The sequence below is a fragment of the Amblyomma maculatum genome, chromosome 3, assembly GCF_055883805.1.
Source record: "Amblyomma maculatum isolate TAMU_Amacu chromosome 3, ASM5588380v1, whole genome shotgun sequence".
Taxonomy (NCBI): Eukaryota; Metazoa; Arthropoda; class Arachnida; order Ixodida; family Ixodidae; genus Amblyomma; species Amblyomma maculatum.
In genome coordinates this window covers 67,886,827-68,031,005 of record NC_139346.1, presented here as the reverse complement: position 1 = coordinate 68,031,005, position 144,179 = coordinate 67,886,827, and the positions used below count along the sequence as shown (strand labels likewise).

At 45.3% G+C, this 144,179-nt stretch overlaps 2 protein-coding genes and 1 non-coding gene across 3 annotated transcripts; 2 read left to right on the top strand and 1 right to left on the bottom strand.

Annotated features, from left to right (window-relative positions):
• Positions 1-4,672: 4,672 nt before the first annotated feature.
• On the bottom strand, positions 4,673-4,746 carry TRNAS-GGA (transfer RNA serine (anticodon GGA)). Its single transcript has one exon. It is a non-coding gene; the product is annotated as a tRNA-Ser (tRNA).
• Positions 4,747-46,566: 41,820 nt separating this feature from the next.
• On the top strand, positions 46,567-87,084 carry LOC146194907 (monocarboxylate transporter 12-like). The gene is made up of 7 exons (XM_084597580.1): positions 46,567-46,692; positions 51,972-52,240; positions 58,213-58,356; positions 73,770-74,032; positions 75,613-76,188; positions 84,626-84,773; positions 86,600-87,084. The coding sequence occupies exons 2-7, from the start codon at positions 51,979-51,981 to the stop codon at positions 86,764-86,766; spliced, it is 1,560 nt and encodes a 519-aa protein (XP_084453706.1). The 5' UTR covers positions 46,567-46,692; positions 51,972-51,978; the 3' UTR covers positions 86,767-87,084.
• A 12,963-nt stretch (positions 87,085-100,047) lies between these two features.
• LOC146194906 (solute carrier family 2, facilitated glucose transporter member 8-like) lies at positions 100,048-117,168 on the top strand. Its single transcript, XM_084596669.1, has 3 exons — positions 100,048-100,439; positions 111,572-111,830; positions 116,911-117,168. The coding sequence occupies exons 1-3, from the start codon at positions 100,048-100,050 to the stop codon at positions 117,166-117,168; spliced, it is 909 nt and encodes a 302-aa protein (XP_084452795.1).
• The last annotated feature ends 27,011 nt before the right edge of the window (positions 117,169-144,179 follow it).

Below are 144,179 nucleotides of genomic sequence, written 5' to 3'. Positions count from 1 at the left end.
AACCGTAATTTTCTATTTTCCGACAAGACAAATACAATGCGCGGTAGAGTCATAGGCTAATACCTCTGTTCCATTTAGTCATCTGAGCTACACGCTTTTAACGCCGTTGCGCTAGTGCATGTGGTTATGTACATAAATGTTTCGCCCCTCAATTCTCTTTGTATCATTAATAATTACTTGGCGTTCTTTGACATGGAATCCTCACAGCATTTTGGGTCGTCTGGCAATAATATTGGAAAAAGACAAACGTATGTACAAATGCAGCTGTTCAAACAGCTTCTCCAAAAGCAAAGTTCTTGTTCGGATACGAAAAGCCAGAAAAATGAAAAGAAAAGTAATGTGATAAAAACCTGCAGCCTCATGACTACGAGATGTACATTTCATCAGGGCACGGAACTAGAATATTGTGCCAATAATCACGACACAGAGAAATAAACCGTCATCAGGCTTTATATTTTCATCTCCCTTGCTATAGTCCTAGTCAGTGTGAAATATTACGCAAATTGACGAATTACAGCAATAATATTTGCTCTAAATGCCAAGCCAGTAATAAAAAAATTTCAAACCAGGAATCAAATGCATGCAGTGCGCTCTGTAACAGTAGCCATATTTTGTGTGCTCTGTAGTAACCACTCAGTTGAAAAACGACAGCTGATTCCAAATCCCAGAAGCTTTCTGGAAAATGAACTGAATTGATTTGAAAAAGTTCCACTTGGATTTGCTGCGTTAGTTAGACCTGTGGGTGGTAAGTGGCTTTTGGTCCCAAATCCAAATGGTGTCAACTGCTCCGAGGAAAAATCAAACCAGAAATTTTCCAAGGGAATCAACTGCTTCTTTTTCGACAGTACCGAGTTTTATCTGGAACACCACAAAGTTTCTTGCGGTGGTGTTGTGGGTAAGTAGAACGCACCAAAGCTGGAAAAACGGCTCTTCTATTTAAATCGAGTGTTCCAGTTATTACGAGCTCGTTTCAGTTAAAACGAGGGACTGAGACGCGATATAAATGTACCGTTCCACACAGGACAACCTGATAGCGTCTAGTTAAGGATAAATTAGATGGGACAAGATGTTTATTTTGAACTTATGTGGCACCGGCAGCGTTTATGTGGAACCAAAGTTAAGAGTATAGGGGAGGCCTAACGTGATATGCATACCTTGCCGACGGTGTGGGACCATTTGTGTTTTGAGCATGGTCAAAAATATTTTCGTTTTTGTCATTTCAAGAAGTTACATTTTGTTGTTTCGAAAAGAAGTTGGAGTCAGCGCATGTCCTGTGTGTCTATTTTTGAGTTTGTTAGCGCTGTGGAATCTTTCCTTTTCTGTGAGATGCACCAACTAGCCCAGCAATTAGTTTTACGCCACTGGAGGTTCCACAAATATGCGACAGTAGTAGATATTTCATACTCGCGTTCACAGGAGCAGGTCACTGAACACATGGACTCTCTTAGAGGCGCGCTGACCAGACAGAGAATGAAGGATACGTGCAGATGCAATGAGGCGCAGTCAAACGTGAAGCGGTATCCTCTTGTTTCAAGCTATTGAACACCGGTGAAATAAGGACTCTCCTTCGATCGACCACTCAAACTTGCTGGCAGAATACGATGCACCACATCAAAAAATACACGCAACGCAACAATCGACAACGTCCGCGCTCCGTCTCTGGTGACGAACGGATATGCAAGACCAAAAGTTATCGTGTATCGTAGACTGTAAGCTTTTGCAGCCCTGTCAATACACTTTTGATGGCCAAAAGGCGCCCTTTCCTTGCAAAGCATAGAGGAGCAACTTACGCGTAGAAAAAGCAGTTTATGTGCAACCGAATGTGGCTCACTTAAACGGACGCTCAGTGCATCGCAAAACAAAATTAAAAAAAAACACTTTGTTGGTGGCGCACACAAAATACGGCAGATAATGGATATTGAGATAACATCTTGCACCACGTCGTGCGGTTTAAGAGATAACCATACCGTTGCCTGATCATACTGTGAACAACTTTGGCAAAAATATATAAAACGAAAACCACATGCAGTTAATAAGGAATGTCGTCGACTTCGGGGAATTAATAAATTATCAGGGCAAATAAAATTCATGTTTAGCTAAACCGATAGCGGCTCACACTTTTCATATGATGTCAAGACCATTTACATGCCAATTCTTTGCTGTACTACAATATCAACTCGGATATATTATTTGTGGCATTCATTAGTATTATTACGTGACGTCGATGCAGCATACCAGGAAGGAAGTCCGCGAATACAATGCCGCTAGACAGGAAACCAATCCCACCTGTTGAGCCTGCATTCCGCAATGCTAGCGTTCACTTCAGCTAGCTTTAATAATTTGTTCATGCCGCCATAAGCCAGTTTTCGGGTCTTATTTACGCGCTCTGAGGGATCGGCGTACAAAATAATTCAAAGTACAGCTACTCCCTATAGGACTTCACTATTGTATACTTGGCCTAGTTGTGTGGAAAGGGAGGGTAATTTCTCCTCATTGTAGTTTGTATCAGCCAGCATTTTGAAAATTATAGGTTATCATATTGCCGCGAACCATTCAAATATTTATTAGTTGCGAAATTTTTCGAAAGCCGCCGACATCGGCCTTATCACAGTGTTTCTAGCGCACGGATTGATTCCATATTGTTTGTCTGTTCAAGCTTGTTGTCGCGTGACGCGGCTTTATCCTTTTCTTTATCGCGGAAGACCCACAGACACGTTTCTGGAAGATCAAAGGCACTCGGGGTGTTTCTGCAATGTTCCAGGTTAAGCTAGTCACTGTTCACGGCTTTATCTTCATGTTTCATCGCCGCCTTTATACTGAGCGTTAACGGTACGACGGATTGAAAATATTCGACGACCAACGAGCAGGCTTGCTGCTATCACCGACGCCGAGTTGCTTAGCTCTTGTGAGGGCACAGGTCAGCCTAATAAAAGGTGCATTTTGTGCAACGCCTGTCTCCTCGTTTGCTGCTTTCGAGACCGTCACCAACACGTGATATTTTAATTTCATGCCATACAGAACCCTCCGAACAGTTTCTTGTTGCTTTGTTTATTTCGGCACCATGAATCTCAGAAAAAAAAGCACTCGAAGACGAGAAACCAAGTGCACATAGGCCGCCCCCCCCCCCCCCCCCCCCCCAAGAACAAGCGGCCAGATAGGGTAGGTCCGATGCGTCCCTATCGACTGCAGTGAGCGCAACTCGCCATGGAAAAGCTCCCGTTGCATCCGCGGCCAGTGCGCAGACTACGAAAGCGCGCGTTCCCGCCGCTCAAGGCCGGCCTTGACGTAAGTGAAGAGAAAAACAAAACATTTTTTATCGCTTGTAGACTTTTGCCCTCTAGCAGCCATCACTCGTTTTAGAGCGCAGCTCTTTGGCGTCCGTTCCTGGGTTTCGCGTCGGCGTCGTCGTCGGCCTCGTAACCAGCTCCGCCCCCTTTCGTCCCCCCAGCGCTAGCAGCGACCGACTGATACCGCTGGATGCCGCTGACGCCGCTAGAGAGTCAAGATAACGTGACTGCGTAGAACACCGTCGCCGCCATGCAGAAAGAGAAGGGGAGGTCCCCCCCCCCCCCCCCCCCCTGTTCCTCTGTGGCGGATAGGCTGCTCTTCAGTTGCCGACGCGCCGGTTATTTCACCTAGGCCCCGGCACGTCGACGAATACGTGACCACCTTCCCACGGCTAGACCTGGTTCTTGGCGCTGCGGAAGCGAGGGTATCATATTGTTTGCGTCGGCATCGGCGGCGTTGTCCCTGAAACCAACTCCGCAGCTGGGGCTGACTCACTATCGGCGTCAGCAGCATCAGTCAGTCGCTGTTATCTCTTCCCTCCTCCCTTTATCGCGTTGTCCGCTTGCTGCGCGCGCTTCTGCCCCCATCGTTTGCCGCTGGGTGTACATGCTGCCCCCCTCCCTCCTCTTCCTGCGAGTCTCCGGTTGTCAAAGCGCCGGCTCGAACTTAATTCCTTTCTTCGCTCCTCCTCCAATGCAACCCCTGTGCGGTGGCAATCAGAGAGCCAGATCGGTGGCGGCGGATCTGTATATGTGCACAAAAAAAAATTATGTGATAGCGCATACATGTGTTGCTCGATTTCTTTGCCTCAATCTATCGAAAAGGTGAAACAGCTTATTTGCTGCGCTCAAATTTCGCATTAGGAAGTAACGTAATCGTCGGTAATTTTTTTGTTGAGACCGTTCGCTTCCTGAGTGCTGGATGGTTTGGTTTCGTTTTATTTGTAGGGTTTAACGTCCTAAAGCAACTTAGGTTGCGCGAGACGCCGTAGTGGAGGACTCCAGAAATTTAGACCACCTGGGGTCCTTTAACGTGCACTGACATCGCGTGATGTACGCGAAGTCGATATGCGCACCATCATGCCAAGGCTACCACGGAGAAGCTTGGCTCTGTCTGCCAGGGGACAAACCTGTTCGGCGCCCCCTACAGCTGGGAGAGACAATACCGGTGATCATGGCTTACCGGCCACATTCTACCATTCCAGCAAGCGTAAGTAGCCGAGCCGAGTTCGTGTTCTTTCTCTACATATAGAAATGATAGTCTGGACTTCGTGAAGAGTGTAATAAGGGAGGAATTAATCATTGCATCCACCCAAGCGCAGCCATACGGCTACAAAGGAAAGCTATACAGCTTTCTCAGAAACTTCGTAGTTAAAGAAAAATTCATCCTGATCCGGGAATCGAACCCGGCACCACCGCCTTTCCGGGGCAGTCGCTCTACCGACTGAGCTAACCAGGACGGTCAGCATATCAGAAGGTAGGGCGAAAGCGAATTGATCTATAACTCGAAGTGGGAATGGTATTGGTCAAATATTTAGGGGAATCCCCTAAGGTGGAGTACATGAAAGTGAAAACAAAAATTAAGGGTGATTAATTTTATTGATGATGCGGAAATGCGCAAGTGCCCACTTTTTCGCCTTCGCTTATGTAGGAATCAGTAGAGTATTATAAGCATTCTGGCTCTCATATGTTGCTATCCGCACCATCGTATACCTATGGCGTCGTCTACAGGCACTATTTTTATTTGATGTATCGACGAATTTTTAATCCTATCAATTTTACTGAAGGGAGCCAATCGTTGGCAAAACTGAGGAAAACATAAAGTGAGGATTTTTTCATTGTGATGTTGGTGGTAAATTAATAATGCGAATTGTTTTTTGGCTGGAAGAAATTCTTTCGAAAGTAGACTGAACGCAACCACAAGCTGCTGGGGATGCGAACTCTCGACCGCCAAGCTCTGCATGTTGCGCACTGGGCACATACTTCTCATTAGCAAATTAACATACATACTTCTTAACATACTTCTCCTTAGTCACCTCAAATATGCTCAGTCATGCTTGGTCATCTGGTAATCTCTAATTTTGCTTGGTTGCGATCAATCATTTTATTTTGGCAGAGTCGGGCTTGGGTATTGTATTAGATTAAAATCATAAAAATCATAATAGATAAAATCATCGCACAGCCAACGGACACCTAGCTTTTCGATTCCACCGAAAAGAAGCCACCATGGCCGGGATTCGAGAGTGCTGGTTGTTCACTGCGATTACATATATAGTTGTGAAACATTCATCAGTTTGAAACTATGTTGTGAACGTTGATGTGAAACAACCAACACTTTAAATAATTCCTAAAAACATAAACAGATCAAATTTAAGCCAAAAAGAAGTACCGCAAAAGCAAACCCTTGCCTCCTCGGACACATTTAAAATAAATCAGCTAACCATACAGCTAATTACCTGTATCACCTGCAATGACCGTTTTCATTACAGTACTTCTTTCGTTAGTGTGAAAGGGAGTTATGAAGCTGTGGACAAGACTGCGTTAATTAGTGTACCAGTTATTCAGTTTGTGTTAATTAGTTATAAGATTAGGAGAGTTTTGCAGTAAAATGCGTGTGCTGGGGGTTAGTGTTCCTCCTGCCAAATTTTTTTCCTCTGTCCTAAACTTCTTATTTTTGAAATTCTTGAAAGAGTTCGCTAATAGACCCTCTATAAGCATATGAAATGAAATGAAATATATTTCAGCAGGATCAGACCACGTGTGCTTGAGATTTTTTGCTGATACATCTGCTAAGGTTCACGAGGCAAAGGCGTCTATGGCGCATGACGGGGTCTCGGGACCTTCACGCACGCTGCACGGTGAGTAGCGCCAGTATTTGCTGAAGGAGACCTTGCAGATGACAAAGTCATATCACATTCAAGAGCAGTCTGTTGCAACTCAAATCAAAAGAAAGAAATAAACTCAAGTAATAAAAGTAAAACAGAGCATCGACAAGTAAGAGCCAACAACAACAACAAAATAGTTTCACACTATCTTTGCGGACGTCGCAGGTAACATCTGATAGGAAACGTTATCAAGGTATGACTCGGCAACAGAACCGCGAATGATGGCGAGTCCTGGTTCTAAGTTAACGTTCGACAGGAGCCAGCTCGTATTGGTTGCCTTTTTTGTTTCTTTTTCAGGTTTTTTCGTTGAGTTCGCGGTAAAATTAATAACGTTGTCACTACATTAGATCTTATTCTGTAGCCTTCAGCAGTACAGCTTCTTTCACATGTTTTTTAAAAGAGTATAGCATGTTTTAGAATAGATTGCGATGCAATGCAATTCTGGAAACGTGTTTAGTAATAACGGTAGCTGATACGCTATTGACTCATCGTCGTACGTTGTTCTAGCGCGATGTTTAACGGGTTTTTAATCTCTGCACACATAACCACAGTGTGGTCCTGTATTTCGTAACAAAATTTCTTCCGTGTGATTTTATTTTTAAATACAGGTATGCAAATGCGACGCAAGCCTCTAAAGGTGTGAAAAGTAAAGTGGCAACGAAGCGCATAACGATGATGTTGACAATAAGTGGTCTTATCCCATCCACGTGACTTATCCCATCCACGTGACTTGAGTGCAATGCTCAAATGTACCGCGACGCCGTCTTAGTGTTCTAGTATGTCGTGTATCTGGCCAATGGAATCGTTTATTGCTGTGTGGTTGCTCAATGCGCCATGAGGGTGCAATCACTCCATCGACTTCCTGCGACATACACACTCATACACATGCGCGCACGCGCGCCCAAGCAGTGCGCCCTCCCGACTTTTCCTATCAATGACCGCGTGTGCCGTACAGATTATTGGGCTGACGACGTAGTATTTGTTTTGTTTAAGTCCTGCTTTCCTTGTTTCGCGGAATGTTGTGTAGTCTATGTTCACAACGATATGTTCTATTCCAAGAAGGTGCTCTTTTGTCTCCCTCCTTTCTTTCGTTGCGTTGTTTCTTTCTTTAAATGACGCCAAAGCATCCTGTAACTGCGTATGGCGATGGAGTAAATCGTCTTCCTCCTGAAGCGAGCACAATCGTAGCCACCCTACGCGCTCGCCTCATAGTTTCCTCAAACATTAGGACTTCAATAGTGTTATTCTGCGCCGTCGTTGGGACTGAACACGTCGGTAACGGCATCATTCCCCCACCGCTATGCTGGGAAACATTCATAGGGCGCGCATGCAGTTCACCTCTCGAACACGGCCAGGTTGGTCATTGCAGCTTCTTTTTCGTCGATCATTTGCCCCATCAAGGCTGCAAATTGTTAAGACTTGAAAGATTCACGGGGAACTATAAGCTTAAAGTGGAGAAATCGCACTTGTCGGCTATCATCACAATCATTCATCGCCATTGCTATTTCGTCATTTGCTATTCTGGGAGCTGCCGCAGCGGAGACCCTCCACACGCTCACGGCATTCGTGGCGAGGTCAGTCTAAGTCTTGTTTTCTGCGTGTGTTTCGTGTACCACCGCTGCTGCCGATACCGCATTAGTGCCGACGGTACCGACCGCGCAGCTTCAAGTTATAAGTTGACCGCAAAATTATTGACTGATAATAAAATAGATCACGTGCAGCGAATATCATTACACGTATGGAGTGCGGGAATGGCCGGGCAAAAATGTTTTGCATTTTGCTTCTTAGGAAGATATCAATAAGCTATATTCTGGACATCAATCCATCCAACGTACCGTTGTGCATGCTACACAGCACCGGTTCAGTCGTGGTAAAGAATGGGATAGATAAACTAGAGGAAGTGAATCTATATCGAAAGCGCTGGTGCAAGTGAAAAATATCTGTAATACACCCTTACAATGGTGTTTTGTAACCGAACACGGAACCGGCGCAATGACAAAATGCGGCGCCGTAAGTAACGTAATAAATGTTTGAAACAGGTAGGATGTACAGCTAATGTAAGCCGGTAAGATGCTTTCACACAGGCGACATTTATGTGGGTCATTAGTGTGATCAGTGCTGACATGGGTGATGCTGAAGCAATCGGACAATATCTATAGTATATTACAATATATAGGATTGACCATTTTACATGTTCACAGGGCGTCCTAGCTAATTAGATTCAAGAGCTAGATATTAAATTCCAGAGGCAGGGGAAATACACTGGTTCTATATGGCTGGCAGCGACCTTTAGCACCACAACGTTTTGTTTGCAGTTCTATAATAATATTTTGGAAGTTAAGAAACATCAATTTTAGACACTAAATGGGAATTGTTTAGTTAAGTGCGCTTACATAAGTCCCCAATACATTTATGGCGATAAGAAGACATGTCTATAATTGTCTCCGTATTCAAAGAAATCCCGAAAATTAAAAAAAAAAAAAAGAAACCGTGATTAGCGCATTCGTGCGCCACAATCGTCGTGCATTCCAGTATGCCAGGAGTGAGCGAAATCAGATGCAGCCGTGCAGCGGCACACTTATGGGTTAGCGATATTTGTTATAAAATAAAACCATAGAAGCGACAGGACGAAGACAAGAGACTATAAAGTGCGGTACTGACAGCTAATATTTATGTTCACAGATTTCTGTCCGTAGATCGCGTCCGCAGGCCACTTCCGTAAAATCGCGTCCGCAGCAGTTGTGGGTAATTGAGAAGTGGTAGAGATTAATTAGTAGTGTCAATCGATAGAGGGTGAAGTAATGTTCTTGTCGAAAATATAATTAGGCGAATACGTAAATTAGGTACTCAATAATAGGCAAAAAAGGTAAAAGTAGTTCACAGCAGTTGAATAATTGAGAAGTGGTAGAGGTTAAAGAATGGTGTCAAACGATAGAGAGTGACGTAATGTGTACGAAAAGGTAATTAGGCCGAAAAGTAATTAGGTAATTATTAGAGCCAAAACACGCAACATAATGTCCACAGTAGTTGAGTAATTGAGAAGCGGTAAAGATTAATGAGTAGTGTCAATCGATAGAGGGTGATATAATATTGTTACCGAAAAAATAATTAGCACAATAAGTTAATTAGGTCAATTATTAGAGGCAAAAGTGTAACAGTAAAGGTGAAGGTGGTTTTATTACCCAATGGCTTGGCGCCACATTTGAATGTATAAATTACTAAAATAGAAAAATAAGTCAATTAAGGTACGTCGAATATATGACGTCACACAACCTGAAGTTGAGCCAAAAAAGGTCATAGGAAGGGATTGGCGCGCGATTTGAAAGTACCAAAGACTAAAGTAGTTAATAACTATTTATTAATTAGGTAAATAATTAGTTGATTAGGATGACGTCAAGAATATGCCGTCACGCAACTGGTAGTAGAGCTGAAAAAGGGCATAGAGGGATTGGTGCGCAATTTGAAAGTACCGAAGACTAAAATGGGTAAACAAGAAGTAAATTAAGCAACCAGAAGCAACCAACAGCACCATACGGGCTTTCGCATCACTCCAATGCAGATTCTGCAGTGCTCTTTAATTTTTTGAAAAGACACCTGAGTTCTACCGGCTTACAGCCAAGCTCTTTTTAGCGATGCTTTCTTGGCCTGCGTCAGCCAAATCTTTGAATGTGGCTATATATTTCTCAACCCCTGCCATTATGCAAGATGTTAAGGTAATCGGGAGTGTGCGATGCAGTGACCACGGGATGGCGAGGTCCCGAATTAGCCTAAATCTCAAGAAGGAACGCAACAAATTAGTAAGAAAGGAACCCATCAACGAATTAGCTGTGAGGGGGAGGGCAGAAGAGTTCTGGATCTCGCTACAGAATAGATATTCAGCTCTAACCGAGGATGGCGACATTACCCTAGAAGCAATGAACAATAATTTCAGAGATATCATTACTGAGTGCGCTGTAAAAATAGTACGCTGCAGAAAGCGGTAGGATAGTTAGAGAGGATACCGGTAAGCTGTCTAAGGAGACAAAAAGATATGATTAAAGGGCCACTGTCCAGGGAAGGCCATTTTAAGAAAAGGAGCCCAGTGTTTCTATCAGGTACCGGAGATAGTCTGTGCAAAATTCTACAGCGACACGCGCGCCGCAAAGCATCGAAAATACAATTCAAAGCTCCCTCATGCTCTCCTTTGAGAAGCCAGCTTCACCGCTTCCTGCGCTGGCCCGACGGGCCCCGATAATGACGTACGTACCGGGAACGACGTCCATTGGTCCGTCTCGCTGACTGACGGGAGAAGGATGGGTGTCTACCGCTCGCAGCGCGCTTTTCCCTCGCCACGGCCAGACTGAATCCAGCGGCGCGCGCTCCCTCGACCGTTTTTTTTTTCGCGCTCGCGGAGAGCCACGCCCCACCTCCCGCCAAACGCGGAGGAGGAAGGGGAATTTGTATTGCGGAGGCTAGACGACCTCGGGCAGGAGAGTGAAAAACCTTTGCGAGGGAACGGAAGGAGAGAGGCAGGATAGAATCGGGTGATTGCGGTGGCTGTAACTGCGTTATTAGTTACTCTTTTCAAAAACATTTTGCGGCCTTGCGTTCCAGGGGCGAAGTCTCACAGTCACCGGGGAAGAAAATATTTTCGACCGGAGGGTGGACAGTGAGCCTTTAAGAAACGCCAGATTATTAAGGCTTCGAATCAAACAGACCAGAGAGAATTGGCCGATATATCAAAGCTAATCAATAAGCGCAAGGTGGCCGATATAAGGAAGTATAACATGGAGAAAATTCAGCATGCTTTAAAGAACGGGGGAAGCCTTAAAGCGGTAACAGAGAAATTGGGCATAGGCAAAATCCAGATGTATGCGCTAAGGGGCAAGGCGAGCAACGTGATCACGAATTCGGACAAGATAGTCAAAGTAGCCGAGGAGTTCTATACAGATCTCTACAGTAGCCAAAGTAGTCAGGACCGTAGATTGATGGTAGGAAAAAACAGTCCGACGTTCCACCAGTGACGAAGGACGAGGTCAAGAAAGAATTAGAAACCTTGAAAAGGGGGAAATCAGCTGGTGAGGATCAGATAACTACCGATTTTGAAGAACGGGGGGGGGGGGGGGGGGATATCGTGCTAGACAAACTGGCCACCCTGTATACGCAGCGCATGGTGTGTCATCGACGGCACCGGAACCATGGAAGAATGCAAACATCCTCATTCATAAGAAAGGGGACGCTAAGGATTTTAAAATTACAGACCAATCAGCTTACTGTCTGTTACGTACAAGGTATTTAAAAGTAATCGCTAATAGAATCAGGGCAACCTTAGACTGTAATCAAGCAAAGGATCCAGCAGGTTTTCGGAAACGGTACTCTACTGTCAATCATATCCATACCTTCAACCAGGTGATAGAAAAATGCTGGGAGTATAACCAGCCCTTATACATAGCAGTCATTGATTACGAAAAAAGCATTTGACTCAGTAGAAACCTAGGCGGAGATGCAGGCATTGTGAAATCAGGGGGTAAACGAGCCGTACGTGAAAGTGCTGGAAGATATATATATATATATATATATATATATATATATATATATATATATATATTGTGAAGAGGGAGAAGTACACGAGGAACATTCTAGGCAGTGGCATCGTGATCGCTGCGCGTGTTGGACCTGACTGTGTTCGCTGTTGCTGTGCTCGCCGCTGATCTGCCCAGTCCTGCTGATCGAGTCCTGCTGATTGATCAATAAACCCCCATCTTACATTTGGTGGAGGTGCTGGGTAAGATCTATCCTCTCGCCCTGGAACTCCGCAGCCGCACATTACGACCTCCTGCGATGCCTGAGGACGTTAACCACCAAGCCGTACAAGTTGGCTCGGCCATTATCTGCCCCGGCTCCCTCCGCCAGCGGGACCCCGCCATCTTCAGCGGAGCTGACGACCATGAAGTCGAGGACTGGCTTACATCCTATGAGCGAGTGAGCGCTTATAACAAATGGGACGCGGAAACGAAGTTAAGCAATGTGATATTCTATCTTACCGGCGTAGCAAATCTGTGGTTTCGCAACCATGAAGCGGACATTCCATCATGATCCGTGTTCAAAGCTAGCTTCGCTGAAGTTTTCGGCCGTCCGGCCGTGAGGAAACTGCGCTGAACAGCGCTTGCATGCGCGGTCTCAGCAGGTTGGTGAGAATTTCACAAGTTATATCGAGGACGTCGTCGACTTGTGCAGATGTCAGAGGCCGACAAGGTTAAGTACATTCTGCAAGACATTGATGACGACGCCTTCCAGATGCTGAATGCTCGAGATATCCGCACCGTCGCAGAAGTGGTCACACTGTGTCAAAGTTATGATGAACTGCGCAAACAAAGGGCCATAACTCGCTCTGAGTCGCCTGCTGGCCTGTCATATGCAGCTGAACATTCTGCGCTGCTGCCACAAATCAAGAGCTTCATTCGAGAAGTTTCTCGACAGCTTTCCCTTATGTTCTGCCATGAAGAGCCTTCCTCTTCACAATTCTACGTATGCTCCACCGCAACCTGCGTACGTTCAGCCGCCTCCTGGTCCTGCTCGAGGACCTGCGCAGTTTATTCGGCCGGCCCCAAGACCGCGCAATCCCCGACGCCCGACAGATAACCGCCCAATTCGTTATACTTGCGGACTGGCTGGACATATTTCTCGTTATTGTCGAAACCGTCTCCCTGTGTCGGCACCACCTACTCATGGTTCTGGGTACTGGTCTTCGACGACTCAGTATTCCGCGCCTACTGAGCCTCTAGCCAGCCGTCATTTCTCCCCAGACCGCTCAGTCATGACCGACCGCCGTTCACCGTCGCCGCGACGCCGCTCTATCTCTCCGATGTGACGTCGACAGAACGCTTCATGTAAGAGGCCGCAGTTCCTGAGGAGAGAACTGCGACCCCGTCGAACTTTCAAAGTGCTCATCTGTCGCCGGCCAACCTTATTGAAGTTTACGTCGAGGGCCTTGCTGTCATGGCTCTAATTGACACTGGTGCTGCGATTTCGGTTATGGACGCAATACTATGTAGCTCTTTAAAGAAAGTGAAGACGCCAATTGCGGGATTTTCGCTGCGAACGGCCAGCGCTCAGCATATCAAGCCCTTAGCATCGTGCACCGCTCGAGTAGTTATCTAGAATTGCCTTCATACCATTGAGTTCGTCGTGCTGCCAAGTTGCTCACACGCTGTTATTTTAGGCTGGGATTTCCTGTTGCGTCACGCTGCTATTATCGATTGTGCTCAAGCTGAAGTGGGATTCTCGACTTTGCCCGATGCCTTACCCGACGCTGATCCACGAAATTTCTGTTCTAAAGCCCTCGTCGCCGAAGATATTGACCTTCCTCCCTGCTCTTCTGTGCTTGTTCATGTCGCTTGTGTCTATGTTGGCGATGTGACCGTTCTCTTCACACCAGCCCATACTTTCCTGCGCCGCTAGTGTCTTCCATAGCCCTATGCTGTGCTCGCTATTTCCGCTGGCCTTTCCATGTTATGGGTCTCTAACCCATTTAACTAACCTACTGCTTTGCGCCATGGTGAATGCCTCGGCAGTATCCAGCCAATCTCATCTCTTCTGATCTCTGAGGAACCTGACGACGCGTCGCACTCTACCGTGACTGCGCCCGCTCATCCCTCTACAGACTTGTTCTTCCGCTCCATCGACGCCGATCTTTCCTCCAGCGCAGCGCACTCAACTTTTGAACCTGCTACATCAATTTCGCTCCTCCTTCGACTCTCATCAAAGTTGTTTGGGTCAAACTGCTACAGTCACTCATGGCATCGACACCGGCTCCCACGCACCACTGAGACAGCGCCCCTACCGTGTGTCTGCAACCGAACGCCAGGCTATCGAAGAGCAAGTCGACCTAATGATTCAGAATGGCGTGATTCAGCCCTCTAGCAGCCCTTGGGCGTCACTTGTTGTGCTCGTAAAAACGAAAGATGGTTCTATCCCCTTCTGTGTCGATTATCGCCGCCTGAATAAGATTACGCGAAAGAGCGTCTACCCTCTCCCACGCATCGACGACGCTCTCGATTGTTTGCAAGGCGCCGAGCTCTTTTCTTCCCTAGATTTACGTTCCGGCTACTGGCAAGTTCCCCTGGAAGCGGCTGATCTCCCAAAACTGCCTTTGTAACTACCGACGGCTTGTACGAATTTACAGCTATGCCGTTTGGCGTTTGTAATGTTACGGCAACACTTGAGCGGATGATGGACACTATTTTGCGTGGCTTAAAGTGGAAGACGTGCCTCTGCTACCTCGACGACATTGTCATCTTTTCTCCTGATTTTGACACACCTCTACCGTCTGAAGCACTTTTGACCTGCCTATCTGATGCCGGACTGCAGCTGAATTTGAAAAAAAAAAAAATGTCGTTTTGCCGCCCGCCAGCTCGCCATTCTTGGCCACGTTGTCTCCAAAGAAGGTGTATCTCCAGATCCTGCCAGACTTGGAATGGGAGCAGCTAGGGATAAGGGTAGATGGAGCATACCTCCGTAATATGCGATTTGCTGATGACATTGCCTCGCTAAGTAAATCGGGGGATGAACTGCAAATAATGATTGATGACATAGGCAGGAAACGTAGAAAGGTAGGCTTGAAAATCAATATGCAGAAGACTAAGGTAACGTTCAACAGCCTCGGGAAAGATAAGCAGTTTACATTAGGTAGCGAAGTACTGGAAGTAGTAGGCGAATACGTCTGCGTAGGTAGTAACCGCAGGTCTGGACCTTGAAAAGGAAATAAGAAGAATAAGATTAGGATGGAGCGCATATGGCAAGCACTCGCAGATTATAATTAGCAGCTTACCGGTATCGCTCAAGAGGAAAGTATACAACAGTTGCATCTTACCTGTACTCATTTATGGGGCTGAAACGTGGCGGCTAACCAAGAGGGTTCTACTTAAGTTGAGGACAACACAGAGGGCTATGGAACGAAAAATGGTAGGGGTAACATTAGGAGACGGGAAGCGTGCAGAGTGGGTCAGAGAAATAACTCGAGTTACTGACATTCGAGTGGAAATCAAGAACAAGAAATAGGCATGGGCAGTGCATGTAGCGCGAAGTGAGGATAACCGATGGTCCCTTAAAGTAACAAACTGGATTCCAAGGGAAGGAAAGCGTAGCAGGGGGCGGCAGAAAGTTAGGTGGGTGAATGAGGTTAAGTAGTTCACAGGGATCAAGTGGATGCAGCTAGCACAGAATCGGGTTTATTGGAGAAATATGGGAGAGGACTGTGCCCTGCAGTGGGTATAGTCAGACTGAAGAAGATGATGATGATTATGACGACATATTTTTGCTTTTATTATGGCGAAAACCTTTCCTGGCTATGTTTGCGAAAACATGGAAGCAAAATGTAACATTTTGTACGACGTCACATTAAGATAATACTAACAGTTATGAACGTGTACGTAATGGGAAGTGGATATAAATTTCTTCTCACACGTAGTCATGCCATGTGGACATTAAAGTTCATAGTCATGAGTCGTGGTCATTTGTGAAGAGTTAGCCTGATCGGAGATCCAATGTGCATGAGTATATAGTCTACAACTTGTGTAAGTCAATAGACATCATGGTGATGCAAGTGTCTTGTCATGATTCTCAGAAGTACTTAGTGATAAAAGTACGAGGCGTGACACTCAAGGAGCTGCTAAAGAGCGGCGTACGGACATGATTTCGCATTTTTTCGGTGCAGATCTCTGCATTGCTCTGAAAAAAAAAATTTTTTACAAAAGAAAAGTAGAGATTCTCTGGTTTGTACCAGCTTGCCCTTATCTCCCCTGAGCACGGTGCAGGATATATAGGTGGGGACACAGCGGGCCGCGCCGGTTCCAGTTAAAGTCTCTATAGTTATTCTAAGCCGTACGGAATGGCAGCTGGCTCAGAGGCCTGTGACGTAGTGGAAGGCAATGCTTTCCTATGGAGAATACGCGCTTTTTGAGGGCCATTTTGTCGTAGAGTGTAGCCGGTGATGAGAGCAAAATATTTTTGCCGCACAGTTTTTGTCTAGGTCCATTATTAAGCACTGTTTTGTGAATCTGCGCCTTCGTGCATGCCTAAATAAAAGCGCACAAAGTTAAGAATTTTTCGCGCGGAATTTGAATCTGCTACACGAGTAAGCACCGGCACGTTTACGACAAAGCATTAACCATCGGTCGTTTCGTTTGTTCTTTGATTTCGCTTCTTTGGTTCGCGCATCAGTGTGCCCGCTCATCTTTTCGACCTCTCCACACGCACTCGTTCGACCCTTAGTTTGCTCCTTACTTTATTCCTTACTTAAATTAGAGGTCCTTAACGGCGTTCTGCTAGCTCCCACTGAACACCCCCTCCCTCCTCAATTTCTCTGTACCATTACTTCGCTTTCTTTGCTACTTTTTTTTCTCTCTTTCTTTTATCCTAAGGGTACAGGGTACAGCAAAGAGGGGAACAAAATTTCACAACAATGGAGAAAGAACACCAAGCATAACTTATACAATACAAAACAATAGGGGTAAAATTATGGTTACTTTTTCTTGAATCTACAATAGAGATTGACGAACAATAATGTGATGTGCTGCGCCAAAGCAGCATATAAGTCAGTTGATGAACACAGATTACTCAGCGCGGTAAGGAACGTTTTAGCTGGATGGGATTACTGATGCTCGTTAAAAATGCGGGCAAGAAATTCCATTAATTACTAGGTTGTTAGAAAATATAGTAGTACACATGTCACCGTATGGCAATGGCGCACTCAGACTTTTCGTGGTTACGACGATAAGAAATAAAGGGTGGTAAGTGCGTAGGGACCATGCACAGAGACTAGTTTATTGAAACCTATTTTAGAGCATAAATATTTCATTACCTAACTAGTCCCTCGCTTGATCACCGTCGGCGTAGGCCAAGATTCTGTTCACCGACGGCTTGTTATGTTAACTGAAGCACTGGCAGCCCGCCCGGTGAACGTGGCAGCGTACCAACGCGCTTCGTGATTGCCTGCATATTTTAAACCCGGACAAAATGTCTAAAGGGAGCATGGCGGGGGCAAATGCTTACGCGTTTTGAGGGTCGTGCAGTGGTTCGTGCACGCGAGGTTCGTGCAAATATTGATGGCGATGGGGCTTGTTTGAGACAAAAATGTCTTAAATCACGGCAACTATTGTTCCGGTTTGCGTACACGTGAGTCGTCCATACTTTTGTTCGCTTGCGTAACCCATTCGTCCATTCAGTCGTGTGTACGTTAGCGATTTGTTAATTATATAAGCAGTACGAGACGCTGATGGATTTCCTTCGTTAAGTGGTTAAGAATAATCTACAAAATTATTAATATTTTTCTCCTATTGACACAAGGGATTCACTTTCCTTGCCCTATTTATGCTATCCAAAGTGAGAAAACTTTGGATAGCATAAATAGGGCATTCATTCCAAGGCGCTGCTTCCAGAGCGCCTTGGAATGAATGACCATGGCTTAATGGCTGACTGATGTGCTGCTCACTCCCCAGTATTTCAACCTAAATCGCAAATTCAAATTTTTCTTCGTTTCGTTGTTAGTATTTAAATTACGTCAATAGTAATGACAAGCCAATAAATTATTCTGGACTTCGCTTCTGCAGTGATGCAGTGGGCACGGCTTAAGAATCAAGTGCTACAGCGATGCTTCTGGCGACGACGGGGAAACAGTTCGGGCCACGCAAACGGCTCACGCAGGAGAAACACGCCGCGCGATATCAGCGGGCTGCTGTCGCAACGGCGCCGTTGATGTATGTGCTTTTTTCTTCTGGCGAAATTCGCCGCTACATCGGCGCTGACGCTGTGATCAGCGGCCTGATTCAGAGGAGCGCGGCTGGTACTTTATCTAGAAACTTGCGTTCAGTACCTCGCCCGTGCGGTCTCCCCACCTAAATACACTTACACCGGGCCCCTGCGTAGCGCGGCTCGCTCCCGATAACTTACGCCGTCGTGCGTTCATACTGTCTGGCGTGGACGAAGCAAGCATCGTCTGGGTAATGGCCGGCTGCTACAAGGCCGTCTTTGAGTCATGCCTGCAGCTGGTTCCTTTCGTTTGCATAATTATTGTGAGCAATATGATCGAAGTGGTCAATGCACTATAGTCAGCTATAGGTTATCCTATTTCGTGCAGTATTTCTGGAGATGGGAAAAAAAACGCACGGGGGGGGGGGGGGGGGGAGGGGGGGATTTTCTCATGAAATTAATGGAAGTTGGATTTCTGAAGGTGCTATCCTACTTTGTAAGTAACAGGTAATGGTCGAAACTGAAAGGTTAGTACAGTCTACGAGTCCAATGCAAACACTGCGGATTTTTTTTTTAGTTTGGCTGTTGGCATTTGACAAAAATTAGAAACCGTGAAGGTATTTCAAGGTTAAGATCGGCGACCCATGTTTGTCAAGAATGAAGCCATAGAAGGTTACACATTTCTTTTTAAGACAACTGTTCACAGAGATTATAAAAAGGAGGAAGGAAATGGGGAAAGCTCGAATGTCGCACAGGAAAGGAGGGGAGAGAATGGGGAGGCGTGGAGCACCCATCCTAGCTTGCCAGAGAGAGAAAGCGGAAAAAAGGAGGAAATAAAAAGGCAAAGAAACTTGGAAAGGTAGGGAGGGAGAGTTGAGAACTCCAGAACAAATCTAAGAGCGGAGGCGCCTTTTGTGAGCGACCGTGCCGCCACCGGCCGTGTCACCGCTGAGGTCTGTCGAGATGCCAGGAAAAGACTACAAAGGGTAAAAGCAAACTAAAGTAGCTCCAGACACCGCCACGCATGTTGCACAAAGTTAAAATCACGTTGTAAGGCTCGTTATGCAGAGACATATCGGGGCAAAAAGCATGGAACAAAGCATGCCACTGTTACAGTAAGTGAGCTATTACTAACATGGACATGCTACAAAAGTTTGGAAGAACTCAAAATTATTCAAAGCAAGCACAACAGGCTTGTTAAGAGTCATAAAAAGGAAAAATAAATAAAAAGGTGGTAAGATAGGTTTAAAACAAAAATACAAAGCTGTAACAAAGCATGACATAAATTTAATATCTATCGCCTCACATCATGATAGCTGTTAACAAACAGCAGCAACAATAAGATGAAAGAAACTGCTGCAATAGCGACAACTAGGGAGAAAAGGCATTAGCTTAGAAACTGTGACTTCAAAACAGCCGTCATATCGTGGTACATTCAAGAACAATGAAATCATTCTGGCATAAACACAACTCACAAAATAATTCGTAGAAACAAAACCATTACACAACGTCTCTTCTGTTACCTTCCAGATCCTGATATGTTTCAACTAATTTTTCTCTATTATTGTAGGCATGTTAGACTCGCCTTACAAGGCTCAAGTATAAAGGCAAGGCAGCTTCCGTATTGATTGTTTGATACCGCCTGCCCAGGTGTTGAATTTATGAATCAAGTACGAATCAGAACATTCGCGGTCTTAAGTCAAAAAGACATATGTTGATACGAGCCAGGATATTGATACGATTTGAAAGAGGAAGATTATTTTGTGTTCGTGGATTTGACCTGTGGTTGTTAACTCGAATTCTTAAGGGTGAACTTATTTGTCGCGCATACTGAATCCTGCAAGTGCCATAACCCAGGAGGTAGATAACATTTGCGCTGGAGCACAGGTTGCACCGTGGTGCGTAATCTATGATCGTGCGGCTACCGACAAAATATGACGCAATCTTATTACGTATTATCTGTGCGCGCCTATCCACAACGAGCGGCCAAATGGGGCGCACTTCTTTCATTCTCTTGCTTTGTAGAGAAACGTATAATTTTTCTTGACCGCCAAAGTAACGTTGTAAATAGATGCTGAATGAAGAAGAACCTGGTTAACGTGGGTGTCAGCTAGTTCCTGCTTTTGTTTGTATAATAGTTCGCGTCGATTATATTTGGACGCTTTCTGTATTGAATCGTCGATGACTGACAGCAAATGTTTCTGACCTGTTAGGTCCGTGTGGAGTTGAGAAGAACTTTAGTTCCTTCCTTCCTTAGAACCTTCCTTGTTACAAATCCTACGGAAGCATTGAACGGAAAAACAGCGCACAAAACAAGCATGTGCACCAGAGCAAGGAAACACAATAGGAGCGCTGTCTTGTGTTTCCTTGCTCTGGTGCTTCTTTTTCGTTCCAGTATGTTCCACCAACTCGCCCGTTTCGTTTGGCTATAGGGAAGCATTGAGACTGCCTATAGGGAATGGAGCTTTTACAATGCCGGGTATGACTGCTGTGGCAATGCAGGCACTGATGCATGTCGGCCGGGGTTCGTTAAACTTTTGTCTCAAGTTCATGTCTTGTTATAGTGACTGAGACATCATAAAAATTAATTACCGGGGCTGAACATGAAAAGGACAACGAGATGTTAGCATGTACGCGATTGAAGTCTGCAATAAATTTTGTAAGTTTCTCCTGCCTGACTGTCTAGACCAAAAATATGTCATCAATGATCATCTTGCGAAAGACTGAATACTATAGAAAACCGATAAAAAGAATCCGTCTCAAGGAATGCCATTGGCGTAATTTGATCCAAGTTTTGAGACCATCGACGTTCAATTTATGTGCACGTAGTGCTGTCCATTGAATTAAAAATTGTACAGACTGGGGTGTCAGATTTAAAAGCCCTGCAAATGTCCTGCCATCGATTGTTTTCTCAGATTGTGAGCGCTCGTAAGCACTGACCGCTGCTTTGATTCCATCACAATGCAAACTGTTTGTGTGCAGAGATGCAACACCTAGGGTAACCAGAAAGGAATTATCAGGAATGACTAAGCGCATATGACCGTGTGGACTATATTTTATTTAAAAGGAGTTGGCAACCCCGAAATGAATGATTAGGAATTATGATCAATGAGTCTGCGATAACATAATGATGCAGCGTGTTGCAGAAAAGCAACGCTCTCGAGTATATGCCGCATGAATCTCACTGATCGTGTGTAACTCTTTTATGTCGTCATGGAAGCCTGGACAACAAAAGCCTCAGAAAGGATGACATTTGGTTTTATGCTAAATTTTGCAATGAAACGTGCAAAACTTTTAGAAGATTCATTTCGCAATGCGAGTGCATTGTGTGGTCGTTTTGTTCTTTTTTGTGATGGCAGGTTCTAGTTGCGCAATGCATAAGGAAGAAGGGGAGAGTTCTTTAAAGAATTTCGTTCGTCGCCCATTTGTGCTTGGCGTATGAAAAGCTTCCGTGAGGAGGCGAAAATAGACGTCCTGATTTCAATATTTAAGCTGACGTTTGCTGAAGCCCTAGCACTCAGGAATGAAATTTATTTAGTTCAACTTGAAAATCGCGGCTTTCTTGTTATGCCGTCAGCGCAGTTACGTTCTTTGAACACTTGCTTCCGTAGAACAGCTGGAAGGCACTCTCCTGCTGAATACAAGGTCAACAATGTTCTCTGCAAGATTTGTGGAAATACACTTTAAATGAAACGAAAACTCAAAACAAAGATCTAGATTGGTACGCATCGAAAAACGTAAGGTGGTTAAAAGTTATTCCGAGCGTTCCTACTACGACATTTTTCCTACCAAGAGAAGAAAGCGTCTTACTTTCCCTTCATGAACGCTTGTGTTTCAGTGACCGATGCCGAATGAAATAGATCCGAAATAGAAATGAATCCTTTCATATCACAAGACCAAATATGCTTAGGGCTATGGGCAGGAGAAAAGGAGGGGGGAGGGGGGGGGGGTTGGAGCTGCAGCCTTGTTGATAAAATGTGTGCGTAAAGCGATGATGGCTCTTGGAAAAGCGTCAGCAAGTGTAACACTAGTCAAGTCAAAGAACAAAGACAAGTTAGTTTGGAAAAAAAAATCACAGCTATATATCATCATACTATCACGCACCCGAAAGGCAGCTACCAGAGAGCGATGAATTTGTTATCGAGAAAGCGTGTTCAAACTCACATAGCGGCAGTCAAGCATTCTGTTGGTGTTACTGTTCTGATTCAGTACGAGCGCGGAGGATGGTGCATGTCATTGCTTTCTTTATAATAGTAATAATGCTCATAAGCAAATAGCACCAGTGCTTTTTACACACCATCTCGCTTCATAAGCTAAAGCGGCATGGCTTGTTGCGGGGTCAGCTACAAAAACACATAGGGCGTCACGTTTAGCAACTTCTGCCATGAAAGTAGTGGTTATCTTCTGTAAGAGCTTGGCATCAGATGCTCGTAGCTTCGGCCTTCTGCGGCGCACTAACGCGGCGACGTGGTAATAGGTCACTCCATCAAGATAACGTCTCTGCGGCAATCTTGAAATGTAACGCAATCACTTAACAAGAAAAATAAATAAGGAAAAACTAAAATTATGAGGGCTATATGCAGAGGCTCTTTCTGTATGTCATTAAATGAGTCAACAGCATATGCTAATCAGCTGATAATTACAAAGAAACCATTAGTTACATCCGGATTGTCAGCAATGCTGCGCAAACAGGCATCAATAAAGAGCGAACGCCGTCCTTAACCTTATGCTCTCAGCTGCCAAAGTCGTTCCAAATCGGCCGGGCTTCCTTGGCGTACGTGACGGCGGAAATCGGGCGATGTACGCGAAGTCGATATGCTCACCATCGTGCGCATGATAAAACGGAGAAGCCTGGCTCTGTCTGCCAAGGGACACAAACCTGTTCGGCGCACACTACAGCTGGGAGAGACCATACCGCTGATCTTGGCTTACCGTCCACATTCTACCATTCCAGCAAGCGTAAGTAGCCGAGCGGAGTTCGCTTTTTTTTCTCTACATATAAGAATGATACAGTCTGGACTTCGTGAAGAGTAAAAAGAAAAATTAAGGGTGCTTAGTTTTATTGATGACGCGGAAATGCGAAAGTGCACACTTTTTCGCCTCCGCTTATGTAGGAATCAGTAGAGTATTATATGCATTCTGGCTCTCATATGTTGCTATCCGCATCATCGTATACCTGTGGCGTCATCTGCAGGCACCATTTTTATTTGATGATGAATTTTTAATCCTATCAATTTGACTGAAGGGAGCCAATCTTTGGCGGAACTGAGGAAAGCATAAAGTAATGATTTTTTTCATTGTGATGTTGGTGGTAAATTAATAATGCGAACTGTTTTTTGGCTGGAAGAAATTCTTTCGAAAGTAGAATGAACGCAACCACAAGCTGCTGGTGATGCGAACTCTCGACCGCCGAGCTCTGCATGTTGCGCACAGGGCACATACGTCTCCTTAGCAAATTTTTCTGAGTCCGTCTAGTCCCCTCAAATATGCTCAGTCATGCTTGGTCATCTCTAATTTTGCTTGGTTGCGATCAATCATCTTATTTTAGCAGTCGTGCTTGGGTATTGTATTACATAAAAATCATAACATCCAAGCCCTCCCTATTATGGGACTCTTTTATATATTTGCGCTTATGCACAACGACTCCTCTTTCAATAAAGGTAGAGAGAGCTCCTTGTCTTTTTATAGTTTGCCACTCGCCCACCATGGCACATGGCTACAGGATTCATACACCGAACGCACAGTGTTTACTTTCATTGAGCGCATAATACCCTTACATTGAAACGAGCAGAGTTATCGAGAGTGGTAAATCCTTGTATATGCACATCAGGCACCTGTGTTAAAGGTAAAAAATTTTCTAAGAATCACGAATTGGTCCTACTCCAGTGAAACCTACTGGCCTATCATAGCCTGCAGTATTGTTCGTACTACTAAGTAATTATATAATAAAATCGTAGCTGATTCTTTTATCATGGCCCTAGGTAGAAAATGAGCTCTCAAAAATAGTATATTCTCTCAACAAAGCTTCAACCGCAATGTTGGCACCTAGGTAACATTTATGGAGCATTATTTAGAGCATTTAAGCAAGACTACAATGCCGCAGTTGCTGGAGTATATATCTCGCATTTGCAGATGGAAACCCTAATGCGATCGAAAAATGTCAAGACAGCACTGCTGCCGACTGGTAGTTTTTGTATTCTTAAATTTTTCCTGATGCCGGAAATACGTGGTTTTACGTAAATGGCAGCTTGGTTGAGAAGCGTTGAATAAAAATTATTCATTGAGTGACACCCATATGATTTTAACAAAAATCTTTAAGGTTTTGAACGATCGCATCAGGAAAAACATCAGATACAGTATACTACGACGCTAAGGTATGCCAACTAGTGATGCAGAACTATCGATAGTACTATCGATGCTATATAGTTCTGTCACTATTGAACTGTCGATGATAAAAAAACTATCGATACTACTATCTATAGTACTATTGATAGCACTATCGAAAGCGCTATCGATAGTCCGTAGATAGTTTATTCCGATAGTGCTATTAATAGCACTGTCGGTAGTAATTTGTGTAGCGCTATCGGTAGAATAAAATCAACCTTGCGAACTCATTGCAGCAGAACTTGGTTCCCTGAATGCCTGCTATGATGGTGGTGGTAAATATACAAGAAATACAAGAAAGGACGAGCAACCCTTAACAATTCTGGAGGTCTTGGCAATGCTCCACAACGCCGCTCTTGAAGTGGCTAGGAAGTGCTTGTGTGTTCCAGCAATGTCGGTACCGGCAAAATGCGTATTCTTAGCAGCTGGACAAATAACTACAGAAAGGAGGAGCAGGCTGAATGGAAAGAAAGTTGACATGCTTGTGTTACTTCCCCAGAATGCTTGGCTGACAAACAACAGCTGTTGAACGGTTCATTCATAGCGGAGAGGAAGCCGTAACAAGTTGGCGGAACTGCGCTGCTTCAAATTTATGTTTGCATTTTGGAATTTAAGAATAAAAACATCAAGTACCGAATTTGTTGGCTGCATTTAACAGGTTACTTTTGAGAAGGAATTTATTGATGGACATAATCAGGCACTTTCATTGTGGAAATAAATTATTAACTTCATTCGCCTAAACGTGATCATAAATTACACGAAATGAGTACTGCTGATATTAGGTTAAAGCAAATGTTTTGACAATATCGCCGGCAAAAAACTGCATAATTATTGACAGCACTATCGATAGCATGCAATCGATAGTACTATCGGTGCACTATCGATAGTTTTTTTACACTATCGATAGTTTAAAAAAAACTATCGATACTATCTATAGTCAGTTTACCGATAGTTCTGCATTACTAATGCCAACTCTTTTCTCAACTTATATTACAATATTGAGATTACGGCACAGCTTTAGGAAAGGAACTTAATCGAATTTGTGACGTTGGTTTCTTGTGTAACTGGTCTTTGATATAGTGCTCAGGCCATTTCAAAGATTTCTACGCAAGAGTTTGGTAAGCAACAGACAACCGAAACTGCGTGCCTAATTCCCATATACGAATTTGTGCTCTTTGCGTCTTGCTGTTTGAAACACGTTGGGCATCGTCATGAACCCCCCCCCCCCCCCCCCCCCGTTAGGACCATAATCAAAAGACCCAACCTTTTGTTTTCACTGATCGCCTGGGGATCCTTTAAACAATAAGCACAAAGAAGAAAAAATGCATTTTGGCCCACGAATCAATAGTATTAGGGTGGGCTGCCTCTCAGAAGCGTGCTACATGCGATTAAGGCTGGAGCATCACTCATTGCAGTACAATAACAGTAACCCACGTCCAGCCATGCGATGGCGAAACTCACTTGATAATAATTTTTGCTGCTCGACTATACCCTGTAATGCAGCTGTGTGACCCTCACGCCACTGTTTCTTAGTCTTTTTCTACGCTGATTAGTCGTGATACCAGGATAATTCGCGTTTCCCTTTAAAAGCGCAATAGCAAATACATAGAACGCCTGTAGGGGCTGTTGTGCCCGAGCGGTGGTCGGGGATCGAAGCTGCGAGGAGCTAGGCCTTCCGTGCGCTGCACGGGGCCTCGATTAAGAGACTCAATGCTCGACCATCTCCGTTTATTTCTGGAGAGAGACTGCCTTTCAGAATAGGGCTTCAAAAGATTCACGTGATAGATTTTGCAAATATTTCGTTTGCCCAGCATTCGCACCACATAATTTGTCGCCGATAGCTTCTCCAAAACAACAGCAAGACCGCCCACTGAATCTCGAGTTTGTTGGCCTTCGATGGTCGCAGGACCATCATCTTATCATTGGGATTGAATGACCGTTCTTTAGCACCACAGTCGTAATAGACCTTAGACATGTCTCTGTTCTCCTTCATTTGCGCTTCGGCTAATTTTCCTGCCAGGTCTAGCCTTTCAAAAAGCCTCAAGGCGTACTCCACGACTGTCGAGTCTCTTCATCGAGGCTCCGGGCAGCGCACGGAAGGCCTAGCTCCTCGCAGCTTCGATCCCCAACCACCGCTCGGGCACAACAGGACCTACGCGTTTATTTCAAGAATGCATTAACAGCCATTTTTCCCCCTTCCTGCGTCCGTCCGGCCATTCCGCAATAAAAAATCTCAATATTCGCTGCGTTCAGGGCCGTGTGCAGGCAGCAATAAGTTAAAGGAGAAAAATGCGAAAAGAAAAGAGCATGATTGCCGGCGAGCATGCAGCAGCGATGAAAGTACCGCCTTTGCTGCGGATTCGGATGTGTATGACACCTTTTTCAATATTGCCACAGCCCGTGCGATATTGGCACTTGTTACGGGCAGCGTTTCCAAGCGTGGGGTATAGAATTGTTTAAGATCTTCCCCTGACCCTTGTTTAGGGTCAGTTGGGGAGACAGTCTACCTCGGTTTGTGATATTTAACGTCCCGAAGCAGCTCAGGCTATGAGAGACGCCGTAGTGGAGGACTCCGAAAATTTCGACCACCTGGTGTTTTTTAACGTGCACTGACATCGCCACGGAAAAACGGCCGCCGAGGCCGGCATTCGATCCCGCGTCCTAAGGAACAGTAGTCGAGCGCCGTAACCACTGCGCCAGCCTAGAGGGTGAGACAGTCTACCTCAGCGTTATCTGTAGACATCCTGAACAGCAAGGAAGAGAGCGGACCATGTCACTGGCCAGCGTTGTAAACGAGCTGCGGCGATCAGTGAACCTCAAAAATTAGATACGAATATTGCTTTTCAACAGCTTCAACGAGGGTGAAACGTTGCCCGTAGATGTATTGACGAAAATCTTAACGTGGGAGCATAAGTGCTCATATGTCGGGAAAAAATATCGGCAGCCATCGTGTGTCACTTATCCCTTACTTTGTGCATTCGTTTATGCATTTATCATAATTTATGCATCTATTATCTTGCAAAAACTAGCTCTTCAGCATACAGCCGTAAGCTACTACGCAAGATAATATTTGAAAGATAGTCCGATAGAAAAAAAGACCCATTGAACTAAGCAGTGCGCACGACTCTATGTGGTCGAGCGGAAGCATTATTGACTTTGAATCCAAGGGTCCAGGAATGTTACATTTCGATCTCCCCCTTACATTACAATTGAGAGGGCAGAGTTGGCAGATCCAACCAAACCAGTCATGTAGCATGTTCGCGTGATGACGACAACTAATCAGCGCCGAGCTACGTCCGGTACCTATTATGTCACCAGCCAGAGCAAAGGCCGTTAGTTTTCACTAACAACAGCGCCAATGTCGACACCAGATTTTGCGGGGAATGGGCGTTTATTGCTCTCGCTATAAAATGCCGGATGTCGATGACACACCAATGGCCAACCTATTGTCGGCGTACACTCTCTTATCGGTGCTGAGAGTAAAGACTTTCATGCACGGCCGCTCAGTGGAAACACATCAAAAGCGCCTACATTTAGCGGCTAAATGCAGCCGCCGTGCCTCTACCATCAACGCTTGCTAGTACAGGCTTTCTTGAGGTTAATGTTATAGAATCGCTCGTCTCCATTAATAGTGGCAAGAAGATCATTGACCTTTGTTATAACTTGTCAGACCGCATGAAGGCAAGAATTAGCGGGTGATTTATAGTCAGCACACAACAGGAATGCCACCGTCGTCCGTCTTGAATACGGGTATTACCGATGTCGCCATTTCACTAGCATTCATAAGAGTTATAATCCGAAGTACGTAGATTTCCCGCAGATCTCAGATCTGTTTTGATAGCAGGCTGAATGGCAGGAGAACGGTTCTTGCTTTTAGACTACGGGCATGCGCCTTCTTATAGGAATATTTTCACGCGTTCACCGGAAATTGTTCCAAGCTCATCCTTAACAAGGGCTCCATTATTATGCAGAACTTCCTCCCACTGCGCTTTTCGTCAGCAGGAGAGGGGTATGCAGCCGGCTATTTGGTGAACGCCAAGATGCAGGTCCAGTTTAGGCAGATGGTTTAAAGCCCTTCGCGACAGAATGGTCGAGGCCGACGTGCGTCTAATATTTACAATGGAAGGATCTGTACTTGATCTTCATGTCGGACCTCGATGGCAACCACTTTTTTCGGCACGCCGAGACCTCCCGTGTATGTGCAAAGCTTTGGCAAGTGAGCGTAAGCTCGTTGCTGCTGTGACATAACTTTGTAAACAGCTGCAACGGAATAAGGGACAGGGATGCACCGGCGTCTATATTTCATCAAAAGCTTCTTTTTGTCCGTCACTTTGATGGTGACTTGGTCGTGGTTACTGCTCGTCAAGACATTCATGTCGACAAGACCATTGTCATCCATTCGCGGGAACGTTTGCACTTTTTTCTGCTTTTTTTTTTTTTTTGTTCTGTTCAGCCCTGCGGCAAACACGTGAATGGGGCCCTTCTTCCGGCACTTATACACGTATCCCCCGAGTTAACACACTTTCTTTTAATATGACTCGTCGGGCTGCTTCGAAAACAAGTTCTCGGCACGCGCCTTGCTACACGGCGTTCGTTGAAATCTGAAACCCCAGCTAATGTCGAAGCGCATTGGTCTACTCGGACATTGCACATGAAGTACACCATTTGCAGCTCCCTCCGGCGCGTGGCCCAAAGCGGTGCTCTGTTTACTGCTTCTATACTTTGCAAGTTAAGCTTCTTTCCACCTACAAATAGTACGCGCTGGATGACCAGTCGCTTCAAATCGCAGAGAGACCTGTCTCGTAGCGCTTGGTCAAGAATGTTTTCAAAACACATGCCAAAGCCAAGGGGCGCAGTTTTGGTTCTGTCTCGTTGAGATTGCTTGCAGAATTTAGTCTTTTCTGCGATGACTGACGTCTGCGGAGGTTATTTCCAAGCACTAGGCAAGTACTTGTTCATGCGATGACCAGTCGCTTGTTTGCTCGCCGTGCGGCTTTATGGTTCCGAGACGGCTGATACTTAATTCGGTGCAATTTTTGCCGTGCTACTTGTTGCATCATATTTGAAAATATCACAGCGAAATGTAGGGAGATAACTGACACAGTGCTGCCTCAGAACTAAAATTATAGTGACAGAAAGAATATTTACACTATCTTGACGAGCTCATACAGGGAAGGAAAAATAATAAAATGGCAGAAGATCGCAAACAGGAACGTGCCATCCCTGATCATCCCGATTCAGGATGGCAGCTTCTCGTTCAAACAACTGTGTGGATGGATGACTGACGCACTCTGATCCACCCCTCCAGATATGCAAAGACAAACACTTCTTGGGTAATTCTGTCTGGGTGACGTGACAAGATCAGAGTTTGATTAAAGAGAGGTTTACATAATGAATTTTTTTCTTTTTTCTCGTTTCTCCTTCATCCTGCTCACATGCGGCACAATGGCAGATAACCAGATGCCTTCCAATCGAGTCCCATAAAAACAAAAAGTGCTCTCTCAGCTTCACAATATTCACCCCATCAGCAGCAATAACACAGTAGTGGCATCCACACGTTAAAAGAACGAGGTATGCCACTCCAACCTTAGAAGCCATATATCCCGGCCAGCGCCTGACATCGCACCCGGATGACTATGCATTAATGAGCTCATTTCTGTCTAGCCTACCTTTAGTTGTTGCGTCAAGGCACACAGTTGACATGTTCCTGGCAGTCCTGCTTGGGTCACCATTGTCTGATTTCCCAACTGCTAGTGGCCTAAATAAAGAAACTTACTGGCGTTGGAAGGATCGCAGGAACAAATAACTTGTTCACAAAAATCTTATTCTGTACAGATTTATTGTGCACACCCACGCTTCAAACGTTTATATTTCTTTATAAAACTCCTGATATAGAGTCACGGTTATTGTAAACTAAAAGCCGATCCAACCCTACCAAACAAGACTGCATTTGTCTTATTCTAGGGTTGAAAGAGAACACTGCGCTTCGAATGGGCAAGAGTACCTTTGTATCTTAAGCTTGCTAAATCAGTACAGTAACTTTTGCAGGCTTTAAGTCCAGGTTTCGTTCGCTATGTGAAACGCTATGCAATTCATATACTCATACTGATTGTCACTTTTGATTCTTTTATTTAGCTCTTCGCATAACTCGACATATCTGAAGTTTAAAATCACGATTTCACAGTCTAAAGCACCGTGCGGATGGATATTGCGAGTGGTTTTTGTAGTGGAACGCACACAAAAACAATTAAGATACGAAAATCAGATAGAGATGTAAGCAACGAAAAGAATAGTCACAAGCTTATACCATGTCTGTAGAACTCCGATGTGCTGTCTTTGGGGAACCCTTACTACCCTATCTTATTAATGTACCAAACGATGCAGGAAGGTCTCGGTCATGCAGGTGGACGCATTTTCCGCTATCCGTTATCCCTCATGTATACCATAACAGTCATCTCTGAGCACTGTGCATACATTCGCAACAACTCGCAGTCAGGGTGCCTGTTTCTTTCTTCGAGAATTACACTGCCCTGGCCAGATGAAACCCTCATAAGTTGAGGAAGAGGTTGACGGGCAATGCACAACGCGTGCGTGTTTTGCAGTTTAACACTTGAAGTGGTCGGCCATGGCGATAGCTATAGATAGCTTGCACGTGACGTCACCTTCGCGGGTCATCTGCTGCTGCCACCATGCTTGCGAACCATTGGCCGTTGTCTGACGCACGCGCGGCCTGAATCCGCGAAGCAGTCGTTTTCTCCGCGTTGTGACTGGTTCCTTTTCGCCTTCTGCTTCGAAATGCCCGCATTTTAGAGTGCAGTCATTGCAAGAGGGCTAATTCTCGCAGTTGTATGTTGTATGGCTTTCGTCAGCGTCAGTCTCTTCAACCGGATGTGGCAACAATGGCTCATCGGCACACGGCTCGATCGCTGTCACCGCCGCGTCGGCTTCTGCACGCCGTTTTGGGGCTTCAGCTTTCCGTTTTTCGGCGTCGGCTTGACGCTTCTCGGCGCGTCATTTCTCGTTGCGCTGATGTCGTGCCGAATCTGTATGTTTCGCACTGTACCCCGGGAGAAGCGAAGGTGCCCAGTCGGGGTCAATCTTACCGAACAACGTGGCCGGTTTCCCTAAGGATGCGAAAACTAAATTGAGTTACAAAGCAGGCATTTCACTGTTTCGCAATTATTGCGCGGTCAACACTCGAAAGTTATTATTTACCACTAATTAAGTGCGCACTGCTGACTCGCAGCTTGCGGTTCCCACTGTCGAAGTTTGCACGGTTAATGCGCGCCAGTGACAACGCGCGTCGCTTCGTGCTCAGCTCCTTCGTGCGCTCGCACTAATGCTCCACGACCTTAAGTACTGAAAAGTAGTGTTGATTCGTTGGTTGTTTCCACCGGTGGGTATTACTGCGGTTAGGTCAACCAAATATAGCACACATGACCATGGCGACAACACGCCTTGCAACTATAGCGCGAGAGCGGGCCATGGCTTGCGGTTCATAAGCATGGCAGACGCATATCCCAGAACCCCCTTCCACTGACGTCATTGCAAACTATTTATAGAGGTTCCGCACCAAATTCCGACGGGAGATCACTGGCTTCAAAAACGCTGTGCTCCAACAGTTTTTTTTTTTTTTCTGAGCTCAATAGAGGCTTCAAACGGGGTTAATGGTAGGCATTGATCGTGTTAACTAGTGGGTTCGCAATAGAAACGTCTTTCAAGGTTTTAGGCGGTACATTATTAATCCCGGCGTCATCGCAGAATCTGTCGTCCCGAGGTCGCAATTCGGGAAACCTCAAAGCAAAGAGGGCTGGGGCTCAAATTAAGCTGAAATTCGTTAGGAGCCTTCTATAAAGGGGACGTTAATTAATGATATCGAACGTTGTTTCATTAAATTAGCATTATAGGACGATTTCTAGGGCGAACTTGATAAAATGTCGCGATATTTTTTCTGGGTGCATTATGAAAGGGGGTTGGAACCCTCGTCAGGTGTTCTATCACCTTTAGCCTTGACGCCTTCCAGGCAGTGTATAATAAAACAATAATAAAAAAAAACAAATAAAATAAATTAGTTTTCATTTGGTGGGTATTGCGCATAGACCTATGACCCTGTTCATCCGAGCCAAACACGCTACGCATTGCCAATGATAGCTAGTTTGTTGAAGCGTTTTAGAGGGAAACCTGTAGTTAATCTATTAAGGTAGGTGAATTAATAGTGTATGCTGGAGATGCGTGCTGAAGAAAATGTAATTATCAGTGTGCTGACTTCACATCACGTAAATGCGTGCAATAAAAGGTTGAGTAGGGATGGTTCGTTGTACTCAAAGGATTTGTGTTTATATGCACGAGTAATGGAGTGGCGTAGTATGTTTTGCAATAAAACTTGGCCAGTGATTGGCAGTTGTGATTGGTAATTGGTAAGCAATGCTAGGCTAGGGTCATATGATTCTGCGTCTGGGCTTTGGCACGCTACAACTACACATCTAAAAAAGAAACCTATGAAGAAACACAAAGAAGGAAATGATCAGGAACTCAAAGCGCTTCAATGAAATTGTAACACTGTTTCGTAACATTTTTCACGCCTTCTGTGTCGTGTAGTTAACACAAGGGATGCACGTGCCGCCGCACCTCTATCCAGTTTTGGTTATATCTATTGCAGCTTTATTAAACTTGATGAAAGCAGCACTCGCACGTCTCTGGATTTGCGTCGAAAATTACATGCGCCTCCGAAATGTGCATTTCGAATCTTACTTCTGCAGGTTCTTTTTTCCTTGTGTCAGCAAAGTTCAGATGAACCTATGTGCCGAGCGCAATGGAATTATTATGGAATTTTCGTTTATTCTTTTTCAATACATCTTCCACTTTGTTTGATAAAGTATTTGGCACAAGAGGCTGGATCTGGTAAATTATAGGAGGATCGCTTTCCTCTAAGAAGCTGTCAATAGTACTGGGGATATTGTGTCTCCTTGCCTAACATCTTTCTTTATGAGAAATTTGTTTCCTTATGCAGAACTATGGTTGCTTGCAGCCCCTATATATATCTTCCAATACTTTCACATACAGCTCGTCTACATCTGATTTCACAATGCCTGCATGACCGTCGGTATTTCTACTGAGTCAATTAATTTTTTTGCGATTGATGAATGCTATGTGGAAGTGCTGGTTACATTCCGAGCAATTTTCTGTCAACTGGTCGATGTTATGAATATGATCGATATTAGAGTACCCTTTCTGAAAACTTCCTTGGTCTTTTGCTTGACTGAAGTCTGAGATTCTATTAGTGATTACCTTAGCAACCACCTTATACGTAAAAGATACTAAGCTGATAGGTTAGTAATTTTTACAGTCCTTAAGCGTCCCCTTTCGTATGAATTAAGATAACGTTTGTGTTCTTCCATGGCATGGTTCCGGTACCGTCGATGACACCAGGCATTGTGTATACAGTGGCCGGTTTTCTTAGCACAATATCCCCTCCCCCCCCCCCCCCCCCCACCTGTCCTTCAACAAATCTGCAGCTACCTGATCCTTTCCAGCTGTTTTCCTGTTTACATAATTTCTAAAGCTTCCTTAACCTCGTCCTTCGTGACTGCCGGAACGTCTCACTGCTTTTTCCTACTGACAATCGCATTATTGTCGTCACTACTTTGGCTACTGTACAGATCAGTATAGAGCTCCTCGGCTACTATGACGATCTTGTCGATATTTGTGATGACATTGCCCGCCTTGTCTTTTGGGGCATACATCTCAGTTTTGTTTGTGCCCAATTTCTTATGCACCGCTTTAGGGCTTCCCCCGTTCTTTACAGCATGCTCAATTTTCTCCATGTTATACTTCCTTATATTGGCCACTTTAGGCTTATTGATTAGCTTAGATATCTCTGCTAACTCTATCTGGTCTATTAGGTTGGAAGCTTTCATAGTTTGGCGTTTCTTAATCAAATCTTTTGTCAACTTAGGCAACTTACCCTTATCCCTTCTAAATATCCTACCGCCTACTTCTACAGTGAACTCAGTAATGATATATCAGAAATTATTTTTCATTGCTTCTAGGTTAATGTCGTCACCCTCGGTTAGACCTGAACATCTATTCTGTAGCGAGATGCTGAACTCTTCTGCCCTCCCCCTCACCGCTAATTCGTTGATGGACTTCTTTCTTACTAATCTGTTGCACTCCCTCTTCAGATTTAGACAAAATCGAGACATTATTATCCTGTGATAACTTCATCGCGCTTTCCTGATCACCTCTACACCCGGCATAATGGCGGAGTTAAAATGCAGTATGAAATAAATTTCATTCTTGGTCTCCGCATTAGGACTTTCCCATATCCACTTCCGGTTTTTACTTTTGCTGAAGAAGGTATTTATGATTCTTGAGTTCTTTGCGCTCTGCACACTCAACAAGTAACTCCCTCTGCTATTCCTAGAATAATGACATAGTCCCCCACTGCCTGGTCTCCTATTGCTTTTTCATTACCTTGGCAATCAAGACACTCATTAGTACAGCATACTTTGTCTTTCTTTTTCACATTACCGATTCTACATTTTCATAGAAGCTTTCAACTGCCTGGTCATAACGACTACATGTAGGTGCGTAGGCCTGTACAACCTTCATTTTATACCGCCTATCAAGCTTAATTACGATGCCTGCCATCCTCTCATTAATGCTATAGAATTACTCTATATTACCAGGTATATCCTCATTGACAAGGAAGCCTACTCTTAGTTCTCGCCTCTTTTGGTAAACCCCGATAACACAGTACGTGTCCATCCTTCAGTACCGTATAAGTCTGATTCGGCCTCCTAACCTCCCTAATCCCTATGGTATCCTATTTCATGCCCTCTAGTTTCCCTAACAGCGCTGTTAAACTAGTCCCACTAGCCAGGGTTCTAGCGTTAAACGTTGTCAGGGTCAGGTTCCAATGCCGGCCAGTCCAGCAGAGTCAGAGATTCTTAGCTGCGGTGTCTTATCACACCCCGCTGCGCCACAGCTCTGAACACAGACATGGTCAGTTGCTCCACAGCCGCTGGTGACTGAGGGCCAGGGTTTTATAGTACTAATCATGGGAGGTAGTAGCCAATTACTGCACCAGGGTGGCCAACTCCTGTTCTAATGAGGGAGTGCGTTGCCGGAGGTGTTCACTGGTATCAGGTCGCACTCCAATGCTGTCAGCATATTGTAGGTCTTATATCGGCGATAGATGGAAGTGCGTATTAACTCTTTGGAGACCGAGGGAATTTGCAAAGAAGCAAGAAAATAACTTTTCAACAGCGTTATCATTCCACGCTTGTCTCGTTCTTCCTGTACTTTGGGTTATTTATGAAAGGGGGTGCTGGACGCTGGTTAAATTGGCCACTCTTCGTCATGATTTTGTCATCTTAAAACGTCATATATCCTTTTCCTCCCTCTTTTTACGGTAGGTTTATTTTTGTCGCAAAGTCGAATTCTCTTTTAAATGATCCTCTGAACAAAAGGCTACCTAAAAATCATACTTGGTTTCCAAAGGAAATGGTGAGGGCATGTGATGAAGAAAGACGAGAGGGTTGAATCACTGCATGGTGCCGCTTATATTGCAGGCATAACCAGGATTGGCAAACAAGGTGCCCAGCTGGACAGCCACACCACTGTCTCCAAGTTTGATCGCTCTCGTTCACGTTTACGTGTTTTTATTTCCTTACTATATTTCACCCACGGCTACTTATTCCTCAGCGTTCTTGAATGCGGCCCTGTCGTAGTGTTGTTTAACCTGTTCAGAGTAATCAGGCATTTTACCCCATATAACTTTCTACCACATTCCCTTCCCCTTTATCAAGTTAATTAACAGTACTCCCCTCGAATACAAAAAAAAAAGTTCATCATCTGTATTGGGCACGTACGAAGCATGGGCACTGGAACGTTTGAGTTCTTTTAATTTTTGAGTCTAGGCTATGGCTGTAATGTTATGCTTCATGCAATGATGGATGAAACCGGTTATATCAGATTCTAGTGGTATATAGGATCCAGGTAGAACGAGAGGATTTGGTTTGGTTTGGTTTACGGGGCTTAACATCCCAAAGCGACTCAGGCTATGAGAGACGCCGTAGTCGAAGTTTCCGGAAATTTCGACCACCTGAGGTTCTTTAACGTGCACTGACATCGCACAACACACTGGCGCCTTTCTTTTCGCCTCCATCGAAAAGCAGCCACCGAGGCCGGGGTTCGATCCCACACCCCTGGGAACAGTAGTCGAGCGCCGTAACCACTGCGCCACCCATTTTTTTTCTTTATTGCCTAATTTGTTATCAGATATTTCACATATAGAACATCACACACATACACACAGAGAGAGAGTGAATATTACGCGACAAATACACTACATGGGTTAAAAACACGCGATTTGGGCTGCGTGATCCATTACAAATCAGTCATTTGCAGCAACACTTTCATTCTCGGAAGCCACTCAGGCACTTCGTCTTGTGTCTTGAGAACTTCAATAACACTCGCAACGGCTTTGAGAAAACACTGCCGTATTTTTCTCGCATCAACGTCTGCATGTCTGAAAGCCATTCTGGATAGCCAGAGACTGTGTAGGCCCAATAACATGATCATGTCCAGCGGTAGCCCGTCATCATCTTCAATAGGTAAAAATCGAATTCCGAAAGCATCCACGGGTAGGTCTTTTTTAATTGTTCGTTGTAGAATGTCCCAGAAGAAAAAGGCTTCCCAACAGTCTAAGAAAACGTGTTCGGTAGTTTCCGGTTTGCGGTATATGAAGCAGTGACTTCCCCAAGGTACAAAAAATCCTGTCATTTCTAAATAAGTCTTAACTTCAAGTGTATTGCTATGCAGTTTGAAAAAGAAATTTTTTGTTCCCCCTGGTACAGCCCTATTTTTTACTCGTTTGAGGACTGATTTCCATGGACCTGCACAGTACAAGGATCTTTACAATGGGATCGGGAGAAAGACATCGCACAAGCCCTTGTAAAGTTTCTTTCTCCCTTGAATGCTCGCCGAACTTACAACAAGATTTGGTAGCACTCTGTTCAATCTAACCTTACACGCAGTTCGTAAAAATGGGGCCTTTGTATCACGAAAGAACATAAAACGGTTAACCACTTGGCGCAAATACAAAAAGCGCCAAACCAACTCCTCCCGAGCGGACGCGATGAAACAAGCTGGTTCGGCGGGTGCGCTCCCAAGTACTTCCCCACACAAACATGGCGAACACACGGTGAAATGTGCACATTCACACGAGACCAATACAGTACTTGTAACACGTACCATATCTTGGTAACAAGAAATAAATTACAAATCGTAGCACGTGCAAACATAGACCAACCGAATCCTTTTAGTATGTCGCCTTCTCACGTACTTCTAAAACCTGCTGGTTGCAATATGACTCACTGTATCGGTAGTTTTTCAGTGACACTCCTATATATTTCACCTGGTTGTTATCCAAGGCATGTTCAGGAAATTCGCAGGGGTTGTGTGCCAGTCTTCGTGCCAGAAACCCAGGCACTTATTCCAGTTCACCGCACTACCACTAACACAACAAAAGTCCTTCACCAATTTGACAACACTGCGAATGCTTTCGTAGTCGGTACAGAAGACGGCAATGTCATAGCGTACGCAAGTATGCGGACCTCTGCTGCATGCAAACGAAAACCTCGGATACTGCTGCTCTCGATAATTCTCAGACAAAATGGTTCAATATACACAACAGAAAAGCAATGGCGACAGGGGGCTGATTTGACGCACAGAGCGTTGCACTTGGATGCGCTCACCCACCTTCTTATAAACTATCAGGCGCGTGTTGCACCCTCTGTACGCCATTGCGACTCCTTTTCAAATAACTGAGCCCACATTTGCATGCTCTAAAATTTATAACAAGACATCATGCGGCCCCTTGTCGAAAGCTTTCTCTAGGTCAAACTGGAGCATGGCAACACTCTCATGTAAGGCGTCGCAACACTCCAGCACAGACCGTGCCTTGTGGATATTAGTATATATGGTTCGGCCTTTAATGCCGCAGGTCTGATGCGGTCCTACTAATTCTTCCATTACAGTTTGAAGCCTTTTAGTAAGAATTTTAATGAAGACCTTATAATCTCTGTTCGTCAGGGATATTGGTCTGTAAGAGGTAACTTGTTGAAGCTTGGCTTCGTCAACGTTTCTTGGTATTAAAATCGTATGGGCTGTTAGAAAAGACGGGGGAAGCATATCTTTGCCATACACCTCATTAAATAACAAAGTCAAAACTGGGGCGAAATCGTCTTTGAATTCTTTATAAAGGGCGGCTGCAAGCCCGTCTGGTCCTGGAGATTTTCCAGGGTTGAGGTCTTCTATGGCTTTATTTACTTCTCCTTCGGAGATTGGCAGCTCTAAACGTTTTTTTGTTTCGTCATCCAGTGTTGGCCTAAGAAAAAGGAAATTGGACTGGAATTGTTCGATTTTACCTTCTGTGTGACTAAAAAGTCCGCTGTAGTATTCATAAAAGGTCCTCTCTATATTCGATTTACCTGAATAGAGTACACCTTTCCGTTCTATTTTTGATATGTGATTCTCGCTTCGATTAGAAAAGAAGCACTACGCCACCCAGGCGGGGCTAGGACGAGGGGAAGATGGTTTACACGATTGAAGGAGCACTGAAGGGTAAAGGGGTGGACGCCTCAGTTCGCAGGTCGAGCCAGCGTTTCGACAAGTCGACTTGTCTTCGTCTGGGCAAAGCGATCATCACTGGCAGGGGTTTAAATACGATTTTGTTTCTGAAGAAGAAAAGCTGGGGAAGGGAAAGTGGGTGAAAAGAAAGTAGGTCACTGAGTGTGGAGTGATAGGATGGGTGAGAAGAAAGTAGGTCATGGATTGAAAAAAATAAGTTTTTTTATTATGTAATTCTCAGCCTGGAACCAGCGATCCTGTGGCCTGCAAAAGAAATAAAAGCGGCAGTACCAGGAAAAACTACACACCGGTGGATGATTAGTCACCACCTAAGCAGGTTTTGTGCAGATACACCTTCTTACGTAGGGACATGCTTTGGAAAAGGCCCTGATAATGAGGGGGGAGGGTGGTTGAGGAGGACAAAGTAACAGAATAATAACCGCACATTGAACCACAAATGACATGCAAAAAAAAAGTTCGAGGGCAACCTCAAGTAGCAAGCGTGTGCCTTTGTAAGAATATGCATTTGCACAAAACTTGCTTAAGTGGTGACTAATCATCCACCCGGTATCGCAGGTTTTCTTGGTATTGCCGCGTTTGCTTGTTTTGCAGGCCACAGGATCCCTGGTTCCAGGCTGTGTAATACATACGGAAGAAACTTTTACTTCTTGACCTACTTTCTTCTCACCCATCCTCCCCCTCCACACTCCTTGACCTACTTTCTTTTCACCCACTTTCCCCCTCCCCACATTTTCTTCTTCAGAAGCAAGGACGTATTTAAACCCCTGCCAATGATGATCGCTTTGCCCAGGCGAAGACAAGTCCACTTGTCGAAACGTTGGCTCGACCTGCGAACTAAGGAGTCGCCCCCTTTACCCTTGTTCAGTGTTCCTTCATATAGTGGTATATAGGGCACTATAGATTTTGGGAACGCTGTACGCACCTTGAAAGGTCAGTGTTTTCGGACCATTGAGCACAGTTTGTGATTTCTACGTGGACACAGGCCGCTAGCTGCCATGGGTTCAAGCTTCGCGCGAGCCCAGGCCCTGATCAGCTGTCACCACGCGCGCACATGAAACACTGCAGCGCGAATTCAACCTCCACAAGAGGGAGAGTGCTTCACTGCAATGACAAACGCCTCCAAGTTCACAAAGGAGCCGTTCATTGAACGCCATCCTCCAGCCACACACACGAATACTCCGTCACCGCGTCCCGGGAGCGCGCGAGGAGCAAGGCTCAACTGCGCGTTGGTGTGCCCGGCCAAAGCCGCCCAGAAATTCAGCCGGACGCCAAACTTCTCCGGCGAACGCCTCCTTCACAAAATTTGGATACTGCTCTGTACAGCACCGCTGCACTGTAGGCGAGCCGTGCCAAAGGGAGAGAAGCGACGTGTTTAAACATGAGCTGAGCATCCAGACAGCTCGGTGCCGTGGCCCTGGCGGTGGAGCCCTTCTCGCCCCGCTGCATATTTGAAGCAGGAGCGCAGCAAGTTCTCCCATTGGCCCTGCGAAAGTGCTGCCGTCGGATTGGACCATTTGAACGTCAACGGTTTCTCGGTTTACGAGGACTCAAGTGCTTCCGCTCGAGACTCCGAGTGTGAGTTCGTCACTAGCGTCCATTGGGAGCAGTTTGCCCCCTGACAGTGCGGACGCGGCGGAATCTACCCGGCCGTCGCTCAGCGAGAACAGCCTTGTATGGCTATGTTAGCTTTCGGCCCAGAAGCCGATCTCGTTGTGTAAATGCCTGTAAATGGTGTATAAACTCTTTCTCCATCTCACCAGCGCCGACTCGGATTCATCGCTACCGCCCAGGGAGCTGACAGCCCTTGTTCGCGAATCGGGTGACGAGCGCTACGCAACCAACTCTTTGACAAAACCCTGTTGACGGTGGGATAATGTGTGATAACCCCACCGGCACCGCAGCGTACGAAATTACGACGAGTGAGCGCCTCAAGCACGCAGTGGCGTACTGTGATCTCTCTTTCTCGCGCGGTCCCTTACAAAAATGAGTTTTGAAACTCTATTGTTGGACTATTGACCACCTTTTGAATTTATTGAATTTCGATAGACATTCAACCCCAGCTGAGTGCAATCTTTACAGGGCCAACAGAATTTTCATTGTGTTCTACCCAATAGACTTTTTGTGCTATTTTTTCTATGTGCTTTTTGTTGTCAGTTTTCAACGTTCACAAACAATTAGCGTGTACTGTTCATGCTGACCCATGTTTTTAAGTAGTTTTAGGCACCAATGATAAAAGCATGATGTGACAATTTCGTTATGAATTTTTGGTCTCACTTGTAATCAACTATAGGCCCCATTCTGCAAAGGGAAATATAAGAGCAGCATGCAGTTGCGTGCTCGTTCATGTTATATAAAAGTACATATTAACGGTGCACACTTAGCTCAAGCTTCGCAACACAGTGAAAATATGCCCTAAAAACTTCATGATGGCAAAGCCTCCACTAATAATACAAATACATCGTTGAATGTCAATCAGAATCCGTAATGGATCAGCTTCTGTATGTCGCAGAAGGTAACTTTAGTGGTAGGACATATTTTATATTTATCATAAAACAAGTTCAGTGAGTCATCATACTAACAAACAGGATCCTAGATTGAACCTACCATGTAGGGCAGGACAGAACTTTTTAAACCAGTTGCAAAGTTCACTATATATATGCTTCAGGGTCTGACATTCTGCCCAAGCCTAGGTATTTTTGCCCGTAGCTTTTGCCGCGCAATGAGGTGCAGTCTGTATTGGAATCCTCCACCGCTGTATGTCTTTGAAGAATTTTACTGTTATTTTTTTCTTTTCCTTCCTTTCTTAAAGTGGACACCATGCTAAAATGAAGTCACTTTAAACATTGAGGGGTTCTAATAATCACGGATTGATCCCACGCATACTATAGAGTTAACACGCATAACAAAAACATTCGCGTATGAAATAAAAAAAAAAAAAACAGGATTGCACGCGTCTTCTATCGGCGACTCTTCTTTTCAAAGAAGCATTCGGCCACTGCCGTGCTCCCCCTGTGCCCGCGAACGGCGCCAGCATGTCCGGAGCGGTCGAGGTTTACTTCCTGTCGGCTGGGGGGAAAAAAAGGGCGAGGGGAGGGGTTGCTCCCGCTGGGTCTGTGCTCTCTGCCTTCTCCGTGGTTTGTCTTCACGGAGATGACCTTGGCTGCAGCATAGCTGGAGTCGCGCAGCGGGGGCGGCGGCTCCCCCTTTTCACCGAAGCTGTTCTTCTGCGCCCCGTTTTCTTTGCACGCAGACGCGGGTACGCTGAGTGCGGCGATGTGCCAGTTCAGTTGGCGTTTTCCCGCCACCGTGGTCGCATCTTGCACTGTGAGCGAAGCACCGTATGTAGGTTTTTCGCTGGTAATTATCACGAAGATCGTTTTGTTCAAATTGGAGCGCGAACGTACGCATTTAAGTCTTAGGAGGAATCCGCTCTTGGGCGGCAGCTTCGGCGCAAGGAGGACATGTTTAAGAAGTTCAACACTCGCAGGCGTTTTGGATTCTAGGCGAAAAGCCGGCGCGGGCGGATGGAGCGTCTGCACTTTGGTGAGTGTTTTACTTTTTCCTATTCGTGTTTGTGCCAGTCTTGTACAGTGTGTGCTACAAGGTGAAGCACGCATGTAAATATTTCTAGCAGGCAAACCAGCCTCGTCGGAAAAAAAAGGATGGGGAGAGAGAGAGAGAACGAGGCTTGTCTCTACGCGGACGCTGGGGCCGACGGAACGCCAGTTGGGGTGGCGACATTTTCTTTCTTTTTTTTAACCGGTGACCGTTTTTGACGGATTGTTCGGCACAGTGCTGTACTCTTTCGATACGCTACTCGCGCTGAGACGGACACATTATCGAGATCATAATATGCCTCTGTCACACATTGTGGATTATTGAATCTGTGCAGCTCCGCCATTTTTGCAGTGTTTGTTTTTGTTTCCACTCATTTTAATGCCTATAGTTGGTAATTTTGCTTCAAGTTTTCTGGGTAGTAATGCTTGTGACCTGCGCTTTGCTATTTATATTCACAATGGGATCTTTGACAGCAGCATATATTGTTTATCAGGGAGAAATGAACGATGTGGTAGTGCTGCCGAGCTGTGGAGGCGGCGGTCGATGCCGTCTAAGCAGTGAAAGACAGTGACAACTCATTTTAGACAAGAAATTTCTTGAGCTATGACGTGGAGCAGCGCACAAATGTCTTTGCTCTATTTTTAGGTTAGTATATACCGCAGCTTAATTATGATTTATATTTTTTATTTCAGCATCACATGCGAGGAGTTCCCGGACGTATCAGCGTTTTACGCAAAGAACAGCCTGGCGTCATACCTTGCACATGAATTGAAATAAAGCAAATAAACAACCCAGCTCATGTTATGGGTTCACCAAAGATGCATATTTTTTTTTCTCATTAACGCGCATTTTTTATTCTGTGTTCTCTTTCCGCTGCGGATTAACAGAAAATGCTGCGTGATCAACGGTTAGCCAGGAGCAGGCACGAGGTGGTTTACATTAATGCAAAAGTAGCACAGCACATATCCTTGCTGCGGTCAGTCAACACATTCTATGTTCTGCTCGACCAATCAACAATTTAGTCAGTTTAGTGTAGGTTAATGAGTGAGTAATTATAATGGGGCTTAAAAGATCAAGATCTGTTTTGTTCTTTTATGCCTCACTATGCTTATCATTAACCAGCACTGATCAGACGGGATTGTTGATTGGTCGAGCAGAATATAGAATGTGGTGGCTTATCGCAGCTAGGAGATGTACTGTACTACTTTTGCATTAATGAAAATCACCCCGTGTCTGCTCCTGGCAAACCGATGGTCGTGTACTATTTTCTGTTGTTCAGGAGTGGAAAGGTAGCAGAAAATCAAAAAGCGTCACTTGCAGAGTTTCTGAAGCATTTGAGCCTGAAATCAACAGAATTTCAGTTGCGCAAATTCCAAAAGCGCTCTTAAGAAACACATGGGCCACTATTTCATAAGCGCTCAACAAGAGGTCAACACTGCATCATCCAAGATGTTGCCGATTATCAACAGACTTTCAACAGCGTGTATTGACACAACGCTTTCGAATTTCTATAGAAACCCTACACGCATTTTTATAAGGGGTGACGAAAGTGCCTCTTTTATACAGAGCAACCACCGCCAGGTACGCCTGTCTCGGATCGTTGGATCACGATCGACAAGCTCGAGCTGCACTCTCAGGTACGACCAGGAGCGGGCGAACTCGAATACGCACTGGTCTGCGCTGATAAAGGCCTGCCGACAAGAAGAGAAGCGTACGCACCTTGCGATGTCTCGGTAGTGTCTCTCTCTCGGCACCACTCGGATGGTCGTGCGTGAGCGGCCGTTGAAGCGGTGCTGTGGTCCTGCTAAAAAGGCGCCAATGAAAAAAGCCTTTGGGATGCCGGGGCGTAGCTATGGCCGAACGGCAATGAGAAGCACTCGTCCACCCCCGCCGCATGAGGATGCAGAAAGGGAAATATGAAAAACGGGAACGGGCGGCGGCCCCTCAAAGGGCAGCCGCGGAAAGGCAGAATCCCCGAGGTGCAACTTAGACACCATGCAATTCACAACTCAGGAGAGTGGCAGTTAACCACGACTAGTGGTCGGTTGCGGGGATATGCCATAATGCTTTCGTGCAGTAGCCAGGGAAGGTCATCTGTTTCACGCTGTCGAGTGTTCGACACCTAGGTTCGGTGCACTTTTTTCACATTTATCCTATTTCTTGCTTTTAGTCTGGCTGGCTTCAGATAAACTAAAACAAAGGCTTATAGTCGGACTGAGAGGCCTGGTTTAGAGTGAACTAGAACCTATAGGTAGCGGGCGGCGGTCTCCGCGTGTCCCCAAAAGCGTCGCCTGTTTCAGGTCGCTTTCAACAGAGTGCGATCGGAGCGCCGCTAGAAACCTGTGGATTAACATGGCATTTGAGCGCACCGTGGCAAATCATTCCCATTCACTACACAGCATATTCTAGTTCACTGTACCCTGGCTCTGTCGCTCTATAAATTGCTTAATCTATATACGAAGTAAACGTCTGACCCATTACATGCATGTTCTCGTACCTCCGTTGTTCGGAAAGCTTGTAGCATCGACGGGTTCGAGATGTCCTTCCGCCGAACATATCCCCTTCGGTTCTGTGCCGGTCTTCCGGGCTTATCTTCGCAGTCTCAGAATTCTAGTTTAAATTTTGGTTGGCTCCGGTATCTTTTATTAAATAAAATGGTCACGCAACGAAACTGTATGCCTATCGACCATGTCGCAGTAATTAAAACCAAAGTCATTAAAACGCTTTTGTTCATTTGTTTATTGATTTGAGGCACATTTATAAGTGTGGCAGCCTTTTTGGCTATAGTACAGCTTAGTTAGTGCAAAACACCGGAAGCAAAATTTCGTGGACATCGAAAACCCTTTTACCGTGGTATCCACACCTGTGTTGGGAGAAGGATTTGGGTTCACCACTGGAGGCGTTTAATGTCATAATAATACCGCGGTGATTTTGTTTCTGTGGTGATATAGGAACGAACAGCCGCTCTGCTAATTGGCTGCTTTAAAAATACCATTCCCTCTCGCCCTGCTGCACTTCAAACGGCTGCTGAAACGCAGTAGTCACAAGCTGCTGTTCGCGTGGAGCCTGCGTGGGAGAAGTCAGGAGAGTGGCAGGAGAGACGCAGGACGAACGCTAATTAGCGGTCGTCCTGCGTCTGTCTCCTTTCTTCGTCCAGTGTTCTTTTTTTTTCTGTGCTAAGATATGCATTCTTCGTACCAATATCAACTATCGCGTCTTTCGACGTTAACATATCCCTGGGCCGTCGAAATTACCAACAACGCAACTAGAGCGCGAAAAGGGACGAAAGCAACTGTTACCTACCGGCGGCATACCTATTTCTGGAATGCTACAGGCGCTAACAAACTTTTAACATTGATTTTATTTGAGGGTATACTGACTGCCATAATGAGATTACTCCTTCTGGCTACTTCCAACTTACGCGTTAATCTAATAACGTGACAGCAGACCAGACCAGAATCTTGTCCTACATTTTTATTACTACGAGCCCTGGCATAAGGCAAGGAACTACAGCCAGGCACTGATATTTGTATATTGGGGCCTTCCAGTTGGTATGAAGCTGAAAAATCCAAGTGGGCTAATGATTATAGACGGTGAAATGGTGCAGCACTCCTAAAGGATGAGTTTATTTTAGCCGCCCAGGCTCCTATACGTTACCTCAAAAAAATTCCTAAATTTCGTTTTGAGCATGTCAGGATTGCAAGTCAGGTATTGCTGACTATAAACCGTGCTTTCTCCGCGGAATCCTCTCGGTATCGAAGCTCTCGCCGCGTTCACGGAAGAAAGACGCTGTTGTCTTTATTTTCCTGCAACTTTCCGGGTAATGATTGAGACGGGCGCTCTCCAGGAAACTCTTCTACGCCATAATCCGTCAGAATGACTCTTTCGAAACGCGATATGGAAAACGTGCAGTTGCTGTAGTAGGACTCTTTCTTTTCTCTTGCCGCGATAAGATAAACAATGTCTTCAGGCGATAAAGGTCTTGCCCCGATTAATTTACAACGTGTAACTTGGCACACAGCTTCCTTCTCCAGGCGTCGAATTGAAGGAGAGCTGTGGTGGAAGACATTAAAGAGAAAACGAGGCACACCGTGAGGTGTCTGTCTTGCTACTTGGTCTTCCAGTGCGGAGGTACTCTGAACGCGGGCATACGATCTAGACCGGCAGATTGTTCTTTTGCAAGGAAGCCAATCAGGGTAAGCCTGCTTTTGTACCATTGTGTTCAGTTTGCATGCGTGCACAGGAAGCCTGGTTTCCTTTTGGAGCGACGGGGCTGATATATGTCTCTCTTTGCAACCTTCTCGTTAATTTAGACTTTGCATTTTTTTTTATGCGCGTCGGGTTACTATATTGTTTTTGTGAATACGTATGATTTAGTTTAGGCTGTTTCACTTCCCAAACCAGCGTAGGCTATGAGCAGTAGAAGGTTTCGGAAATTTCGACCGCTTGGGGCTTTCTATTACGTGCAATGATTACGTGTACTATTACGTGTATTTTTTGAAAGATTACAGCGCAAAAAGGAAAACGACTAAGATGAAATGACAAGGACTGCGCTGAGCATCCAACAACTTTTGTTGTGAATGATTCACATGCACAAGTCGGTCAGTTCTTTTTCAGAAAAGTGACAGAGGCGGAACTGCCTTATGCTTCCCCCGGATTATATATATTTTCAGATTGTGATCAGATTCCACAATTTCTCAGGTAACGCCTTCTTAGCTCTTTCGGCAAGAAAAGGTTCTCTCAAAATGAGGGTCACAGGCCTTGCAAGACAGAAAGCGACTAGCCAGAAAACAATCAAAATATTTTCTGTAGCGGTTTGTTTTACATTTTTTACATGCTCTCTTCACCTATTGTTGACTCATCTCCATGTTTTATCAACGTATGGTTTTCCACACCTTGAGAAAATTTCTTAAGCTAAGCCTTCTGCTCATTAAAAACGAAGGCCGCCTGTGCTTCTTGCCGCAGTTCCGTTGCTGGATATCCTCTTGATTTGTCATCCTGAATAGCTTTGACATTGTGTAAGAAGCAGAGGACCTGACTTTCACGTCATAGCACTGGAATGCCTTTTTCTGGTTCTGTGACAGCATGTGAACATACGATACCACAGCTACCTCCAAGACAACGCCCCAACTACCAGGCACGTGCCGTTTAATCCCTACCTCCCACATTTTTACTGAGTTATCCACGAGATGTGCTCGGGAGCTCCCCTCTGGGATATGTTCGAAACTCCAATGGAGAATCTCCGTCGAATGCTCCGTTTACTTCCCGTTTAGAACATTTATATATACACTCCAGGAGAGTTGTCTGCGATCAAGCGCCATGTCGCACAAAAGCAAGTGAACAAGCACCGCGCAATTTCGCTATTCCAAAAATAAAAGGTTCGTCAGATTGTAGCTGGAAATACCTGGAGCTGTCCTTGCTACTATACTCAACAATTACTAACTAAAATATGTGTTCCGATCTCCTACATAGTTTGGGGGATTGCAATTGATTCTCCATTGTGGATTTTCAAAGCATGTAAACAACAATGTAAGTAATAGTTGCATTACCTGATACGTGTAAAATAGTCCTTCAGAAAAATGAAAAAAGGCTACGTAATACGCTTCATTACATGCAGCCTACCATGATATGAGGGTAAAGATGCAATATGAATCACAAGCATGTTGGCTCGGTGATTCATATTGCTGATGGCGTATGAAAACTGTGGTTCACGTATCAATAGTTATCGGAATGTGTGCCTGTCTGTTCTTCAGTCCGGCAAGGTTGTCCGCTCTAATTTCTGCTTTTCGCTATTCATCTTGAGTCGCCTCTGTTATCAATGATACATAATGAACGTGCCCACGTGGAGAATACCTCAGTAATCTGCGATTTGCTGATGACATTGCCTTGCTAAGCAACTCGGGAGATGAACTACAAATAATGATTGATGACCTAGACAGGAAAAGTAGAAAGGTAGGCTTGAAAATCAATATGCAGAAGACTAAGGTAATGCTCAACAGCCTCGGGAAGGAACAGCAGTTTACATTGGGTAGCGAAATACTGGAAGTAGTAGGCGAATATGTCTACTTAGGAGTCAGGACAGGTAGCAACCGCAGATCCGGGCCATGAAAAGGAAATAAGAAGAATAGGATTGGGATGGAGCACAAACTGGCAAGCACTCGCAGATTATGACTAGCAGCTTACCGCTATCGCTCAAGAGGAAAGTATACAACAGTTGCATCTTACCTGTACTCACCTATGGGGCTGAAACGTGGAGGCTAACCAAGAGAGTTCTACTTAAGTTGAGGACAACCCAGAGGGCTATGGAACGAAAAATGGTAGGGGTAACATTAAGAGATAGGAAGCGCGCAGAGTGGGTCAGAGAAATAACTCAGGTTACTGACATTCTAGTGGAAATTAAGAAGACATGGACATGGGCAGGACGTGTAGTGCGAAGAGAGGATAACCGATGGTCTCTTAGGGTAACAAACTGGATTCCAAGGGATGGAAAGCGTAGCAGGGGGCGGCAGAAAGTTAGGTGGGCGGATGAGATTAAGAAGTTCGCAGGGGTCAAGTGGATACAGCTAGCACAGAACCGGGTTAAGTGGAGAAATATGGGAGAGGCCTTCGCCCTGCAGTGAGTATAGTCAGGCTGAGGATGATGATGATGAACGTGCACAGAGTTTCACTCTCACGTCTACGCAAGTAAAAGTACTTGCTTACGCGTACTTACTTGGGCGAACAATACCGCCTTTCTTGCGCAGCCGGAAAAGCGTTAAAGAAGTCGTTCGAGTTGCGGGCGACTACTTTAAAAAGACAGGGTGCGAAATCGATTGGAAAAAGAGCGTTGGGTGTTAGCACAGTGAAGGGAATACACCGGAAATGTTTGCTAATAGGTGGTGGACAACGGTTCCGGCGAAATAGTTGGGTGTACCCTTAAAGCATTATAAGAGCAACAAAGAGTTGCGGAACGACACAACGCAAAAGACTAAGCAGCAAGCGGATGGGTGGAAAGGGCGCGAACTCTCGGTGTTCGCACGTGCGAGTGTTTGCAATTTGTTTTTGATTACCAAAATTTGGTACTTAATGCAATTTTTATGCATCTCTCGCTTGAATGTGCAGAAACTGCGCAGAGTATTTTCAAATTGAACGCGAAATAGTCACACTATTTTGTTTCTTCCCATGAAAAGGGGTGGCTCTGGTCTTTCAAATTTGTTTCTGAGGCAAGTTGTGTCATGGTTTCTTTTTTTTTGAGCGATCAAGCAGACCCTTTGTTGCGCAAAATGATGCAGGTACACTTAGGTAATGTGATACCGGACTTTGTTGTGTCTAGTCATCCGACCAGAAATCGCACTCTCACTGGATATTTACGAGAAGTTGTTTTTGCCGTACACATTTTGCATGCCCATTTTTTGGTGGAGTATCTTAGTACTGTACCCAGCAAAAAATAGTATAAGGACTTGCTCAATCTATTTGTAACCGTACCCCAATACCGATCCATATATTGTGGAGGCCCAGGACAAGATGTCTTAAAGAGAGTTAGGAAGATGCCGGTTAAGCCTACCATAAAATCGTTTTTCTTCGAGCTTCGTTCCGGTACCCTTCCCGTAAAAGTGTGGCTAATTGTTCAAGGGATATTTGTACCTTGGACCCTTAACTGCATAATCTGCAAAAAATTAGAGACCATCGATCACATTATTATAGACGGCTAGAGTTCTGTTTTTCACTGGGATATATTACAAATAACTATAAAGAAAGAACACCCATTAATCCTTACGGCAAGCAATTTCCACCCGTATAAAGCGACGAGCTCCCGTACAACATGACTATGGTACTGGGCCTCCACAGCATTTGGAAAACAGGGATGGCATTTAGGCACGCAGAAGAAAGTATACGATTGGTCAGGGACAACATCATCGAAAGTGTAACATTTCTCAGAGATGTTCTCCGTAGTCGGCTTGAGTAGCCTCAGTGGCTGGATGTGGTCGACGGATTGATCAGTGTGAAGAAGTTTTAATACGTCCCTTTAGCCAAAAGTTAGCAAGTGATTTTTATGCCTGCATGTGCTTTGTTGACCGGCAATAAAGAAAAACAAAAGGCACATATTGCGATAGTTCAGCGTGGCGTCCAACTAATGAGGCGCCGAACTCACATGGGCCAAATTTTCTGCAGAGTAGGAAAGAGGTCCAAATAACCGCTTTGTTTTTATTTTTGACAAAGAAATGAAGAAGCTCAATTAGCAGAATGTTGCCCGTTTCCTTGATTAATTGTACTGTAAATAAGATATATAACTATTCACGATAAATTTTATGTAACTCTGCTGGTCTGCAGTCCAGCACCATGAAGGGAAGTCCTTGATGAGGAATATGTATAGAAGTGCTTGAGATATGTACTTATGATTATCTCTTGACGGTGATTGCTGTATGCATTTTGTATTGCATTGTTTAATATTATTGTATTAGACTGTGTATGTCAGTATGTATCCTCAGTTTTGAAGTTACAATAAACTTCTCCTCAGTGTAACCTGTGAATGTGTGCTTAAGAATTTGAAGTGTGTGCGGGTCTCCAGTGTTTTCCCTGCCGCACTTTTCTTGCACAGTGTTGTTTAACGTATTGTGGAATGGTTTATATAGGATTTCTGAATAACTGGTATAAATAACGGCAAACTTTTAACCGGACATCAAAAGTGGGTATGTTAAAGCACTTCATTCAATTAGAGGGGAAATGCAAGCGCTTATGTTTTCTAAAATGACTGCTTTTTTGCTGAATCCTTGCAAGCTGCATAATATATTTATTCTGCTACGGATCCCATACGACCGGGGCATATTCCAGCGTCGACCATAATAGCTTCACTGTTCCTATAACCTCCTTAGGGCCAACCGGGTGCGTCAAAGTAATAAACTGTATATGTCGCTTGTAAAACAACGCAATGAGTGTTTTGCCGAACATGCTTTGGGTCCTCTCTGCTCAAACACTTCTTACAAAAATCCGATCTCTGTTGCGCTTACACAACATAGTCCTACGCGTCATCACGGAAAGAAGTAAATACTTATTCAGCCGAACAATTTTCTCTTCTCTTTAATATTTCTTTGTAGCTTTTCTTTATTCTTCAACAACCACGATTAACGTTCATCCAGCTGGTTCAGCATGTCAATTTGCGCACATATATAAAGCTTCGTGACGCATCGTCAACATCACAATATTCATCTAGAAGTGCGTCCATCATCCATGTCGCGTTCATATATCTTTAGACCTATTTTTCCCCCCCTCAAGCCTACACCTCTTCCCCAAAGCTATAAAATATGCTCTTCTCACTCATTCTCATTTATTTACCCCGTAAACCTGCCGAAAGCGGTTCCAGTTCTTGTTAGAATCAGTAAACCGTTATTGTTGAGCTTCATACCATTGTCAAAACAATATATTACGTGGAATATATAAGACCGTTGAGCTTGGTCAATTACGCTAGTGTTTTCTCTTTTTCTTTCTCATTTTACAGGTGCATCATGAAGAAACCGCAGATACAGCCGGGCGCCCCAGTCCACACTGTGAAAGGCAACGCATCGCATCGAGCAGAGCAACCGCCCCCAAACGGCGTCGACACTCAGTGGAGCATCGCTGTGGCCACTTGTCTGATTGCCTTCTTCGCTGTCTCAACGCACTCCAACCTAGGCTTTTTCTACGTCTCCTTCCTGGAAGCATTTGGCACAGACCGCAGAAACGCTGCGTGGCCTGGAAGCATATACGAGATCGTGGGTCACCTTGCCGGTACGTGGCCTACAAGCAAATTGCTACATCGCGTGCCGGATTGCACAACTTGTTTGCTTACATCCGTAGTTAGCCGATCGGGTGATCTATAGTTACGGTAGGCTCATGCGACCGCTAAGATTTAGGCTCTAAAATCATATACTTCACAGCGTTTGGCTGATTCAAAAGATAGTTCTTGCGTTCGCACAATAAGTGAGGAGCCAGACAATTAATTCTTGAAATTTGCTGCCGCAGAATAAACTACGTTATACTAAACTGATATCCGTGATTCGTTCAGCATTTATTCTTTTTTTTTTTTCATCTTTCTTCTGAACCTTGTTGGATACGGCTGCTTAGTGAAAAGTGCAGCTGAAACTTTTATGAATGAGACGAAGACCGATGAGAAAATTTCATCGAATCGCTCGGTAGGCTAACTTCAACCCAATGTGAACAAACTGAATGCTCTCCGGCGTTATAAATGTGTTACATGTGACATGGGGGCACTAAGATACCAGGACTTGGCGAATCTGCGTACAGTTTGTTAAAAGCTGTCGTATTCTGAGTTTTGCCATTATTTATTTGTTTACAAATATGGCAAGCCCTTCTCGGGCCCATGCAGGAGTGGGTACTAACAAAGAAAAAACAGGGAACAGGAAACAAATGTAGGGAAAAAAAAAGAGCGAAATAGCAATTCATCCTCATAGCGGTATCATAGCGATAATGACATCAATTCAGTGGAATCATTGAATCATTAGATCGAATTCCCCTCATTTCCATTTTATGTCAATGAAAGGAAAAAATAAGGGGGGAGTATAGTTCTAACCACTTAACAATTTGCTCCAACTGATATCATTAGCACTTGGCAGCACGAAAAAGTTGCTCTGAATCCACAAAACCCGCTATGAATCTCGTGCAAAATTAAATTAGTATTGAAGAAATTATTTAATATGTCAATGTCGTTCCGCAAAATATTACGACTCAATGAATTTTATGGCAGAAAAAGAAATGCTTTGTGTCGTTAATTAGAGGCTTGCCATGTTCTGCGGCCAAAACTGCCTAATAACAATTTTCGGGTTTGGTAACCATAAGAAACAGAGTTACCATAATTTGCTTATTCGTTGTGTTTCCTAATATGGTTAGAAGAACAGCTCAAAACTTGCTTGTTGACAATCATGCGTGATTAACTGCAATGACGAGAACTCGCAAATTTTTCGCTCCTCAAAACCTCGGCAAAGCTTAGCAGCGGTTGTTCTCCCGTATTCGTAAACATTCTCAACTACTCAAAGCCTACCGGGTGTGTTTCGTAACCAAGGAACTGGTCTTTTTAGGGATGACGTTTTGCTTACCCACTCGGCCCCACCCCGAAAAGGGAAATTGTAATTTCCGTGGAAGTTATAAAAAAAGCAGGAAAGGATGAGGAAAATTTCCCGGATGCGTGCTATATGTACCGCAAATGATTTGCTGCATTTCACGATCTTCGATATTTAGCACTAAGCTAAGGAGTGCACAAAAGAAACCAAAAGAAAAGAAAAGAAGACATTTACTGTTCAACCGTATCGTCATAAGTACCAGAGCTGCTCCGTGATGCTTGCCACGTATTTATCGGGCTTGCCCCAATTTCATAGAATCGCCTTTCACTTTCTCCAATTTTTGTAGCTCAGACATTTACGTTTTGCAAACCACAGTCTGGTTTTTCTCTGTTTCCTTTTTCAGAACGAGGTCGAATGTATAAGCGAAACTTAATAGCAAACTAAAAATACCCGTTATTTGATGTGCGAAATGCACCCGGTAAGATTTGAGTAACCGAGAAACTCTGCAAAAGCCGGAGAAGACCCACTGGCTCAACTATATACGCACAGGTCGCGAAGAAGCGAAATCAATTCCCTCCCCTGTTTTCTTAGTTGAATTCTTAATGCAACCTTGTTAGCATGCGCCCTTTGAGGGGTTGTTAACAATTCCGGAACACAAAAATTATATAAATCATGGTTATGCTCCTTCTCATACAAAATATGAAATTTATTGCTCTTAAGCAGTTTCAGCCGCAAAACATAGCATACCTATAATTTTCAAGAGAAAACAAATGTTGCCGTGTCTCAGAATGGATCGATTTTCAGGTTATCTTCCGCAACTATAATGCTATAATAAGTCAATCCTACAATACTAATAGACAGGAAGGCATTGCGAGTTAATATTTTACTTTTGCACGGTAGTGCGCTTGTTACCCAACCCCGAGGCCCTAAAATATAGATGAAATTGCTAACAGCCTAAAGAAGCAGGAAGGCTATACTCAGCATTTTCTTCGACCAACCAAAAAAAAACAAATGTAATATATTGATCACTTAACAGCGCTTTAAACAGCTCTACATATGAACCCTTTCTTTTATTGTGCAATTACAAGGGATGAATGTGTTTTGTGGTTTCATTTTAACGGATTTGGCTTTTTTCAAGGCTATAACATTGTTACCCTAAACAGAATCACATCAGATGTAAGGATCTCTACGGTGCCGTCAATACGCGGTAGCGTTATGAAAGCTGTGAGTTTCATGAAATCTATTGCTAAACGGTATCGAAGTTTATGTTTTTTTTACATCACTAAAGTAACGCATATCTTATTAGAGTGCTGTTTTTACTTTTGCTCACGCTTCTAGAACATAACTGGCTGTTACAAACAACTGTTATCTACGTCATTTTAAACTGCAGGGAAGCCAGTACATTAAAAGGGAATATATCAGCCACCCAAAAGAACAATGGTTCAGTCAGTGCATTGTATCGATTACACAATCTCTCGTGCAGTCTGAAAAAAAAAATTGTATCTTAGCTGCATAAACTCACACGAATAAACGCTGTCGTTAATGGCTCCGCTTTCGTTGGGCTTCGAACCTCAGAGTATATACCTGCAGTTCCCCTTCGGCGCAACCTTGTTGCCTATTATTTGTTCGGGTTCTTTTCATATCCCGGTCCGTGTTGGCCTTAACGTCATAGGTATGTCATGCATTTTGAAGAAAGTGTTTATGACAGATTCAAATTATAAGGAATTATTTTTTTCTGAAACGCCGCATTGCACTTTTTAGTACAAAATAATAAAACTTTGCAACTTATCCTTGCGCTTTTAACATGTCAAAGTTAAAGACCACATTTTGTTGCAAATCCGGCGTTGCAATATTCGGCGTTATCGGTATCAGTGTTGGGCGCGAGAAATCACGGACACGCATCTGGCAGTGGTACCATGACAGGTTGCATGGCGAGGAACTGATTGGTCGATAGGTTTTGGGTGAGTACGTTGCCCGGCAGGGCATTGCAGCGAATGGATCATGAAACGCCTAAAATTAGGCAAGCACATCGTACGAGAGATGGGTATTTCTTCGCTTTCACTCAATCGCACGACTTTCAGTGATATTCATTAACAATGGAAATATTTGGCGCTTAAAAATGCCGCTTCTTCCCACCCTTTCAGTTCCACATTTCCGGGCATCCGAAAAAAATAAACAGTTTGGGGGCTGCTCATCGTCGATTAATTATCCATCGGCTCACGTTCATATCGCAGGCAATGTGCGTCGCACCCGTTTTCTCGAGCGCAGGTGTCGTCCAACAGCAGCACTGTCTCTGCTGCTGAACCTCCCGCAAAACACCTCCGTGCCTACACCCTCTCCGTAACGGTTCATCCCGAGCGCCGCTGACCGAAAATTAAGCAGACTGTAATTAGTTTTGCTAGTAAATATAGGAACTCTTGGGATAGAGCAACGTCCAAAATTAACCCCTCTTGTGGATTGCTGACCCACACCGAGTTGCTGGCAGGAGTGACAATTTTTATGCAAGTAATTTTCTACTCATAGCCGCGTGGCGGTTGCCACGCTTCTGCTCAACCTGTCAGAGTGTGCAGGGTCATCCAATGTTAGTGGAAACGCACGAGCAGGAAGTCATTCTCTTTGAAACACCGTTCCGTCCAACGCGGCCGCGCTTCCGAGCATTTTGACGCAAGCGCAAAGAGACCCAGAGGCGGTGCTTCGCATATCTTGCCTCTTCGTTAACAGACAAGATTATGTCAAGCGTAGAGTATCGGCTGTCGAGCTGGCCGTCTCCAAATTGCTCTCCGCCGTGGCTTCGATGCGAAACAAACTAGGCATAGCGACGACTATTCGCACGGCCAATGTCATCGCGAACATTGTCAATGTCATCGGCCAATGTCATTGCGGACATTGTCAATGTCAATGTCATCGGGCAATGTCACCGCGGACAGCGTTCGCGGACGGCCCCGCTGCTGTAATCTCGAGGAATCCGGGGCTGCGAGCATTGTGAACTTGTGTACTTTCGTGATGCGGTTAAGCGCGTAACTTATTTGTCGCACTTTGCGTTTAACTAACAATACTGTGCACAGTCTATCGATCAAGTATCGATCCGCCTTCTCGGTAAACGACGCAAATTGATGTCGCCAAGCTCAGGGTTTCACGCAGGAAAAGAGCAGACGAGTTTCGCAGCTACCATACGTGAGTCCACGACGTAATTTGGCCGTCATGGTTCCAGCAAATTACAGCCTCTAGTGACTTATCACTCACAATGACACCACCGTACTCGTGACATCACAGGTTAGCGGAATGGGTTGAAATATCGCCACCATACGCCATTTATTTGCCTGCGTACTGTTTACGAAAATAATAGATTGTCGGCTATACCGTTTTTCGATATACTTTTTTTGCGAATGCTCAAAATAATTTGTTTTATGCACATTGAGCATTATTTTCACTGAAGTTCCGAATTTAGGGAAATCGGACCTCCTTAAAAATATCCAGCTGTCGAAACGGCGTTCTGCCTTATACAATTTGTTGTTGCTCTATGGTGGTACGCTGAACCAAGGGATTTTTTTTTTTTTTAGATAGACGTCTCTACATTGGGTTCAACCAGATTGCCAAGAATATTATCCGGGACTTTCTCCGAGAAATCCGAAAACCAACCATCGCCATTTTCGCTCTTTCTAGCTACAGGAAAGTGCCTGTTTTTCCTCGTGGTATATTAAACTGCGCCTGTAGGCATGAAATGCGTGCACCATTCAGCCAATAATCACCACTAACAATTTTAAAACTCCCGTAGAGATAAGTATTCTTGCTGCGAGGCATAACTTTTTATCTATTTATTTATTTAGTTATTTATTTACTGATAAATACAGCAATCCCATGTGGAATTTTATAAGGGTGGGATATAGCATTAATGCACAGTAGCATAGGCAACGAAAACAGGAATACAAAGTTCAAAAACAAACAAACAAAAAAGTAAGCCACGGCAAACAGATGATTGCAATGATAACACAAAACGTTACAGATTGTTGGGTGATCAAATGAAGTTTACAGATTTCATTTCGTACTTTTACTCTTAGCGAGAAAGCATAAGCAGTTAAGTCATTAGTTCCTCGAGAAGGGAAGGGTGTTGGTTGGTTTGGTTGGTTTGTGGGGTTTAACGTCCCAAAGCAACTCAGGCTATGAGAGACGCCGTAGTGGAGGACTCCGGAAATTTCGACCACCTGGGGTTCTTTAACGTGCACTGACATCGCACAGCACACGGGCGCCTTGCTTTCCGCCTCCATCGAAAAGCTGCCGCCGAGGCCGGGATTCGATCCCGCGTCCTTGGGAACAGTAGTCGAGCGCCGTAACCACTGCGCCACCCCGGCGGGGGGGGAAGGGTGTTAAAATTGATTACATAAAACATAACTCGTCAACATACATTACGAAATGCCAATCCAATTAGTAAAGGCCCATTACAATGAAGTACGCACTCAACTGAGCATTTTGTTCACTGGTCACTCTCAGGCGTTCCTATAAATATGCGTGGATTTATTAAACATGTTAATATCCCGTCGTCTGCTACATCTACAAAAGCATTATAGTTGCGCTGTGCTAGGAAAACCCGATCCTGCCTAGTTTCTCCCAAACTTGGACACGCATCTGTAAAGCTGCGAACGATTCTGCGGTATTACGCCATGCGGTGTTTTCTTCTCTGCGCAGGGCTCCTAGTCGCTGTGATGCGCAGGTTCTTCTCAGTCTTCCAAATAGGCCTCGCAGGAAGCATCGTGCTGTGGATGGGTCTATTGGCTGCGGTGTTTGCTCCAGACATTCCCTGGATGGCGGTAACTTTCGGCCTCATTCACGGTGAGTTTCCCACTGTACGAAGTCTTAACTGTTGAAATGTGCGATGAGAAACGTAGCTAAAAGAACAAAAAAAAAAAAACAAAGAGCGCCCGGACTTGTGACAAACCATATAGCTGCGACGTCTACGCGCTCAAGCACACACCGTATGTGACCCAGTCAGATTTTTTTCTCAGTATTTGGGGAAAAGCGTTAGGAACAAACTTGGCAGAAATGTTGGAGCAAAAAAAAAAAAAAAAAGCCGCTGCCTGTTCTTTCTCCCTCGGTTATTTTGACGATTCAAAACTGCATTGGCCTATCGTAGTGGATGAATGGTACGAGCGCTCGGCTGCTGATACCAAGGACGGGGGATCGATCGCGGTGACGGCCGTTGTATAAAGCATAATTATACTGTGGAGCGGTGCAAACGTGGACTGCGTGATTTGTCCTTAATATTTCATCTTAATAGTTTGCAAGACAGAAATATGAAACATAAACCAGCGCAACTTTTAGTTGATATAAGCAAATAAAGCCGTCACTCACCAAGCCATAACTAATAGAATGCACCACATAGCGCATCCATCTTCAAATCAAGCACGTTTGCATTGAAATGAAGTTTCCGAGCACAGGTATATCTCACATCGTTGTGAGCATGCCCCGCTGGTTTGGTTTTGCTTTTTGGAACTTCTTTCACCCCCGACGTTCAGCAGTACTTTGGCTGCTAGCTCCAACTTGCCAAGTTGCAATTTTGAGTCACATAGATCAGCGCAGCCCTAAAGCTTGGTAAAACATCTTAATTTGTCGCCCAATACTTTCTTTAAATATGATCGTTGTTAAACCATTGAATCAGACGGTTTAAAGGGTCATGCCACAGTCATCCAATATATTAGTTTCGTAGTCTGGCAGATAATACTGGACCTTATTATTTTATTTCCAAAATTTGGGCGCCCTAGACGCATTCCTTATTTATAAACAAGTGGCTGAAGTTGGCACCGTGAAGCTCCCTCCACCGACAATGGTCGCCATGTTGAAACGAGCAACGACGTCTATCGCATTGTCTGCTGCTATACACGTGCCGATAAGCTGCCGATATACGGTACTGTGTTCGCGCTTGCTAACATGACTCCCAATAAGTGTACTGAGCGTGTTTGTGAAAATAGAACAGATTGCAGTGAAGCGCGATTTAGTTCTTGCCCATGCATCCATCTTCGGCGCTACCAACGCCATTGTACTGCCCCCACCGCTACAAATGCCGCCGCGCCAGACGCGCCGGCCATGCCTTTCGCTCAAGTCGTCTGCGCTGCTATATATACTGCGGATCCCTTGAGTCAGCGTAAGAAAAGACATCGCCGAAAGTAATAATTTTCTTTACTACGAAACAGTGGGATTGGGAGTAAAGAAGTTTTATGATCGAATGGCCCATTTACTAAAACGCCTCGCTGAATTTATTACAAAGTGCCGTCCGCTAGGGTTCATTGCTAATTTAGGCCTAACGACGATTATAGTGAGGCAGACAGCGAGAGCGCCGTCGTCCTTCGCGCTCGCGGGCGCCGTTGCTGAAAGCTTGCGGCATCTGGAGCTGTAAGACTCTTCAGCTTATCGTCTACTTTCATGATGCAGCTGGGGCCTTAACTTGGGCCCGTCAATGAGCAGCGTAAACGATATGTGCTATGGCATATAAGGCAAGGGTATTGTGTGCCTCGGTGCAGCTCACCGCGCTCAATACGTTACGCTGCTACGCGCCGCTATTGCTAACAGAGATTGACGAATAGCTCAGTTTGTGGTAACATCGGTAAGCGGCACGACTGCTGTTTAGCCGACGCTACCGTGGCTTCGCGTAACCGCGGTTTACGCTGCTCGTGCACAGAACACGCAGCAGACGACGAGGCGGTGGCCTATGTCGTCATCGGCTTGACCGGTTGCCTAATCAGCAAGCTGTTCACGAAGAAACGAAAATGATAGTTTTAAAAATATCTGCAGTTCCAATGCAGCTGGAATTCTGAGGTTTAGTTGCTTGGCACATCAGAAATAAGATGCAATAAACAGTTTATGTTTCAAAATTGGTGTCATGAGCCCTTTAATACGAAAGCGTATACAGCTGCATACTAAATATCTTGAGTCTAGGCGACCCCGAGAGCAAGCCTTTCTTACTGCAATGTGTGAACACGTTTGAGGTTTACTAGGTGGTCTCATTCAAAGTACAATAGCGGAGATTGTTGCTCGGAAAACGTATTTTCGTGAGTTAGCCTTCGCTATCCATATTGCGCTGAAGTTATTCGGCGGAACAACATCATGGCCCGCATATTGTCTCCTATAATAAGCACGCATATAAGCACGATGCATAATTAAAGGTTTTCACCATGCTGCTGTCAAATAGGTGTTTCTTTGCCTGTCATTAGCGACTAGAACCTTTTTCCGGAAGATGTGAGGTGCCACGACTCCACACATTTCTTTTATGAAGCTTTCTCCATAGCTTTACGTATTGGGCGTAGTGACCCTGCAGATATTGCAACAAAGCCGAATATATGTCTTCTAACGCCTTCCATAGCGTCAAAATGACCCCTCAAGCAAGAAAGAAACTTTCTTACGTACCTGAGGAAAAATCAGACATCATATATAAGCCTGCGCAATGAGTAGCTAAAGAGATCGTCAAAGGTAAACACACGCACGTGATGTTGGCACAGAAAACACGATTATCGCCAAGTGCTTAATAGCTTGGTGTAATGACCATAGCACGCGCCTGGTATGCGTGAGAGAAGGAATTTGATTACGCAAATGTTTTTCACAACAACTATGGCGGCCATTTTCCTCACGAAGCGCTGCCCTTCCATTAGTAGTATCGCGTATCGTCTCGATGCTGTGAAGAACACGTTTATTTGTTTTTTAATAGGGCGTTTATTGACGCTCAGATGGAGAGCTGCGAGGACAGGACCTTGCAACGGCGAGCCCAGCGTACTTCTTCTTTGTCTTCGTCGCACAACGCACAGGTGCATGTCGATGGCTGAAGTGCTGACTATCACAGTACATTTTCCCCCCGGGTATAAAAAAGGAGCCATCCTGGCGACTTATGGCGCTGAAAGCACAGCGGGGTCATAGAATGGCTTCAATCGGTTCACGTGAACTGTTTCACGACCACGGCGACGCAAGTCCGCAGAGGGCGTGACGGGCTCAACTACGTAGTTGACTGCAGATGTTTGCTGGAGGACCCTATATGGCCCGTGGTAGCGAGCAAGAAACTTCTTTGAAAGGCCAGGGGTTGTGGAGGGCACCCAGAGCCACACCAGTGTGTTCGGGAGATATGACGAAGCTTCGCCGGTATCACGGAGGTATTTTTGTTGCCACTGATTTTCTGTTGTGAGAGAGCGGGCGAGCTGACGGCATTCTTCTGCGTACGTGACGGCATCGGATAGCGGGGAAGATTCGGAAACGTCAGGGCGGTAGGGAAAAAGTGTGTCCATAGTACAGGGTGGCTCGCGCCCGTAAAGGAGAAAGAATGGAGAGAATCCAGTAGTGGCCTGTGTCGCGGTGTTATATGCGTAAGTAACAAACGGTAGAACTTGGTCCCAATTGGAATGGTCGGTGTTCACGTACATAGCCAGCATGTCACCGAGAGTGCGGTTAAAACGTTCTGTCAGTCCATTCGTCTGAGGGTGGTACGAGGTAGCGGTGCGGTGTATGTTGCGGCATTCTTTCAGGAGAGCCTCAAGAGCGTCTGATAAGAAAACGCGTCCGCGGTCACTGAGCAGTTCGCGAGGGGCACCATGGCGAAGAACCAGGTTTTTCAGAATAAAGGCAGCCACGTCGCGTGCGGAAGCAGAGGGCAATGATGATGTCTCAGTGTAACGGGTTAGATGATCCACTGCCACGATAATCCAGCGGTTGCCAGCTGAAGTTGTAGGAAGGGGACCGTATAGATCTATGCCGACACGATCAAACGGACGGGCAGGACAGGGCAACGGCTGCAACGAAGCAGGGGACTTGAGAGGAGTTTTTCGGCGTTGGCAAGACTGGCAAGAGCGGACAAAATGGCGGACAAAGCGGTACATTCCACGCCAGAAGAAGCGTAGACGCAAGCGCGTGTAGGTTTTCAACACTCCGCCGTGGGCGCACTGGGGATCAGTATGGAAAGCAGCACAAATTTCGGCGCGGAGATGACGGGGGATGACTAAAAGCCACTTCCTTCCGTCGTGAAGATAATTGCGGCGATAGAGCAGCCCGTCACGAATTGAAAAATGGTGAGCTTGGCGAGCAAGCGCCCGAGACAAACGACCTGGAGAGTGACTTGAAAGAAAGTCCAGAAGTGTAGATATCCACGGGTCGCGCCGCTGTTCCGTGGCCATGTCGATAGTGGCAAGCGAAGACAAATCGTAGGCGCAGATCTCATCAGACAACGAAGAGGGAGGCAGCGGTGAGCGCGAAAGAGCGTCCGCGTCAGTATGCTTGAGGCCTGAGCGATATATGACACGAATGTCATACTCTCATTCACCCTACAGCACATTCTCATACAGCACATTCACCCCTCCGCATCTTGCACAGCCCGTGTGCTCATTCAAGACGTCTTGTACCCCATCGAGTTTATTGTTCTGCCGAACTGCTCGCATGATATCATCCTCGGATACGATTTTCTATCGACTCATCAAGCCGTTATTGACTGTGCTCGTGCGCAAATTGCCTTCGCCCCCCTCTGTGATGCCCCCTTCTGTGATACCCCGCACCTCCACCAATTGTAATAGGGCGTTTATTGACGCTCAGATGGAGAGCTGCGAGGACAGGACCTTGCAACGGCGAGCCCAGCGTACTTCTTCTTTGTCTTCGTCGCACAACGCACAGGTGCATGTCGATGGCTGAAGTGCTGACTATCACAGTACAGTTTATTTAATTATTTATACTGAAGCCCCTGCAGGGGATATTGCCAGAGATGGCTTAAGAAAAATACATTCAAAATGAAATGTTACAAAACAAGCATAATCGACATGTTTACAGACACAGTGGATATAACGTGGTACAGACACGGAGTAAATGAAAATGAACGAATATACAATAAGCACAACATAAAAAAATCTAAAAGAATGAATAACGTGGCATCGATGGCTGACAAAAATGTGCATAGTGGAAGAGACCATGTTGTGGCACAGATTGAGTTTGAATGTTCGATTGTCCGGGGGATAAAGCTGTGTTTGGATTTATCAGTACGGGCGAAGTATGGCTTCAGATCAAGGCCATGAAGACTCCTGGGTGATCGGGGTATATCGGGGCTAAGGTACACGTTATGTGTTACATGATAGACTGAATTTACGATGCAATGCAGTAACTTCAATGGATACATGTAACGACGTACGGACAGCGGGGTTAGATTCAATGTGAATGCGGCACAATAAGGTGAAAAATGGAGATTATACCGATGTTATATTAACCTAATGGCTTTTATTTCAATGCTCTCGATTATGTCAATTTCACAATGTTTATTAGGACTCAGGACAGGAGATATGTATTCATGTACCGGACAAATTAAAGATGTGTACATTGGTAGCTTTGACCATTTCGGAGCCTTAGACAATGTTCTCAAGTACCCAAGCGTTTTTGAGTGATTTAGAGCAAACTAAATTAATATACTATGGCTAGGACATGTTTGTGGTAACTAAATACTTATATAACACTTCATAACATAATACTTATTAAAATATGACACTTCACTTATATTCGGGAGTCCAGGGCAATGGTGAGTTTTTCAAAGCATAATTAAACAGATAAGGGGACATGCTGTTAGTAAACGACATCACTACAGCTTTACTAAAATTTATTTTCATTTTGAAGTTATTACACCAAGCACACAAAACATCACATTAGGCGTTTAGTTGGAAATGATATTCGGGTATATGATTCACGTGTTAAAAAACACAGTCGTCCGCATAGAGGCGTGTTTGTGACATGGTGTGGCGAGGTAAATCAATAATAAAGGACCTAGCACCAACCTTGAGGAATGCCAGATAATACATCTACACTAGAGGAATTAGTTGAACTGAAAGGAACGAACTGTGAGCGAACATTTTTTTTAATATAGAGTTTAGTTTGCAAATTAGAATGTAGTACGGTCTCAAGAGCTTTAGAAAAGTCTACAAATTAAGCATCCGCCTAGGTTTCAATATCCAGGGGGCAGTAAAGGTCTTGCGAAAATACAATTAGCTGTGTTACGCTGCTGAAACCTTGTCTGAATCCGTGTTGAAAATGAGACAACTTGTTATTAAATTCCAAACATTCCATCATATGTTTGTGGATTGTGTGCTCCAACATTTTACATGAATACGACGTTAATGGGATAAGTGTAATTAAGCAAAAGCTGTTGCTGCCTGATTTGAACAACGGAAGCATCTTCACTATAGATTCCAGGAAAATGATATGACGCCAGAGGTTAGCGACTCACGGAGCATGATGGTTAGATATCGAACAGTTCATAATGAATATTGAAGGAGAAATGAGTGCAGCATTACATCAGGCCCCGTTAAATTGTTTGCGTGTGCGTCCAGCTTCAGTATTGGGTTAAGCACACCTTCTTCGCTGATGGTAATGTCGTCTATCGATGTTGCCGCGTCAGAAGAACTAAAGGAAAGAGCTTTGCAGGTGTCAGATAGAAACACAGATTGAAAATAGGCATTAAATGCTATAGTTACGTTTTCCGTATAATTAAATATTTTATTATTGGCAATAAAAGATGAAGATGCAAACTGTTTGACAAAACTGACTGCCAAAATTCGCGGGGATTGTTTTGCGGAAGATCGTCATGCTGGAAGTGGAAAAAGGTGTCTTTCGTCAGATTAGCCAACATTCGAAGTCCCTCCTTTTCGCTATTAAAGTTGACAAGGCTTGCAGGATCATTGAGGCCTTTTGTGCACCTCTAGCGGTAAACACGGCATGATATATATACAAAGTGTTTCAAGTCATCGAAAGAGCTTTAGTGTATTTCTTTTTTGCTTTTAAAGGAACAATACGATGGATACACATTTTAACGACGTTTTCAAAGTAGGAGACTAAAGTGTCGATATCGCCCCTGTAGCTAAGCGTGAGAAACGGTTCGAAGGCAGATAATCAATGATAGCACCGCCATTAGCGCGTGTAAAGTAAGGGAATGCAATGAAAGTGTAACGTGGAAAAGGAACAAAAACATCGAAAGAGGCAAGTAGTGCTTTGTGGGCAGAAATGTCATCGACAAAGTCGCATTCATTGCCCTTCCCACAAACACTGGATCCCGCAAAAATCAGGTCAAGAAGCAAATCACCTTTGTAGCTTCGTGACCTATTGTTTCTTTAGGTCGCTTAACAGGGAAAGGTTTATAAGCTTGCAGCAAACACTGGCTTCCCGAGCAGAGGTAGAAAGTGTGGGACACTTGATGCATAGAGCGTAAAAATCGCCTATCAAATGTAGATTAGACAAACTGAAGTTTTGTTTCTTCAAATAAAAATGTTGTTTAAAATGTGCAACGATTCGGCTCATTTCCTGCTCCCTGGCAGGAGCTGCATGAAACTGCTTTTTTGTGTTTTGTGTCAAGGTCGCAAGATGGCGCAACGCCCCAGACTTTCCGGAAAAGTGGTACTTATGTTCTGTTCGGAATTTCGCATGCGCAGATTGCGAAAGGCTTTCGTTGCCCGCCATATCCTATACTCTGGACAAGTTCTTGTAATTTTTGTTCAGTTTTATATTTTATTACTTACTGTCGCTGCCGTCCTTTCCGTCGGCATTCTCCAGCCTCCTTGAGCTAGGCAACGGAAATTACAAACGTGTTCTCAAAGAACTGCTGCAAAACCGTTCTTTTTTATATTGCACGTCTCAACGCTCCCTGCTAAGGCATGGCGTGATGGTAAGGAGGTGTGAATTTCCACCTGAATTGCCAACATACCATATGCCATTAACTATTGATTTACTCAGTGCCATGATTCTGTTTTTCTGGTGCATATTCCACCGAACGCTTAAAAAGGACTTTGACACCACGCCGTAAAGCATTCGCATTTTGGCTGTTCAGAAAAACTGTGATGTGTCTCCTGATTTATTTATTTTGATGGGAGTATTTAGTTTTCGCAAAAGCCATACGGTGAACCGCAATGTTGAATCTCCACGATTATCTACGTCAGAGCTGCAAGAGGTGTGCGGTTTGGTACGGGAAGTATATACTGTTCAGGAAGAGCCACGTTGCTGACTACCGTATCTCGGTGCTTGTATGTGCCTCCCAGAATTTGAGATTTTTGGGTTGCCAGAAAATTACTGCCGTATGATGAGCTTTCATTATGCAACCCTGTGATTTGGGGCATCAGCAGTTTGGTTTTGTCCAAAGTAAAACGAAAGAAATTATATCGTGCATTGTGTGACATTATGTTCCCTGTGCCTTTGTATAGGGCCTTGTACGATGGATGCCCAGGTGCAGATGTTTTAAAAAGGGTAAAAAGAATGCAGGAGACGCAAGGAGCAAAAAAATCTTTTTTAAATTGCACACCGGAACCTTGCCGGTGAAAACATTTTTGTAGAAAAGGGGATTATTTATACCCTGGGGATCACACTGTTTAATATGCAGGAAGCCAGAAATAATAGGCCGTGTTTTTTACACTGTTGGGAAGGAGTATATTTTTTGGGATGTATTGCACTGAACGCTAATAAAAGATTTTCCGGTAGACCCGCATGGCATGTAGACTGTGAAGATGGTGTACCATTCGATTTAATTATGCTCATGGGCCTCCACTGTATATGGCGCTCAAGAATGGCGGGTTACTATTGTGATTAAGATTCACGGCCTGCCAGAATTTATTTTCGTGAAAGCGTGAACAGGTTTTCGGCACTCCAGGAAGCTGCAACAGAACCTCCCGAGTGGCTCTCAAGGCTAGAGCCTTTGTTGTGCATGCGTGAATTTTAGCATGGCATTGTAAACAGCGTATGTAAATAGCATTTGTGTGGCTATTGTTGATTTAGTTCTCCAGAAATGCAATGTGTCAAGACCAGGCAATAAAAAAAAAGAGTCAATGTAGCGTAGTCCTTTCATTTGCGCACTCGGCTGTTGAATAGAAAAATGGTGGTTCGAATCCTGTCGGCGAGGCGACTGTTTTTTTATTTGTCAGTGCTTGCGGACGCTCTTTGATGGCAGGCTCTATCCCGCCCCTCATGAGTCAAGAAATCGTTTCCCATTTAAAACATGCACCAAGTAAATATTACTCTCTACAATAGAGACTACCAAATCACCGGTGGGCTTTCACATATCGATCCCGAACGTCACGGCACGTGTCATTCCCTTAAGCACAGAAGAAAAAATACTTAGAGAGGAAATTCTATCATTCTTTCTTTGTGTGTGCATATTATAGGCAGTACGTCAATAACTTATCGGCCCATATAGTAGGGAAGTTTGGGCCTCTATCTAGACACTCTAAGGGCAGACAAGTGCGCAGGTAGCAGGAAATACCAGAGAAAATCACCCTTTACTCTTTCATACCTGTTCACAAAGTTTATATGTAGTGCTTGCGGAGAATTGTGACAATGAGTGTAATGTTATTTTAAAGGAATTTAACTTGCTCAGAGCAGCTGAACATGGATATCGAAGGTTACCTTATGAAACACCACCATTTAGGGCACGCCTCCATGGTAGCACTGCTGCGTAAATTTGGCGAGTTGCAATTGATCTGTTATTTTTATTTAGTTTATCATTTTTAATTTGTCGTTTCCTTATTCTCTTCATTTTTACATATTGTTTGTACTTTTTATGCCTAAACTTCTTTAAATAAAAGTTATCATGTAATTTCGATGTTTGCTGAGGTCACGTAGTGGGCACACTGTCCCAGCGCTTAAACACACACCGGTTGTAACGGTAATGTCATGGGTCTTTCGAGGCATCACCGTAAACTCGCTGAATGTGCGCGGTAGACAAAGCGCTCTAAAAGTACACTACTAAATTTTGCACGTTGGTGAGTTCATCTTGGTGCTTTTTGCATGCTAACCTCGCCCTCTGCTAGCTAGCCCCGCCACATGGAGCTTATCTGAGCGCCTACGCATTCGGGGATGCCGCCAACAGTTTAGCCCGAGGACTAATACGCCGGGCATAAGAGGCACCCGCCCAGGAGGTCTCCTGAGAGCGCGTGCACACGTTCAGTGAGCTGACTCAAGCCTGCCTGTGAATACCCGATGTGAAGACACGGTGCGGCAGAAGACCACCACGAACCGGGCTGCCGAACGTAACGGGCCGTACAAACATGAACCTATGAGTGTTGTGCGGCCGTGCGAGGTGGTACTCATGTCCTGCTTGCCTCAGAGTATTTGAGTCAATAAACGGTTATACGATAGTACTTGCACTACTTACTTCGATAGGGACGCGGATATGTATCATTAGTTTTACTACACCCCTAGTACTACTTACTTCAATAGGCAGGCAGATATGCGTTAATATGAGGTGTGTTTGAAGGCGGCCTTCTACTCCATGCTCAGTTGTACCGGAATATAGTGCAGGTATCATTCATCCTACTCATTGCTGTAGCTGCGCTACAATCGTCCTTTACGCAAAGCTTTTAAATGATGAAAGAAACGGAAGGCAAGCTTTTTAACTTCATTATTGCTGATGCAACACCTCAAATAAGAAAATGTCATAGTTTGAAATGGAGCTAGTAGGTCGATTCGTGTTTTCCGGTGTGACTTCCAGAACTAGTTCACCTCTGCGACTGATAGGGTGGTGGCGGCTCCTGGCTCTATGAGGCTGGGAACGGAGGGCCACTGCGGGGGCTCGCCTGCCACCGGTGGTTGTACTTGTTGTAAGCGGTAATTGTATCCGCCGCCGTTTCAGTGGCGGATAACAGCTGTTGCCACCCGCGTCTTTCTCTCTCCCTCTTATTTTCATTTCTTTCTCTCATCAATTTCTTCTCTTTCCGCAAGAGGTAGCGCCACTGAAAGTACTGTGTAAATAAATGACACTTTCATATCATCATTATCTTTTAGTATTGCGTCGTACGCAGCTTGTGTTGGAAGTAAATAGGATGGCTTCAGTTTCACATGAAAAAAATGTGACCGTGACTCATCCAAGGTATAAAAGTGCCGAATTGCGAAGCTATAGAAACTAACGAGTACGCATGGCAGTTTAACAAAATAATCGAACCTAAATTAATAAGCAGAAATGCGTGTAGTTCCGCTAAACTTCTCGTAGGTTTTTATTTATTTATTTATTTATTTATTTATTTAGTAATACTGCTTTCTTTTGACTCTAAGCAGGGGTGAGCAAAGATACAGTTAAGAAAAGGTACAACAAAGTTAGACAAGCTTTATGTAAGGGCAAAAAGATGATGCACAAAACAAAACAAAGGTTTCAAATGCGATAGGATCTCAAGTTATCAATAAATATTTCTACATTCGGGCTGTTTACTACACACATCATCAGATCATTCCATTCTGCAATTATTTTGAGAAAAAATGAATGCTTAACTGTATTAGAGTATGGTCTCAATTATTCTAGCATTTTTCTATGACTGAAACGCGTACTTGCGCACGAAACAGGAGTAATATAATCATGGGAGTTAATTTTAATCAGATTGTTGCATATAGGTACAAAATTTTCAACTTTGCTACAGTGTGTCTTGCCTGAAGGGATTATAAACCTAGGGAGTTGATCATGTGTGCAACACTATCTGTTATTCCTTAAACACTATCTGTGCGCTTAAAATCTCTTACAGATGAAACGGGCTGCGATCCTTTGCACTCTTTCTAATTTCGAAATTTTCTTGGCTGTGTAAGGGTCCCATAGAGAACATGCGTATTCGAGACGAGGACGCACCAATCCTTGTGCGCTGCCAATTTCACGTTCGCTGGGGCCTTTGAATTGCATTGGTCTGAATAGCAGCAGCTCTGGCTTATAAAAGAATATTCTAGCGAGGCGAGGGCGCGCGCCCGTTGCGGCGCTTGGTTTTCATAGCTGGTAGCATATGGCGTGTTCTAGGCTCCTTTCTAGAGACCGAGCTCAAGGCGTCATCGTTGTGCCCCTACGTTGCCGTAGAGACGGCAGCAACGGAAGACAAAGATGACTAAGAAATGTTTTTCCCCGCCGTGGAAAAGGCTGTCTACACCCTTGGGAGGAGAAGGGGTGCTGTGTAATATGGAGAGGTGATGCTTGACATGCAGGAAGCCAGAAACAATATACCATGTTTCTATACACTATTGGGAAAGGTTTCAGTGTTGGGCTATATTAAAAAGAACGCCAATGAAAGATTTCCCGCTAGACCCGTATGGTATCCGTACTTATGTGTAGAAAGTGAGGATGGGGTACCATATGACTTAAGCTCATGGGCCTCCACTTTATATGGCGCTCAAGAATGGCTAGTTACCACTGTGACAAAAATGCACTACCTGCCCGAAATTATTTTCAGGAAGTTATAGGCAGGGTTTTGTCGATACAGAAAGCTACTGCAGAACTTCCTGAGTGGCTTTCAAGGCTAGATCCTTGTCCGTGAATGCTTCAATTTTATTGTGATGAAGCCAGACCCATTCTGGCTGATCACGACGGTATCTCATGTAAATAGCGCTTTGTGTGTATTTTATGGATTTCGTTTTGGTGAAATAATATGTATCAAAGCCAGGCAATAAAGAAAAAAGGTCGGCGTGAGGTAGTTGGTTGAGGCGCTCGCCTCGTGATCGCTGGGGTAGCTGTTCGATCCTTACTAGTTCACTTCCGCTTCTTTGTCTATAGTCAAATGACGGCGACATTTAAGCTCGGCATCTTAAGCTTTACTTGCCAAATGAGCTTCATCCCTGCGTTCCCTATCGTCGGCAGCTTGCTGATGTTCCAGCTCGGTTTCTTCCGCACATTTACGGCGCTTTGCTTCATTTTCTAAAGCTCGTATCTCGGCACGCCACCGTCGCTTTCAACATCTGTAGGTGCCTCACACCGACCTTTCTTTTCCACCTTCTCGGCATCTGTCTTACAAATTTTCTCTGTGCGTCTAGCACCACCATCACGATAAGACATATCCTCAAACGAAAGCCTCCGCACTAACGTACATGATACAATGTTATACAACATTGTCGCACTATTATAGGTAATCACGCGTGTTCATATTCAGTGACACATGCACGAGATTATTTCGCTGAAGCATGTTGGTATAATTCACAAATCCTTTACTCACTAATCACCCAGTCAAGCAATCAAACTGTCAACCACCTCCAATCGATCATCCAACACTACGTTTATCACATTCCATTGAATCACTGTACCCAGAAATGTGGCGCAACTGTGTTGTGTGCCTGTGTTGTGTTTATTCTCATGTGATTGTGTTTGTTCCGCCACATTTCTGGGTACTATGCAGCACCAACTTGCCCCTCAAGCTGTTATTTTGAGATTCATTGAATCAGTCTATCTTTTTTCCGGCATCTCTTCCGACTCCATTCATTCATTCATTCATTCATTCATTCCTTGATTCATTAACAAACCTTAATTCATGAGGATGTCCTGAGGCCTAAAGGTGAAGGGGGTGGGTTAAGTGAGGATGAGGGCGCCAGACTCCGACATGAAGTCTAGCAGGGCACTATAAGCTTGCGCTTGGCGTTGGTATTGGGGCTGTCCAGCCTTCGTAAGTCTGAATGTGGTGAGCAGATGTGTAGCGGGCGCGGAGGCCAGCCGTACGTGTCAGGACAGGTCCAGATCAAGTGCTTCTGGTCAACGGAGTCAGCAGGGCAGTTGGGGCAGCTGATCTTGGTTTGGCGGATCGGCCATGTTTTACTATGCAGTTTGATGCTGATGCACTAGATGGCGGAAGGTCCACCTACCTATCAAACAAGCAGCATGTCTTGTTCTGGTGGCTGCCGCATTGCAGGACGGCGCCGCCCAAATATTAGAAAGCTTTAAAATAGGGGGCCTCAAACTTTGGGGCCCTCTTGGAGTCCTGGGTCGTCGAAAGCTTGGGGCGTCCAAATGCACGCGCGCAGAACGTAAAGCACGCTTGGAGTCACTCTTGGGCTAACGCTTGAGGCGGCCCCTATTTTCGAAAATAGCGTTCGCTCTAAGCCGCCGTTGGTGTTGGGTCGCTTGGGTTACGGCAACATGGCGGCGTCCGGCCAAGCGACGGCCGCTCGCCTCGGCACACATTCGTCGTTGCCGCTTCATGGTGTCGTGCGTTCGTGGCAAATGAATTGCCAACGAAGTTTGTGCTATGTCTCATGATGCCCGCACCACCAAATTGTAACGATAAAACGCACCATATTTTATGATTGCTTCCGGATTTACCGAGCTGCTTGGCTTAGCGAGTTCGCCTCGTTTGGTTGCCACGGCGACCACACGTTGGAAAGTGCGGAAGGCTTAAATGAGGTTTACCGGCCTCAGCCTTGATTGACTATTGACCGGTTTCGTCTTCTCTGACGAAAACTGTTTATATAACTAGTAGTTTTAATATAGTTTTGTGTAATAATAGCGCTTTTTGATGAATAAAATATTCTTGTGGGATTTTATATATTTAAATGCTTTTTATTGGTTTACTGTAGTGGCGCTGCAATCGACGAACGCTAGCCCGGCTCCGCTGCGTCGGAAAACCCCTATTCTAAATGTCGCCGCTCGGCTAGCACGTTGCGCCGCCGCACGCTATTTCCTTGGGTACCCCAAGCCTTGGGTCCCCCTATTCTAAATCTCCTTATTTTAGCTGGCAAGAGTTTGACTGATCCTTGAAAGCTCCCTCTCAAACGTGGGTACAACGCTGTCCTTTCGGCGCAGGGAGCCCAGTTCGCGCCACGTAGAATGCGCATGCGTAAGCACATAACCGGCACGTGTAAAACAATGCAAGCAATCTTGTCCATGTGGTAAACATTTTAGTAAAGGTTAAAAAAACGCTATTCAGAGCTTTCATAATTTTGAATATATTCTTTAGAATACTGGGAGAATATTTTCAGTATATAGGGGTCCCCTCACAAAGCTTCGAAAAAAGGGGCACTCATTAACCAGTGAAGGACGCGCCTATAGGGTCATCTATAGTGAATGCGGCTAAGCGCCACCATGTTGTGTCACCCCGTTCGAGCCATCACGGCATCACGCTAGCGTCACCAGTGAGAGCACTATCTAATATTCTAGAACACTGCGCAAGAGACGAGATTTCTGGAAATTCCAGCTTGAACTGGAATAATATTTCAGATGGGGACAGACGAGGAAGAGGCAAGAAGAGGGCAGTGGAGCGGGCAGGAGGGCTCATTCTATGCCCGCCGCGATTCATTAAATCATCTCACGGTCATCGGACATCATGTCTCTGTACTCTGTTCTTTGCGTTCATCAGCTTGCCTCCCTGTAACATTCTGGGGGTGTTGCGGGGTATGAAGCCCCGTAAATGTATATTATCACCGTATAACTTCAATAAGCGCTTCGAAACTTTTCCATCATAAACTCCTCGAAATAGAAAAAAAGAAGAATACGCGGCGCATCGCACATTTAAGTGCTACGAACTTTTGTGCAGGCATTGGAGTTGGGGTGGTGCTAATCTCCATCACTGTGGCCATTATGACGCACTTCGACAAGTATCGAGGCTTGGCTGCCGGAATGAAGTACACGGGCAACTCGCTGTCTTCGCTGGTGCTGCCCAAGGTGCTCTCCCTGCTTCGGTCGACCTACTCCATGCGAGGAACCATGCTCATCTACGCAGCTCTATGCATGAACTCCACGGCACTCATGCTGTTCCTGAGAGAGAGACGACGCCCACCGAGCAAAGTCACAACTTTCGTACGTGCGGTTAAAAATATCATGTAGATAATGTTAGGTTCAGTTAATAGTGTTCACCTCCCTCAGCTGCTTACGATACGAGAGACGTCGTAGTGACAGCTACGAAACTTTCGACCACCTGGGGTTCCCGAACGTGTACTGACAGTGTACATTACACGGGCACTCTGTTTTCCGCCGGCGTCGAAAAACGGCCGCCGCGGCCTTGGATCGAACCCGCGTCCTGGGGTTGAACACTAGAGATCCCTTACAAACGAGCCACCGCAGCAGAGATATATAAAATCTTATGAGCGAAAACGTGTTGCGCTGTGTGTAATGGCGCATAAGCAGGTACGGGTATCATGCGACAACCATTAAATGCATAAAGGTATACCGCTGGCTCTACACGATAGCTTCTAATAGCTCTGTAGGCAAAAAGCACCAGACAATACATCCTAAATAGCTCCGGAATATACGGAACATTTCGACTGCTCTTAAACACAATGTTACTACTCCATTTACTCAACACTATTTTAGACACATAATAAAGTGACAGATGTCTAGGCTGATAACCTAATTTTTAGTGAAATGTTTAGCAAACATTTAGTGGCCTCTCAAACGGTAGTACCCTTGTAAAGGGCTGAAGATGCTGAGCATATGCTATGAATATATAATTCGTGTCCTGCGATGATACGATCTAAATTCAACGGTTTCGTTCTTGTAGATGTCTCTTTCTATGAGGCTGGTTGCACCATTTTCTCCTCTCATCAATGCTCAGCAGAAAGTTTGGATCACAAATTTTTTCTTGATACGATTTCTTTACGCCACTCATATCGTTCATGAATATCCTGAACGTTGAAGTAGAAATTTCGGATCAAATAAGTTTAAACTTTCATAGATGTGTAAATGGCAATCTGTTTTAAGCACAAGGCCATATAACACCTAAGCCATATTGATGCAAAACTACACACATTCAATGATTCGCGATCAATTATTTTAAAAGGGTCAATATTAGTCATGTGCCGAATGCACCTACAATTGTAACATCAAACCTTCGTAACGTCCTTGCAATCCTCTCAAGATGTCCCAATACGCTTCACCGCAATGCATTCAACAGATACCTCGAGGTGAGGTAATGCAAGGGGATGCACAAGACAAAGGCGAACAACTATACGGCCTAATAATTTTGTTCGGCAAGAAATGGCGTGGACGCTTGCTGCTTTATGACTCGGTAGATAAGAAGCCATTTCCTTATGAGAAGATGTCGCATAGTGTGTCTGCAGTTGTTACCGCTTTCTTTTTAATTTCCCTCTCTTTGTGACTTAAGACTATAAGAAAATGCTGCCTTTCGAGCGGAACAAATGTCTCATGCCGCTCAGTTCTAAGTATACTGAACGTTTCGCGCAGATATTTCCCTGCACAGCCAAGTCACACATCAAATATTTTGATAACGTGAGTGAGTTTCCATTCTAATCAGCCGTTACACGAAGCCTAGGTCCCACTTTCTTGAGTGCTTGTTTGTTCATAAGCTTCATTTTCCGGCAGAGTAGAGCATTCCAGCTGAACAAAAAAAAAAAAAATAAAACTCCTTAACCTTTCTGCAGGGGCCGCAAAAGAACCAACCTCAGATACAGCGGCGGCGACAGCAAAAGCAGGATGAACAGGTCGTCAAGAACGGCACAGCTGTCAGCGATGAGGCGGTAACAGCGCAGCTCTGTGACCGTCGGCACGGATCTATTTCGAACCGGCCCGGTGGCGTTGCAAACAGGCGCCGAGGAAGCATCGCCAGCTCCATCGGCGCCGAAGCTGGCCTCACTTCACTGTGCAGTGATGAAGTGGAATGCAGTGAGCGGAAGAAGAGCGGCACGGCAGTGCTGCTCACCAGTCCCACGTTCTACGCCCTCGTTATGGGCGCTCTGACTGTGGACTACACGGTGACAGTGGTGCACGGGACGATCGTGGACTACGCGCGGGACAAGGGGGTGGATCGAGCCACTGCAGAGCTCTCGATGACGTACTGTGCGCCCGCCATTTTCCTTGGTAGGCTGTTATTACCCTTGGCGGCGGACAAGGGACTCATCGGACGCACGAGTCTAGCGGCGGTCTCACTCGCCTCCATGGCTGCCTCGGCTCTGTTTCTGCCCCACACGACATCCTTCGTCGGCTACGTATTGGCCCAGGTCTGTATCCCTGACGTGATGACATGCTTTCATACACACAGCGCGACGAAGGAGCTATAACATAGGGAGGGGGCGGGCACACATTACAAATCGATAAACAATATTGATTTTACTGTTTTACGCAACTAATATATATATTGATCACAGCGCGCATACTTAGTAGTGAACTGAAATCTAAACTGTCACTCTAAGTCTGAAACTGGCACCAGACTCTATAAGGACCCAACCGCCATCGATATGGGCAAGAAACAACAGGGGGCTAAAAGAAAACAAAAGATAACAGTAGGTACAACGTGAAAACTGCAACATTCCTACCCTCTGCTCTGCTGGAATTAAACCCTAACAAACGACGCTCTTTTAGAGCGCAGATCTTTGGCGCCCGTTCCTGCGTTTCGCGTCGTCGTCGCTGTCCCCGTCAGCGTTGTCCCTCGTAACCAGCTCCGCAGCTTGGGAAGAGCGCGTTCCTTTCCCTCCCCCTCACTCTTCCTCCGTAGCGGCGATCATGCGTGTTCTCTGATTGCTGCGCGTGCTCCACCGCCTCCCCTCTTTCTGCGTGGCGGCGACGTTTTCTCCGGATGCCGAAGCACCGGCTCGCTACAGCGGATCACTGTGCGTGCATCCCAAGCCGAAACGCATAGCCTCGTTATCTTGACTCGCTACCAGCGCCAGCGGCATCAGTCAGTTTCTGCTATCTCTTCGCCGAGCAACGTTCCTATGGGCCCACGCGCTGCCCCCCCCAACCTCCCGATAACTTAATTGCTCTCTTCATTTCTCCGACCGCAAAGCTTCGTTCATGACAGTCACGAACTGTTAGTGGAGTATTTATTGAAGGAATATGTGTGAAAAATAAAAAAAAATCATCTGTAATTGTACATTACATGTCATGCCCGAAATATTTGCCTCAACCCATCGAAAAGGTGAAACAGCTGATGAACTGCGCTCAAATTTAGCATTACCAAGTAACGTAATGGTTGGCAATTTTTTTTTTTTTTTTCATTAAAATAACGCACGGATGGAGTGCTGACACTGCCGTCTCTTATATGAGCGACTTCACAAGCTTCAGCTACCACTCTGGTTGCGCAATTTGGTATGTGTCCTCCCTCTGTTCTTATTAATTTTTCCCCGAGCTTTTCGGTGTGCGCCCTCCATTTTTCTTGTTCCTTCGTCGCGTTGTGTGCATGTAAGCCTGGTGCTCCAACACGCACAGCAACTGATTTTAAGTAATAGGGGACGGGTTGAAGGAAACATAGAGACAAAGTATATACCATGATAAGCATATCACATCATATATAATAAATTACATCAGGAATAAAGGACGGGTTGCGAAGAACATACAAAGAATGCATATCATAAAACTGCATCAGGAAAACATAGCGAAGTCCATCCTATGTATACATATAATTAGTTTCTCTTTTCCGCCAGTGATAGCTTTAAACAAACTGATGATTCTGAGGCTCAGATGGGAAGTCTGTGCCTAGTAGGACAGACAGGGGGCAGTATCACGGTACAGCCTTCAGAGACAGTTCACGAACTCGTAGGGGACACTCAGATTGAAATAATCGAAGTTTGCCCGATTCACTAGAATTCTGCGTTCTAGTGTCATACATGGTAAACTTAAAGCCTACCTTTAATAAGTTCAGCCACGAAAAAAAAAAAAGTACGCATCACCTCCCGCACCAGGTTTCGTGAGCGAGCTATGGACACTTCAGCCAGTTTTTTCTGGCGTGAATTACCTAGGATAGGCTACAGGTCTTTCATTTACTAACCCTGATGTATTCTTCGTGGTCTTTAAATCATTGTTTTATAAGTAATTGCGGGGAAGATATATTTCAGATTAAAATAGAATTTTCTCAGCTATTATAGTTTTTTCTTCCCTGAACAAATATCAACACACACTACCAACGTTATGCACCTCGTTGTAATTAGACCTTTTGATTTTTAAGAGTTGTACGAGTTCAGCGGAGCGCTGTTCGAGCACGTCTGGTTTGCAGCTGCTATTTTAGTTTCACGCTACATTTAGTGGTATCTGGCGGGCACTTTAGATTCTCATAAATAAGGGTACGGTATCTGGACACGGTGTATATCGGGGGAAGCGCATACAGCTGGTTCGGTCGGAGAAACTTCGCCGACGCCGTAACCCAAATTGAGGAAAACGGCATCGGAGAAAATGCTACCGTGACTGCGTACCAAAACTACTACGCAACTGTTCTTTGTACAGCGTTCAAGGTGGTGTGACATTATTTCGCTTTCAATTTAGCATCCAGCTTCGATTAAAATTGAAATTTAATTGGCAATAAGTATTCCAACTGACGACACATGTGCCTCAGATAAGAGTATGTGCCTTCTGAGAAGTGAGGCAGATTCTGCACTTTCTTTTCTCCAAAATATAACTTAAAAAAAAAAAATTGTAGAACTATTCGCGGGATGAAAGTGCGTAGCTAAAGGCGCTAATTCACTTGCGACGGTGGAGATTTGTCTTATTTTTTAATAATTTGGAAACTTTCAATCTTTCAAACTATGAAACATGTACGCAGGTAACCTTTAAAGCAAAAGCGATATGACATACGTGATGTAGAGCTTAGAGACAGGGAGAATGATTACCCAGAAGTGCCTATTCAACTTTTCAAGTACTCATTTATAGTGGAAATATTATCTGCGAAATTGAAAGTCCTCATCTTGAGATGAGAGCTCTTTCTAATTTTATTTTGTTCAGCAGCATGCTTCTAAATATAGCTTTTCACAAATGCACATTTCAAATATGTCTCAGCTTTATTTCTTGCATTGCAAAACATGTAGTGGCCAAAATGTCGCTAAAATCAGATAACCTCTTATACATAAAATACAAAGGGGAATTTTTGTTTGATGCATAACGAAAGCCACTGACGCTAATTTTCTAATGCGCAATGGCAAAAAGACTATTCCAATCTGTTTTCATGTCCGCTTAATTGGAATTCGAATTCATAATAGCAGTGAAAAATAACGAACAAAAGAGACGAAATGCCACACACGGAACTACTGCTACTACACATGCAAGAACGCACCGTTCTTGCGTGCGTTGCGTGTTTGTTTTTCTTCCTAAAAAATTAACCTCTTATAATTTCTATAGTACTCGTGCATAGTTCGGCTTGCAAAGAGAAGAGTGGCTGATCTGAGTTTATCTAAAATCGTTGCCCCCCACAAAAAACATATTATAGGGATTGTCTTGGTTTTCTTTTTCGGAATGCTGTGAATGAAAGATTATTCCTTTTTATCTTCTAGACAACAAGGTAACTTCTAATTCTACATTTATATTCATTATGAAAGGGAGCAAAAAATACTCTTCATATATTGTTCAGTGCAGAAAGCATCCTTATCCAGATATTGATAATACTGCCACGTGTTTTTGCCAACGCCGAAGATAAAATATTGAGACGGGTTACATTAAAAGTAACTGTTCATTGGACTGACTTCCTCGCTTAATAGAAGTGAGCAACCCGGCAGCGGCGATAACAGCAAGCGTGCTTGTCGGACGTCATCCACGAATGCCCGTTTCACTCGTCAGCAACCCCGCAATAAAGTGTTTGCGAACAAGCATTTATGTAAAGCCGCAAACGTGCACGTATACAACTACCTGAAACACTGATGAAATATGCGAGTGGCTACAATCTTTACAGGTACATCTCTGCGCATATTGCGCGATGAGGTTAGTGATAAAGTCGTGCCCGGCGTCTTTGAGCTTGTGCAAGCAAACAGAGTTGGACTGTGAAAACGGCTGACCGCCGAAGAATTGACGCGTTTGAATTGTGGTGCTGGCGAAGACTCTTGAGAGTTCCTTGGACTGCCAGAAGATCAAATCAGCCGATATTGTCGACCATAAACCCTGACTGCTCATTGGAGGGTCAAGTTCTAAAGTTAAAGCTCAGCTACTTTGGTCATCTGATAAGAAGAGAGGAGTTGCTGGAGAAAGATTTGATGTTGGGAAAGGTTGAGGGTCGCCGGAGAAGGGGTAGGCAGCGAACGCGATGGTTAGATGGCATCCTCGAGGCACTGCAGATGAAGTTGTGTGATGTTAGGAAGATAGTGAGAGACCGTAAAGCGTGGCGTGACATGGTCCATAGGGTCACGAAGAGTCGGACACGACTGAACGACTGAACTGAACTGAAGCAAACAGAAAAAAGCATTTATCCCATTACCTTGTTGATTCTGCGCGTTGTTAACGAACCAATAAGGCCCTATTCGTGTGGCTGCCGGCAACAACACATCAACATCAGAATCAACGTATCAGCTTCTCGAGAACCCAGTCCGCGGCGACTAATAGATGTCCAAGCCTCTACTCGGTCTCCCAGATTGTAGTCTGCGTTCCGTCGTCTTAATTTGTAGCGTCGGACGTCGGTGTGTAGCTGGTCTTTAACACGCAGACTAGCGAGTCGCCGGGCTTCCTCTGCACAGCAAATGCAGGTGACGACGTCGAAGTTCTGCTCGTCTGTAACATGTGGCAGCATTACGTCGAGCGTTGTCTTAGGTCCCTTGCCGTGAACAAATTGGAATGGGGTTCCTCTGTACCCTGGATGGCGGTCCCAGACATTTTTTGACAAGTGCCTCAAGTCAATAGGTTTACGATAGTAGGCAGTTTTCATGTGACCTGTCAGGTTGTAGTTAAAGATGGCTTGCCGTAAATGTTTTCCCCTGCCAGTGATGAGCACATCAGGAGCGCTGTGTAGCAGAAGGATGAGTTCGACGAATTTATAACCGCGTTACCGTTTTAGTGTTCATAGATTTTATTTCAAAACCTATGAGAGATATGTACAAGGCTGACGTTGTGTCCATGACAGAGCACAATTATTCGACCAATAATCAATTAACTACTGCACCTTTTTGTGTTTATTCTGAGGCGCGATATTTTTTTACGAAACTGAACGTTATCAGTATAAAATATGGGCCCGGTTTTGGAAGTTTCTGAACAAGCATCGCAGTTTGAAATATTCAACGCCAGAAATGCGCGTCTGAAAGCTCCCGTTTCTTTTAGCGTACATAATTTTGAACTTTCATTCCTAGGCGCAGTATGTTTGCCGTCGATATCATGTTAACTTCTGCTACAAATACACAAGAAGCGCTTGTACTCGATATATCTAAAATATGCGATTGGCGGAACTTTAGAACTGGGTAAAGCGGGAAAGTAAACTCAATTAGCTTTAATGTACCATTTTTGACATTCGATATTTCAATTAACGTTGGTTATTCCAAACATTTAAGAACTGTGCTGCCCTTCGATATTGACGACCTTCAATTTCGCGCTTTGTATTGTCCCCTATTATTAGAAATAAAAACCTCAGTAAAACTAGCGTGCGGGCTTCGTTGGTGAGACGATGATACAATTACCTGAACTGCGGGCATTGCATTATTTATTATGTTGATTTTTCTTCCAGAATGACTGTTTTTTTTTTTTTTTTTTTTTTCAGTATGCCCCATCACGGGCGTAATGGGTGCTTTTCTGTGCAATCTACCTGCAGAAACAGCGCCGACGTACCTATCACATAATTTATAGGAAGAGTTTCAAATAGATATACAACTGCTGACTATACACTACTGACCAAACGACAAAACATTGTCAATAATTGTATATACATCTAAATAGACCGAGATTACAACTAATGTTTACCATTTATGGGTAGGTTTAGATCCAATAATTCCTTCTAATTCTGGTAGGAATTTCGTGGGGCTTAACTTATCAGCTTCAGTTTAGTTTTCATTTTAGTTCTTCTACGCGCTTTTAATTTTGTGTTCTTTTTAGGTTTGGCTTGGTTTATGGGGTCCAAAAGCGATTCAGGCTGTGAAAGACACCGTAGTGAAAAGCTCCGGAGGTTTCGACTGCCTGTGTTTTGTCAACGTGCACAGAGAGTGCACAGCACATGGGCTCCTTGCTTTTAGCCGCAATGGAAAAGCGGCCGCCAAGGCCGGGATTCGATCCCGCATCCTTGGGTGGAGTAGTCGAGCGCCGTAACCACGGCGCCACCCGGAGGGGTGTGTTCCTTTATACATATTCTAGTTGTTACGGTGTTGCCTTCTCAAAGTAAACATTTTACTTATAGGCAATACAATATGTACACACACACACACACACACACACACACATATATATATATATATATATATATATATATATATATATATATATATATATATATATATATATATATATATATATATATATATATATATATATATATATATTGCATATTGGGTAGAATGCGATGTACACGAGAGGTCATCAGGACTGTCCAAATGGGCATTATTTGCTTACGCTTCTCTGAGCTGGAACATCATCAGCTTGCAGCTCACTTGTGTAGCTTATGGAAGGGCGAATCCGGTCTGCTTAGATTGTTCCATTCGGGGTTTTTGTGACAGCCTTCGCGCTTCATCTGAACACGAAACAAAAATTTGTGGGCATTTAGGTCCGGTTACATGCCGTGAAGGAGAAAAAGCATGAATGTCTCAGCGTCAGCTTCATTTATTGCCTGCATTTTTCCATATTGTTATTTCTAAGTTGTTAATGCAATTTTATCTGTATCTATTTTTATTTATTGGACCTTTTCCTGCAGTGCTGCTGCGAGGTTCATTAACCACGCGACATACAAACTGGTAGTAGTACAAAATCGGTACGGTATTTGGTTTCCACTCATGTGTTGTAGGTTCGATTGCCACTTATAAAAGAAAAATTCTCTTCAAGCAAAACCAAGTACTTCATTTACTTTTTTAGTTATGCTGGCGCCTTTAATTCGCATTGCATATTATGCTTTCACCGCTTTGACTCCACGTTGATGTCACGTGGGACAAAACGTCCTTTCAAGTTTGCTCATTGTTCTCCGGAATGATGACTTTACAGTCCTGCTTGACCAATCGGGAGTTTTTGGATGACTTCCTGTGGACACCGCCGCTGCATCTTGTGCTATTGGAGAAATACGGAAGGCGTTCCCTTAAAGGCTAGCAGCGCCGAGGAGAAACCAGCATTCAATTTAAGGACCTGCAGGAACTAGAATCAGAATTTATTTACTCTTTTTTTTTTACATCATTGCCGATTTATGAGCAAAACAACAGGTTTTATAGACGGCGAGTGAAAGTAGGTTTCCTAGGATACAGACACCCCTACAGAAAGTGAGAAAACAAGCCATGTTCATTATCATATTCCTGGACTCCATGCCTCGGTGGTGTCACCCTATGGCATGCGAGTGCACGAAGTTATTTGAAAAGTACTTAAATTACCTATTGGCCCGTTTTGTAATATAAGCATATAGCATCGCGGATACTTTCAGGCAGTGCGAAAATATATTTTTCAATCATATTAATATTAAGAGAAACACTGAAGTAATATGATGATAAATGTTGCTTGCTATGATTTTGTAGGTATCACTATTATGTGCAAGTTTTCATGAAGTAAATAAATATAATAAGGAAAAGCTACAATATATTTTGTTTATTATAATCTGAATGCTAATGGAGTAACAGTTATCAGATGCGCAAATGCAAAAAAGCTTTTGTAGTTTTATGCATGCTCTTTTCTATTCTCTGCATCGACAAATATCATATTGGTGAACAGCGTAATAGTTTTGTCACGTACACTCGTAAAGCCAAGCGCTGTAATTATATTCGCCTGCTGTTTTGCCACAAGCTATATACCTACCTTCTACTCGTAAACCAGAGCTGCAATCCTCCGTCGGCTATAATATCGCAATAATTACCTTACGAAATAAATACAAAGACACGCGCCGCTCATCGTTTCCCATTGAAACAACTAGCTTAGACACTTGGTGTTTTTGTAAGCTCAATGCACCAACACACTTGACAATTTGCACTTATAGACTCTGGGTGCGATCGATTTTAATTACTGGAGAAAACTCCTCTCTAATTTTTTACAATTGTGTGGCTACTTGGCAGTCGACACGACCTGGTATTGATGCCACCAGTGGTTACAACTCGGCTCCTTCGAAGGACCAACTTCCGTGATGCGATTTGTTATACATATTTTGTGGCCTTTAACTGCTTCTCTCGCTTTATAGGACGACACAAACTTTAAATAATTTTTATAGATGACCAGAAAAAAAAAGATAAACCATTCTGTTTTGGCATTTTGTTTTCTCTGACGCTGAAGTTGTTTAACCAATGTAGGAAAAATATGCAATTTGCTTGATACATGTCCATGTCATGTAGAGAATTTGCGGAAAGTTGAAATCTTTCAAAAAAAAAAAGAAGGCGTAGTTGCGACCTGTGAGGTCGATTGCAGGGTCACTTGTCTCGTATTCTAGGGCAAAAAGTGAACTAAGAAGAAAATATTACTGCCTCTGTTGTGTAGTTTTGTCCAACACATCCTCCTTTGCTATCGAAAATACTTCTGATGATCCCCTGGCCACACACAAAATACGTTAAGTCGCACCCTTCAGCCATTGCGCTTATTTCTGTGCAGGTTTCCTTGGCACTCTTCCTCGCTTGCCTGAGCACACTCAAGGCGGTCCTGGCGGCGGACAACTTCGGTGCTGACGCCGTCCCTGTGTACTACGGTGCCAATGGGGTCGGCCTCGTACCTATTCTTCTGTTCAATCCTTTGCTGACAGGTACGTAATATCACAAATTATTCTGTGCTGTCCAGTGGGTTCGTCCGGTGTCAAGCCTGCTGTGCGCAGCAGAGCCTCCTGTGACCTTTTTTTTTTTTAATGCAATGTAGACATTGCTTCCAAAAACGATGAGTGAAATAAATTTGCATGAGCTCTGCGGAAAGTTTGGAGAGTTAGCTTATGTGATCAGTTGCATGACCGGCGAGAGAAAATGCAGATTAAATGAATTTTTAGAGGTTTTTGTTCTTTTGGGCTGTTGACTTTCCTATTCGCATGAGACAAGCCATATTGAGAAACCGTAAAATCTTCTCAAATCCTCCTTGATATGCATGCATCATGCAGATAATTTTTTTTTTCTAAACCAATCAAGGCGCTGGCTCGGCAGGGAACCAGCGAGCCGGAAACGGCGAGCGGGGACCCAGGCCGTGCGGCCGGTGCCCAGAGGACGACGTAGGCCCCGTCCGGAGCGCTCGTTCTACTGCAGGCCCCAAATAAACGTTTTAACAATCCAGTCTAAACCAATCTGGAGATAATAGAACTTCACTAACCTTAAATCTTCTCAATATTGTGTCTTTCATCTTAAGCGCTCCTGTTCATCGATAGCATAGATTTATTCATTTCATAATTTGTTTGCCGTCCTATATTCTGCACCCTTTTCTTTCCGCCTTTCACAAAAACATTCGAACGCTGAGAATCAAGCTAGCGCTGTTTCACTGCAAGCTGAATTCAAGGTCTTTCGCTTATTAACTGCTCTCTATTCCTCTCTTTTTTTTTCTCTCTCTCTCTAATCTTTTTCTCTTTCTCTCCAGTTTATCTTGAATTAGAGTATCGAGGAGCATCTATTCATTGGTGATTAATGACGTCGGTTCATATAATGCGTGCATGGTATGTATTGTTGCTTCTAATAAGCAGAACTAGCGGAACCAAGACCCCAAGCGCTGCTTGGTTGAACGTTCATAAAGGTTGAAAGGATTTAAATCCAGCAGGGCCTTTTAGGGGCGCTGATGTCAAATAATCCTGACCCTCGTGTGTAGTTGATATTAAAGTGGTAAATATTAGCAGTTTTTGTCCTTGTCTTTATTCCGTGAAACAATCCCTGTCAAATGTGAGGAATAAACCGCAGCTATCAAACACATTCGTATTTTTGCACTCTGTTTAAATCCTTGACTAGTGAAGATGTGATTCCACTGGGGACTCAACAAGTATTATCTTTATTGACCTGCCAAACCTACTTACGCTTCGCACGACAAGCGTGTAGTAGTCAACCGTCGGGGTTTTCTTGTGTGTGTGCTGCACACTGGACGGCATGGAAGGGAAACGTAAAAGAAAAGACATTTACAACACAACGACGCCTTTCAGCGCAGAAAGTTTTGCAGTTTAATTATGCCTTTTAACCCCCCTTTCCGAACAGTTTACAGCCATTTATACACCACTTTATTTTCACCTGGATTGAACCGTTGTGAGTTAAGGATGCCCTTGGGAAACAGTAGCTAAGCTGCAGTCAACTGCAAGTTAACATAATTTAAGAGTAGTGAAAATAAAAAAAAATTAATAAGCGCCACTATATTCAATTTTTTTTCTATTTTAGGATATATTTGTTTAAAATATGCCCTGCCCCTCTTTCTAATTTTCTGATGGCTCACACAATGATTCATGCTGTAGAGAAGCCTAGTTATTTTTGAGCCTAACCTTTAGCGCCACTAAGTTAGTAATCACCAGTAAAGTAGTAAACTATGTGGCCTCATTGGCTGGAAGAGTGAAGTTGGGAGGCAAAATAGCAAAAATTGGTTTGTTTTCCTTTATTTATTTATTTTTTTTTTTTGCAGGTTACTTCCGCGACACAATGGGATCGTATGACAACCTTTTTCGGCTCGTCGCGGGCCTGCAGCTGTTCACCTCACTTATATACTTCGGCCTTGCCTACAAAGAGAGGAGGCGGAACGCGGCCGTGTCTAGCGAAATCTCATGCACTGCAGTTACCACTGCTTCCTGATAAATGTTTTTTTTTTCTTTCTAGATAAACTTTCTTTCTAGGCAAGTGCACATTGCGCGACCGATAAAAACCTATTGGAGACGTGCGACCCCCCCGCTGACATGTGTGGTTGTAAAAGACACACACACATGTGGTCCTAGTACAGCATTAATTTGACCTGGACACATCAAAAGCGGCTGCGTTTCTTCTTCCCAGCGCACAATTTTGGCCATTGTATAATATACTGTCTGTGATGATATATGACGTGTAACTTAAGTGGGCATTTGTGAACATAATCGTTTCATTGAGCATGCTTTTGCTCTGTAATAAAGCATTACTGCGATCCTTGCCTTGTCTTCTTTTGCACCTTTGTCTCGGCTGGCGGTCAGGGAATTAAATATAAATATTGTTACGGTACGCAGTGAAAGAGACGATGACGAAGTGCTGGGCTAGTAGAGAAAGACGACGCTGCAGCTACGTCTGGTTCTCCTGTGAGTGTGTCCCTGACGGTGAACTGTTGCGGCTACGGCGTACCATCGCCTCCTAATATCTTGACGTGCCTCGTAACATCTTGGTTGGAGGTGCTGGTACTTCATCATCACCCCCCCCCCCCCCCCCCCCCATCCTGGTCCGGAGCTTCAGCGCCCTGCGACTTCTTGCGCCATCGGCGAAAGGTTAGGAGGCACTGCATGGCTGTTCCCCAGCCTGTCGGACCCAGCAAGACCTTGCCGTTCCTCCGCCCCGTCCCCCCCGCCCCGATCACAAGACACGACGAAGGAGAGACTGACCCGACACGCCACACATGACCACAAGACAAGGAGAGACCCGAATGACCTAATATGACCCCACTGACCTGATGTGCCGACCAAGGACCCTACGACCCAAGACACCACTACACTTCAAGACATTCTCCCCTGCCTATGCCATGCGGTGCGTGCCTTGGCCTCCGCCATCGAGTCGTGGCAACGTGTGGCCCGAGAGTGTCCTGCCAAGGTTCATCGCGAATCATCGTGCCGGCAAGCCATTCTATTTTTCCTTCTTCCTCTTCTTTTTCAAGCACCTAGACACGCCCATCATCATGCCATGGAATCATCAACATCGTGCATTTCCTCGTCCACGATCGGGACGATCGCTCGGTGGCCCCGGGTTATGTTACGGACGACATCAAGGAAGAAGAAGCGGGCAGTGGCGCGGACAGGAGCGCTCGCGCTAGGCCCGGCAACATTTTTATTAAACGTCATCTCACTGTCATCGACAATATTGTTCACCCGGAGTATAGTTTTAGCCAGAACAGCAAATTTGGCATGTTATTGGTTCATTCGAAGTTAACAGCCCAACCAAAACCTAAAGGGACTTTGATACAAGAGGATGACACAACGAACGTTTACATGGTTTTGCACAGTTTCGCATAGTATTGGGACTAGTCTTTGAGAAAACCCATCATTGATACCGACAGCCTCAGCTTCAGTCTTGCGGGTGACATTAGCTGGAATGAATACCTTATCTGCTGATCATATTAGAGCACGGGTGCTGAAATTTGAACAAGAAATAAGAATACGACCAAAATTTAGTCCGCTTCCTGCATACTGCTCACTTTTAAGTAGTGTGTACAAACTCCCAAGTGGAAACAAAGAAATTAAATGCTCCAAGCTCGTGAAACTGCAACAGTTAATCGAAACATCCAATAAGCAAGTTCGCGACAACCAAAACAACCAAGTTATGAAGCCGATATAGGGAGACAATTGGAAAGCAGTGACAAATTGATGCTTCGAGGTGTTATTAATGCGATAGCATTAGAGATTCGTATTTTTCGAGCCAAGAAATTCCCTGAATCTTCGAGAGAGGTCACGTAGTGTCGCAGTGTAACATATCTCACCAACCAATCAGCTCTAGATCAGGTCACATGACCTTGTGATAGCATAAACCTATCGACCAATCAGAAATGGGGTTGCTGATTTGACAGATGTCATGACCGAGCGCTCGTACGTGGGCTAGAGGAGTGCGTGACGTCGTTCACAAGATCGGAACCTGTCGACAGCATTGCGAAGCGCCTCGGAAGGCAGAGGATTCCTCGTGAAAAGAAATAAAGGCGGTCAGATAGAATCAGCGGGCGCGCTGCCTTTCCCACTCAAGATTCTATCAGGATTTTCTACGGGGCTGCGACTCCGCTCTCAGAGCCAAACGTCGCTCCGTTAGCTCAGACCACATTGGTGGCCCCAATGAACAACACGAACACCGAGGACCAAAGGGTTAATCGTTTATGGGTCTTCCTCGGCCGCGCTCGCGATCATGTAGCGGCAAGGTTCATCTAGTCAGTCCATCTGGCTGCGCGGACGCGTCCGCCCTGTTCGCCGTCCGGGCGCACTGCTCCTCTGTAGACGCTCACGCGCACACACTCACTCACTCCCCTCTGCCACAAACACACCCAGCCAACTCAGCGCGCACCGCCGCTGGAGCAGACAAGAGAGGGGGGAAGGAGGCTGGCCACGTGATCTGGAAAGGAGAGCGCATGTTCTTCACGCTCGCTGCTGCGGAGTAGCCAGGAGGCGAAGCGCAAGAGAGAGCCGCCTTCCCACAGTTTATTTGAATAGTTCTGTGGCCTTATGTCATCACCTAATAGCGTAGAGCACAAAACGGCCACACATTACATTACATCAAATATTAATTAAAATTCGGACCATTAATTAGCCCTAGAAAACATTTCTCCAAATTAGAACTACGACCCCGCTCTATTAAATGGCACCAACAAGTAGCGCTATTACAAGCGCTGTTGACGAGGGCTACCCCTTAGCAAGTAGTTGACATCAATGCATCGCAAATCTGCATAACGTAAGGCATGCAATAATTCCACTGGTATTTAACTCAATACTTCAGAATAGGGTCTCAATGCAGCGAAGACCGCTTCCTTGAAGGCATAAAACTATTTTTGGCCGATATTAAGAAAACAAAAGGACCAGAGAAGGTGGTTATGAGCTCGTGAACAATTGTTTCGTTTAACTTTAGAGTACGGCGCCTGGATGCAGTTTCAGATTTCTTACCGGCCTATAAAAAGGACCGTAACCGCGTTTAGAATTTCGCAGTCAAGATTTCATTCGACGCTGTAGCTGAAGAAAATTCCCTTATCTCACAACAAAGGACGCACGCTTCAAGAACAAGCCTTCTAAACAACACCCCAGTGTCGTCAACCAATGGCGATCTCGTGGCGTACGGGACGCTCGGAAAGACAGCACCGATATTTACTGCGGAGCTGGGTATTTCCCTATTGTGTGGGCGTTCAGGATTTGTACGCCTTTTTCCTCAAGAAATTTGAAACTGATGCTGCCCTATTCCTAAGGCAGTTCAAGTGTTCAACCGAAGGCAAATCAGGCGTAATAAAGAGGTGTTAATATTTATTTAAATTCCTTGTCATTCTCCTCTATTCCTATACAGATGGCTAGTATGTTTCTTTTAAATGTGTTGTGGACTGCTTTATTTATATGCAATGATATTTCCCAACGCACATAAAGACCTGCCATATTCTTCTAATCATTTTTAAAGACTTGTGTATCAAATTGGGCACTTATCCTAATAACACTATCATATGCAAACATTCCACATTATACCGCTATTGAAATTGAAATATTATACGTTGTGTCCCGGGTAAAGGTATCCAGGGTTTCATGAAAAAGATGTGTCATAGCTCTATGAAAAAGAATGAATAAATCCTGAGAGCCACCAACGTTAGTCTGCGGCATTTTTTCACTCGCTAAAATGTACCAGTTAGAGCTGAATAGTTAGCTAAAGTTTTTTGTTGGACTGAGGAAAAAAATGTCAAAGAAAATGTTCTTCAATCATCTTGTAACACAGCAAGCGACATCGTTTCTATAAAAATACGATTTAAGTACCCTCCTTTATTCGCCTTCAAAGAACGCTGTGACGTGACCAACGGCTACATGCAGTGCGCTCAGAAATCTCCATTTCCGATAACACTGCAGAAAAAAGCAGATTTACCTCTATCTGTCTGATACGTGTCCCGAGACTTTGAAGATGGCGCCGCTGACACGTGGAGTTTTTTTTTTTTTTTTTTTTTTGGCGGCCGGTAAAAGAAGTGTTCTGCGGAAATGATAGCTTGATGGAAATCCCGTAGTGTGATGTGCCCGAGCCAGCCACCCGGATTCTACTCAGTCAAACGTTAAGCTTTCACTGCTAGCGCCACTTTGCCAGCCCCGATGCTGCTGTCCAAGAAAGCGACGCAATGCAAGAAAGCATCGGCGAGTGAGCTTCATGTTGAAACACGCCTCCCTACCTCCAACGCACATCACAACAGTTTCCTTTGAGGGCTCTGAGAGCAAACACGCTCTCCGCTCGCAGCAATTAGCCGATGCCTACTGCCGTCCCATTATCGAGCGCCTAATCGGCGCTTTGGACCCGCCCAATGAAACGCTTCGCCGGCAGCTTCTTTATTTCAAGCTCGAAGATGGCATACTACGCCGCTACGTGTATTGCACCGATGGAAGTCGGTGGCTCCCAGTCGTGCCACGTGGGCTTCGCTCGCGTATACTGGCGGCTTTCCACGATGACTCTAGTGCAGGTTACCATAACATACGGCAGCGTGAAACGACAATTCTTTTGACCTGGTCTATCTTCCAGCGTAGCTGTTCGTTTCCAGGCTGGTCGTTTCCGACCCCATGGGCAGATTGCGTGAACTCTCCATGGATCGCTTTCATTTGTACATACCATGATCTTCTTTCGTTTGTACATACCATCGTCATCGTCCCGCGGCGCCGGCTCCGGAACGCGCCTGGGTTCGCCATCTGATTAAACGCTAGACACGGCATACCTTGGCTTACCGTCACCACCTTGCCGTCTCGACCTGGCCTTCTTTCACATTCTTTTCAATTTAAGGAGAGACACTTTGTGTATAAAAAGTACAAAAGTGTGTTCAACCGTTTGCATAGCAATGCCGGGCCCTGTACAGAACGAAGTGCCGCCAAGCTCGCTAATTCGTGAAAAGACCCGGCAAGCGGCCACAGTCGAATGGGCAGAAGCGGCGAACTTCATCCTGACGCTGTATGTCCAATATTAGAAGTCCATTGCCCAGGTGAACTGCTATGACTTCACAAAAGAAGTGGGCTGCTGGCGGAGACGCGCTGTGGTGCTCTACGGACAAGAACGTGGTGGCACACTTCACGGTGGACGTACCGATTGAGAGTATCCTCTTTGTGGTGCAGAGGAAGGAACACTGCAGCATATGATGATAATCTGCAGTGCAATTCAACCTCAGGCCAACCCGTACTCACTTGCGCCGCATTTGGCTTTCTAGAGACTCGAGAAGTGACGAAGCACCGTCCTGAAAATTGGCGACGTGAGACCTCGCTGCAGATCTTGCGTACTGCATTGCATTACTGCATAGAAATATACCAATTCTGCCGGGATTGAAGACCGATATAACTAGTCCGCGTTACTGAACACGTAGTACACAGTCGCACCAGCGTCCAGCTCTCACTTTCACCATATATCAAAATTCCGGTAGACATATACATATGCATCAAGTGAGGGCAGCCAGGCTGAAGGTCGATCCTGCACAGCGATATACCTCCAGTACCATAGCGCACTGTTTTCTGAACAGTGACTTCGATTAACGTGGTGGCTTTTCGTGGCGGTCTGTCATGCGGCTCTTCTACAGGCTGAATGGCACCCTGAGTACGAAAACATCACATGGAACCATAGAACCTTCCACTGCAGTCAAAATTCTTATAGCATAGGAAGTAATGTTTCTGTCCATTTGAAAGTCCGCTGAAGAACGTGCCAAGAAACACGGCATTACGACAATACACAAAGCAATGATCTCTAGTTTCTGGTTACTGACGCAGGCAACAATCCACTGACCATGGCACAACAGTCCTCTCTGCACGAAGCCATGTTTTGATAGCTAAAGTTGAGATGTGAAGTTTAAAAAATGTTTTTGCTGCCTATTGATTATACACCCGTTCCACCCGCTTTAGTACACTTGTCTAGAAAGGAGACGTGAGGCTGCCAATACATCGGTACAGGAAACAACGTCTCAATTAGAACTTTTGTCATCTGCGTCCTGGAATGACTGTATAAATGTTCCATGGAAAACCGCACAGTAAGGAAATGGAATGTGTCCGCAACTTCCTTCAGAAAAATTTCACAAAGGTCCCTCTCTACTATTTACCAGTGGTAGCAAACGGAATAGGCAAAGAGAGGCTTCATTGTCTGGTAAAGGCAGCTAGAGGGACGGAATGCTTGAGTTTTTAAAGAAAGAGAGCTTAACCTTGCAACAAGCTGACGAACAAACAAGTGCTGAAGACCAGCTCCACCACACTCCAGAGGGCGAAACAAATTGCCTCGACGCGTAGGCTCCTATTGAGAGCTCCACACAAAAGTTGCAAATATGCTACTCATTGCTAGTGCCTTTTTTACAGATAAGCTTCGAAACCAAGAAGACATCGCAACTTTATGCAAAAAGAGAAAGCTCCCAAGCCTGCAAGCTTGAGTTTGTCCTATATATGACCAGATCTCCGAATCCCAGTTAGGCCCATTATTGCGATACTGATGAAAGGGAGCTTCCAAATACCTATCTTGATGCCACCACCTAACTTGGGTTTCGTACCCTAGTAACCTAGCTAGAACCCGTTTCCGTTATCAAGGCTACGACGCCCACCCGAACTCGCACAGAACCCCTCAGTTACACGAAAACCTCAGCCACACTCCTTTTATCAGAACAGATAAGGGCAATGTCACCAGTATGAGCGAAAATCTTGATATCACATAGCGATAGCGAGATGCCACGATATGAGTTTGTCGGAGCTAAGACGAGGAATAACCACGGAATAATGGTGCGCGAGTTCGGCGAGCTTGTCTAGAGTGACATCTCCCAAAGCCGCGACGACGAGGACTATGTTCTGGGGAAGTCGCTTGAGGAAAAACACGCAGTAAACGGTCCTGATCGGAGGGGGAGTCTAAAAGCAGCTGTCGCATGCGACGGAGAAGCTACGAAGGACGGCTATCACCGAGGTCTGTTGCGGTAAGGACCTACTGGAGTCGGCTGCGCTTTCACGCTGATTTGCGGTCAACGAGGGCCGCCTTCAACGTTTGAAAACGTCGGGCCGTCTCCGGCGAGGCGATAATGTTCGCTAATTTCTCGGCGACGTCAGGAGGCAGGCAAGACACGAGATGGAGGAACTTGGTATCCTGGCTGGTGATACGCCGCAAGTGGAAATGCTCCTCAACCTGGAGTAGCCAGGCACGAGGGCTGTTGGGCCAAAATGGCGGCAGCTTGACTGGTTGAAGCGCGGCTAATGAAACGCCGCTATGCTGAGCGTCCTGGGGCGGGTTGCTGGCTTTAGGAGTGGTGGAAGAGCCAGCGGAATCCATGTAGGTGGGCGGGGTTGCGTGGTCGATGCCGACTCGCCAAATATGTTCGAACTAAGACGAGGAATAACCAGCTCCGACAGCGTCCGGGTTCGAAATGTCTTTTTTTTTTTTTTGCACTGCTCGCACTGAGGCGCCTAGTGCCAACTTCTTATTTGTCCAGCGCCGTGCCGTAGCTTGCGGTAAAACAGCGGCGCGAGAGGCGCTACATGTTCTTAATAATACTACGGCATAGGAGCTCATTATAAAGCAAATAACAAGGGCGAGAACGGGCGGCGCTGTCTAACCGATCATTGAAGTGCGATAGCTGTGGTAAAGTAAGTGGCCGCTTTAAAACATAATTTGATGATTTTAAGCACACCATCTCCAATGTTTTCACTCTGTAATGCAGCAAAAAGAAAATAACGACCTGACGCACCTTATCACAAGCTTTTGACAGATCAATCCTAATAAGGGCTACTTGACTGACCTCGTCTGACGCTGTTTCAAACAAGGAACGTGCGATATTTAATGGCTTTGGATAATATGGATTTCGATGGTGCGCACATGATTGGTCCAATTAAATATTAAACCACAAGTTGCAGTCGAAAAGAAAGGACTGTCTCAAACATATTATAATCCACTTTGCATAAGAATATCGACAACAACCATTCAACAAAGTTCAACCTATTTGCCGTCGTGCTTTTTGAGATTAATGTGGCGTGGCCAGCATAGAACGTAGGAGGCGAGTAGCCGTGCCATATGTTGCACTGAATACTTCCAATATGGGAGCTGCTAGCTTATGAATAATACTTTATAGGACTCAGTACTTAGATCAACCGGGCCATGTGACTTGTCACCCCGTATTGAAGAAATGGCCGACTTGACACCATCTAAAGTTATAGACCCCTCAATAATCGCTCGCCGCTCATCTTCAAGACGAGAAAATGTTTCATTTAAGTGACTGAAATCAGACCCACTGATGGCATTGTTAATAACACAGAAGAGGGGCACATAATAATTAAATAATGTACCAAGAATATCTGAAGTGTGAGTGTACGTATAACTACCACGACGAGTTTCTAAAATCTTCTTAGAAAGAGAAACCTGCCCTTAATAATTAAATGCGAAATTCTGTGTTCACGACGTAATCAAGGCACCGTGATATTTCATGCGCTAAACTGACGTAACTGAGCTTTATTATTTTTGACATTATAAAAATACGATCCTGGAACAATTCTTCCTAACTCATGCAGTTTGTTCCAATGTGCACTTCATTTCACTAAGATATAGGTGCTTTAAGAATGTAAGCCTCTGCCATATTAAACACGCCTTCTGAAAGGTCCCAGCTTCATGCAAGCACTACTGTTACTTCATCTTACAGGACTACTCCTCCAGATGAGGATGGAATCGTTAATGACGCAGAGATGATGGAGTCAAACGTAAGAATTCTAATATGATATAGTTCTACCATGTCCAACCCTTCTTCTCCGCAGTCCCAACCAAAATCAAAGAAATATCAGCTTGGTTTTAAGCCAATGGAGAATATATTATGGCAGGAAGTTGCGGCTGCCCGCATTTCGCAATAATAGGGGTGCTAAATTTTACACTTTCAGTTTATATTTCGTCACAGCATAATCCAGATATGGTTATTTTACAAGGAACTTGGCTAACAGCCGATAAGCATTTTCATTTACAAAATTATCGTTCATTCCGACAATATCGCCAGTGAAAAAGAGGAGGCTTAATTATAATTGTCTCTTCGAAGTTCTGTCACAGGGCTAAGGTTTCTTTTCAGTTGTCGCCTCTAGATGGTGAGTTATTGGCTCTAGACTGAAATTCCAGGGCGCTGTTCATTTTCATTAGTGAATGTTTATTTCCCCAGTGGTGTACAAGATACAAAACCTCTAGATCTACAATTATTTAATTGTCGGAGCTCAGTTCCTCTGAGGTGATCTTAATTCGCATCATGTGTCATGGGGCTACAAGACAGATAGTTTCGGCAAGCGTCTTTGGGATTGGGTAACGTACAGTCATGAGCGAAAATGGTATACAACACTTAGCCGACGGCGGAGCTTAGGAAAACTGCATTGGAATGGCATCCATCAATAGCTACCTGGGGTCAAGACAATCATGGCGGTGCCTCATTTTATTGCATGCATATGTCATTGTCGCTGTCCCTATGGCTGTCTCTAGATCACTTTTAGATGCCGTTTTGTCGAGCTCTACCAGCGGCTATGTGTTGTATACCACTTTTGCTCCCGGGTGTACAATAACTTTTCCTGTAGAAATTCGGGTTCAGCCACTTTCATACGAAATCACACTCAACCTGTGTTAGATTTAACTTTTACTGCTCACAGTCTTTCTGTCAGTTATTGGTTGACACTTGATTGTGACACGTGTATGACCACATACCAATTGCTTTTGATGTAATTGGCTCTTAACTGCGGCGACTTCTCAGTTGAAGTCATTTATTAACTATAATAGTTTTCAGTTAACGTTAGACTCTACTCTTGAGTCAGTGATTAAGACAGACGATGTACAAAAATCAAACCGCTTATGCTTGGTGTTTGAAAATTACCGTAAGAAGTCTAGGATATAGGTACGGAGTTCAAAAGGCAGTATTACAGCTGTTTGGTGGAACCCTGATTGCTCCTGCGATTATGGACGTAGAAAGGCGGCATGGAAGAAGCTTCTCCAAAATCAATCCCCAAAAGCTGGCATTATTATACGTTCATCGTAGCTGCTTTTAAATGTACAGTTGCAAAAGCGAAATACGAATATGACGTAAAGCATTTCGAGTTTCTTTCTAAATTTGGCAACCGGAGTGCTCTATTCAGTTTTTTACTGTCACGGAAAAAGATTCTGGCATCACAAAACCTACCTTCTTTCATTGTGACACCCCATGAAGCAAAAGACACAATTTAAATAATTGCCAAATGAATGTAGAAGCGTTTCTCATCTCAACTTCATTCAGGCTCGATGTCTGTACCGCCAATGAATCCAGTTAATTACGATCTTCAGATTAGCGTTTCTGAGCTTTCTCCTATAGTAATGGGGTTGCCAGCCACTGCTCCTGGTCCTGACAACGTAACTTCAAAAATGATAAACATCCTCTTTGAGGAATCACCTCAGAATTGGTAAATTATTCCATCAAACATGCTTGGATGCACCCAAAATGCAATCTTGCCAAAGTAATTCCTTACCCAATAACAATGGCGGTGCCATTTCCATGGACATTATTAGACCAATTTCATTGACATCAAGTATTGTAAAATTAATTGAAAAAGTCATTCTTATACATATTCCGGACTTTGTGAACAAAGAAAATATCCTCAGCCCTTGCCAAATTGGTTTCCGTCCAAAGTGTTCCATCTGGATTGTGCATGCTGACCTTGAGAGTCGAGTTCTTTTAGCAAGGCGCGAAAACATTCAAATTGCCTCGTTAATATTAGATATAGCCAAAGCCTATGATAGTGTTGAACATAGCATGCTATTGCAAAAATTAGATGCTATTAAGTTTCCACATTATTTAGCAGCGTGGATATCTACATTCCTTCAAAACCGAGAGTTTTTCTGTGCATTAAATGGCGTTCTTTCTGGCAGATACAAGCAGCCAGGGCAGTCCCGCAAGCAGCGGTCCCCTCACTTGTGTTTTTCAGCATACTACTCAGCTCAATTTCAGTTAATGATGTCCGCCCTTAAGTATATGAAGATGATATTGCGTTTTTTGCGGCTGCATCGGATATTGAATTCCTTTACCTCCGCTTGCAAACGTACCTACATTCTGTTGATAATTGGTTGTGTGGCTTGCCTCTCACTTTAAATGTGAACAAGAGCACAGTACTTGTTTTCAATATAAAATATCCGGCAAGTCTGTTTTTAATGTATCAGCAACAAATAAGTCATCGGGTTAGGTCTTTAAAGTATCTAGGGGTAATTTATGATGATAAACTTTCATGACAGCCCCACATATTACCCATGTCACCAAGAAAGGAGCTTGGGCCGCGGGCATGCTGCGCTGAGTAAGTTGTCCGCCGCTTGGAATGCGGAGTGATGCGCTTTTAATAGCTTATATAATGCATGTTCCTCCAATTTTAGAGTTCAGGTCAGTGTCATTTTCTGGTTCATCAGCTAATAAAATTCGCGCGCTCGTTCTCTTGGAGAGGAAAGCCCTTCGTTTGTGTCTTGGGCTTCCAAAATTTGCCGCCAAAAATGTGCTCTTCCTTGAACCTCGAATTCCTCCTTTGCTATGTATATTACAATTTCTAACTGATCAGACGTACCTAAGGATATATGAATCAGAGTTTCACCGAACTATGTCTGTTTTTTGCAGCCAACTGACCTTCTTTTTCGGATCCATTGGCCTACATTTCACACCCCGCAGGTAGGTATTGTCCAACATTTGCCCAAAGGTAGGTATTGTCCAAAAAAAATGTAGAAGAAGGACGTTCAGCACGGCGTCGAGGTCGACGGGGACGCGGAAGACCAACACGATCTGTGCGATGGCAATTCCACACACCTTTTTCTTACTCATCAGCATCCAGCGAAGGGGTCCATCTTCTTCTTCACAAATTATTTAAATGTTTCCCTTTCTAGCATTCTTCCCATGCAAACCAGCAGGTGTTCTGTTGAAATTACCTTTGACGACGTTTTCCCGAATGATGGTAAATATTTATCATCCTTTATTCTCAACGGATTATTAAAATGTCATTTAAAAAGTCTTTCTGCTAGCTTAACGACAGCAACCGATGCACTCAGCGTAACGATAAGGCAGATGCGGATATATATTGTCCGCATCTCGACCGGCCTTTTTTTTTTGCGTCTTCCGGACTTCACCCCAATATTTCAAGCAGGGTTTCTGGCGATGGTACTTCCTTTATGGAAACTAGACTCCTCTTTTTTTTTTTTTTTCAGTGGCTTTAATTACCGACTCTCTATACTTTTGCTCGTCCCTCTGTCATCAGTGGATTCTGCAGTTGTAAAACCTTCCTCTCCCTGATCCCCCGACATTTGAAACTTGTACACATGGTATGGGTACAGGTCAGAGCAATGTGACTTTAAATCAATATGCTGAGAGCGCGTCAAAAGAGTCCCTCAATGACCCCGTCCTTCCGGCGACCGCTTATATCACCGCACCGAGTTTTGAGAGAAGCATTTTACTAAACTTGCCAACTGGACATCTTTTACGATCTGACGACTACCTGCATCTCAAATATTCTTGGAGTAGAAAATCATGCCATTCGCGGCAATTTTAGATTTCTTTAACAAGGTAGCTTTGCCGTATCCCACGTCTAAATGTTCTTCTTCACAGGTCTGGTTTGGAAGGTTTTCCAGTCTGCAAATTTTGTAGTGAACAGGAATCATTCGATCATTTTTATTGTTTTGCCATCGCTTCACTACGTTCAGAAGGCAGTTGATGGAAAAGCCATTGCAACAACTTAACCTCAGTGTAAGTAGCCCGATATCGTTATCATTTAGCGCCACCATCCTTGGTCACAGTCACAGGTCTGTTTTGCCTCCATGCAAAATTTTTTACTCGAAACAAATTGTTTGCCTCGCTGAATTTTTCAGCTTCACTTGTCCTGAAAATGCCAGTGTCAATCTCCCATGTGCGTTATAACCTTCCATTTTTATTGAATTTATTTCTCCTTTCATTTTTATCTACCCCTGCAATCATACTCTCTTTTTTACATGTAAGCATACTTCAAAAACTTTCTTTGCAGCCCAATTACTGGCCGAGCCTCCTGTGTGGGTATGTGCCATATGTTTTTTGGACAACAACAACGACAACTTCCCTCAACCTTGGTTCCCCTTGAATAGGCACCTGCCCGTGCCGAAGACGAAGGAGAAGAGGAAGAAGACGAAATTGCTGTTCCACAGGTCCAACGCCGAGGGTTTTCCTATTTTACCATAGGCCAAGAACGTTTTACTCCGATCGTAGTCATGCTTCCCGACAAAAGGTCCCGGAGCCAAGTCCTCAGCAAGGGACAAATGCAGCAGAGTACTCGGCCGCCAGCGGCTCCTGCCGCAACGGGTGCCTCGCAGGGTGCCTTCTCAAAGCAGCCTGCGCAATCGTCTTCTGTCAGCAGTAAGGCATGTTTGGAGCCGAACATAGACTCAAAGGTTGTCTCTGCAATGTTCGGAGCCTCCGAAAAAAACAACCGTGCCAAGCCTTGGGCGAGCTTCGGTCCCATGCCACTGACTGCGCTGGTCCCTTGCTGGGCGGGCTCGCTGTGCATGGGCACGGCGATGGGATACTCGCTTCCTGCTGGTCGAAGCCTCCATGAAGCCAAGGACCGCGGCTCGTTCAACATCACGCATGCAGGGATATTCTGGTACGGACACCCTGCGAATACTGCGCTAGTGGTATCTCATACAGCAGCATACTGCTCTCATACAGGGCCCCTATATTAAAAGAACTCTGTTAGAAAAACATTTGCAGTGGTATATCTTGGCTATGTCGCGATATACGAAGCGAGAGGTAACGTTTCCCTGGCTAAGCTTGTGATGATTTTACGCTTAGCAATAAGAGACATTGGGTAAACACATCTCCTATTCATTTTGCTTGACAGAGACGCCTTCTTACACTCATTCTCTCTTTTTAGACTATCCAAATGCCAGGCGACAACCTCAGGATTGGAAGATTTAGCCTTGTTTTGTCTATACCGGCGTTTAGCAGCGGCTGGACTCTCCTTCACGGCATCAATGTAAAATGTCGTGATGCAGTCGCATATTATATTCCCGCCTTTTATAAGCAATGCTGCGCATGCGGCGCGCGGTTCGGCACCATTGTTGCCACATTGGCCAGCTGGATTTTCCCAGGTGTCAACACAATATCTCCCTTTTTTTCCACGAAATATTTTTCGTGAATGAATTATTTTAGAGTAAACATCTGGAAATCAAATTCATAAGAATAGCAGCGCAATAAAATAAAATATATAACTCATGCATAATGTTGTCTAATGGGATAGTTCTTCCTTCGTGAGTTCTTATGGCGTGTTCCCGAAGCAATCTGAGCATGTTGACACTATCCATAGAGTTTCGAAAACTACCGGCGCTACTCCCTCCTCCTAGTGACCTTGCACCATTTCTCTAATAACCTAATTACCCCCTTCTCCCCTCTGTACCCTTGGACCGAGGCCTGATCGTGTCCGCGGCACAAGGACAAAAATCTGTCTTCTCTCTTGCCTTGGCTGCACAGCGAAAGAAATTTGTTCGGAATATATCTGAATGCGTTTCGAAAATCAGTGTGTACGTGAAGATATCACGAACTTGATTATGAGTAGATGAAACTGTGCCCTTCCGATACCTTCCTAAAAGTCAATCCGAAATGTCAAACTCTGGGCGCTTGTGCTGGGCACACATTATGCAACGTGTTCACGTTTACGGTGCCTTCTGTCCCGGTCCAAATCAGCCCACTGGAGACTTCTTCGGCCGAGACAATAGAAAGACCCGGCTCCCTTGTCATCCTGGCATGGTCCCACGTGCCATAGCAGTTGCGCGGTACGCCTATGCAGGCAACCATTAGCGAGCAGCAAGATATATTATTTTTTATTTTTAGTTTTTTTTTTAGTTTTTCTTTTATCTCAGTAATAGTCATGAATGCTTATTTATTACTATTTCTTATCAATTACCATCATCACTATTTTTAAGTTTTATATACCACACAAAGCTCTAATTATTAACTGGTTTACATGAAAAGAAAAACGTGGTATGTCACGCTCTCTGTGGACAGATGCATAATATAATTGACTCACAGGACACGAAAGGCGCTCTATCCGTGACGCGCGTCCTTAAGACCCGGTTAGGCCTCTTGAAATAGTGAATTTCCACTAAAGTCTCTGTAATTACATAGACCGGAGCCAGTCTGTTGATTGGCTAAGAAACGTTAAGTTATGTGTAAGCATTAGATATTTAATGATATAGTACTTCTACATTGCGACAACCCAAAGCTACACATACGTCACGCAAGTCTAGTCCCTCCCACAAGTAATGCTTCCAACAATATTTTCGGCCACACAAACCTAGCAATCCCGACACCAGGTGTCAACTGGCAACTGACGGGCGAAGCACTGACTAGGCGGCACTCGTGCTTCGCCATCCGTCAGGTGGTGCTCGAGATGGGTGACACCTTACACCTCTAAGGCAAGGTCAGCGCGTAATAATCAATCAAATGGCATCCTTTAAAGTACAGTCTTTATAGGAATTGGTATGTTAAATAAATATGCCGCCACCGCGGTTCATTATTTCAAGAACACCACAATTCACTTGAGGCATTTTTTTTTTTTAAGAGACAGTGAGAAATTCCGAAGTCAACATTGTCGAGATGTAGCGAAATATCACGGGCATACAGCTCTGGCAGGAGGTAGATAGGAGATTCCATGACCGTGCGCTGACTGGTCGTCAGACTGTGTGACGTCACGAGACTATGTGACATGGCCGATTTGAAGGCTTCGTGATTGAGATGCGAGGGTGACATCAGAGTCGAGACCTTCAGGACCCTCAGATTTCGAGTTCCTTTTAGCCATGCAAGCACCTTCGAAGTGCTTGGCTGAAGTGAGGCTTTATATTTCTGTCAGGTGGCCTTCATATAACGGGATATCTTTTTGTGACTTCATACTAATGACAGCGTATTGAATAATAGCGGCGCCGGTTAAAATATCAATGATTAGGCGATCATCACAGTGAATATACGCGAACATGATCAGCAACCGGAACACAGGATAATTTTACGGCTTTCGCAGGACAGTACTCAAGGTGGAGTTCAGCTGCACACCCCTCCCCTCATTAATTTTACGCGCAGTCATACTGACCCCGTTCCGCTGAAAATCCGTCGCCGTACCCCCGTTTGCTAATGAGCGCTGAAGGTCGCTCATTCGCAAGTAGAGCGCTGAAGGTCGCTCATTCGCAAGTAGCGTTAGAACATCCGCCTTGCATGCAAGTGGACCGGGGTTCAAATCCCGGTGCAGCGCAATTCTCCACCGGATTAAAAAAAATCCGCGTCTCGATGGAATTGCATAAACAGGTTTGGGGTGCGACCTGATGCCGGTGACCACCTCTGGCAACGCACTCCCTCACCAGAACAGGAGTTGGCCACCCTGGTGCAGTGATTGGCCGCAACCTCTCATGATAAGCTCCACAAAACCCCGGCCCTCAGTCACCAGCGGCTGCGGAACAACTGACCACGGCGGCGGTCAGACATGTGACGCAGCAGGGGGTGCTAATAATACCTGGCTCCGCTGGACAGGCCGCCATTGGGAACTGACCCTGGCAACGTTTAATGCTAGAACCCTATCTAGTGAAGCTAGTTTAGCAGTGCTGTTAGAAGAACTAGATGGCATGAAATGGGATGTCATAGGGCTTAGTGAGGTTAGGAGGTTTACCAGAGAGGCGACTACTAGGAGTAGGTTTCCTTGTCAATAAGTATATAGCGGGCAATATGGATGAATACTATAGTATATAATGAGAGGGTTGCAGGCATCGTAATGAGGCTTAATAAGCGGTATAAACTGAAGGTTGTGCAGGCCTATGCACCTACATGTAGTTATGATGACCAGGCAGTTGAAAGCTTCCACGAAGATGTAGAATCGGCAATGCGAAAAGTAAAGACGCAGTATACTGCACTAATGGACGACTTCACTGCCAAGGTAAGGAAAAAGCAGGCAGGAGACAAGGCAGTAGGTGACTATGGCATTGGTTCTAGGAATAGCAGGGGGGAGTTACTAGTTCAGTTTGCAGAGCGCAATAACTTTCGAATCATGAATGCCTTCTTCAGCAAACGGAAGAACAGGAAATGGACGTGAAAAAGTCCTAACGGAGAGACTAAAAATGAAATCGACCTCATAATGTGTTCAACCCCCGCCATTATTGAAGATGTAGAGGTAATCGAGAAAGTGCGATGCAGTGACCACAGGATGGTGAGGTCCCGAATTAGCCTAAATCTGAAGAAGGAACGCAACAGAATAGTAAGAAGGAAACCCATCAACGAATTAGCGGTGAGGAGGAGGGCAGAATAGTTCAGGATCTCGCTACAGAATAGGTATTCAGATATAACTGAGGATGGCGACATTACCCTAGAGGCAAGGAACAATAATTTCAGAGATGTCATTACTGAGTGCGTGGTAGTAGGCGGTAGGATAGTTAGAGAGGATACCGGTAAGCTGTCTAAGGAGACGAAAGATTTGATTAAGAAACGCAAGAGTATGAAAGCTTCCAATCCAACAGACCAGATCGAATTGGCCGAGATATCAAAGCTAATCAATAAGCGCAAGGTGGCCGATATAAGGAAGTATAACATGGAGAAAATTGAGCATGCTGTAAAGAACGGGGGAATCCTTAAAGCGGTAAAGAAGAAATTGGGCATAAGCAAAAACCAGATGTATGCGATAAGGGACAAGGCGGGCAACGTCATCACGAATATGGACAAGATAGTCAAAGTAGCCGAGGAGTTCTATACAGATCTCTACAGTAGCCAAAGTAGACAGGACCGTAATGAGATTGGCGGTAGGGAAAAAGTCAGACGTTCCACCAGTCACGAAGGACGAGGTCAAGAAAGCACTAGAAACTATGAAAAGGGGGAAATCGGCTGGAGAGGATCAGATAACTACAGATTTGCTGAAGGATGGGGGGGATATCGTGCTAGAAAAACTGGCCACCCTATATACGCAGTGCCTGGTGTCATCGACGGTACCGGAACCATGGCAGAATGCAAACATTATCCTCATTCACAAGAAAGGGGACTCTAAGGACCTTAAAAATTACAGACCAATCAGCTTACTGTCTGTTACGTATAAGGTAATTACTAAGGTAATCGCTAATAGAATCAGGACAACTTTAGACTGCAATCAAGCAAAGGATCAAGCAGGGTTTCGGAAACGGTACTCTACTATCGATCATATCCATACCATCAATCAGGTGATAGAAAAATACTCGGAATATAACCAGCCCTTATACATTACGAAAAAGCCTTTGACTCTGTTGAAACCTCGGCGGTGATGCAGGCATTGCGAAATCAGGCGGTAGACGAGCCGTACGTGAAAGTGCTGGAAGATATATGCAGTGGCTGGACAGCAACCATAGTTCTGCGTAAAGAAAGTAACAAATTCCCATAAAAAAAGGCGTTAGGAAAGGAGACACAATCTCCCCAGTACTATTCACAGTTTGTTTAGAGGAAGTATTCAGAGACTTGGAATGGGAGCAGTCAGGGATAAGGGTAGGTGGAGAATACCTCAGCAATTTGCGATTTGCTGATGACATTGCCTTGCTAAGCAACTCGGGGGATGAACTGCAAATAATGATTGATGACCTAGACAGGAAAAGTAGAAAGGTAGGCTTAAAAATCAATATGCAGAAGACTAAGGTAATGTTGAACAGCCTCGGGAAGGAACAGCATTTTTCATTAGTTAGCAAAATACTGGAAGTAGTAGGCGAATATGTCTACTTAGGACATGTAGTAACCGCAGATCTGGTCCATGAAAAAGAAATATGAAGAATAAGATTGGAATGGAGTGCATTTGGCAAGCATTCGCAGATTAGGACTAGCAGTTTTCCGGTATCGCTCAAGAGGAAAGTATACAACAGTTGCACCTTGCCTGTACTCACCTATGGGGCTGAAACGTGGAGGCTAACCAAGAGAGTTCTACGTAAGTTGAGGACAACCCAGAGGGCTATGGAACGAAAAATGGTAGGGGTAACATTAAGAGATAGAAAGCGTGCAGAGTGGGTAAAAGAAATAACTGAAGTTACCGACATTCTAGTGGAAATTAAGAAGAAATGGACAGGGGCAGGACATGTAGTGCGAAGAGAGGATAACCGATGGTCGCTGAGGGTAACAAACTGGATTCCAAGGGAAGGAAACCGTAGCAGGGGGCGGCAGAAAGTTAGGCGGGCGGATGAGATTAAGAAGTTCGCAGGGGTCAAGTGGATGCAGCTAGCACAGAACTGGGTTAAGTGGAGAAATATGGGAGAGGCTTTGGCCCTGCAGTGGGTATGATCAGGCTGATGATGATCATCATCATCATCATCAAGCTCGAGTGAAATTCCTGCCGCCGCAAACATTTCAGTGGCGCCGCGTTAAGCGATGCGGCAGCTACCTGAGCTACATATCATATACCACGGCTGGAGAGAAAGGAAGCGCGCTCTCCCTCCAGACCGGCCGTGCATATCGATGGCACCTCTGCGTTCTAATGTACCGTTATCACACTGCCCTTGTGGGATTCGGGCTTGCTGCGGCTGCCCTTTGCGCGGCCGCCGCCCGCTTCCCAGTTGTTCTCCACGTTCCCTTTCTCCCGCCTGAGGCGGCGGAGAGGGGCTCGGACGACTTGTCACTGTCGTTTGGGCCACAGCTCCGCCCTGGCGTCCCAGTGGCTGTTCCCATTGGCGCCTTTTGGCGGGAACGCGGCACCGCTTCGACAGCCGCGCTCGCGCGACTGTCCGAGCGGAGCCCAGAGAGGGACTCCTCCGAGACATCGCAAGGTGCGTACGCTACTGTTCTTGTCTGCCGGCCTTTGTCCGCGCAGACCAGTGTGTACTCGAGTTCGTCTGCTCCGGGTCTTACCTGAGAGCGAAGCTCGAGCCTGTCGATCGTGATCCAACGATCCGCGACAGGCGTACCTTGCGGTGGTTGCCCAATCTCTCTCAAAGGAACCCTTTGGTTACTGCGAGAGAGAGATCACAGCATGCCCTTGCGTGCTTGCGGCGCGCACTCCGTGTCACTTCGTGCGCGCAGGGGAGCCTAGCTCCTCGCGCGCTCCCTTGACACGGTGACTGCGTATGTGTGTGTATGTGCGTTTTGTATATATGTGTATGTGTGTGCGTACGTGCGTGTATGTGCGTTTGTAAATATGTGTGTGCGTATGTGCGTTTGTAAATATGTGTATGTGTGTGCGCGTGTGTGTGTGTGTGTGTGTGTGCCGCTGGAGGATGGCGTTTCAATAAACGTCTCCTTTGTGAAATCGGAGGTTTGTGTCCTTGCAGCGAAGTGCTCTCCTCCCGATGGAGGTTGAGTGCGCGCTGCAGTGTTTCAGTGTGCGCGTGGTGACGGCTGATCGGGGCTTCGGCTCGCGCGACGCTCGAACCCGCGGTGGTTCGTGGCCTATGTCCACGTAGAAACCACAACTGGCGCCCAACGTGAATTGCCCCTGGCTCCATGAGTCGTTGGACAGCACATCGGCCGAGCCGGTCGCCTTGACGATCAAGCTCATGCGCCATGCCTGCCGCCCTCTGCGCGGCACTCGGCAAAGGCACTGAAACACGAACATGGTTCTTCGGACCACCCTGCGGTGGGACCGTTGACCATATGCCTCCGCTGTTTTAGCTTTACGCCGTTGCGGAAGCAATGTGCGCGACGCCGCCGCTGCCGGCATCTCCGCACAACAGCACCCGTACCCCGCTTGCAGTCATTTCTGTTCGGGGAACGGCGAGGCGTCGGCCGGGCTCCCTCTGGAAACCGGACCGAAAGCGCGCTCAGTTGGCTGATGCGGCTCCTTGAACTTAAGAGCCGGCTGGCGCGCCATTCTCTCTTGGTACAGCATTTCGACTTTTCGGTGCAGTATCTACAGGGGAGAACGAACGTGGTAGCTGACGCGCTATCCCGTGCCCCACTCGCCCGCGGCGGCGTCTTTACGCCGGCGGGCGAAGGGGGCGAAACAGCGGACGAGCCGCAGATCGGCACGGAGGGGACGCCCGCAGACGGGTTCCCCATTCCGCTATCCGGGTAAGCAGCGCTTCGCAAAGCAGGCGAGGGTGAAAGCTCTTTGTGAGCACATCTGAGACGCCGATGCCAGCGGAAGTTTTGCTGCGAACCTGCGGGGGGACGAAACCAGGCTCTCCTTTGGGATGACTGGGATCGTTTTCGGCCATGAAGAGCTACGACGGTCCAGCAAAATGACCCGTTTTGTCGCGATGTCAGCGACGGTCTCTGGGAGACGAAGCGCCGTTACGCTGCTTGTATTGCAGCGGGCGCAGCGCCGTTACGCTACTTGTATTGAGCGGGCGCAGGGGGGCACGAGCCAGCGTGTGTCGCGGCGTGCCCCGGGGATTCATATTTGCTGGGCCATGACGGGCTCGCGCTGAAATACATAGCCACGGATGATGAGTCCATGAACCATTTGAAGTGGCTATTCCCCAATGTCTGAGCGGCGCTCTGTTGCGTTTCTCTCACGACAAACCATTGGCTGGTCATCTGAATGGCTCCAAGGTTTCAAGAAACTGAGACAATCGGTGACTACAGCCGGCATGAAGCGCGACATTTTCCGCTGTTGCCGTTCCTGCCATGTCTGTCAAATGGAGAAGTCGAGGGGTGGCAAGCCACCGGGCATGACGAAACCAACTGACAGTGTGCGTCCGTGGCAGATGGCCACCTGCGATTTCATGGGGCATTTCCCCAGTAACAAGCAGGGGCTCATTGCTGGAGAATCCCCCTATGGGGAAAGCCAGCCGTACCTACATTGCAGACCTGAAGGCCTATGCGTAACGGTCTGACGAGCTTGCGCTGGTGCCCATTGTCACCACAGGCAAGCGCCAAGGCACACCCGATGCGGTGGAACGCAGCCGTGCCCCGCACCGGTACAAGGTGAGGCGACGTTCACTTGTGTGATTGATGCCGGACGGCGGGCCTTTTCCGCAACCGAAAGCATACCGCCTCACCGAGCGAGCTTGCTCGTTCAACCCTACCCGGAAGCAAGGTTGGTCTCCCCCTTTTCTGGCTCGTTCAGTTCCAGCCTGTAAGCTTTATTATTATTATTTTTTTTTGTGTGTGTGCCTGTGTTCCCATTTTTCGCTTTCTTCTGTTTCCATTCTTGCTTCTTATCTTGTAAATATTGTACAGTGAGTGCCTTCTTTTGTACAGCGCGTGATCTCTCTTCTTTTTTTTTTGAAATTGCGAGGGTTGCTCATTAGGCAGCCCCGACGCGCGGCTTTTCCGGTGTGTGTGGAGATGAAGTTGGGGCCGTTTGGGGACGGGGAACATGGACGATGCCCCTTTCGCCCAAGGCCGCCGCGGTTGCGAAGGTGCTCGGGACAGGTTCGTCGCTGAAGGTCGGCATCACCCTTTGTTTGGTGTCTGAGTGGCTGTGCGTGTGCGTGCCTGGGCGTGGAGGCGACGACGTCGCGCCATGTGTGTTTGTCGGCGTGTGCGGAGCGCGGTGGAAACGGAAGCCTCGCGCGGTCTTCCCATGTGCGCCTTGGATCGCCACGCAGTCACGGACTTTCCACACCCGGGGCCCCTTCGGCGTGTTCGCTGTCGCTGCACCTAACCTGTACCACCACCGACCGAGATTGTTTGCAGCCATGGATGAACGTTGGCCACCCAGAAGTCAACGAGCGGTGAGTCACCGCAGGCTCCCAGAGCTGCACCGACGAAGTTTGAACTTCTCTACATAGTTGTGTTTGTACATAGTTGTGTTTGTACATAGTTGTTCTGTACATGGTTGTGTTCTGTACATGATTCTGTTCTGTACATAGTCGTTGTTACTTAGCCTCCGGAACTTTGTACATTATTCTTCATGTCATCTTGTTCATTTTTTTTTTTTTGTGCGCCTTGCTAATGTTTGTCTTTCTTGAGTGTCTGTCTTTTCGAGATCTTTCTTGCTGGAACTGAAGTGTAGTTGACTTGTTGCGTGAGGATAGCATTCTTTTCTTCATGCTGGGGACCTGCTGCTTGCTTTCGCTGATGGGTAGGGGGGCAATTAAGGAGAGGCGGATGTGGGATTCGGGCTTGCTGCGGCTGCCCTTTGCGCGGCCGCCGCCCGCTTCCCAGTTGTTCTCCACGTTCCCTTTCTCCCGCCTGAGGCGGCGGAGAGGGGCTCGGACGACTTGTCACTGTCGTTTGGGCCACAGCTCCGCCCTGGCGTCCCAGTGGCTGTTCCCATTGGCGCCTTTTGGCGGGAACGCGGCACCGCTTCGACAGCCGCGCTCGCGCGACTGTCCGAGCGGAGCCCAGAGAGGGACTCCTCCGAGACATCGCAAGGTGCGTACGCTACTGTTCTTGTCTGCCGGCCTTTGTCCGCGCAGACCAGTGTGTACTCGAGTTCGTCTGCTCCGGGTCTTACCTGAGAGCGAAGCTCGAGCCTGTCGATCGTGATCCAACGATCCGCGACAGGCGTACCTTGCGGTGGTTGCCCAATCTCTCTCAAAGGAACCCTTTGGTTACTGCGAGAGAGAGATCACAGCATGCCCTTGCGTGCTTGCGGCGCGCACTCCGTGTCACTTCGTGCGCGCAGGGGAGCCTAGCTCCTCGCGCGCTCCCTTGACACGGTGACTGCGTATGTGTGTGTATGTGCGTTTTGTATATATGTGTATGTGTGTGCGTACGTGCGTGTATGTGCGTTTGTAAATATGTGTGTGCGTATGTGCGTTTGTAAATATGTGTATGTGTGTGCGCGTGTGTGTGTGTGTGTGTGTGCCGCTGGAGGATGGCGTTTCAATAAACGTCTCCTTTGTGAAATCGGAGGTTTGTGTCCTTGCAGCGAAGTGCTCTCCTCCCGATGGAGGTTGAGTGCGCGCTGCAGTGTTTCAGTGTGCGCGTGGTGACGGCTGATCGGGGCTTCGGCTCGCGCGACGCTCGAACCCGCGGTGGTTCGTGGCCTATGTCCACGTAGAAACCACACCCTGCAGTGGGTATAATCAGGTTGATGATGATGATGATCAAGTTCGAGTGAAATTCCTGCCGCCGCAAACATTTCAGTGGCGCCGCGTTAAGCGATGCAGCAGCTACCAATGCTACATATCATATACCACGGCTGGAGAGAAAGGAAGCGCGCTCTCCCTCCAGACCGGCCGTGCATATCGATGGCACCTCTGCGTTCTAATGTACCGATATCACACTGCGCGTCACGGTAGAGACGGAAGTGATTAATGATAGACATCTCGTAAATTGTTTATATTATACATTTGATGTTGATTCATCAATTTCGGATGATTTATAATATGATTGGTTGGATGATTGGTTAGTGAGTTGTGATTGGTTATTAGTGGCTGAAACCACGGCGGTGCAGATAAATCATCTTTTGCGTCTGTCGCCGAATTTGATGACGCACGGTTTCCTGTGGCTGGTGTTAATGCGGGAATAATGATATTGGAATAGTGCGGGGTTTCGTTTGAGGATTAGCCTTATATTGATAGAGTGGCCCGATGACCAGAGAGAAGTTGTACGACGTATGCCGTGAAGCGCGGAAAGAACGCTGGGTATGAGGAAGCTAGATAGTTGAAGCGAAAGTTGGATTTCAAGGCACGAACACTCGAAACAGAAGCGAGACGCCGTACGTGGGCGAAGGAGGCCGAGCTGGAACGTTAGCAAGCTCTGACGATATTTTCGCTTAGAACAGATTGGATTACGTAGTCGTCGTGGCAGCGTTAATCTGACCTAATGACGGTGTTTATCATAATAAGTACGTGTACCTTTCCTGTATGCATCCGCCACTAGTGAGCTCGTTCCTTTGTAATGCTTGAGCTGTATACATTGCCGCAGGTTCGGCTCGCTCATGAGCCTTGGCGCGATGTTCGGCTCGTTGACTGGAGCGATGCTCGCGCAACGCTACGGGCGTCGCTGGAGCTTCCTGACAGCAGCGCTAGGCCTACTCGCTACGTGGTTGTGCATCGGCTTGGCTCAGCATGTGTACCTCTTCTACGTGGCTCGCTTCATCAATGGCTTCTTCATAGGCTTGGTCTCGCTTGTCGTGCCCGCGCACATCGCTGAGATGGCATTGGTCACGCACCGCGGAACGGACGTGAGTACTGTCAGCGAAGAACTCTGGTATTTGAGCTCATTGTGAGAATTGCGTAAGGCGCCCCCCCCCCTCCCTCGTTTCCTCCACTTCGTGGACGTTTTTTGTGCGGGCACGTGCCATGCTCCCCCAGGGTCCATACCCTGAAGCTGCAGGTAAACATCACCTAAGTATTTCACGTAAAACTTGCGTCTGCGTGAGTCGTGCTCGATAGCACCGCATAGGCGACATATATTAGCAAAATGGACAATATACAGACACACGAAAGAAACTGCACAGTAACGAAACCGTATTGTATTTTCACCTTCATACCACATTTCTCCATTCTTGTAGTTGGGCCATATCAGAATTGCTCAAAATCGCATTTTTTGCGGACATAGCTGTGCACCTAATGATTTCCGGCTCTGTGCACTGCGTCCGAAATTCGAAGCTGCCACTTTTAAATAATAATAATAATAATAAGAAGAAGAAGAAGAATAGCATGCTACGTGCTTTTAAAATCCCGTTTGCAGAAATTGATGCGTATGTTTCCTTTTTTACAGTCCTGTTATTAGGTTTTAACATTGTTCGTCCAACTATTCTTTGTTTTGTATAAAGGTTACTTGCCAAACTAGTTATTACCCTCGCATACTCTCATAACATCATATCTTATCGTGTTTGTGTGCGCTACTTATCTTGTGTGCGCTACGGGGCCTTTAGGGCACTTCAAGTAAATAAAAAAATATTTCATATAACAGAAAAGAGCTGCAATTGAGTGAGGGGAAGATAAACTTTTCCCTGCTCAGCGATGTCAAGTACAGGGTCTCGGGCGTCACTTGTATACGTGAGGCGACTACGAAATACGTTGAGACCATGAGACCCTTTTATCATCATCATCATCATCATCATCATCATCATCGTCATCAGCCTGATCATACCCACTTCAGGGCGAAGGCCTCTCCCATATTTCTCCACTTAACCCGGTTATACTCTCTTATACTCAGAATAAAAAGGTAGCGCAGAAGGACGAGGACGGAGGAAGGGACACAAACACGAACGCTACTAACCGTCTGGATTTTAATGATCCAGTATGTTGATGCGCCACAAAAAATTTATCATTTGTCCGCTGACATAAAGTAGTTAAGGCGGCTGTGGAAACTTAATGGATTCTTTGGTGGCAGAAGAGCACCAATAGCAAAACCCAGACCATCCTTCAAGTGTAAATTGGCCGATATATTGATTGTTACAATAAAACGTTAAGACGTGCGAATAAATTGCGTTTAAAAGCATCTTTACATTGAAAATGTGCTTTTTCAAAATTTGGTTGGTTTCCCATCCACGTCCACTTAAGTTTGTCACGCGCACACGCTGTGGTCATCCCGACCCTGCAAACATCCGAATTTCATCCATCCACTTGGACATTGTGTGCGTTATGGCGACAATGAACACCTGTAAGCGGAAGTACATGTCCACTATAAAACAATAGAAGAGAGTCACTAAATAATATTCCAGTAGCTACCATAATCTGGTGACATTGTCGGTAACCACTTAGCTGACGATGCTGCTCGATCGGCTCCCGATACAGCCATCATTTTCCTAGTATCACTGACAAGAGCCGACGCAGCAAGGAACCTTCGGCTGCTCACTCAAAACGTGACTATTCAATTACGGTCGACCCGTAGAGGCTGATGGACATCCCGTTCGCACCACTTTGACCCTTACTTCAATACCAAATGTCATTCGGCTCCAGCCTATGTGCCGCTATTGTGCCGCCTGCGGCTGGGAGTGGCGTTTAGTGACACCTACTTCCTTCTCATCGCAATGGCAGACTTTCCAACGCGTGAGCAGTCGAGTGCGACCAAATGATTGGACATATATTTTATGGCTGCCCTCCATTTTAGTGAGAAAGTGCCCTCCTGGCTGCTGCATCCCGCTGCTTGCAGGCTGGTCCTCTTATACAAGCAAATATTCTGGATCTTTGGATGGAACCTTCGTCACTAAGAAACCCGTTGAATGCGGCGTAGACGTTTTTAAGGGACTCGGGATTAAGTTCCCGACATTAAACTGTAAGTGTACGCCCTCTGTCTCTTCTTCATTGTGGTCTATGTGTACGTGAAAAAGAAAAAAAAACTTTTTACCACTTTTCTCTTTCTTTTGGTCTCTTTGCGCCCTCCCCACGTGTAGGTAGCCTATACTAGACATCGCCTAGTTAACTTCCCTGCTTTTCTGTTCTCTTTTTCTCTACCTCTCTCGATCTTTATTGAAATATAATCTTACCATAACGAAACCGCACCGCCTGCATTCTTGAACATGCACTGCTCTGTCTACGTGCAGTAATGGCCATTCCTTGCCATATGCCCATTCCTACTTCATTTGATGCAGAATATCATTACACGGGTTTTTGCTTGAGGAACTTAAAAATATGCGACTATTTTAGACCTTCAGCAATAACATTCATTTTTGCACCTGACTGTGCTGTCTCTCAATCAATCCACGTGGTCGGAACAATCCCCAAACTCCAACACTTTCTCCCTCCTTGTGCTCCCATTTTCATCCATTTTTTCATTCCCTATCTGGCGTGAGAAATGCAGGTGCACCGCCTCTTATTTTTTCACAACCCCCATTCCCCATATATTCTGCTGTGAGTGGGTATTCCTGCGCAGCTATGACTATGATATGCCCATGATATGCCCAAGCCAGCGCACCTGTTTTTTCTTAGCAAGGCTTTCGAAGCGAGTAGAAACGGACGGACATACTCTTCCGAAGTCGTAAGTTTCATGCGTCAAGTTAGATTACACCACCAATTTCTTCGCTCGTTTCGTGCAACCCGCAACCCAGATATTTACATCGGTATAAATACTTGGTTATTACCAAGGTAACCAAATAGCAAACCTTTTGCAGAACAAGCATAACATAGTCAGAATTGCTGCCTGATTATTATAGCATTTCTAACATTGTAATAAAAACTCAGTACACTGCTCTGCTTATACTCCAGGAAAGACTGTAAGTTGTAATGGTCAGCGCTTCATTTGACTATTGACTGAAGGCGTCAATGGGGCGCAATCCGAAAATTCGCTTCATGCTTTGGAAGAAATGAATATACAGCGAGGCCTTGGAAATAATTTCTGTCTCGCACCCCTCGTGTATCGCGGGGTCTGAGAAAACAGTGAAATACATCTCCATCAGTGTGGTGAAATTCGCGTGAGGACAGCAATGCGAAATGGACAAGAAATGAGCTTGGCCGACAAGGAGAGCGGTGAACTTCCAATGGCTATTATTGTGAATGGTTCACACATATATAGTCTGCGCGAGCCGTGTTCATCTTTAAAGCAAGCGCAAATGGATTGGCTCTATGCAAGGGTGAAGGAAGGAACGGGCTAGTTGGTAAATCATCTTGGAAAGCAAAACAGAACACTTCAAAACACAGGCACAGACACCTTTCACAGACACTTTTCTGTGTCTGTGTTTTGAAGTGCGCTGTTTTGCTTTCCAAGAAGATTAGCTGTATGTCGGAGAGAGTGACAGAGCCTAAGCTCATACGCCTTCCCCAGATTCCCTATCTTCTGCTATTTGCACTGCTTGTGTAACGTTTTCTTTCCTCTTTTTCATAATAAAGAGCTGTCAAGACCAGATGAACATTCATTGCAAGTCATCCAGTCATACCTTCTTTCTGTGCTCTTTAACCTATCCTTCATACATCGTCCACTTAGACCAGCATACATTTTCAACAAATTAAAGAACTGCGGTATGCTTGCCTTTCTGCGCATTCAGCCAAAGGCCACCTGTGGTCCTTGCCGGAGGCTCGTTGCTAGGTTGCCTCTGGATTGGTAATTGTTTATTCCTTTGGCAGGTTGTGATGAGCACAGAACATGACGTTCGCGTTGTAACGCAGGGCTGCCTCCTCAAAAATATGCGCACTAATGTACAATGTGGGGCACTCACTCGCAGCGGAGGGAGATCGTAGCTCTGAAGGCTTTGATTTACATGCTGTTACACTAGCCGAAAAACGTAGCTTAGCGTTACGACGCGAAAGTCTTCTGTGCTTCTCACAATCTGCCAAAGTTTTGCAGAATTGCAAATCAGTTAGCCTCCATCAAATGGCCTGAGGCAAAAAGCAAAGGCGCCCTTTTGTTGGATGTGCAAAAGGCGTAGTGTAATCAATTTTCTTAATATGGGGAAAAATAAATTTCGGTCAAACTAGGCGATGCGGAAGCGATAGGTTAAGAGATCATGCGCAGAACATAAAAATGATCGGGAAAGAACCGATTGTGAAGACTTTCTGGCTATCCACTGACTTGCAAGGACTGTTCTCATGATCTTGAGAGCTCCTTATTTTCCTAGAAAGAGCAAGAAAGTAAGCACAGTAATGGAGAATCAACACGGGAGAGATGCGAATGCGTGAGCTTTGTTGCTGGTGTTGTTGCGATACTAGAAGGTCGTCATTGTTCCATATTTATTTTGATGTTTATTTTTAGCAGTTAATATTTTTACTTTTAAATTTACTGCATTAGTTCGAGGTGTTTATATGTTTTATTAGTTTACTTTTATAACGTTGTTTATTGCTTTACTGCATAAAAGAATATTTCAAAACAAGATAAAAACAGGTTCATCTTTATTCGATGCCCTGCAGCGTCCTTACGTTAGACAAGGAAACTTATTGGCATGCTTGCGGGAAGTTGGCGTAGAAAAGTTGTTGCCGCGCTCGGCTGGGAAACGAAACGATGGTGGTTTGATAACTGGCGTGGAAATAATTTTTTGTTTAAGTGTCAGTTCGTCAGAACACTCACTGTTGACATGCAATGATAAGGACTCCCTCTGATGACACCACTCATGATCTAAGAGTTGTTTCAACATTTGAAACGCGTCAGACAAAAACTGTGGAATCGGAAGAGCCGTGTAATACGGGGAAAGCTTGAGTCAGTTCCGCTTCTCTCACCCTCTATAACAAAAAGCTAACATATCTGCGCATGCATTGAGATGACCACGGAACGTGCAGAGTGTTCAGACCACCCTTGCCATTGAGCCTCGGTCCTTGTTGTTTGTTGTTTTTTTTTTGCTCTGTCTTTATATCAACACATCATGAATAGACCTGGTATTGCTGCAGGGAGCCATGCATCACCTGGTGATCACTCTAGGCATGCTCTACGCGTACGCCATCGGCCTTTTCCTCGACTGGTCCTGGCTGGCACTGTGCTGTGTTCTGCCGCCTCTGCTCCTACTTCTTCTCACGTGGTTAGTGGTAGAGTCACCTCGGTGGCTGCTTGAACGCCACAAGAGCCGCCAAGCATTCCAAGCGCTACTCAAAGTGCGCACGACTGCCTACCATGTGAGTGATGACCTTCATCCGCGGCACGCCTTCTGAAATCATGCTAACAAAGGTTGACACATCTTTATTTTGTAATTTTCTATTTTATTCCGATGAGCTTGCTGACACAATTTAAGAAGATAAGAGGGTAGCTTCATACAGAAAATGGTCCGTGCTTTTGTAAACGAAAATTTATTTTGACGAAATAGAAGGGTTGAAATCTGTGTCACTTTAATAGTTGTACACCTCTACTGTACCAAGAGGAAAGGAAGGAAGGTGGGAAAGAAAGGCAAAAGAGAGAAGAGTGTCTTGAATAGAGGGCTCTCGCCGAATTCAGGCCACCTGTGAAATTTCGACGTGCGCTGACATCACCCAGGACACGGGTACCTTTTGCGTTTGTCCCCTATCACAACGCGGCCATCGCAAACGATTTAAAACCCAGTGCCCGCGTTAGCACTGTTGTTGAGATACGCACAATTTTGATGGTTAGGCCACCAGGGGTGTTGTAAAGAACAACAATGGTTCACAGCCTAATTCTGTTGGAAAGGGTTTACGTATTCTGCATAAATCAATAAAATAGGTTTAAAATCAGGGCCAAAAGGCGACTTCGGGTTGAATTTAAGTACAATCACCACGATTGATTCATGAGGCACTAAAGCAACGCGCTCGGATGAATAATCATCAAACGTTCGCATTTTTATTTCAATATAAAAACTGCAATTCAAGTGTACTAATACGCGTTCTACGTATGCGAAGCTATCGCCACTAATATTTCTCTCAAGGAACCCGAATCTTATTCCAAATCAGAAGGCTCGGAGTTTGTTTGTTTTTGCATAAAATAGAGGCTTTCAATAAAATTACACCCTATACACGTCCGAATGTCAGCACACAATTCAATCGTCATAGCGTCAAAGACACCTAGGTCTTAATGCTTTTTGCGCTTGATTTGCATTTTGTAGCCGACAATATAACAGCCAGTAGATCGATGTTTCTTCTTCAAGTGCGGCTTATAATTAGAAAACAACATATTAACACCTTAACATGCACAGTGCAGTCAGGTTTGCCCGCACAGTATTTAGCAAAAAATTTTTCAATTCAATTTCAATTTCTTTTTTCTTTTACTTTTTCTTTCTTTTCTTTTCTTTTTCTTCTTTTCTTTTACTTATGTCGAGGATTGAGGAAATAAAGCCAGAAATTGCGGCTTGACCTGTCCTTCAGCCCCCTCAGGGCAGCAAGCAACATTCAAATTACGTATCCAAGCAACATCACGAAATGCAAACAATGGTTCTCAAAAAACGGCTGGCGCATCATTAGAGACAAATGTAAAACAAGCAAGAAATTGAAGCGCACAGAAAAAGTGATAACATAAAAGCAACAGAACACACGATTCATAGAAAAACAGGTTATTGGTTATTCAAAACAGGGCCGCACTTCAAACGAAAGAGATTAGGAAGCGAAGAAATTAGGGTGTAATCTGAAAAGTAACACATACATCCTGTATTCCTTTGCGGCATGCTGCGTGATATATAAACTTTTTCAACATGAAAGTTGTTGTAATTTCACTTTATGATTTTTATTGTATTATTACTTCACATAATTAATTACTGACTGATCTCGTTGTTTCAAACACGTATTTATTTTTTACTATGTTAGCCTGCTGGCCATCGAAGAGACGAAAGGATAAATTGGCTCTCTTATCACTAGGTATATCTTCGTGTACTGCTGTTGAACTATGCTACACAGACTGCCTTGTAAATACCTGCTTTTGAACTGAGCTGGCTACTCACCTTGCCTATAGTTGGCTCCACATTACTTTCCTCAAGTAGGAGCAAGCGCAGTATCATAAATAAAAAAAATTAGAGGGTCTCTTAGATGTCTCTTAAGAGGATAATGGCGAAAGCCCACCCTTCCTCTACTATCATTTGCCTCTTATCGGCGTTCGTTTGCAGTGCTACATGTAATTATAATTAATTTGCAGGAAAAGAAAGGCGAAATATCTCTCGCACTTTTTCCTGCAAGTGTGGGGGGGTGTCGCGGTGTTGACAACCTTTATTGCCACAAAATGCAAGGAATTAGTTCGGGCTGGGGCGAGTTCTGGGTGGCCTCCAGTCGGGGGCGACCTCTTGAGCTCGCTTGACGAGGGCCAGTTATGTAGTTTTTGTTGGGCTGGCCAACAGCTTGTCCCATTTCTCCGCTGAGGGAGCTGGCAAGAGTGTCCTTGGAGGGGGATTGCTGGCGCATTCCTATGGTATATGGTATTGGGTTACCTGTGTCTCGTCACCTCAGTGCCGGCATGCAGGTTGTTCTCACCGTTTGTAATTAAATTTATTCGGTGCTAAGAGGGCCTTTTGTTTGTAGGCGTCTGAGTGTCGTGGCTTTGGCCCAGTTCAGATTGGGGTGAGATTACGTGCACCTTAGCTCGCGATATATGTTTGTAATCTGCGCGTGTGTGCGCGAAGCACGAGGCTTAACTAACCGGGAGACGGGATATCTATCCGACCCACCCTCGTTGATCCCACCTCCTCCGCCAAAGAACCTTCGAGTATCCCCCCTACAAAAAACCAACGCACCTCACATGCCACACCTACCCTCACGTCCCCAGAAATAGACGCTAGACTTGCCGCAATGGATGCCAAATTCGACCACAAACTAAAAGAACTAGACGTCTGCCTTGAGGCTAAATTCAGTAACCTTGCCACCGCCCTTACCGAAAAGCTGGAGCAGAGCATGGACGCGATGCTCAACAAAATGGTTCAAGTAATGGAAAATCGTTTCACTCAACTTCTAACCCCTCCCACTCCCCACACCCTCCCTCCGCCAGCTCAGCCGACCTTTTCCCCCGAAGAACAAATGCCAGTAGATGCCTGTCTTCTTCCCCTCCTTCAACATCCGGCACTCCAGCATGGCGGGGCGGACCAATAATTTCCTCCCCATCTTAGGTTGGAATTGCCGCGGCTTCCAGGGCAAACGCGCACCTCTGCAACTTCTCCTCTCCACCCCTAACATACTTCTTCTACAAGAGACTGCACACCAGGCAACACTCCCTGGCTACACATCGACACACTCTGACAGCACCAACACACCTAGGGCATCCACAATCATTCATCGCAATATCACGTAACATTACGTCGGAGACGCCGTGCGTGATCAAAGAACTTATATATCACATACATACTCTCCCATCAATCTTCATAGTAAACATATACCACCCACCATCCAAGCAGATGGCCTCGTTAGAAACACTTCTTCGAGAGCTGCATCAGCTAGCAGGGAAACACCCGCTGCTGATAGGCGGAGATTTCAACAGTCAGCATACTGACTGGGGATACACAAAAACCACACATCGAGGTCGCAGGCTCCGGCTGCTCCTGCAAAACCTCCAATTCACTGTGCACAACGCATTCCATACTCCCACGAGGATTGGCAACAGTGTCAGCATGGACACTAACCCAGGTCTGACGCTGAGCCGCTATCTACGCACAACACAACATACACTAGGCAGTAATCACTACATTATACAAATCATTGTCCCGTACAATCTTCTCCGTCACACGTACACAGCACAAAAACACTTTAACTGGGATGCTTTTCGCGCTTAGCGAACCACCCATTCAGACGCTCCCATGAAAGACATCGACGCTTGGGTGCAATCACTTATGGATGACGTTCACTACAACACGCGACACATAGAAACTACCACCAAAACCCCTACCCTTGACTCACGCCTAGTCCACCTCTGGGAGGCTTATCATAGCATCCTGGGATGCTGGAAAAACAATAAACACAGCAAGCGACTTGAAAAGCGGCTGGCTGCTCATCAGACACAAATAGAACAATATTCTGAGGAGCTGTGCAGATCCAATTGGGGACAAGTATGTGATAGCATCGCCGGAAAGTCCCGTTCAGTCGTTCAGTCGTGTCCGACTCTTCGTGACCCTATGGACCATGTCACGCCACGCTTTCCGGTCTCTCACTATCTTCCTAACATCACATAACTTCATCTGCAGTGCCTCGAGGATGCCATCTAATCATCGCGTTCGCTGCGTACCGCTTCTCCGGCGACCCTCAACCTTTCCCTACATCAAATCTTTCTCCAGAGACTCCTCTCTTCTCATCAGATGACCAAAGTAGCTGAGCTTTAACTTCAGAATATGACCCTCCAATGAGCAGTCAGGGTTTATGGTCGACAATATCGACTGATTTGATCTTCTGGCAGTCCAAGGAACTCTCAAGAGTCTTCGCCAGCACCACAATTCAAACGCGTCAATTCTTCGGCGGTCAGCCTTTTTCACAGTCCAACTCTAGCATCCATACATCACAACTAGAAAGACCATAGCACGAGTTATACGGATATTTGTTGGCAGACTAATGTCTCTGCTCTTTACTAGGCGGTCAAGGCTAACCATTGCTCTCTTTCCCAGAAGCAGGCGTCTCCTAACTTCATGGCTGCAGTCTCCTTCCGAGGTGATCTTGGAGCCCAAGAATAGAAAATCTGTCACAGCTTCCACTTCTTGTCCATTGATGCTCCAGGACTTGATAGGGCAAGACGCCATGATCTTTGTCTTTTTAATGTTCAGTTTAAGCCCAAACTTCTCACTCTCTTCTTGTACGCTCATCAGAAGTCTCTTGAGTTCCACTTCACTTTCTGCCATTAAAGTGGTATCATCCGCTTATCTAAGGTTGTTGATACGTTTTCCAGCAATCTTCACTCCATCTGAAGACTCGTCCAGACCGGCCGTCCTCATGATGCACTCTGCATATTGGTTAAATAGGCAGGGCGACAGTAAGCAGCCTTGCCTCACTCCTTTCTCAATTGGAAACCAATCAGTAAGACCATGCCCAGTTCTGAGTGTGGCCTCTTGTCCTTCATACAAGTTCCTGAGGAGACAGATGAGGTGAATTCGAACTCCCATCTCTTGGAGAGCTTGCCACAATCTGCTGTGATCTACGCAGTCAAACGCTTTCGCATAATCAATAAAGCAGAAGTAGATGGGTTTCTGGAACTCTCTTGCTTTTACCATGATCCAGCGAAGGTTGGCAATTTGGTCTCTAGTTCCTCTGCCCTTGCGAAACCCAGCTTGCACGTCCGGAAGCTCCCGATCCACATGCTGCTGCAGCCTACCTTGGAGGATTTTCAACATCACCTTGCTAGCATGCGAAATAAGCGCGATCGTGCGGTAGTTGGAACAATCTTTGGTACTGCCTTTCTTTGGAATGGGGATGTAAACTGACCTCCTCCAATCCTGTGGCCACTGCAGAGTTGTCCAAATCTTCTGACATAATGTATGCAGAATGTTAACAGCGTCGTCATGGTTGAGGTTTTGAAGCAACTCAGCTGGAATGCCATCAATTCCGCTAGCTTTGTTCTTAGCAAGGCTGGCTAAGGCCCATTCAACTTCACACTTCAGGATACCCGGCTCGAGATCAGTAATCACAACCGTCTTATGTTAGGTTTGCACATTCGGGTCCTTCTTGTACAGTTCTTCTGTGCATTCCTGCCACCTCTTCTTTATCTCTGAGGCTTCAGTGAGGTCCTTGCCTCGTTTGTCCTTTATCACGCCCAGCTTAGCACAGAAGCTTGCTTTGATATCTTTGATTGTCTTATACAGAGCTCTTGTGTTCCTTAAATGGCTGTTGTCCTCAACTGCTTGGCACTGTATGTTCAGGAAGGCATTCTTATCTCTCCTTGCTATTTTCTGAAAATCCGCATTGAGAACCTTGTATCTTCTCTTTCCCCCATAACTTTTGCCATCCTCCTTTCCTCAGCTATTTGCAAAGCCTCTTCAGATAACCAGTTTGCTTTCTTGCATTTCTTTTGCTTTGGAACCACCTTAGTAGGAATTTCTTGTATTATATCACGAACATCGCCGGAACACTGTCCACCAAACACGCATGGCAACGTCTCCGACATCTCATTGACCCTACACGCACCACGTCAACAACACAACGCCACGTGACACGCTTCATACAGGAACATATTAAAGATCCCGACGCCTTCCTAGATACACTTCAAAACACATACACCTCTCCGGGAGCCCCCACACCTCTACCCCCGTATACAGGACAGCTCAATTCGACACTATGCTCAAAGTTCACGGAGACGGAAGCCCGGAAGTCAGGGCAGCCCTTCTTAGCCTCCGAGCAAACTCCGCACCTGGTCTGGACCAAATCACGAACGCCGTGCTTCGTAATCTGGAAGACCAGTCGATCACCAAAATTACGGCATACTTTAATAAGTGCTAGGTAGAGGGTGTCCCCCCGTATTCTGGCGTCATGCGAAGGTTATATTTATACCCAAAATCAACAAACCACTTACACTTCGCCCTATTTCGCTAACCTGTTGCCTCGGGAAGATCTTCAAACATATTGTGTTAGCGAGACTTACAGCCCATAAGGCAGACAATCTATATCCGCATACCATGGTGGGATTCTGACCCCATCTGTCCGCACAGGACGCCATGCTGCAACTCACCCACGACATTTTTGACCCACTTTCTCCTTGTCAAACCAGGGCAGCCTTTGATTTTTATCTTTCCAAAGCTTTTGATCGCATCGAACATCAGACGATCATGACTGCCCTATCCACTTTGAAGGTAGCTGCGCGAACGTACACTTATGTTCGAGCATTCCTCACTGACCGCACGAATGAGGTACACTTCGGCCCTCTTTCTTTCTCCTTATACATGCTGCAGTGTCGGCACCCCGCAAGGGTCCGTCCTCTCCCCTTTTTTATTTACGTCACCCTAATCCCCCTCACCCGAAAACTGTTAGATATCCCACATCAGAAACACACCCTCTGTGCCGACGACATCACGCTGTGGACCACTCACTGCAGTGATGGCGATATAGAAGGCACCTTACAGGAAGCAGCCATCCAGACCGAAAATTACGCAAGGAGCATCGGACTGTCTTGCTCGCCAGATAAGTGCGAAGTGCTGCTCATCCGCCCCAAGAACAGCCATTCCCCCCACTCATATTGAACTGAATGGGAGCCCAGTACCGGAGGTTGAAACCCTCCGCGTATTGGGCCTACACATCCAGAGCTATAGTAAAAGTACCACCACCCTAAAGTACCGGAGGTTGAAACCCTCCGCGTATTGGGCCTACACATCCAGAGCTATAGTAAAAATACCACCACCCTAAAGAAATCAGGCAGGTTTCAGGTGCGATATTGCACCTCACCCGCAGAGTTTCGGGCCACCATAGGGGCATGAAGGAGCGCGACCTTTGTCGCCTCATCTATGCCGTCGTGCTCAGTCGTGTGTTTTACACTACTGTTTACCTCAAACTGTCCAAACATGACATAAACGCTTTGGATGCCTTGATCCGCAAGGCATACAAGGTCGCACATCACCTTCCCCTCAACACACCCACAGACAGATTGCTTGGCCTGTGTCTGCACAACACGACTGGGGAGCTCGCGGAGGTCCACTGACAGGCTCAATACATCACTCACGCAAACATCCACTGGCCGGTATATCCTAGACTCCCTTGGAATCAAGATACCGGCTAACGACCCTACCCTTCTCTCCATCCCTCGACATATCTACCAAGGACTACTTATCAAGCCACTCCTGAAAAATATGCATCCATCCTACCATGATCAACGCCGCAGAGCCCGTACAAAGGCGCTCCACCGATATTATGGCGGTGAGTCGGACGCCGTATGGGTGGACGCTGCATGCACGGGTAATGAAGCGACCGTAGACATGGTGGATTCCTCCTCATCTCCTCTCATCACATTACCTCTCCCCCCAGACACCTCCCCAGAAGCTACAGAGGAAGCTGCCATTGCACCCCTATATAGCCCCTGCTCTTGAGTGCCGTTTGGGGTATATTTATTAAAAAAAAAATTTTCGCTCATAAGTGGCGTAAGCAGAGCGTGCCATCACAGCATGTCTGAAAGAATTGGCGCTTAAGAAAAAATGTGTCACCACAAAGAATCGAAGAGCCATCCAAACAGATCAGCTTTCTTGGCCCAGACACAATAGCCCTGTGCTATCGGCGCAGCCGGGGACGCCTCGTGTAAAACTGCAGCACACTCTCGCACTGTAAAGTAAACATCGTCGTCTTCATCAAGTTTCCGCTGCAAACACTTTCGCGCTTTCCGGTGAACATCGTTGTCTTCATTAGACCTGCTCCGGTCCTACATATAACCTAGGTAAATACGTCCTACACATATGCCATCTGGCCGAGTGCGGACAAGGTCCGTTAGCGTGCTGCCGGGCGAATTCATCAGGCGGCGGGATATAGCTAGCCATACTTTAGCATTATACTGTATAGGTGCCACGGAAAAAGATTACCACAAGTGACTTGCGACCTGAGCAGAAAATTTACGATACGTGGCACTATAGTTGCCGTGCTCGCCGATAGCGAGAGTGCCAGGCACGTTCCATTTTAAAGGGGGGGGGGGGGGTAGTAAGAAGCGCAACCAAAAGATTGTGCTTTGCTATTTGGAAGAATTGCGCGCTAACATTATCTGCGCACGTACGTCGATTTCAACTTTCTTTTTTTTTTAAGCTGGTGTTACGAGCAGTGGTATATTCTTATCACAGACTCCCTCCACCCAAAGCTCAGAATTTGCTAGATTTCAGTTTTGCTATCCTGTGACTTAGGTCCTGCTGCGCGTTGCTTTGATCAGGCATCGCAGAAAAAAAGTTAAAAAAGAAAAATTGCAATAAAGGTTCTGCTGCTGTCAACGTCAGCACAAAACAAGATAAAATACAAACTCAACCATGTGCATTTGCCCCGTTGGCGCATGATTTTGCCTATAAAGAATTCACAACCTATAATTTAAGATGCAGTCTTCCGGATAGGCCGTCTTCGGAATACGCTGCTTTCTGCCGGCCGCCCCTTCTTTAGAAAATTAAGCATGCTTGGAACTCTCTCTATCAGCGCGTACGTGCAGCATCAATAGCTCCAAGTATCGCAATTTCTCTGCTTCGGGCACAAGCCCCTTGTGCTAATCTTCTTCCGTTGCAGCCGTACCTAACCAGACCTAAGCTAAGCCTGGAATTTTCGCTTGCAGGCCTCTCCAATTATTTTCCTTGTATAGTGATCTATAGGCCAGCTGGTATAACGCACTTACAATATACTGTTGTGTGACGTCTTTTTTAAACCTAGTCGGTACCGACGATTATCACGTGTGGGAACCTGCCCCATCTAGAAGTATAGGTGGCGGGAGAAGCTGTGAGCACGTTCATTTCCCCGCAGCAGGTAGTGGACTTGATTCATCAAGCCGAGACCTTTTATGCGTTCAAATCTTGAAACGAACAGTTGCCCTACTGTAGCCGAATTCCATGCACAATTTTTTTTTTTTTTTTTAGTCAGGAACCTCTTAATATATAAGCTGTACGGTGTGGGAAATCATGATTACGAGGCAAAGATAAATGTGTGCCCCATGAGGCTACAGTATGTCCGGTGTTATCTGCGTAATGTTAACGCCATGACAGGCTCCCTGGTGGCGCAGCGGCTAGGGTCCTCGAGCACTCAGCTGGGAGATCGTGGCTTCATCCAAGCCGCCGCGGTAACCTTTCGATTAAAATAAACCGCAAGGTCCCCGTCCGTGTGTAGTGCGTTGTCAGTGCACGTTAAAGAACCCCGCCGGGTCGGAATTATCCGGAGCCCTCACTACAACATCGCCCATAGCATGAATGAAACTGAGACTTCTAATCAACTGAACCCAGATGGCAGGAAAAACGAAAACATGCCCAGTGTATTATTTTTATATTATCTTATTCCGGCTTTATAAGGAAACAAAATACGCTCCGCTTATGCGGCGCATTGCAGATCAGCAAGATCAAGAAACGCCTACGAGCTTGTAGGCCACACTACCGTTTTCAGCGGACGTAGAAGAAAAAATATTTCTTGAGCTGAATAGCATTTATTTATTCTGGGATATGAGTTAATGTTCAAAACGGTACTACCTACACAAGGATATGGGTCTTATCGGTGCATTACAGATCCTAAGCTATAGCGGATTGTTTGCCGCGAAGACACCTAACTCATCGCTCAGCTACATATACAAAAGATACATCTCGACAGCATGAATAAACCATTCTCCCGGTGGCATCGAGGACAACAATCAAAATTTAAAACTTCTGCCCATGTGCTTACATCGATGTCCCAGCTTAATTTAAGGGTAAATATAATGGCTAAATATTTCACAACAATATGACTGATTTCATAAATTCTTTACCAAGTCGGACATGATGCCCCTAGGCCACGCAAGCGCATTAGTACAGCTTTGTTCAAGCGGACTTTGTCTATGCCAGGTAGTACCTGGCATAGACAGGTACCACGACAGGTATCACGAGCTAATGAGTATATGTGCGAGATACGAGAAATGTAAATTAAGAAATTAGTGATCAGTCGACTACCAAATGCATGTATGCGTACAAGAATCCAAACAGTGAGCCGCAGATGGGAGTCTCTAATACGTCATACTCTCAAACGTGGTGCTTAAGTGTTCTCAAGCTGTGTCATTCCCTTTCAGGAAGTGTCATCCTCGGGCTGTATATTACTCGGTGTTTTCGTGCCTACAAATTACACATGGTCTAACAGCGCGAAAAACACAGAGAGGCAGGGTAGAAGTGAGACCAACTCGCCCATTTCTCTGTCCTGCAGACGCTTTCTTGCATGCATGTTGCTACTCGTGGCGTCGCCTTTCTTCCTGTTCTGGCAGTTTTGCAGCTCTCGGTGTATCTGAGGGGCTTTGGGCGTCAGAATCAATGCTTTGGTGGCAGCTCATCTGTGGAGAGGTTATAAATAGAGATGCGACCACTGCAATGGCAATCAGGAGGTGGCATCCACCTGGCCAGACTAAACGCATGGTATACGGCTAAGCTACGTGGCTAGCTGCTTTACGTCTTTTACGTTTGCAATACTACCACAATGCCATTCCCTCAACGAATGGCCTCATGCATTAAAGACGTGTGATTGTGAGTAGTAGCCTGCGGCTGCATGTGCACAGGCCGAGGCGGATGTCGAGTTTGATGCCATCAACGCAATCTTCACCAAATACAAGACTCCGCCAACGCACTTCATGATGGCGGTGCTCGTGATGGCGGTGCAGCAGGCGAGCGGTGTCAACTGCATCGTGCTCTCCGCGACCAGTATAGCGCCCACGGTAGAAGCTATGAACAGTCTTGTGCTGCTGGTTGCTCTCCAGGTAAGCCATTTTTGTGGTAAATCTTCCCAAGCCCCGCCGCGGTAGTGCAGATAGGGCGCTCGACTTCTGTGCTCGAGGATGCAAGATCGAATCTTTACGATGTTAGAGCACATTTGAGAACCCCTGGTGGTCAACATTTTCGGAGCCCTCCACTACGCCGTCTTTCATAACCTTAGTCGCACGTTAAACACCATAAACAAACCTAAAAAGACATTCCTGCCAGTTCCATGGGAGGCCTCTCTGGCCTCCCATAGAACACGAGCAAGATGCGCGCGCGCTGTACCTATGAGCGAATACCAGGAGTGCTATCTGCCTTAAGAGCTGTGCGAATGGCCGGGGGGTATGTTATAGTAATAGGTTTTCCGGCATGAAAATGCGCTAAGCCTGCACTCAATATATTAGACCATGCAATCCTTCTCAGCAAACTTCCCCCGTATTATTTTTCGCAATCAGGGAAATGGACGGTAACAAATATCCATATTGTGGAATAAATATATTTTGTTATTTATTTACATTCTCAGGATAAAAAGAGCGTATTTATTTTAGTGTAGATTATCGCTTTTTAGTTCATGGTCTTGATTAGACACTTAAATCGGCTATATGAACGCGATAATATTCTTCAGAGAGTACCTCGGATAGTGAACTAGTAACTGCTGATCTGAGATATGAAAAAGTCAAAGGTAGTGCTTGCAGCTAGAGATAAAAATTATAGTTCAGGCGAAAGTTCCACTAGTGATGACTACAGGTTCATTAATCAATATAAAGTATAGTGCACGTTTCACTGATTTCTTCATCGTAATTGGGCAGAAAAATGTAAAGCTATTTTATTTTTCTGCCAATGTCATGAAAGGTTGCTTTTAAGTGGTAACATTGAATATATAGTACATAAAAATAGTTTGAAGCCGGATCTCTTTTAGTGAGTCTAATCTGCGCCTCATTATTATAACACGCGATCATTGAAACTGCCACTCTGCAAATATGCAAACTATAGAACAACAATTCTTTAACGTGACTTTAAAACTCGCTAGTTTCTTGTGTTTAATTATAAGCTCATAATCGACACTGTAAAAGGTGTGCTCGCAATGTGGAGCGCATAAGCAAATTTAGACATAAATAATTACTGGTTGATTTGACATCTGACCCGACAAAGTTCTGACATCTCGGTCTAAGGGCAGGCAATATAGTAGGTCTTGCATTGCTCCTTTGCTAGTATGTTTTGCTGCGTTCGTTTCTTTCTCATTTTCGAAATGGCGCAACAATGGGAAGTGGCCTTGCCTGCAAAAAGTGCGCAACTGCTCCTTAATTAGTACGCGGCGTGAAAACGACGCGCCATAAGAGCAGGCTATAGGCAAACTTTAAGAGATAGGAAGCGTGCAAAGTAAGTCAGAGAAATAACTCAAGTTACTGACATTATAGAGAAATTGATCTACGCCTTAGAGCGGTAAAGAAGAAATTGGGCATAGGCAAAAACCATATGTATGCGATAAGGGACAAGGCGGGCAACGTCATCACGAATATGGACAAGATAGTCGAAGTAGCGGAGGAGTTCTATACAGATCTCTACAGTAGCCAAAGTAGTCAGGACTGTAATGAGATTGGCGGTAGGTAAAAACAGTCAGACGTTCCACCAGTGACGAAGGACGAGGTCACGAAAGCACTAGAAACTATGAAAAGGGGGAAATCAGCTGGAAAGGGAGACAAATTTGCTGAAGGACGGGGGGGATATCGTGCTAGAAAAACTGGCCACCCTGTATACACAGTGCCTGGTGTCATCGACGGTACCGGAAGCATGGCAGAATGCAAACATTATCCTCATTCACAAGAAAGGGGACTCTAAGGACCTTAAAAATTACAGACCAATCAGCTTACTGTCTGTTACGTATAAGTTATACTTACTAAGGTAATCGCTAATAGAATCAGGACAACCTTAGACTGCAATCAAGCAAAGGATCAAGCAGGGCTTCGGAAACGGTACTCTACTATCGATCATATCCATACCATCAATCAGGTGATAGAAAAATGCTCGGAATATAACCAGCCTTTATACATAGCATTCATTGATTACGAAAAAGCATTTGACTTAGTTGAAACCTCGGCGGTGATGCAGGCATTGCGAAATCAGGGGGTAGACGAGCCATACGTGAAAGTGCTGGAAGATATATATAGTGGCTGCACAGCAACCATAGTTCTACATAAAGAAAGCAACAAAATTCCCATAAAGAAAGGTTTTAGGCAAGGAGACACAATCTCCCCAGTACTATTCACAGCTTGTTTAGAGGAAGTATTCAGAGACTTGGAATGGGAGCAGTTAGGGATAAGGGTAGATGGAGAATACCTCAGTAATCTGCGATTCGCTGATGACATTGCCTTGCTAAGCAACTTGGGAGATGAACTGCAAATAATGATTGATGACCTAGACAGGAAAAGTAGAAAGGTAGGCTTGAAAATCAATATGCAGAAGACTAAGGTAATGTTCAACAGCCTCGGGAAGGAACAGGAGTTTACATTAGGTAGCGAAATACTGGAAGTAGTAGGCGAATATATCTACTTAGGACAGGTAGTAACCGCAGATCCGGACCATGAAAAGGAAATAACAAGAAGATTAAGATTGGGATGGAGCGCATTTGGCAAGCACTCGCAGATTATGACTAGCAGCTTACCGGTATCGCTCAAGAGGAAAGTATACAACAGTTGCATCTTGCCTGTACTCACCTACTCACCTATGGGGCTGAAACGTGGAGGCTAACCAAGAGAGTTCTACTTAAGTTGAGGACAACCCAGAGGGCTATGGAACGAAAAATGGTAGGGGTGACATTAAGAGATAGAAAGCGTGCAGAGTGGGTCAGAGAAATAACTCAAGTTACCGACATTCTGGTGGAAATTAAGAAGAAGAAATGGACATGGGCAGGACAAGTAGTGCGAAGAGAGGATAACCGATGGTCGCTGAGGGTAACAAACTGGATTCCAAGGGAAGGAAAGCGTAGCAGGGGGCGGCAGAAAGTTAGGTGGGCGGATGAGATTAAGAAGTTCGCAGGGGTCAGGTGGATGCAGCTAGCACAGAACCGGGTTAAGTGGAGTAATAGGGAGAGGCCTTCGCCCTGCAGTGGGTATAAACAGGCTGATGATGATGATGATGAAGACGAAATGGACATGGGCAGGACATGTAGTCCTAAGAGAGGATAACCGATGGTCGCTTAGGGTAACAAACTAGATTCGAAGGAAAGGAAAGCGTTGCAGGGGGCAGCAGAAAGTAAAAGGTGGACGGATGAGGTTCGCAGCGGTCAAGTGGATGCAGCTAGCACAGGACCAGGTTAATTGGAAGAATATGGGAGAGGCCTTCGCACTGTAGTTGGTATGTTATGCTGATTATGATGATAATGATGATGATGGCGATGATAATAGGCGAACTATTTCTAGACCTGCTCCTCACACATTACGCTTCCTGAGTAAAGCGGCCTTTGCTGCAGTCAAGCAACCGAGTAAAAAGGCAAGCGATAGGAACGACATCAACTGGACGCCTTGCAAGCGCGTGAAAGGGTTATTCTTTGTTTAGCTCGAAGCGCTTTAGCCAGTTGGTAACACATAGGGAAATATATTTCACTAATTAACTGAGTATCTAAGTTAAATGCACTCGACACACTTTAGTTGTAAATTGTGGAGTGGAGTACAGAGGGTGGACCCCAGGCTGATCTGCGGAACGCACCTGTAAAGAATTTGCCCGCGTTTTTTAATGTTGGTTTAATCAACCTGCCCACATCATCCCTATTGAGGATGAATCGCCAGGGAATAATGTCTACAGGACTCATGATCGGTGAATAAATAGTTGGTTACTAAAGCGCGTGACTACGCTAGCAGCATCTCCTATATAACTCGAAATGGAGCTTTTTTTTTTTTCACCAGCTGCGACCACCTTATCTGCGCAAACTTGCTAACCTCATTTGTCCGCTTCAATGTCTGCTTCGCATAGTTAGGCTGGCCTCCTCTTGGAATCTAGATTGTTGCCTTGATGGTGGCCTTGTCTTCGCATTCATGGCCGGTCCACGACCATTTGTTTCTTTATTTACGCTAGAACAATATTTTTCCCGCTTAGGTTTCCGAGAAAGCTCTATAGCTCCCCTCTGTAATCTATAGCGGCCCTTGGATGGATTCTAACTAGTAGTTACTCCCTAGACATCGCAAATCTACCACACTTTGGGGGAGTCATAAATGTTCAGCCAAAGCTTGGCTGTAACTTAAATAATGGTGCAATTCAAGATATAAAGTTGTTATTTTAGAGCACCAATCTACTTATGTGATTATGTTTGGTTTTACCTTTTATGGTGAGCAAAACAGTAAATGTGATAGAGCTGGATATGCTTGACCTTCTGGGATCACAATAAGTAGGGCAGCTGAGACAGAAACTGTACATGCTCGTTGTAGAGTCACTGACATAGTTCAGCCTAGTTCGTAGATTACCGTATTACACGATTGTAATGCGAGCTTTTTTCTCATAAAAGCATATTTACACAACGCACTCCGCGTTATCTTCCCAACCAATGTCCAAACAGCACAATTTTTTTTTTTTTTTGCTGCTTGTTGAGATCGATCCTCCACTAGGCTGGCAAGTTGCTAGAAGGAACAAACTTTCTGAAAAACCCGTTGCCGTAAGACAAGCCGACCAAAAAAAAAACGCATATAGGCTTAGCAAGCTTCGCAGTGATAAATGCTTCCAACGCTTCAGGCCTATACATGAAGCACCCTGCTGTGTTATATGAGATAAGCGCATGGCTAAAGCTGTGATTTCGAGTTATAATCGTGTTAATCTTTTTCTTGGTCTTCCAAGCGCAATCTCCACCTTAGCTTTATATTCGTTGTCGCGTTGCTAGAGAGATTTATAATAGCGTGATCCGCGATTCGTCACCGTAATCCGCTACCGTATGCCGGCGGTGATTACACGCTGATTGGTTCAGACGCGGCTGCAGGCTGTGTGCCAACTTCCAGCATGTGGCGCAATCTGAAGCTGTACGGTGATCTGAACATGCGCAGTGGAACGCGCGGTGACCGATCACGGGTTGGTTCCAATTCCTAATACGTCTAGGAAGACGGCTTCGTAGATGCCATCCTAAACGTCTGCACGTACCTCTCTACGCATCGCGCTCTATCGTGGCATAAACTATGAACTAAAACGTTTGAATAACTATTAAAATATTTTGTTTTACGTTTACAATAATACGTATGAAAATCACGTGTTTAATTGTTCACAAAAATTCTGCAGCATTAATAACGCGTGTTTTATCTTCATAACATAAATCGATTATTGATGTTGATGTTGATTTCCCAAAAATTTGTTACATAGTGAAGAAGCGCTATCCGCACAAGCATTGATGACTTTTCGCAGAACAGTGCAGCACGACAAAGTTGCAAGAGCAGATATACTACACATTTCAAGTGACCGGGCAACTAGGTTCCCACAGCACGTCAGAGGCATTGCAACTGGAGCGGCCGTGCGTCCGTTTGCTAGGAGATGGTGTGGCTGTGCGCCGGTTCGCGCACACAACATCCCTCCCTCCTTAGATTGTGTCACCGTATCGGTTGAGTGGACGGCGTTCACATTGAGGCCTTGGCGGAGTTTGATCGTGCCTTGACTCGCTTTGTTGGTCGTCGCCGGGTTGCGCTGCATAGTCATTTGCCGGCCCTCAGCTTCTCCATGTTCGGAGCCGTAAGGAGCCGGCAGTGTGGACTATTGTTCCCTTGCTGCTGGTCCGTTGCTCCGATCTTTCAGTGACGGATCTTCCGTCGGGTAGGCTTCAACACTTGAGTTTATGTGGTCAAAGTGCCGATGAACCGTTCCGGTTTTTGACTCTATTAGCCAAGATCGAAGACCTTGTCTCTTCAGTACGGTTTCATCTATCCAAGCAGGGCTTCCTGTGAAGTTGCGAAGACCGATTTTCCTACAGCCACTCGTCTCGTAATGCTCTCGTCCGCGGTCGCCTTTTCAGCAGGTCGTGGCTGAATACGTGCGAGTGCCGTCGAGAGCTCGCGTCCGAACATGAGTGAGGCTGGTGCTCTGCCCGTTGTGACCGAAACAGTTATGTGTTGCTTGAGCAGAAACCGAGCCAGCCTGTACGTCCTTGGCCAATGTTTGCTTTGTCTCGTACACCATTCTCTCAACTTGCCCGTTCGTGACTGGATGATATGGAGCCCTTGTAAAGTGCGCCACACCGTTCTTCTTTAGGAAATCTTCAATTTCATTAGAAAGAAGGACGGGCCGTTATCCGTTACAACCTTCTCGAGAATGCTAAAGGTCACTAACAGGCTACGCAGCTCCGCGATCAGAGTCGGTGACTGTATACGTTGCGCATGCAGCGCACTTCGAGCCACTTGATGTACGCGTCTAAAACAATTAGTATCATCCTTTTCTCCTCGGGGCCAGCGAAGTCGGCGTGGACTGTGTGCGATGGAGCAGTCGCGTTCTTCCAATCAGGAGGTGGAGCTTTAGGCGGTGTTCTTTGATGCTGGAAGCAAGTCGCAAAATTTTTCACTAGCCGCTCTATGTCGTTGTCGACACCGGGCCACCAAAAGTATCATCGACCGCACGCTTTCATGGCTACTATGCCCCTCTGACCTGCACGTGCCAAGAGTACGTCTTTTGTCGCTCCCGCCGGAACAACCAACCTGGTACCACGAATAAGCTGTAGCGAGAGCTCAGGTTCCAGCCTTGCAAAAGCAGGAAATTCCTGCCCGGGCAATCTGTGCAGATCTCCGCTTAACACAGCTCTCATTACGCGGGACAACGACGGATCCTCCTGGCTCAGTTCTGCGAGTTGATGTGGAGACAGATTGATGCTCGGCATGGAAGCCAGCATGAGCACATCTGCAGGGGGGTGTGGCGCATCTACGTGGGCGGGCAGTGGCAGCCTGCTAAGTGCGTCAGCATTTTGGTGCAGGCGCCCAGGCCTGTACACCAATTCATAATCTTACGTGGCCAACTTCAGACACCATCGTGTCATCCTAGACGAGAGTATCTGCGGTAACTGTCTCTTTTCTCCCATGATGCTTAGGTGCGGCTGGTGACCAGTTAAAACGGTTACGTCCCGGCCAGCCATATATGTAGTGGTGAAAATGGCTGAAGCCGAAAACTACTGCGAGGCCTTCCTTGTCCATATGGTGAAGCATTCACAGACAAAAGTAAAGTTTTTGTCTCGTCGTAATGCGCAAGCACTGTGGAAGAGCGAATCAAAGGCTTGAGCTCGCCAAAAGTAATATGATGTTTTTTTCTCCACGTCCAGGGTGCCTCTTTCTCTAGAAGCTTGTAAAGCTCTGCGGCAACCATAGCTCTGTTTTCTAGAAACCGGTCATAAAATTCCAAAAGCCTTAGGAAAGCCTGCAGAGAAGTCTTGTCAGTTGGAACGGGAGCCTGAAGGATAGCCTGCAGCTTTTCCTCTGTAGTATGAAGGCCAACTTGATGCGAAGCGGCATTTTTCTTGCTTGAGCCATAGGCCTTTCTCGCTTAGCCGTGACAGGACTTTGCCGAAACATTTAGCATGCTCTCTAGCGTCCTTCGCACTGATAGTAATGTCGACAATGTAAACTTTCCCCCCAGGAAATCCTGGCAGTGTTGTCTCCATCATACGCTGGAAGATGGCTGGCGCAGCGGATATTCTGAAAGGAAGCCGTTTCGCTCGGAGCAGTCCTTTGGTAGTGTTGATGGTGAGTACTGGGGCCGTCTCGTCGTCGACCTTGAGCTGCTGATAAGCCTGGTCGAGGTCCAGTGTTGAGAAGATGGTTCCACCACGCAACTTTCCGTATACATCCGCGATTATCGGTAGCGGGTACGTCGTCTTCTTGACCGCTGCGTTAACTGTGCTCCTGTAGTCACCGCACGCACGAAATGTTCCTTCCTTTTTGCGCACCCACACCAAAGGTGTAGCCATTTCGACATGTTGCGTTTGTTCCGGATGCCTTTTTGTTTTAGACAGTCGAGCTCTTCTTCTATTGGCTCTTGATACGCAAGGGTCACTCCACGACCATTGCAGAACTTGGGCGATGCGTCCTGCTTCAAATCTAATCAACCAAGGGTCCCGTGTAGCCATCGATGTCTTGCTTGGACACATCAGGATGGCATGCGAGAACCTCTTGCAGCATGGTCTTGGCTCAGCCATTTGATTCGTTCCGTGCAATCGCATGTGCAGCGCGGAAAACCAGTCATGTCCAAGCAGATTGCAGCCAGTTCCTTTCATTATCAACAAAGGTAGCAGGTTGTCTTTTTATTTAAATCGCACACGAACTTGTGCTGATTGAAGAATGTGAACTTCCTCTCCTGACCAAGTGCGCAAGTCAATAAGGGGTTCCTTTGTTTGCTCTGGGGCGTTCGTTGGCCATGTTTAGCGGTAAGTAGCCTCGCTGATTAAAGAACATGCGCCGCCCGTATCGACTTCGAATTTTAGCAGCCTTCCCTCGACTTTTACATCAACTAGGAATTTTGGGCAGGGTTTTCGCTCACTTACTGCGTGAAGCTCGTAGCACAGATCGCTGTACGGAGTGTCATTGCTCGTGTACTGAGTGTTCAAACTGTGCGTTCCTGGCCTGGTGTTCGGCTTGCCTTTCTTGGTTTCCTTCTTGCGGGATATGCAAGCTTTCTCGATGTGGCCTTTCTTAGAGCAACAACGGCATTGTGTAGTCCTTAACCTGCAGGTGTGAGCCTCGTGCCAGCCGTCACACCAATAACAGCGTCGTTGCTGCAGCCAATTCTTGTTCTCTTTTTTTTTTAGCTGTGAAGTTTTATGTATTTCTGCGGAGCTCGTCGCTTCCTTGAGTCCTCGCTGCTGCCTCGACGCACTTTCTGCTGACATGGCCAGGTCAAAAGCACGCTGAAACGTGAAGTATTTCTCTGCGAACAGACTCTGTTGGATGTGCTTGTCGCGGATGCCGCAGACGAATCTCTCGCGAAGCATGACGTCTTGGGGCAGCATGGTGGGATTCGTTAGAACAGTTGTGCGTCCTTCTGCCGATGAAGTCGATGTTGCAGACGCTGTTGTCAGCAATCCGAAGCTGCAATCGGCTGTCAAACCTCTGAGGGCTGCGAAGTAGTTGCTGACCGATTCTTCGGGCAGTTTGTCGCGTCGCTGGAAGACGTACCGGCAGTACAGCTCATATGGTCTAGGGTCGAAGTGTTTCTGGAGAAGTGCAACTAAGTCTTGATAGCTGACTTCTCCAGGAGTCTTCGGTGCAACCAGCGCGCAGGCAGTCTCGAAGGTCTCGGTTCCGCAAAGCGTATGCAGGTAGGCTAATATCAATGTGCAACAAGCCGGCGTCGTCAAATGAGTTCGTTTTTCCAAAATTGACTGAAAATGCATGGAATAGTTTGCCACTGCTAGCACACCGAGAGGGAAACATGCGTGTCGTGCACCAGCCGCCCTGACTCCCGACGAGATGCCCAAGGAGGTACAAGCTCGTCGATACATACGTACATACGTACATACATACATACATACATACATACATACATACATACATACATACATACATACATACATACATACATACATACATACATACATACATACATACATACATACATACATACATACATACATACATACATACATACATACATACATACATACATACATACATACATACATACATACATACATACATACATACATACATACATACATACATACATACATACATACATACATACATACATACATACATACATACATACATACATACATAATTTTATTACCATTCATCAATACAGATTACATTCTCGTGCCCGCAGAAGCGCAGGAGCGCTTGTGGGCGGGCCACGGCAATCGACGGGCGCGTGCTCCACGCCAAAATAAACAATAATAAACTAAAGGTACATCATACAACATAGTACATGGCAAAACCACTTTCACGTAGTATGCTGTGTAGAATTACTAAACAGCCATTTTTGTGCTTCTCGCTTAACTTGAGCAAGAGACGTTAACTGTACAATTTCATCTGGCAATCTATTAAAATGACAGGGAACGGAATAGGCACGACACCTTTTTCCGTAATTAGTGTACACTCTTGGTAATTTAAAACGTTCATTCCTGCGAAACACTATAGGTCTATCCTGAGGGAGTTTGAATTTATTCGAAAAATATTTCTTGTGATAAGTACCAAAGCAAAAAGATCTGATAGAGGACAGATTTCTGTATTGATTAGTTTAGCATTTTCTTCTACGTTTTCTGGGACAGTCCCATACATAATATTCTTTGCAATTCGGTACAGCAGTTTATTCACCTGAAAAATTCTGAAATTTGAACACGAGGCATACACTGTGACACCATATCGTAATACAGATTCACCCAAAGCTCTAAAAACCATTTTACGGTGCCTGATTGGCCATGTGAACCTTAGCTTGTAAAGTTGGGCTGATACAGTCCGAAGACGATTGACAACATGCTGGATATGCGTAGCCCATGACAAATGTTGATCGAAGTAAAGGCCAAGGTATTTTACTGTAGATGAGAATGGCAAAGGCTCACATTGACATCCACTACACCCAGCATCATGCAGAATAATCGTTTCACTCACGGGTACATTCTTGTGTAGGTTTCTAAAGCACAACAGGATACTTTTGCTTTTATTCAAATATAGTTAGTTCGAAGCAAACCACTGCACTATACAATAAACATCTGCTTGTAGCAAGTCCCTGGTCCGTTCAAAGGATCGAAGGGACATAAGTAGTGCTGTGTTGTCTGCATACTGAAAAAGTTTGGAATTGAGTGCAAGATTGCTTAAGTCATTAATATAAATATTAAAAAATAAAGGACCAAGTATGGATCTCTGTGGGACCCCGAACTGGACTTGGACAAAATCACTGTATTGATTTTTTACCATGACGGTTTGAAAGCGATTCGAAAAATAGTTCTTAAAGAAAACTTGGTATGATCCTCTTAATCCAACCTTATCTAACTTATATATCAGAATAGAGTGGTCAACAGTATCGAAAGCTTTGGCCAGGTCTAAGAAAAGCCCGCGAGAAATTTCATTATGATCTATAGTTTCATTTATGTGGTCCGAACAATCTTCGAGCCAGTCTATAGCACTTACTCCGCGCTGAAAGCCATACTGAGTAGGATGGATTACGGCATATTTTGTACAGAATGCTTCCATATTATTATAAACAATCTTCTCCAAAATAATGCCTAAAGTAGGCAATATAGCTATAGGTCTGTAATTATTTCTATCCGTCCTGGAGCCCTTCTTCGGCACTGGCCTAACCACTGAGATCTTCAGTCCGGCAGGTATTTCCCCAGTTCCAATGCAGCCATTCAGAATAAAGAGCAGTAACTTTTTTTTTTTTGCAAATCTCGCAATCTAATTTTATCATATCCCAATGGTCTCTGGGCAGAAAGGGAAGCAAGCACTGTGCGCAGCTCATCTGGATCAGTTGACGGAAGAAAAGCAGAGTTGAGCAATGGCAATCCGATATAACCCGGATGGGGTTTAGGGGCATTCTGTTTCAGTTTACCTATCGAAGCGGCGAAAAAAACATTAAATGAATTCGCGATATCTTGAGGCGATTCACGTGGAAATGCTCTAATAAGTTTTTCGTCTATAGTTTGTTGACTGGGCGGGCCCAGCAGGTCGTTCAAAATGTCCCACGTCTTTCGCACATTACGCCGGCAATGCGATAATTCAGCTGCAAAGAACTGTTTTTTTCTTAAGCATTAATATAGCGGTGAGCCTGTTTCAAACTGCACGATACTCCTGCCTGAGAGCAGAGTCATCTGGGTTTTTTTTTTACGAGTTTCTTAATCCATCCTTTTCATATGATAACCCTAAAACTTCACTGGCTGTCAATATTTTTTCCGGATTCCTGCGTCTTATCTTGACCTGACGCGTTGCAAGGGCATATATTTTATTAAAAGTCCTTACAAGGCCCTCGTATGCCTCTATGTGACTCGAATTAATAAGACCGTCCCAGTCCGAAGTCTGAACTAATTCATCCACCATCGCATTATCGATAATAGTTATTGTGTTTACTTCATTCCTATCCTGATAAGAATTGTCAAAAACGGATAAAGCTGTGAAATAATGATCAGCAACCTTTTGATGTATAACACCAGCAGGTATTTCTAAAGTATTAGAGCGCGAGGCTATGTGGTCAATACACGACCTGGTCAACCTATTGTCATGATTTCCGCTCTAGTGTAACTGTGAATGTTGTTTTCAATTCCATAGCTCGCAAGCAAATCCAAATAAGCGGCAGTGCCTCGTTATCTATATTTCAATCTCCAGCTATCACTAAGTTCTCGTTCGCGCAAGAACCAATCAATGATTACAGTTCATTGAAAAATATGTGAAGATTGGAGCTGGGGGGCCTGTATATAGCAATGAAAAAAAAAATCAATTCAGAATTGCTCACTTAGAAAGCGATGGCTTCAGCTGCGGTAAATTCACATGGAATAATTTCAGTAAGCCACGTCTTTCTAACATACGCCATGATACCTCCACCTTTACTCGATTCCCGACAGCGCGAAAAGGAATTAAAGCCATTAAGTCTAAATGTATCAGATTCAGCTTGATTTATATTGACCTCAGACAGCAACAGAATATCCAGATATGTAAGTGGTTGAGCCAAGTAAGTGTTTAGTAAGTTCCAGTGACGTTTAATACTTCTGACATTCACGTAAACGAGGTCCAGTACTGGTTTGCACTGAGCTCTAGATTCAGCTCTTACCTCAGTCCAATTAGGAAATGAATCAAACGTATTGAACATCTTTAGTGTAGATTCAACTAGTCCCCTTCATTTGAGACCTTAACAACTCCCTGACCTTCCACCTTCCTCATATCATCAAGCATCCAGCAACAGTCATCGTTAAATTAAATTCTGTTCATGTAAACAGACCAACAGCACCCAGCTCTTTAGCAAAACTCAACCGCGCGCTGTCCTTTTGCGCGATTCAAGAATCTAGTGTGCTATAAATCTCACGTTCATGAAGGCAGGTGAATTAGCCTCCAGATACGTATGCATGACGTAACATCTCACATTTGAAAGATCATACATATGCATGCTCTAGCGCTCGCAAAGGGCACGACCACAGTGAGCACGACTCGCTTAAGCGATCCGCGCACTGCCCCCCATGTTTAGACAGCAAAGTAGCCTGCATCAATGTTGATTTTAGCGAAGCAGTGTTCTTGGACGGCTTCGTGAGAATGGAAACGCGTCCAAAAGTGGCAACTGTCCGGCTAGTCTTTTAAGTGTATACGTCCACTGGGGAGTATTGGAATTCACCTACGGTAACGGATCGCGAATCCCGCTGCGCTAAAACTCTGTTTAGTTGTAAATAAAGTATTTCCTACAGCGGTGCCTCCTAAATATACTCTGTACGGTCTCAGAATGATTCGCTAAAGGGGTTGATGCTATTCCATGTCCAATATTACACACATTGCGGTCAAATTGTTACTTTTCTTTCCTTCCGCAGTCAATTGTGTCATTGATAGCCTTGCCGCTTCTTGATCTGGTGGGTCGGCGCAACATGATCATCATGTCGGTGATTGTCTGCTCGACCAGCCTCGTCTCACTGGGATTCGTCTACTACACCACTGCACCAACAGAACTAGTCAGTGCAAGTGCAGCGGCTCCAACGGTTCAGTCACGAAGCGTCACACCGCCGACCACTGCCTCTACCATGCATAGACCAAGTTATCTGACGTTTGCAATCATGGTGCGTATCCCATTTCACTTGTGAAAGTGAACCCCCGACCACGCTAACATATTCTTCCTTACGGGGATATGAGTCTATCAGGAAAATGTAGCCGTCGTACCATCAGGTCTTCCGAGCTGCGCTCATTCTAGCCGGATTAGTCATTCCCGGTGGTGAGTTAGCCGTTCTGCGTACTGCTTGTGATCACAAGGTCACGTTTTCAAATCATGGTCATTGTGACTACGCTTAGACTTTGTCAACTTGGAAAAGACGCCTATGTGCTCTGTAGGGTAAGTGCACTTAATGAGGTAGAGGTGCCTCATTTCAATTTTTTCAAAGCCTTCCACTGCAGCATCCTTCAAAACTTATGTTCCTCTCTGCACGTTAAATTCATCAGCATAACGAATTTGAGCACTGATGATCTTCGCTCGCGCGAAACCCTAAAATGTATGAACCATTTGTTTTTGCGGCCGTTGAGCCGGTTCTGTACACTTTAGTTAAACTTTAGTTAGGACCATTTACAGAAGTATTTTATTAGGACAGCTGTATATGTTTGTCGTTGTCTTTGGGCCATCTTGAAAATGCGATCTCTTCACGGGTAGATTGTGTGCCAACATGGTCACTTCTATTTTCTGACCGTATGTGAAGTCTGCCTTTTGTGTCATACGATCAGTCATCTCAGCTCCGTTTAAGAGGAGTGCATAGCTTAGCATATACATGCCAAATCACCTTCTTTTCTGCCGAGAGGTGTATTTTTTTTTCGGACCTGTAGTAGTATCGATCAAAATGACTGCACATGATCGCGAATGCCCCGAAAACAACGAATTACGATTTACAAAGGGGCAGTATTTCTAGTTGTCCTTATCCTAAAGGGTTCTTCGACTATTTGATTTGCACATCGTATACGCCATGAAATCGGATGGTCAGTTCCTTTTTTTTTATCGTGTCGATTTTGGTAGAGTGCTTTCAAGCGCAGAGAACAAACGCAGAGAACAAACGCACCGGCTTGCTTTTGAATGTCAAGTTCACTTCGTTCCGACCTCCGTTCTATTCCTCGATGACCGCCGAGCACGCTCGCGGCTACACCGTCAATTTATTCCATTCTTGTTGGGGCAAGTAAGCCTAATAAAGAGCTTATCCCTATGCCATGTTATTCGCCACGACCGTTGCTTATGGCGGGGTGACTGCAGTGTAACATCGCGCTTTTAAAGCAGTAAGGACGTGTGCTATAATTGATCCATAATTGTTTCAGCAAGTGAAACCATCTGCTGTCACTGCCGATGCATCTGCAGGCTTTCTTCGTGGTTGGATACTCCGTTGGCCTGGGGCCAGTTCCGTGGATCTTGGCCGCCGAGCTAGTGCCCCTGCGTCAGAAGGGAATACAGCTAGGTAGTGTATGCGCCGCCAACTGGGCCAGCTCATTCGTCACGGCGAACTTCTTCGCAACTGCGAGCACCACACAACTATTTGGGGTGATGCTCTGGCTTTACTGCGGCGCCACCGTCACCGGCGGCCTCTTTTTCTTGGCCCTGTTACCGGAGACGGCCTGCTCGTCCATTGAAGAAATTCTACTCATCGGCCAAGAATTGCAGGTTAGGAAAGGTCACAATAATACCTGGACGTGCAATTCGATGCAATATAAATTTCGCTTTTTCTTTTATATATTTGGACATATATGGAGACACTGGTATTGGGTAACGTCGTCAGCTACTAATGTGCGCAGATATGTAGGAATTACTTGCAATGATAATATACAGTTGTACAAAATACAACAAAGGTGCAAGATCACAGTATACATGATATAAATCGCAGCATACGTGTCAAGAAGATAATTTAATGAGCCGCCATAATCATTTAATACAATCACATAACACACTAATGGGCAACATGGAGTAGGCAAACACAAGACCATTCTAATAATGAAGGCCAGCGGAATGTAACATTAGGTAAGGCCATATGAACAGAAGAATGAAGTAAACACGGGCGAATGAATATGAACCTTCAACAATCGAACTTCGGCTGGCATCGCAATCGTCCAACTCGCTTTAGTAAAATATGGTACTGGGCTAGCTGGGGATTCATACTTGTAAGAAGGCAGCGCAAAAAGGACAAATACAGAAGGGGCGAAAACACATTTCCGCCTCAAATTATGGCTGTTCGATAAAGCTCAAATGACCTTGTGACTGCGCTGAAGAATATTATTGGTAATTTACAATAACTAAGGTGTT

Coding starts and splice junctions, on each gene's coding strand:
- LOC146194906 (XM_084596669.1), top strand. CDS start 100,048: ATGCTTCCCGACAAAAGGTCCCGGAGCCAAGTCCTCAGCAAGGGACAA. Junction 100,440..111,571: donor ACGCATGCAGGGATATTCTG/GTACGGACACCC, acceptor ACATTGCCGCAG/GTTCGGCTCGCTCATGAGCC. Junction 111,831..116,910: donor TCACGCACCGCGGAACGGAC/GTGAGTACTGTC, acceptor GTATTGCTGCAG/GGAGCCATGCATCACCTGGT.
- LOC146194907 (XM_084597580.1), top strand. CDS start 51,979: ATGAAGAAACCGCAGATACAGCCGGGCGCCCCAGTCCACACTGTGAAA. Junction 52,241..58,212: donor GATCGTGGGTCACCTTGCCG/GTACGTGGCCTA, acceptor TTCTCTGCGCAG/GGCTCCTAGTCGCTGTGATG. Junction 74,033..75,612: donor CGAGCAAAGTCACAACTTTC/GTACGTGCGGTT, acceptor ACCTTTCTGCAG/GGGCCGCAAAAGAACCAACC.